This window comes from Lissotriton helveticus, chromosome 8 (genome assembly GCF_964261635.1).
Source record: "Lissotriton helveticus chromosome 8, aLisHel1.1, whole genome shotgun sequence".
NCBI lineage: Eukaryota > Metazoa > Chordata > Amphibia > Caudata > Salamandridae > Lissotriton > Lissotriton helveticus.
Window position 1 is genome coordinate 109,715,083 of NC_136069.1, and position 144,179 is coordinate 109,859,261.

Genomic DNA, 144,179 nt, shown 5'->3' on the forward strand with positions numbered 1-144,179 from the left:
CTGTTCCTGTGACCTCGAGCTTCTGTATCTTCAGCTGCTGCTCTGATCGGTCTCTGACCTTATATACACCCAAGAGGCATGTTCACTCGCATGGAAGCCCCGCCCGTTTGGCCCCGCCCACACACACACGGTGTGCACCCTCTTCCCGCCATTTACCCACTATGATGGACAGCTCACTCAAGGGACCCCTGCGCACTTCGGCGCGATTGCATAGTAACACACACATAGCCGCTGGAACTAGTTGAAGCTCAAATGCAGTGACTCATTCATCAGCCCAAAAACAATCGTGAGCGTTGGGAGGCTGGGCAGATGGGCCTTCTTCCCAAATATACCATCGAAAATCAGCTGTGATGCTGGACAGAGGCCTTTGCATCCTTGACTTTCAAGCGCGCAATCCCTGTGCTGTTCCTGTGACCACGAGCTTCTGTATCTTCATCTGCTGCTCTGATCGGTCTCTGACCTTATATACACACAAGAGGCATGTTCACTCGCATGGAAGCCCCGCCCGTTTGGCCCCGCCCACACACACGAGGTGTGCACCCTCTTCCCGCCATTTACACACTATGATGGACAGCTTACTCAAGGGACCCCTGCGCACTTCGGCGAGATTGCATAGTAACACACATTGTCGCTGGAACTAGTTGAAGCTCAAATGCAGTGACTCATTCATCAGCCCAAAAACAATCGTGAGCGTTGGGAGGCTGGGCAGCTGTGCCTTCTTCCCAAATCTACCGTCAAAAATCAGCTGTGATGCTGGACAGAGGCCTTTGCATCCTTGACTTTCAAGAGCGCAATCCCTGTGCTGTTCCTGTGACCACGAGCTTCTGTATCTTCAGCTGCTGCTCTGATCGGTCTCTGACCTTATATACACACAAGAGGCATGTTCACTCGCATGGAAGCCCCGCCCGTTTGGCCCCGCCCACACACACGCGGTGTGCACCGTCTTCCCACCATTTACCCACTATGATGGACAGCTCACTCAAGGGACCCCTGCGCACTTCGGCGAGATTGCATAGTAACACACACATTGTCGCTGGAACAAGTTGAAGCTCAAATGCAGTGACTCATTCATCAGCCCAAAAACAATCGTGAGCGTTGGGAGGCTGGGCAGCTGTGCCTTCTTCCCAAATCTACCGTCGAAAATCAGCTGTGATGCTGGACAGAGGCCTTTGCATCCTTGACTTTCAAGAGTGCAATCCCTGTGCTGTTCCTGTGCCCACGAGCTTCTGTATCTTCATCTGCTGCTCTGATCGGTCTCTGACCTTATATACACACAAGAGGCATGTTCACTCGCATGGAAGACCCGCCCGTTTGGCCCCGCCCACACACACGCGGTGTGCACCGTCTTCCCGCCATTTACCCACTATGATGGACAGTTCACTCAAGGGACCCCTGCGCACTTCGGCGCGATTGCATAGTAACACACACTTGGTCGCTGGAACTAGTTGAAGCTCAAATGCAGTGACTCATTCATCAGCCCAAAAACAATCGTGAGCGTCGTGGAGGCTGGGCAGGTGTGCCTTCTTCCCAAATCTACCGTCGAAAATCAGCTGTGATGCTGGACAGAGGCCTTTGCATCCTTGACTTTCAAGAGCGCAATACCTGTGCTGTTCCTGTGACCTCGAGCTTCTGTATCTTCAGCTGCTGCTCTGATCGGTCTCTGACCTTATATACACACAAGAGGCATGTTCACTCGCATGGAAGCCCCGCCCGTTTGGCCCCGCCCACACACACGCGGTGTGCACCGTCTTCACGCCATTTACCCACTATGATGGACAGCTCACTCAAGGGACCCCTGCGCACTTCGGCGAGATTGCATAGTAACACACACATTGTCGCTGGAACTAGTTGAAGCTCAAATGCAGTGACTCATTCATCAGCCCAAAAACAATCGTGAGCGTTGGGAGGCTGGGCAGCTGTGCCTTCTTCCCAAATCTACCGTCGAAAATCAGCTGTGATGCTGGACAGAGGCCTTTGCATCCTTGACTTTCAAGAGCGCAATCCCTGTGTTGTTCCTGTGCCCACGAGCTTCTGTATCTTCATCTGCTGCTCTGATCGGTCTCTGACCTTTTATACACACAAGAGGCATGTTCACTCGCATGGAAGCCCCGCCCGTTTGGCCCCGCCCACACACACACGCGGTGTGCACCGTCTTCCCGCCATTTATCCACTATGATGGACAGCTCACTCAAGGGACCCCTGCGCCCTTCGGCGCGAATGCATAGTAACACACACCTGGTCGCTGTAGACAACTCTCTGGCACTTTAGGCAGCTGTAGTGTAGTAAAAGCACTATACATTTACCCAACGAGGTAGCACTTACTGATTATCCAGTAGAAAGTACTCCAGTTGAGTAGAGGTATGGCACAAAACGGTGGCGTCTTCTTGAATAAATATGAAGGGCAGGGTCCATTCTGGCACGATGGTCCTGGCACAAAAATTAAACCTCAACAGGAAGCACTTACAGATATCATTACAGCATGTGCCCTAGTTGAAGCTTAAATTCAGTGACTCATTCATCAGCCCAAAAACAATCGTGAGCGTCGTGGAGGCTGGGCAGGTGTGCCTTCTTCCCAAATCTACCGTCGAAAATCAGCTGTGATGCTGGACAGAGGCATTTGCATCCTTGACTTTCACGAGCGCAATCCCTGTGCTGTTCCTGTGACCTCGAGCTTCTGTATCTTCAGCTGCTGCTCTGATCGGTCTCTGACCTTATATACACACAAGAGGCATGTTCACTCGCATGGAAGCCCCGCCCGTTTGGCTCCGCCCACACACACACGGTGTGCATCCTCTTCCCGCCATTTACCCACTATGATGGACAGCTCACTCAAGGGACCCCTGCGCACTTCGGCGCGATTGCATAGTAACACACACATAGTCGCTGGAACTAGTTGAAGCTCAAATGCAGTGACTCATTCATCAGCCCAAAAACAATCGTGAGCGTTGGGAGGCTGGGCAGATGTGCCTTCTTCCCAAATCTACCGTCGAAAATCAGCTGTGATGCTGGACAGAGGCCTTTGCATCCTTGACTTTCAAGAGCGCAATCCCTGTGCTGTTCCTGTGACCTCGAGCTTCTGTATCTTCAGCTGCTGCTCTGATCGGTCTCTGACATTATATACACACAAGAGGCATGTTCACTCGCATGGAAGCCCCGCCCGTTTGGCCCCGCCCACACACACACGGTGTGCACCCTCTTCCCGCCATTTACCCACTATGATGGACAGCTCACTCAAGGGACCCCTGCGCACTTCGGCGAGATTGCATAGTAACACACACATTGTCGCTGGAACTAGTTGAAGCTCAAATGCAGTGACTCATTCATCAGCCCAAAAACAATCGTGAGCGTTGGGAGGCTGGGCAGCTGTGCCTTCTTCCCAAATCTACCGTCGAAAATCAGCTGTGATGCTGGACAGAGGCCTTTGCATCCTTGACTTTCAAGAGCGCAATCCCTGTGTTGTTCCTGTGCCCACGAGCTTCTGTATCTTCATCTGCTGCTCTGATCGGTCTCTGACCTTTTATACACACAAGAGGCATGTTCACTCGCATGGAAGCCCCGCCCGTTTGGCCCCGCCCACACACACACGCGGTGTGCACCCTCTTCCCGCCATTTACCCACTATGATGGACAGCTCACTCAAGGGACCCCTGCGCACTTCGGCGAGATTGCATAGTAACACACACCTGGTCGCTGAAGACAACTCTCTGGCACTTTAGGCAGCTGTAGTGTAGTAAAAGCACTATACATTTACCCAACGAGGTAGCACTTACTGATTATCCAGTAGAAAGTACTCCAGTTGAGTAGAGGTATGGCACAAAACGGTGGCGTCTTCTTGAATAAATATGAAGGGCAGGGTCCATTCTGGCACGATGGTCCTGGCACAAAAATTAAACCTCAACAGGAAGCACTTACAGATATCATTACAGCATGTGCCCTAGTTGAAGCTTAAATTCAGTGACTCATTCATCAGCCCAAAAACAATCGTGAGCGTCTTGGAGGCTGGGCAGGTGTGCCTTCTTCCCAAATATACCATCGAAAATCAGCTGTGATGCTGGACAGAGGCCTTTGCATCCTTGACTTTCACGAGCGCAATCCCTGTGCTGTTCCTGTGACCTCGAGCTTCTGTATCTTCATCTGCTGCTCTGATCGGTCTCTGACCTTATATACACACAAGAGGCATGTTCACTCGCATGGAAGCCCCGCCCGTTTGGCCCCGCCCACACACACGAGGTGTGCACCCTCTTCCCGCCATTTACCCACTATGATGGACAGCTCACTCAAGGGACCCCTGCGCACTTCGGCGAGATTGCATAGTAACACACACATTGTCGCTGGTACTAGTTGAAGCTCAAATGCAGCGACTCATTCATCAGCCCAAAAACAATCGTGAGCGTCGTGGAGGCTGGGCAGGTGTGCCTTCTTCCCAAATCTACCGTCGAAAATCAGCTGTGATGCTGGACAGAGGCCTTTGCATCCTTGACTTTCAAGAGCGCAATACCTGTGCTGTTCCTGTGACCTCGAGCTTCTGTATCTTCAGCTGCTGCTCTGATCGGTCTCTGACCTTATATACACACAAGAGGCATGTTCACTCGCATGGAAGCCCCGCCCGTTTGGCCCCGCCCACACACACGCGGTGTGCACCGTCTTCACGCCATTTACCCACTATGATGGACAGCTCACTCAAGGGACCCCTGCGCACTTCGGCGAGATTGCATAGTAACACACACATTGTCGCTGAAACTAGTTGAAGCTCAAATGCAGTGACTCATTCATCAGCCCAAAAACAATCGTGAGCGTTGGGAGGCTGGGCAGATGTGCCTTCTTCCCAAATCTACCGTCGAAAATCAGCTGTGATGCTGGACAGAGGCCTTTGCATCCTTGACTTTCAAGAGCGCAATCCCTGTGTTGTTCCTGTGCCCACGAGCTTCTGTATCTTCATCTGCTGCTCTGATCGGTCTCTGACCTTTTATACACACAAGAGGCATGTTCACTCGCATGGAAGCCCCGCCCGTTTGGCCCCGCCCACACACACGCGGTGTGCACCGTCTTCCCACCATTTACCCACTATGATGGACAGCTCACTCAAGGGACCCCTGCGCACTTCGGCGCGAATGCATAGTAACACACACCTGGTCGCTGTAGACAACTCTCTGGCACTTTAGGCAGCTGTAGTGTAGTAAAAGCACTATACATTTACCCAACGAGGTAGCACTTACTGATTATCCAGTAGAAAGTACTCCAGTTGAGTAGAGGTATGGCACAAAACGGTGGCGTCTTCTTGAATAAATATGAAAGGCAGGGTCCATTCTGGCACGATGGTCCTGGCACAAAAATTAAACCTCAACAGGAAGCACTTACAGATATCATTACAGCATGTGCCCTAGTTGAAGCTTAAATTCAGTGACTCATTCATCAGCCCAAAAACAATCGTGAGCGTCGTGGAGGCTGGGCAGGTGTGCCTTCTTCCCAAATCTACCATCGAAAATCAGCTGTGATGCTGGACAGAGGCATTTGCATCCTTGACTTTCAAGAGCGCAATCCATGTGCTGTTCCTGTGACCTCGAGCTTCTGTATCTTCAGCTGCTGCTCTGATCGGTCTCTGACCTTATATACACACAAGAGGCATGTTCACTCGCATGGAAGCCCCGCCCGTTTGGCCCCGCCCACACACACACGCGGTGTGCACCGTCTTCACGCCATTTACCCACTATGATGGACAGCTCACTCAAGGGACCCCTGCGCACTTCGGCGAGATTGCATAGTAACACACACATTGTCGCTGGAACTAGTTGAAGCTCAAATGCAGTGACTCATTCATCAGCCCAAAAACAATCGTGAGCGTTGGGAGGCTGGGCAGCTGTGCCTTCTTCCCAAATCTACCGTCGAAAATCAGCTGTGATGCTGGACAGAGGCCTTTGCATCCTTGACTTTCAAGAGCGCAATCCCTGTGTTGTTCCTGTGCCCACGAGCTTCTGTATCTTCATCTGCTGCTCTGATCGGTCTCTGACCTTTTATACACACAAGAGGCATGTTCACTCGCATGGAAGCCCCGCCCGTTTGGCCCCGCCCACACACACACGCGGTGTGCACCGTCTTCCCGCCATTTACCCACTATGATGGACAGCTCACTCAAGGGACCCCTGCGCCCTTCGGCGCGAATGCATAGTAACACACACCTGGTCGCTGTAGACAACTCTCTGGCACTTTAGGCAGCTGTAGTGTAGTAAAAGCACTATACATTTACCCAACGAGGTAGCACTTACTGATTATCCAGTAGAAAGTACTCCAGTTGAGTAGAGGTATGGCACAAAACGGTGGCGTCTTCTTGAATAAATATGAAGGGCAGGGTCCATTCTGGCACGATGGTCCTGGCACAAAAATTAAACCTCAACAGGAAGCACTTACAGATATCATTACAGCATGTGCCCTAGTTGAAGCTTAAATTCAGTGACTCATTCATCAGCCCAAAAACAATCGTGAGCGTCGTGAAGGCTGGGCAGGTGTGCCTTCTTCCCAAATCTACCGTCGAAAATCAGCTGTGATGCTGGACAGAGGCCTTTGCATCCTTGACTTTCAAGAGCGCAATCCATGTGCTGTTCCTGTGACCTCGAGCTTCTGTATCTTCAGCTGCTGCTCTGATCGGTCTCTGACCTTATATACACCCAAGAGGCATGTTCACTCGCATGGAAGCCCCGCCCGTTTGGCCCCGCCCACACACACACGGTGTGCACCCTCTTCCCGCCATTTACCCACTATGATGGACAGCTCACTCAAGGGACCCCTGCGCACTTCGGCGCGATTGCATAGTAACACACACATAGCCGCTGGAACTAGTTGAAGCTCAAATGCAGTGACTCATTCATCAGCCCAAAAACAATCGTGAGCGTTGGGAGGCTGGGCAGATGGGCCTTCTTCCCAAATATACCATCGAAAATCAGCTGTGATGCTGGACAGAGGCCTTTGCATCCTTGACTTTCAAGCGCGCAATCCCTGTGCTGTTCCTGTGACCACGAGCTTCTGTATCTTCATCTGCTGCTCTGATCGGTCTCTGACCTTATATACACACAAGAGGCATGTTCACTCGCATGGAAGCCCCGCCCGTTTGGCCCCGCCCACACACACGAGGTGTGCACCCTCTTCCCGCCATTTACACACTATGATGGACAGCTTACTCAAGGGACCCCTGCGCACTTCGGCGAGATTGCATAGTAACACACATTGTCGCTGGAACTAGTTGAAGCTCAAATGCAGTGACTCATTCATCAGCCCAAAAACAATCGTGAGCGTTGGGAGGCTGGGCAGCTGTGCCTTCTTCCCAAATCTACCGTCAAAAATCAGCTGTGATGCTGGACAGAGGCCTTTGCATCCTTGACTTTCAAGAGCGCAATCCCTGTGCTGTTCCTGTGACCACGAGCTTCTGTATCTTCAGCTGCTGCTCTGATCGGTCTCTGACCTTATATACACACAAGAGGCATGTTCACTCGCATGGAAGCCCCGCCCGTTTGGCCCCGCCCACACACACGCGGTGTGCACCGTCTTCCCACCATTTACCCACTATGATGGACAGCTCACTCAAGGGACCCCTGCGCACTTCGGCGAGATTGCATAGTAACACACACATTGTCGCTGGAACAAGTTGAAGCTCAAATGCAGTGACTCATTCATCAGCCCAAAAACAATCGTGAGCGTTGGGAGGCTGGGCAGCTGTGCCTTCTTCCCAAATCTACCGTCGAAAATCAGCTGTGATGCTGGACAGAGGCCTTTGCATCCTTGACTTTCAAGAGTGCAATCCCTGTGCTGTTCCTGTGCCCACGAGCTTCTGTATCTTCATCTGCTGCTCTGATCGGTCTCTGACCTTATATACACACAAGAGGCATGTTCACTCGCATGGAAGACCCGCCCGTTTGGCCCCGCCCACACACACGCGGTGTGCACCGTCTTCCCGCCATTTACCCACTATGATGGACAGTTCACTCAAGGGACCCCTGCGCACTTCGGCGCGATTGCATAGTAACACACACTTGGTCGCTGGAACTAGTTGAAGCTCAAATGCAGTGACTCATTCATCAGCCCAAAAACAATCGTGAGCGTCGTGGAGGCTGGGCAGGTGTGCCTTCTTCCCAAATCTACCGTCGAAAATCAGCTGTGATGCTGGACAGAGGCCTTTGCATCCTTGACTTTCAAGAGCGCAATACCTGTGCTGTTCCTGTGACCTCGAGCTTCTGTATCTTCAGCTGCTGCTCTGATCGGTCTCTGACCTTATATACACACAAGAGGCATGTTCACTCGCATGGAAGCCCCGCCCGTTTGGCCCCGCCCACACACACGCGGTGTGCACCGTCTTCACGCCATTTACCCACTATGATGGACAGCTCACTCAAGGGACCCCTGCGCACTTCGGCGAGATTGCATAGTAACACACACATTGTCGCTGGAACTAGTTGAAGCTCAAATGCAGTGACTCATTCATCAGTCCAAAAACAATCGTGAGCGTTGGGAGGTTGGGCAGCTGTGCCTTCTTCCCAAATCTACCGTCGAAAATCAGCTGTGATGCTGGACAGAGGCCTTTGCATCCTTGACTTTCAAGAGCGCAATCCCTGTGTTGTTCCTGTGCCCACGAGCTTCTGTATCTTCATCTGCTGCTCTGATCGGTCTCTGACCTTTTATACACACAAGAGGCATGTTCACTCGCATGGAAGCCCCGCCCGTTTGGCCCCGCCCACACACACACGCGGTGTGCACCGTCTTCCCGCCATTTATCCACTATGATGGACAGCTCACTCAAGGGACCCCTGCGCCCTTCGGCGCGAATGCATAGTAACACACACCTGGTCGCTGTAGACAACTCTCTGGCACTTTAGGCAGCTGTAGTGTAGTAAAAGCACTATACATTTACCCAACGAGGTAGCACTTACTGATTATCCAGTAGAAAGTACTCCAGTTGAGTAGAGGTATGGCACAAAACGGTGGCGTCTTCTTGAATAAATATGAAGGGCAGGGTCCATTCTGGCACGATGGTCCTGGCACAAAAATTAAACCTCAACAGGAAGCACTTACAGATATCATTACAGCATGTGCCCTAGTTGAAGCTTAAATTCAGTGACTCATTCATCAGCCCAAAAACAATCGTGAGCGTCGTGGAGGCTGGGCAGGTGTGCCTTCTTCCCAAATCTACCGTCGAAAATCAGCTGTGATGCTGGACAGAGGCATTTGCATCCTTGACTTTCACGAGCGCAATCCCTGTGCTGTTCCTGTGACCTCGAGCTTCTGTATCTTCAGCTGCTGCTCTGATCGGTCTCTGACCTTATATACACACAAGAGGCATGTTCACTCGCATGGAAGCCCCGCCCGTTTGGCCCCGCCCACACACACACGGTGTGCATCCTCTTCCCGCCATTTACCCACTATGATGGACAGCTCACTCAAGGGACCCCTGCGCACTTCGGCGCGATTGCATAGTAACACACACATAGTCGCTGGAACTAGTTGAAGCTCAAATGCAGTGACTCATTCATCAGCCCAAAAACAATCGTGAGCGTTGGGAGGCTGGGCAGATGTGCCTTCTTCCCAAATCTACCGTCGAAAATCAGCTGTGATGCTGGACAGAGGCCTTTGCATCCTTGACTTTCAAGAGCGCAATCCCTGTGCTGTTCCTGTGACCTCGAGCTTCTGTATCTTCAGCTGCTGCTCTGATCGGTCTCTGACATTATATACACACAAGAGGCATGTTCACTCGCATGGAAGCCCCGCCCGTTTGGCCCCGCCCACACACACACGGTGTGCACCCTCTTCCCGCCATTTACCCACTATGATGGACAGCTCACTCAAGGGACCCCTGCGCACTTCGGCGAGATTGCATAGTAACACACACATTGTCGCTGGAACTAGTTGAAGCTCAAATGCAGTGACTCATTCATCAGCCCAAAAACAATCGTGAGCGTTGGGAGGCTGGGCAGCTGTGCCTTCTTCCCAAATCTACCGTCGAAAATCAGCTGTGATGCTGGACAGAGGCCTTTGCATCCTTGACTTTCAAGAGCGCAATCCCTGTGTTGTTCCTGTGCCCACGAGCTTCTGTATCTTCATCTGCTGCTCTGATCGGTCTCTGACCTTTTATACACACAAGAGGCATGTTCACTCGCATGGAAGCCCCGCCCGTTTGGCCCCGCCCACACACACACGCGGTGTGCACCCTCTTCCCGCCATTTACCCACTATGATGGACAGCTCACTCAAGGGACCCCTGCGCACTTCGGCGAGATTGCATAGTAACACACACCTGGTCGCTGAAGACAACTCTCTGGCACTTTAGGCAGCTGTAGTGTAGTAAAAGCACTATACATTTACCCAACGAGGTAGCACTTACTGATTATCCAGTAGAAAGTACTCCAGTTGAGTAGAGGTATGGCACAAAACGGTGGCGTCTTCTTGAATAAATATGAAGGGCAGGGTCCATTCTGGCACGATGGTCCTGGCACAAAAATTAAACCTCAACAGGAAGCACTTACAGATATCATTACAGCATGTGCCCTAGTTGAAGCTTAAATTCAGTGACTCATTCATCAGCCCAAAAACAATCGTGAGCGTCTTGGAGGCTGGGCAGGTGTGCCTTCTTCCCAAATATACCATCGAAAATCAGCTGTGATGCTGGACAGAGGCCTTTGCATCCTTGACTTTCACGAGCGCAATCCCTGTGCTGTTCCTGTGACCTCGAGCTTCTGTATCTTCATCTGCTGCTCTGATCGGTCTCTGACCTTATATACACACAAGAGGCATGTTCACTCGCATGGAAGCCCCGCCCGTTTGGCCCCGCCCACACACACGAGGTGTGCACCCTCTTCCCGCCATTTACCCACTATGATGGACAGCTCACTCAAGGGACCCCTGCGCACTTCGGCGAGATTGCATAGTAACACACACATTGTCGCTGGTACTAGTTGAAGCTCAAATGCAGTGACTCATTCATCAGCCCAAAAACAATCGTGAGCGTCGTGGAGGCTGGGCAGGAGTGCCTTCTTCCCAAATCTACCGTCGAAAATCAGCTGTGATGCTGGACAGAGGCCTTTGCATCCTTGACTTTCAAGAGCGCAATCCCTGTGCTGTTCCTGTGACCTCGAGCTTCTGTATCTTCAGCTGCTGCTCTGATCGGTCTCTGACCTTATATACACACAAGAGGCATGTTCACTCGCATGGAAGCCCCGCCCGTTTGGCCCCGCCCACACAAACACGGTGTGCACCCTCTTCCCGCCATTTACCCACTATGATGGACAGCTCACTCAAGGGACCCCTGCGCACTTCGGCGCGATTGCATAGTAACACACACATAGTCGCTGGAACTAGTTGAAGCTCAAATGCAGTGACTCATTCATCAGCCCAAAAACAATCGTGAGCGTTGGGAGGCTGGGCAGATGTGCCTTCTTCCCAAATCTACCGTCGAAAATCAGCTGTGATGTTGGACAGAGGCCTTTGCATCCTTGACTTTCAAGAGCGCAATCCCTGTGCTGTTCCTGTGACCTCGAGCTTCTGTATCTTCAGCTGCTGCTCTGATCGGTCTCTGACATTATATACACACAAGAGGCATGTTCACTCGCATGGAAGCCCCGCCCGTTTGGCCCCGCCCACACACACACGGTGTGCACCCTCTTCCCGCCATTTACCCACTATGATGGACAGCTCACTCAAGGGACCCCTGCGCACTTCGGCGAGATTGCATAGTAACACACACATTGTCGCTGGAACTAGTTGAAGCTCAAATGCAGTGACTCATTCATCAGCCCAAAAACAATCGTGAGCGTTGGGAGGCTGGGCAGCTGTGCCTTCTTCCCAAATCTACCGTCGAAAATCAGCTGTGATGCTGGACAGAGGCCTTTGCATCCTTGACTTTCAAGAGCGCAATCCCTGTGTTGTTCCTGTGCCCACGAGCTTCTGTATCTTCATCTGCTGCTCTGATCGGTCTCTGACCTTTTATACACACAAGAGGCATGTTCACTCGCATGGAAGCCCCGCCCGTTTGGCCCCGCCCACACACACACGCGGTGTGCACCGTCTTCCCGCCATTTACCCACTATGATGGACATCTCACTCAAGGGACCCCTGCGCCCTTCGGCGCGAATGCATAGTAACACACACCTGGTCGCTGTAGACAACTCTCTGGCACTTTAGGCAGCTGTAGTGTAGTAAAAGCACTATACATTTACCCAACGAGGTAGCACTTACTGATTATCCAGTAGAAAGTACTCCAGTTGAGTAGAGGTATGGCACAAAACGGTGGCGTCTTCTTGAATAAATATGAAGGGCAGGGTCCATTCTGGCACGATGGTCCTGGCACAAAAATTAAACCTCAACAGGAAGCACTTACAGATATCATTACAGCATGTGCCCTAGTTGAAGCTTAAATTCAGTGACTCATTCATCAGCCCAAAAACAATCGTGAGCGTCGTGAAGGCTGGGCAGGTGTGCCTTCTTCCCAAATCTACCGTCGAAAATCAGCTGTGATGCTGGACAGAGGCCTTTGCATCCTTGACTTTCAAGAGCGCAATCCATGTGCTGTTCCTGTGACCTCGAGCTTCTGTATCTTCAGCTGCTGCTCTGATCGGTCTCTGACCTTATATACACCCAAGAGGCATGTTCACTCGCATGGAAGCCCCGCCCGTTTGGCCCCGCCCACACACACACGGTGTGCACCCTCTTCCCGCCATTTACCCACTATGATGGACAGCTCACTCAAGGGACCCCTGCGCACTTCGGCGCGATTGCATAGTAACACACACATAGCCGCTGGAACTAGTTGAAGCTCAAATGCAGTGACTCATTCATCAGCCCAAAAACAATCGTGAGCGTTGGGAGGCTGGGCAGATGGGCCTTCTTCCCAAATATACCATCGAAAATCAGCTGTGATGCTGGACAGAGGCCTTTGCATCCTTGACTTTCAAGCGCGCAATCCCTGTGCTGTTCCTGTGACCACGAGCTTCTGTATCTTCATCTGCTGCTCTGATCGGTCTCTGACCTTATATACACACAAGAGGCATGTTCACTCGCATGGAAGCCCCGCCCGTTTGGCCCCGCCCACACACACGAGGTGTGCACCCTCTTCCCGCCATTTACACACTATGATGGACAGCTTACTCAAGGGACCCCTGCGCACTTCGGCGAGATTGCATAGTAACACACATTGTCGCTGGAACTAGTTGAAGCTCAAATGCAGTGACTCATTCATCAGCCCAAAAACAATTGTGAGCGTTGGGAGGCTGGGCAGCTGTGCCTTCTTCCCAAATCTACCGTCAAAAATCAGCTGTGATGCTGGACAGAGGCCTTTGCATCCTTGACTTTCAAGAGCGCAATCCCTGTGCTGTTCCTGTGACCACGAGCTTCTGTATCTTCAGCTGCTGCTCTGATCGGTCTCTGACCTTATATACACACAAGAGGCATGTTCACTCGCATGGAAGCCCCGCCCGTTTGGCCCCGCCCACACACACGCGGTGTGCACCGTCTTCCCACCATTTACCCACTATGATGGACAGCTCACTCAAGGGACCCCTGCGCACTTCGGCGAGATTGCATAGTAACACACACATTGTCGCTGGAACAAGTTGAAGCTCAAATGCAGTGACTCATTCATCAGCCCAAAAACAATCGTGAGCGTCGTGGAGGCTGGGCAGGTGTGCCTTCTTCCCAAATCTACCGTCGAAAATCAGCTGTGATGCTGGACAGAGGCCTTTGCATCCTTGACTTTCAAGAGCGCAATCCCTGTGCTGTTCCTGTGACCTCGAGCTTCTGTATCTTCAGCTGCTGCTCTGATCGGTCTCTGACATTATATACACACAAGAGGCATGTTCACTCGCATGGAAGCCCCGCCCGTTTGGCCCCGCCCACACACACACGGTGTGCACCCTCTTCCCGCCATTTACCCACTATGATGGACAGCTCACTCAAGGGACCCCTGCGCACTTCGGCGAGATTGCATAGTAACACACACATTGTCGCTGGAATTAGTTGAAGCTCAAATGCAGTGACTCATTCATCAGCCCAAAAACAATCGTGAGCGTTGGGAGGCTGGGCAGATGTGCCTTCTTCCCAAATCTACCGTCGAAAATCAGCTGTGATGCTGGACAGAGGCCTTTGCATCCTTGACTTTCAAGAGCGCAATCCCTGTGCTGTTCCTGTGACCACGAGCTTCTGTATCTTCAGCTGCTGCTCTGATCGGTCTCTGACATTATATACACACAAGAGGCATGTTCACTCGCATGGAAGCCCCGCCCGTTTGGCCCCGCCCACACACACACGGTGTGCACCCTCTTCCCGCCATTTACCCACTATGATGGACAGCTCACTCAAGGGACCCCTGCGCACTTCGGCGAGATTGCATAGTAACACACACATTGTCGCTGGAATTAGTTGAAGCTCAAATGCAGTGACTCATTCATCAGCCCAAAAACAATCGTGAGCGTTGGGAGGCTGGGCAGCTGTGCCTTCTTCCCAAATCTACCGTCGAAAATCAGCTGTGATGCTGGACAGAGGCCTTTGCATCCTTGACTTTCAAGAGCGCAATCCCTGTGTTGTTCCTGTGCCCACGAGCTTCTGTATCTTCATCTGCTGCTCTGATCGGTCTCTGACCTTATATACACACAAGAGGCATGTTCACTCGCATGGAAGACCCGCCCGTTTGGCCCCGCCCACACACACGCGGTGTGCACCGTCTTCCCGCCATTTACCCACTATGATGGACAGTTCACTCAAGGGACCCCTGCGCACTTCGGCGCGATTGCATAGTAACACACACTTGGTCGCTGGAACTAGTTGAAGCTCAAATGCAGTGACTCATTCATCAGCCCAAAAACAATCGTGAGCGTCGTGGAGGCTGGGCAGGTGTGCCTTCTTCCCAAATCTACCGTCGAAAATCAGCTGTGATGCTGGACAGAGGCCTTTGCATCCTTGACTTTCAAGAGCGCAATACCTGTGCTGTTCCTGTGACCTCGAGCTTCTGTATCTTCAGCTGCTGCTCTGATCGGTCTCTGACATTATATACACACAAGAGGCATGTTCACTCGCATGGAAGCCCCGCCCGTTTGGCCCCGCCCACACACACGCGCGGTGTGCACCGTCTTCACGCCATTTACCCACTATGATGGACAGCTCACTCAAGGGACCCCTGCGCACTTCGGCGAGATTGCATAGTAACACACACTTGGTCGCTGGAACTAGTTGAAGCTCAAATGCAGTGACTCATTCATCAGCCCAAAAACAATCGTGAGCGTCGTGGAGGCTGGGCAGGTGTGCCTTCTTCCCAAATCTACCGTCGAAAATCAGCTGTGATGCTGGACAGAGGCCTTTGCATCCTTGACTTTCAAGAGCGCAATCCCTGTGTTGTTCCTGTGCCCACGAGCTTCTGTATCTTCATCTGCTGCTCTGATCGGTCTCTGACCTTTTATACACACAAGAGGCATGTTCACTCGCATGGAAGCCCCGCCCGTTTGGCCCCGCCCACACACACGCGCGGTGTGCACCGTCTTCCCGCCATTTACCCACTATGATGGACAGCTCACTCAAGGGACCCCTGCGCCCTTCGGCGCGAATGCATAGTAACACACACCTGGTCGCTGTAGACAACTCTCTGGCACTTTAGGCAGCTGTAGTGTAGTAAAAGCACTATACATTTACCCAACGAGGTAGCACTTACTGATTATCCAGTAGAAAGTACTCCAGTTGAGTAGAGGTATGGCACAAAACGGTGGCGTCTTCTTGAATAAATATGAAGGGCAGGGTCCATTCTGGCACGATGGTCCTGGCACAAAAATTAAACCTCAACAGGAAGCACTTACAGATATCATTACAGCATGTGCCCTAGTTGAAGCTTAAATTCAGTGACTCATTCATCAGCCCAAAAACAATCGTGAGCGTCGTGAAGGCTGGGCAGGTGTGCCTTCTTCCCAAATCTACCGTCGAAAATCAGCTGTGATGCTGGACAGAGGCCTTTGCATCCTTGACTTTCAAGAGCGCAATCCATGTGCTGTTCCTGTGACCTCGAGCTTCTGTATCTTCAGCTGCTGCTCTGATCGGTCTCTGACCTTATATACACACAAGAGGCATGTTCACTCGCATGGAAGCCCCGCCCGTTTGGCCCCGCCCACACACACACGGTGTGCACCCTCTTCCCGCCATTTACCCACTATGATGGACAGCTCACTCAAGGGACCCCTGCGCACTTCGGCGCGATTGCATAGTAACACACACATAGTCGCTGGAACTAGTTGAAGCTCAAATGCAGTGACTCATTCATCAGCCCAAAAACAATCGTGAGCGTTGGGAGGCTGGGCAGATGGGCCTTCTTCCCAAATATACCATCGAAAATCAGCTGTGATGCTGGACAGAGGCCTTTGCATCCTTGACTTTCAAGCGCGCAATCCCTGTGCTGTTCCTGTGACCACGAGCTTCTGTATCTTCATCTGCTGCTCTGATCGGTCTCTGACCTTATATACACACAAGAGGCATGTTCACTCGCATGGAAGCCCCGCCCATTTGGCCCCGCCCACACACACGAGGTGTGCACCCTCTTCCCGCCATTTACACACTATGATGGACAGCTTACTCAAGGGACCCCTGCGCACTTCGGCGAGATTGCATAGTAACACACATTGTCGCTGGAACTAGTTGAAGCTCAAATGCAGTGACTCATTCATCAGCCCAAAAACAATCGTGAGCGTTGGGAGGCTGGGCAGCTGTGCCTTCTTCCCAAATCTACCTTCAAAAATCAGCTGTGATGCTGGACAGAGGCCTTTGCATCCTTGACTTTCACGAGCGCAATCCCTGTGCTGTTCCTGTGACCTCGAGCTTCTGTATCTTCATCTGCTGCTCTGATCGGTCTCTGACCTTATATACACACAAGAGGCATGTTCACTCGCATGGAAGCCCCGCCCGTTTGGCCCCGCCCACACACACGAGGTGTGCACCCTCTTCCCGCCATTTACACACTATGATGGACAGCTTACTCAAGGGACCCCTGCGCACTTCGGCGAGATTGCATAGTAACACACATTGTCGCTGGAACTAGTTGAAGCTCAAATGCAGTGACTCATTCATCAGCCCAAAAACAATCGTGAGCGTTAGGAGGCTGGGCAGCTGTGCCTTCTTCCCAAATCTACCGTCAAAAATCAGCTGTGATGCAGGACAGAGGCCTTTGCATCCTTGACTTTCAAGAGCGCAATCCCTGTGCTGTTCCTGTGACCACGAGCTTCTGTATCTTCAGCTGCTGCTCTGATCGGTCTCTGACCTTATATACACACAAGAGGCATGTTCACTCGCATGGAAGCCCCGCCCGTTTGGCCCCGCCCACACACACGCGGTGTGCACCGTCTTCCCACCATTTACCCACTATGATGGACAGTTCACTCAAGGGACCCCTGCGCCCTTCGGCGCGAATGCATAGTAACACACACATAGTCGCTGGAACTAGTTGAAGCTCAAATGCAGTGACTCATTCATCAGCCCAAAAACAATCGTGAGCGTTGGGAGGCTGGGCAGCTGTGCCTTCTTCCCAAATCTACCGTCGAAAATCAGCTGTGATGCTGGACAGAGGCCTTTGCATCCTTGACTTTCAAGAGTGCAATCCCTGTGCTGTTTCTGTGCCCACGAGCTTCTGTATCTTCATCTGCTGCTCTGATCGGTCTCTGACCTTATATACACACAAGAGGCATGTTCACTCGCATGGAAGACCCGCCCGTTTGGCCCCGCCCACACACACGCGGTGTGCACCGTCTTCCCGCCATTTACCCACTATGATGGACAGTTCACTCAAGGGACCCCTGCGCACTTCGGCGCGATTGCATAGTAACACACACTTGGTCGCTGGAACTAGTTGAAGCTCAAATGCAGTGACTCATTCATCAGCCCAAAAACAATCGTGAGCGTCGTGGAGGCTGGGCAGGTGTGCCTTCTTCCCAAATCTACCGTCGAAAATCAGCTGTGATGCTGGACAGAGGCCTTTGCATCCTTGACTTTCAAGAGCGCAATCCCTGTGCTGTTCCTGTGACCTCGAGCTTCTGTATCTTCAGCTGCTGCTCTGATCGGTCTCTGACATTATATACACACAAGAGGCATGTTCACTCGCATGGAAGCCCCGCCCGTTTGGCCCCGCCCACACACACACGGTGTGCACCCTCTTCCCGCCATTTACCCACTATGATGGACAGCTCACTCAAGGGACCCCTGCGCACTTCGGCGCGATTGCATAGTTACACACACATAGTCGCTGGAACTAGTTGAAGCTCAAAAGCAGTGACTCATTCATCAGCCCAAAAACAATCGTGAGCGTTGGGAGGCTGGGCAGATGTGCCTTCTTCCCAAATATACCATCGGAAATCAGCTGTGATGCTGGACAGAGGCCTTTGCATCCTTGACTTTCAAGAGCGCAATCCCTGTGCTGTTCCTGTGCCCACGAGCTTCTGTATCTTCATCTGCTGCTCTGATCGGTCTCTGACCTTTTATACACACAAGAGGCATGTTCACTCGCATGGAAGCCCCGCCCGTTTGGCCCCGCCCACACACACACGCGGTGTGCACCGTCTTCACGCCATTTACCCACTATGATGGACAGCTCACTCAAGGGACCCCTGCGCCCTTCGGCGCGAATGCATAGTAACACACACATGGTCGCTGTAGACAACTCTCTGGCACTTTAGGCAGCTGTAGTGTAGTAAAAGCACTATACATTTACCCAACGAGGTAGCACTTACTGATTATCCAGTAGAAAGTACTCCAGTTGAGTAGAGGTATGGCACAAAACGGTGGTGTCTTCTTGAATAAATATGAAGGGCAGGGTCCATTCTGGCACGATGGTCCTGGCACAAAAATTAAACCTCAACAGGAAGCACTTACAGATATCATTACAGCATGTGCCCTAGTTGAAGCTTAAATTCAGTGACTCATTCATCAGCCCAAAAACAATCGTGAGCGTCGTGGAGGCTGGGCAGGTGTGCCTTCTTCCCAAATATACCATCGAAAATCAGCTGTGATGCTGGACAGAGGCATTTGCATCCTTGACTTTCACGATCGCAATCCCTGTGCTGTTCCTGTGACCTCGAGCTTCTGTATCTTCATCTGCTGCTCTGATCGGTCTCTGACCTTTTATACACACAAGAGGCATGTTCACTCGCATGGAAGCCCCGCCCGTTTGGCCCCGCCCACACACACACGCGGTGTGCACCGTCTTCACGCCATTTACCCACTATGATGGACAGCTCACTCAAGGGACCCCTGCGCCCTTCGGCGAGATTGCATAGTAACACACACATTGTCGCTGGAACTAGTTGAAGCTCAAATGCAGTGACTCATTCATCAGCCCAAAAACAATCGTGAGAGTTGGGAGGCTGGGCAGCTGTGCCTTCTTCCCAAATCTACCGTCGAAAATCAGCTGTGATGCTGGACAGAGGCCTTTGCATCCTTGACTTTCAAGAGCGCAATCCCTGTGTTGTTCCTGTGCCCACGAGCTTCTGTATCTTCATCTGCTGCTCTGATCGGTCTCTGACCTTTTATACACACAAGAGGCATGTTCACTCGCATGGAAGCCCCGCCCGTTTGGCCCCGCCCACACACACACGCGGTGTGCACCGTCTTCCCGCCATTTACCCACTATGATGGACAGCTCACTCAAGGGACCCCTGCGCCCTTCGGCGCGAATGCATAGTAACACACACATTGTCGCTGGAACAAGTTGAAGCTCAAATGCAGTGACTCATTCATCAGCCCAAAAACAATCGTGAGCGTTGGGAGGCTGGGCAGCTGTGCCTTCTTCCCAAATCTACCGTCGAAAATCAGCTGTGATGCTGGACAGAGGCCTTTGCATCCTTGACTTTCAAGAGTGCAATCCCTGTGCTGTTCCTGTGCCCACGAGCTTCTGTATCTTCATCTGCTGCTCTGATCGGTCTCTGACCTTATATACACACAAGAGGCATGTTCACTCGCATGGAAGACCCGCCCGTTTGGCCCCGCCCACACACACGCGGTGTGCACCGTCTTCCCGCCATTTACCCACTATGATGGACAGTTCACTCAAGGGACCCCTGCGCACTTCGGCGCGATTGCATAGTAACACACACTTGGTCGCTGGAACTAGTTGAAGCTCAAATGCAGTGACTCATTCATCAGCCCAAAAACAATCGTGAGCGTCGTGGAGGCTGGGCAGGTGTGCCTTCTTCCCAAATCTACCGTCGAAAATCAGCTGTGATGCTGGACAGAGGCCTTTGCATCCTTGACTTTCAAGAGCGCAATCCCTGTGCTGTTCCTGTGACCTCGAGCTTCTGTATCTTCAGCTGCTGCTCTGATCGGTCTCTGACATTATATACACACAAGAGGCATGTTCACTCGCATGGAAGCCCCGCCCGTTTGGCCCCGCCCACACACACACGGTGTGCACCCTCTTCACGCCATTTACCCACTATGATGGACAGCTCACTCAAGGGACCCCTGCGCACTTCGGCGAGATTGCATAGTAACACACACATTGTCGCTGGAACTAGTTGAAGCTCAAATGCAGTGACTCATTCATCAGCCCAAAAACAATCGTGAGCGTTGGGAGGCTGGGCAGCTGTGCCTTCTTCCCAAATCTACCGTCAAAAATCAGCTGTGATGCTGGACAGAGGCCTTTGCATCCTTGACTTTCAAGAGCGCAATCCCTGTGCTGTTCCTGTGCCCACGAGCTTCTGTATCTTCATCTGCTGCTCTGATCGGTCTCTGACCTTATATACACACAAGAGGCATGTTCACTCGCATGGAAGCCCCGCCCGTTTGGCCCCGCCCACACACACACGCGGTGTGCACCGTCTTCCCGCCATTTACCCACTATGATGGACAGCTCACTCAAGGGACCCCTGCGCCCTTCGGCGCGAATGCATAGTAACACACACCTGGTCGCTGTAGACAACTCTCTGGCACTTTAGGCAGCTGTAGTGTAGTAAAAGCACTATACATTTACCCAATGAGGTAGCACTTACTGATTATCCAGTAGAAAGTACTCCAGTTGAGTAGAGGTATGGCACAAAACGGTGGCGTCTTCTTGAATAAATATGAAGGGCAGGGTCCATTCTGGCACGATGGTCCTGGCACAAAAATTAAACCTCAACAGGAAGCACTTACAGATATCATTACAGCATGTGCCCTAGTTGAAGCTTAAATTCAGTGACTCATTCATCAGCCCAAAAACAATCGTGAGCGTCGTGGAGGCTGGGCAGGTGTGCCTTCTTCCCAAATATACCACCGAAAATCAGCTGTGATGCTGGACAGAGGCATTTGCATCCTTGACTTTCACGAGCGCAATCCCTGTGCTGTTCCTGTGACCTCGAGCTTCTGTATCTTCAGCTGCTGCTCTGATCGGTCTCTGACCTTATATACACACAAGAGGCATGTTCACTCGCATGGAAGACCCGCCCGTTTGGCCCCGCCCACACACACGCGGTGTGCACCGTCTTCCCGCCATTTACCCACTATGATGGACAGTTCACTCAAGGGACCCCTGCGCACTTCGGCGAGATTGCATAGTAACACACACATTGTCGCTGGAACAAGTTGAAGCTCAAATGCAGTGACTCATTCATCAGCCCAAAAACAATCGTGAGCGTTGGGAGGCTGGGCAGCTGTGCCTTCTTCCCAAATCTACCGTCGAAAATCAGCTGTGATGCTGGACAGAGGCCTTTGCATCCTTGACTTTCAAGAGTGCAATCCCTGTGCTGTTCCTGTGCCCACGAGCTTCTGTATCTTCATCTGCTGCTCTGATCGGTCTCTGACCTTATATACACACAAGAGGCATGTTCACTCGCATGGAAGACCCGCCCGTTTGGCCCCGCCCACACACACGCGGTGTGCACCGTCTTCCCGCCATTTACCCACTATGATGGACAGTTCACTCAAGGGACCCCTGCGCACTTCGGCGCGATTGCATAGTAACACACACTTGGTCGCTGGAACTAGTTGAAGCTCAAATGCAGTGACTCATTCATCAGCCCAAAAACAATCGTGAGCGTCGTGGAGGCTGGGCAGGTGTGCCTTCTTCCCAAATCTACCGTCGAAAATCAGCTGTGATGCTGGACAGAGGCCTTTGCATCCTTGACTTTCAAGAGCGCAATACCTGTGCTGTTCCTGTGACCTCGAGCTTCTGTATCTTCAGCTGCTGCTCTGATCGGTCTCTGACCTTATATACACACAAGAGGCATGTTCACTCGCATGGAAGCCCCGCCCGTTTGGCCCCGCCCACACACACGCGGTGTGCACCGTCTTCACGCCATTTACCCACTATGATGGACAGCTCACTCAAGGGACCCCTGCGCACTTCGGCGAGATTGCATAGTAACACACACATTGTCGCTGGAACTAGTTGAAGCTCAAATGCAGTGACTCATTCATCAGCCCAAAAACAATCGTGAGCGTTGGGAGGCTGGGCAGCTGTGCCTTCTTCCCAAATCTACCGTCGAAAATCAGCTGTGATGCTGGACAGAGGCCTTTGCATCCTTGACTTTCAAGAGCGCAATCCCTGTGTTGTTCCTGTGCCCACGAGCTTCTGTATCTTCATCTGCTGCTCTGATCGGTCTCTGACCTTTTATACACACAAGAGGCATGTTCACTCGCATGGAAGCCCCGCCCGTTTGGCCCCGCCCACACACACACGCGGTGTGCACCGTCTTCCCGCCATTTATCCACTATGATGGACAGCTCACTCAAGGGACCCCTGCGCCCTTCGGCGCGAATGCATAGTAACACACACCTGGTCGCTGTAGACAACTCTCTGGCACTTTAGGCAGCTGTAGTGTAGTAAAAGCACTATACATTTACCCAACGAGGTAGCACTTACTGATTATCCAGTAGAAAGTACTCCAGTTGAGTAGAGGTATGGCACAAAACGGTGGCGTCTTCTTGAATAAATATGAAGGGCAGGGTCCATTCTGGCACGATGGTCCTGGCACAAAAATTAAACCTCAACAGGAAGCACTTACAGATATCATTACAGCATGTGCCCTAGTTGAAGCTTAAATTCAGTGACTCATTCATCAGCCCAAAAACAATCATGAGCGTCGTGGAGGCTGGGCAGGTGTGCCTTCTTCCCAAATCTACCGTCGAAAATCAGCTGTGATGCTGGACAGAGGCATTTGCATCCTTGACTTTCACGAGCGCAATCCCTGTGCTGTTCCTGTGACCTCGAGCTTCTGTATCTTCAGCTGCTGCTCTGATCGGTCTCTGACCTTATATACACACAAGAGGCATGTTCACTCGCATGGAAGCCCCGCCCGTTTGGCCCCGCCCACACACACACGGTGTGCACCCTCTTCCCGCCATTTACCCACTATGATGGACAGCTCACTCAAGGGACCCCTGCGCACTTCGGCGCGATTGCATAGTAACACACACATAGTCGCTGGAACAAGTTGAAGCTCAAATGCAGTGACTCATTCATCAGCCCAAAAACAATCGTGAGCGTTGGGAGGCTGGGCAGCTGTGCCTTCTTCCCAAATCTACCGTCGAAAATCAGCTGTGATGCTGGACAGAGGCCTTTGCATCCTTGACTTTCAAGAGTGCAATCCCTGTGCTGTTCCTGTGCCCACGAGCTTCTGTATCTTCATCTGCTGCTCTGATCGGTCTCTGACTTTATATACACACAAGAGGCATGTTCACTCGCATGGAAGACCCGCCCGTTTGGCCCCGCCCACACACACGCGGTGTGCACCGTCTTCCCGCCATTTACCCACTATGATGGACAGTTCACTCAAGGGACCCCTGCGCACTTCGGCGCGATTGCATAGTAACACACACTTGGTCGCTGGAACTAGTTGAAGCTCAAATGCAGTGACTCATTCATCAGCCCAAAAACAATCGTGAGCGTCGTGGAGGCTGGGCAGGTGTGCCTTCTTCCCAAATCTACCGTCGAAAATCAGCTGTGATGCTGGACAGAGGCCTTTGCATCCTTGACTTTCAAGAGCGCAATACCTGTGCTGTTCCTGTGACCTCGAGCTTCTGTATCTTCAGCTGCTGCTCTGATCGGTCTCTGACCTTATATACACACAAGAGGCATGTTCACTCGCATGGAAGCCCCGCCCGTTTGGCCCCGCCCACACACACGCGGTGTGCACCGTCTTCACGCCATTTACCCACTATGATGGACAGCTCACTCAAGGGACCCCTGCGCACTTCGGCGAGATTGCATAGTAACACACACATTGTCGCTGGAACTAGTTGAAGCTCAAATGCAGTGACTCATTCATCAGCCCAAAAACAATCGTGAGCGTTGGGAGGCTGGGCAGCTGTGCCTTCTTCCCAAATCTACCGTCGAAAATCAGCTGTGATGCTGGACAGAGGCCTTTGCATCCTTGACTTTCAAGAGCGCAATCCCTGTGTTGTTCCTGTGCCCACGAGCTTCTGTATCTTCATCTGCTGCTCTGATCGGTCTCTGACCTTTTATACACACAAGAGGCATGTTCACTCGCATGGAAGCCCCGCCCGTTTGGCCCCGCCCACACACACACGCGGTGTGCACCGTCTTCCCGCCATTTATCCACTATGATGGACAGCTCACTCAAGGGACCCCTGCGCCCTTCGGCGCGAATGCATAGTAACACACACCTGGTCGCTGTAGACAACTCTCTGGCACTTTAGGCAGCTGTAGTGTAGTAAAAGCACTATACATTTACCCAACGAGGTAGCACTTACTGATTATCCAGTAGAAAGTACTCCAGTTGAGTAGAGGTATGGCACAAAACGGTGGCGTCTTCTTGAATAAATATGAAGGGCAGGGTCCATTCTGGCACGATGGTCCTGGCACAAAAATTAAACCTCAACAGGAAGCACTTACAGATATCATTACAGCATGTGCCCTAGTTGAAGCTTAAATTCAGTGACTCATTCATCAGCCCAAAAACAATCGTGAGCGTCGTGGAGGCTGGGCAGGTGTGCCTTCTTCCCAAATCTACCGTCGAAAATCAGCTGTGATGCTGGACAGAGGCATTTGCATCCTTGACTTTCACGAGCGCAATCCCTGTGCTGTTCCTGTGACCTCGAGCTTCTGTATCTTCAGCTGCTGCTCTGATCGGTCTCTGACCTTATATACACACAAGAGGCATGTTCACTCGCATGGAAGCCCCGCCCGTTTGGCCCCGCCCACACACACACGGTGTGCATCCTCTTCCCGCCATTTACCCACTATGATGGACAGCTCACTCAAGGGACCCCTGCGCACTTCGGCGCGATTGCATAGTAACACACACATAGTCGCTGGAACTAGTTGAAGCTCAAATGCAGTGACTCATTCATCAGCCCAAAAACAATCGTGAGCGTTGGGAGGCTGGGCAGATGTGCCTTCTTCCCAAATCTACCGTCGAAAATCAGCTGTGATGCTGGACAGAGGCCTTTGCATCCTTGACTTTCAAGAGCGCAATCCCTGTGCTGTTCCTGTGACCTCGAGCTTCTGTATCTTCAGCTGCTGCTCTGATCGGTCTCTGACATTATATACACACAAGAGGCATGTTCACTCGCATGGAAGCCCCGCCCGTTTGGCCCCGCCCACACACACACGGTGTGCACCCTCTTCCCGCCATTTACCCACTATGATGGACAGCTCACTCAAGGGACCCCTGCGCACTTCGGCGAGATTGCATAGTAACACACACATTGTCGCTGGAACTAGTTGAAGCTCAAATGCAGTGACTCATTCATCAGCCCAAAAACAATCGTGAGCGTTGGGAGGCTGGGCAGCTGTGCCTTCTTCCCAAATCTACCGTCGAAAATCAGCTGTGATGCTGGACAGAGGCCTTTGCATCCTTGACTTTCAAGAGCGCAATCCCTGTGTTGTTCCTGTGCCCACGAGCTTCTGTATCTTCATCTGCTGCTCTGATCGGTCTCTGACCTTTTATACACACAAGAGGCATGTTCACTCGCATGGAAGCCCCGCCCGTTTGGCCCCGCCCACACACACACGCGGTGTGCACCCTCTTCCCGCCATTTACCCACTATGATGGACAGCTCACTCAAGGGACCCCTGCGCACTTCGGCGAGATTGCATAGTAACACACACCTGGTCGCTGAAGACAACTCTCTGGCACTTTAGGCAGCTGTAGTGTAGTAAAAGCACTATACATTTACCCAACGAGGTAGCACTTACTGATTATCCAGTAGAAAGTACTCCAGTTGAGTAGAGGTATGGCACAAAACGGTGGCGTCTTCTTGAATAAATATGAAGGGCAGGGTCCATTCTGGCACGATGGTCCTGGCACAAAAATTAAACCTCAACAGGAAGCACTTACAGATATCATTACAGCATGTGCCCTAGTTGAAGCTTAAATTCAGTGACTCATTCATCAGCCCAAAAACAATCGTGAGCGTCTTGGAGGCTGGGCAGGTGTGCCTTCTTCCCAAATATACCATCGAAAATCAGCTGTGATGCTGGACAGAGGCCTTTGCATCCTTGACTTTCACGAGCGCAATCCCTGTGCTGTTCCTGTGACCTCGAGCTTCTGTATCTTCATCTGCTGCTCTGATCGGTCTCTGACCTTATATACACACAAGAGGCATGTTCACTCGCATGGAAGCCCCGCCCGTTTGGCCCCGCCCACACACACGAGGTGTGCACCCTCTTCCCGCCATTTACCCACTATGATGGACAGCTCACTCAAGGGACCCCTGCGCACTTCGGCGAGATTGCATAGTAACACACACATTGTCGCTGGTACTAGTTGAAGCTCAAATGCAGTGACTCATTCATCAGCCCAAAAACAATCGTGAGCGTCGTGGAGGCTGGGCAGGAGTGCCTTCTTCCCAAATCTACCGTCGAAAATCAGCTGTGATGCTGGACAGAGGCCTTTGCATCCTTGACTTTCAAGAGCGCAATCCCTGTGCTGTTCCTGTGACCTCGAGCTTCTGTATCTTCAGCTGCTGCTCTGATCGGTCTCTGACCTTATATACACACAAGAGGCATGTTCACTCGCATGGAAGCCCCGCCCGTTTGGCCCCGCCCACACAAACACGGTGTGCACCCTCTTCCCGCCATTTACCCACTATGATGGACAGCTCACTCAAGGGACCCCTGCGCACTTCGGCGCGATTGCATAGTAACACACACATAGTCGCTGGAACTAGTTGAAGCTCAAATGCAGTGACTCATTCATCAGCCCAAAAACAATCGTGAGCGTTGGGAGGCTGGGCAGATGTGCCTTCTTCCCAAATCTACCGTCGAAAATCAGCTGTGATGTTGGACAGAGGCCTTTGCATCCTTGACTTTCAAGAGCGCAATCCCTGTGCTGTTCCTGTGACCTCGAGCTTCTGTATCTTCAGCTGCTGCTCTGATCGGTCTCTGACATTATATACACACAAGAGGCATGTTCACTCGCATGGAAGCCCCGCCCGTTTGGCCCCGCCCACACACACACGGTGTGCACCCTCTTCCCGCCATTTACCCACTATGATGGACAGCTCACTCAAGGGACCCCTGCGCACTTCGGCGAGATTGCATAGTAACACACACATTGTCGCTGGAACTAGTTGAAGCTCAAATGCAGTGACTCATTCATCAGCCCAAAAACAATCGTGAGCGTTGGGAGGCTGGGCAGCTGTGCCTTCTTCCCAAATCTACCGTCGAAAATCAGCTGTGATGCTGGACAGAGGCCTTTGCATCCTTGACTTTCAAGAGCGCAATCCCTGTGTTGTTCCTGTGCCCACGAGCTTCTGTATCTTCATCTGCTGCTCTGATCGGTCTCTGACCTTTTATACACACAAGAGGCATGTTCACTCGCATGGAAGCCCCGCCCGTTTGGCCCCGCCCACACACACACGCGGTGTGCACCGTCTTCCCGCCATTTACCCACTATGATGGACATCTCACTCAAGGGACCCCTGCGCCCTTCGGCGCGAATGCATAGTAACACACACCTGGTCGCTGTAGACAACTCTCTGGCACTTTAGGCAGCTGTAGTGTAGTAAAAGCACTATACATTTACCCAACGAGGTAGCACTTACTGATTATCCAGTAGAAAGTACTCCAGTTGAGTAGAGGTATGGCACAAAACGGTGGCGTCTTCTTGAATAAATATGAAGGGCAGGGTCCATTCTGGCACGATGGTCCTGGCACAAAAATTAAACCTCAACAGGAAGCACTTACAGATATCATTACAGCATGTGCCCTAGTTGAAGCTTAAATTCAGTGACTCATTCATCAGCCCAAAAACAATCGTGAGCGTCGTGAAGGCTGGGCAGGTGTGCCTTCTTCCCAAATCTACCGTCGAAAATCAGCTGTGATGCTGGACAGAGGCCTTTGCATCCTTGACTTTCAAGAGCGCAATCCATGTGCTGTTCCTGTGACCTCGAGCTTCTGTATCTTCAGCTGCTGCTCTGATCGGTCTCTGACCTTATATACACCCAAGAGGCATGTTCACTCGCATGGAAGCCCCGCCCGTTTGGCCCCGCCCACACACACACGGTGTGCACCCTCTTCCCGCCATTTACCCACTATGATGGACAGCTCACTCAAGGGACCCCTGCGCACTTCGGCGCGATTGCATAGTAACACACACATAGCCGCTGGAACTAGTTGAAGCTCAAATGCAGTGACTCATTCATCAGCCCAAAAACAATCGTGAGCGTTGGGAGGCTGGGCAGATGGGCCTTCTTCCCAAATATACCATCGAAAATCAGCTGTGATGCTGGACAGAGGCCTTTGCATCCTTGACTTTCAAGCGCGCAATCCCTGTGCTGTTCCTGTGACCACGAGCTTCTGTATCTTCATCTGCTGCTCTGATCGGTCTCTGACCTTATATACACACAAGAGGCATGTTCACTCGCATGGAAGCCCCGCCCGTTTGGCCCCGCCCACACACACGAGGTGTGCACCCTCTTCCCGCCATTTACACACTATGATGGACAGCTTACTCAAGGGACCCCTGCGCACTTCGGCGAGATTGCATAGTAACACACATTGTCGCTGGAACTAGTTGAAGCTCAAATGCAGTGACTCATTCATCAGCCCAAAAACAATCGTGAGCGTTGGGAGGCTGGGCAGCTGTGCCTTCTTCCCAAATCTACCGTCAAAAATCAGCTGTGATGCTGGACAGAGGCCTTTGCATCCTTGACTTTCAAGAGCGCAATCCCTGTGCTGTTCCTGTGACCACGAGCTTCTGTATCTTCAGCTGCTGCTCTGATCGGTCTCTGACCTTATATACACACAAGAGGCATGTTCACTCGCATGGAAGCCCCGCCCGTTTGGCCCCGCCCACACACACGCGGTGTGCACCGTCTTCCCACCATTTACCCACTATGATGGACAGCTCACTCAAGGGACCCCTGCGCACTTCGGCGAGATTGCATAGTAACACACACATTGTCGCTGGAACAAGTTGAAGCTCAAATGCAGTGACTCATTCATCAGCCCAAAAACAATCGTGAGCGTCGTGGAGGCTGGGCAGGTGTGCCTTCTTCCCAAATCTACCGTCGAAAATCAGCTGTGATGCTGGACAGAGGCCTTTGCATCCTTGACTTTCAAGAGCGCAATCCCTGTGCTGTTCCTGTGACCTCGAGCTTCTGTATCTTCAGCTGCTGCTCTGATCGGTCTCTGACATTATATACACACAAGAGGCATGTTCACTCGCATGGAAGCCCCGCCCGTTTGGCCCCGCCCACACACACACGGTGTGCACCCTCTTCCCGCCATTTACCCACTATGATGGACAGCTCACTCAAGGGACCCCTGCGCACTTCGGCGAGATTGCATAGTAACACACACATTGTCGCTGGAATTAGTTGAAGCTCAAATGCAGTGACTCATTCATCAGCCCAAAAACAATCGTGAGCGTTGGGAGGCTGGGCAGATGTGCCTTCTTCCCAAATCTACCGTCGAAAATCAGCTGTGATGCTGGACAGAGGCCTTTGCATCCTTGACTTTCAAGAGCGCAATCCCTGTGCTGTTCCTGTGACCACGAGCTTCTGTATCTTCAGCTGCTGCTCTGATCGGTCTCTGACATTATATACACACAAGAGGCATGTTCACTCGCATGGAAGCCCCGCCCGTTTGGCCCCGCCCACACACACACGGTGTGCACCCTCTTCCCGCCATTTACCCACTATGATGGACAGCTCACTCAAGGGACCCCTGCGCACTTCGGCGAGATTGCATAGTAACACACACATTGTCGCTGGAATTAGTTGAAGCTCAAATGCAGTGACTCATTCATCAGCCCAAAAACAATCGTGAGCGTTGGGAGGCTGGGCAGCTGTGCCTTCTTCCCAAATCTACCGTCGAAAATCAGCTGTGATGCTGGACAGAGGCCTTTGCATCCTTGACTTTCAAGAGCGCAATCCCTGTGTTGTTCCTGTGCCCACGAGCTTCTGTATCTTCATCTGCTGCTCTGATCGGTCTCTGACCTTATATACACACAAGAGGCATGTTCACTCGCATGGAAGACCCGCCCGTTTGGCCCCGCCCACACACACGCGGTGTGCACCGTCTTCCCGCCATTTACCCACTATGATGGACAGTTCACTCAAGGGACCCCTGCGCACTTCGGCGCGATTGCATAGTAACACACACTTGGTCGCTGGAACTAGTTGAAGCTCAAATGCAGTGACTCATTCATCAGCCCAAAAACAATCGTGAGCGTCGTGGAGGCTGGGCAGGTGTGCCTTCTTCCCAAATCTACCGTCGAAAATCAGCTGTGATGCTGGACAGAGGCCTTTGCATCCTTGACTTTCAAGAGCGCAATACCTGTGCTGTTCCTGTGACCTCGAGCTTCTGTATCTTCAGCTGCTGCTCTGATCGGTCTCTGACATTATATACACACAAGAGGCATGTTCACTCGCATGGAAGCCCCGCCCGTTTGGCCCCGCCCACACACACGCGCGGTGTGCACCGTCTTCACGCCATTTACCCACTATGATGGACAGCTCACTCAAGGGACCCCTGCGCACTTCGGCGAGATTGCATAGTAACACACACTTGGTCGCTGGAACTAGTTGAAGCTCAAATGCAGTGACTCATTCATCAGCCCAAAAACAATCGTGAGCGTCGTGGAGGCTGGGCAGGTGTGCCTTCTTCCCAAATCTACCGTCGAAAATCAGCTGTGATGCTGGACAGAGGCCTTTGCATCCTTGACTTTCAAGAGCGCAATCCCTGTGTTGTTCCTGTGCCCACGAGCTTCTGTATCTTCATCTGCTGCTCTGATCGGTCTCTGACCTTTTATACACACAAGAGGCATGTTCACTCGCATGGAAGCCCCGCCCGTTTGGCCCCGCCCACACACACGCGCGGTGTGCACCGTCTTCCCGCCATTTACCCACTATGATGGACAGCTCACTCAAGGGACCCCTGCGCCCTTCGGCGCGAATGCATAGTAACACACACCTGGTCGCTGTAGACAACTCTCTGGCACTTTAGGCAGCTGTAGTGTAGTAAAAGCACTATACATTTACCCAACGAGGTAGCACTTACTGATTATCCAGTAGAAAGTACTCCAGTTGAGTAGAGGTATGGCACAAAACGGTGGCGTCTTCTTGAATAAATATGAAGGGCAGGGTCCATTCTGGCACGATGGTCCTGGCACAAAAATTAAACCTCAACAGGAAGCACTTACAGATATCATTACAGCATGTGCCCTAGTTGAAGCTTAAATTCAGTGACTCATTCATCAGCCCAAAAACAATCGTGAGCGTCGTGAAGGCTGGGCAGGTGTGCCTTCTTCCCAAATCTACCGTCGAAAATCAGCTGTGATGCTGGACAGAGGCCTTTGCATCCTTGACTTTCAAGAGCGCAATCCATGTGCTGTTCCTGTGACCTCGAGCTTCTGTATCTTCAGCTGCTGCTCTGATCGGTCTCTGACCTTATATACACACAAGAGGCATGTTCACTCGCATGGAAGCCCCGCCCGTTTGGCCCCGCCCACACACACACGGTGTGCACCCTCTTCCCGCCATTTACCCACTATGATGGACAGCTCACTCAAGGGACCCCTGCGCACTTCGGCGCGATTGCATAGTAACACACACATAGTCGCTGGAACTAGTTGAAGCTCAAATGCAGTGACTCATTCATCAGCCCAAAAACAATCGTGAGCGTTGGGAGGCTGGGCAGATGGGCCTTCTTCCCAAATATACCATCGAAAATCAGCTGTGATGCTGGACAGAGGCCTTTGCATCCTTGACTTTCAAGCGCGCAATCCCTGTGCTGTTCCTGTGACCACGAGCTTCTGTATCTTCATCTGCTGCTCTGATCGGTCTCTGACCTTATATACACACAAGAGGCATGTTCACTCGCATGGAAGCCCCGCCCGTTTGGCCCCGCCCACACACACGAGGTGTGCACCCTCTTCCCGCCATTTACACACTATGATGGACAGCTTACTCAAGGGACCCCTGCGCACTTCGGCGAGATTGCATAGTAACACACATTGTCGCTGGAACTAGTTGAAGCTCAAATGCAGTGACTCATTCATCAGCCCAAAAACAATCGTGAGCGTTAGGAGGCTGGGCAGCTGTGCCTTCTTCCCAAATCTACCGTCAAAAATCAGCTGTGATGCAGGACAGAGGCCTTTGCATCCTTGACTTTCAAGAGCGCAATCCCTGTGCTGTTCCTGTGACCACGAGCTTCTGTATCTTCAGCTGCTGCTCTGATCGGTCTCTGACCTTATATACACACAAGAGGCATGTTCACTCGCATGGAAGCCCCGCCCGTTTGGCCCCGCCCACACACACGCGGTGTGCACCGTCTTCCCACCATTTACCCACTATGATGGACAGTTCACTCAAGGGACCCCTGCGCCCTTCGGCGCGAATGCATAGTAACACACACATAGTCGCTGGAACTAGTTGAAGCTCAAATGCAGTGACTCATTCATCAGCCCAAAAACAATCGTGAGCGTTGGGAGGCTGGGCAGCTGTGCCTTCTTCCCAAATCTACCGTCGAAAATCAGCTGTGATGCTGGACAGAGGCCTTTGCATCCTTGACTTTCAAGAGTGCAATCCCTGTGCTGTTTCTGTGCCCACGAGCTTCTGTATCTTCATCTGCTGCTCTGATCGGTCTCTGACCTTATATACACACAAGAGGCATGTTCACTCGCATGGAAGACCCGCCCGTTTGGCCCCGCCCACACACACGCGGTGTGCACCGTCTTCCCGCCATTTACCCACTATGATGGACAGTTCACTCAAGGGACCCCTGCGCACTTCGGCGCGATTGCATAGTAACACACACTTGGTCGCTGGAACTAGTTGAAGCTCAAATGCAGTGACTCATTCATCAGCCCAAAAACAATCGTGAGCGTCGTGGAGGCTGGGCAGGTGTGCCTTCTTCCCAAATCTACCGTCGAAAATCAGCTGTGATGCTGGACAGAGGCCTTTGCATCCTTGACTTTCAAGAGCGCAATCCCTGTGCTGTTCCTGTGACCTCGAGCTTCTGTATCTTCAGCTGCTGCTCTGATCGGTCTCTGACATTATATACACACAAGAGGCATGTTCACTCGCATGGAAGCCCCGCCCGTTTGGCCCCGCCCACACACACACGGTGTGCACCCTCTTCCCGCCATTTACCCACTATGATGGACAGCTCACTCAAGGGACCCCTGCGCACTTCGGCGCGATTGCATAGTTACACACACATAGTCGCTGGAACTAGTTGAAGCTCAAAAGCAGTGACTCATTCATCAGCCCAAAAACAATCGTGAGCGTTGGGAGGCTGGGCAGATGTGCCTTCTTCCCAAATATACCATCGGAAATCAGCTGTGATGCTGGACAGAGGCCTTTGCATCCTTGACTTTCAAGAGCGCAATCCCTGTGCTGTTCCTGTGCCCACGAGCTTCTGTATCTTCATCTGCTGCTCTGATCGGTCTCTGACCTTTTATACACACAAGAGGCATGTTCACTCGCATGGAAGCCCCGCCCGTTTGGCCCCGCCCACACACACACGCGGTGTGCACCGTCTTCACGCCATTTACCCACTATGATGGACAGCTCACTCAAGGGACCCCTGCGCCCTTCGGCGCGAATGCATAGTAACACACACATGGTCGCTGTAGACAACTCTCTGGCACTTTAGGCAGCTGTAGTGTAGTAAAAGCACTATACATTTACCCAACGAGGTAGCACTTACTGATTATCCAGTAGAAAGTACTCCAGTTGAGTAGAGGTATGGCACAAAACGGTGGTGTCTTCTTGAATAAATATGAAGGGCAGGGTCCATTCTGGCACGATGGTCCTGGCACAAAAATTAAACCTCAACAGGAAGCACTTACAGATATCATTACAGCATGTGCCCTAGTTGAAGCTTAAATTCAGTGACTCATTCATCAGCCCAAAAACAATCGTGAGCGTCGTGGAGGCTGGGCAGGTGTGCCTTCTTCCCAAATATACCATCGAAAATCAGCTGTGATGCTGGACAGAGGCATTTGCATCCTTGACTTTCACGATCGCAATCCCTGTGCTGTTCCTGTGACCTCGAGCTTCTGTATCTTCATCTGCTGCTCTGATCGGTCTCTGACCTTTTATACACACAAGAGGCATGTTCACTCGCATGGAAGCCCCGCCCGTTTGGCCCCGCCCACACACACACGCGGTGTGCACCGTCTTCACGCCATTTACCCACTATGATGGACAGCTCACTCAAGGGACCCCTGCGCCCTTCGGCGAGATTGCATAGTAACACACACATTGTCGCTGGAACTAGTTGAAGCTCAAATGCAGTGACTCATTCATCAGCCCAAAAACAATCGTGAGAGTTGGGAGGCTGGGCAGCTGTGCCTTCTTCCCAAATCTACCGTCGAAAATCAGCTGTGATGCTGGACAGAGGCCTTTGCATCCTTGACTTTCAAGAGCGCAATCCCTGTGTTGTTCCTGTGCCCACGAGCTTCTGTATCTTCATCTGCTGCTCTGATCGGTCTCTGACCTTTTATACACACAAGAGGCATGTTCACTCGCATGGAAGCCCCGCCCGTTTGGCCCCGCCCACACACACACGCGGTGTGCACCGTCTTCCCGCCATTTACCCACTATGATGGACAGCTCACTCAAGGGACCCCTGCGCCCTTCGGCGCGAATGCATAGTAACACACACATTGTCGCTGGAACAAGTTGAAGCTCAAATGCAGTGACTCATTCATCAGCCCAAAAACAATCGTGAGCGTTGGGAGGCTGGGCAGCTGTGCCTTCTTCCCAAATCTACCGTCGAAAATCAGCTGTGATGCTGGACAGAGGCCTTTGCATCCTTGACTTTCAAGAGTGCAATCCCTGTGCTGTTCCTGTGCCCACGAGCTTCTGTATCTTCATCTGCTGCTCTGATCGGTCTCTGACCTTATATACACACAAGAGGCATGTTCACTCGCATGGAAGACCCGCCCGTTTGGCCCCGCCCACACACACGCGGTGTGCACCGTCTTCCCGCCATTTACCCACTATGATGGACAGTTCACTCAAGGGACCCCTGCGCACTTCGGCGCGATTGCATAGTAACACACACTTGGTCGCTGGAACTAGTTGAAGCTCAAATGCAGTGACTCATTCATCAGCCCAAAAACAATCGTGAGCGTCGTGGAGGCTGGGCAGGTGTGCCTTCTTCCCAAATCTACCGTCGAAAATCAGCTGTGATGCTGGACAGAGGCCTTTGCATCCTTGACTTTCAAGAGCGCAATCCCTGTGCTGTTCCTGTGACCTCGAGCTTCTGTATCTTCAGCTGCTGCTCTGATCGGTCTCTGACATTATATACACACAAGAGGCATGTTCACTCGCATGGAAGCCCCGCCCGTTTGGCCCCGCCCACACACACACGGTGTGCACCCTCTTCACGCCATTTACCCACTATGATGGACAGCTCACTCAAGGGACCCCTGCGCACTTCGGCGAGATTGCATAGTAACACACACATTGTCGCTGGAACTAGTTGAAGCTCAAATGCAGTGACTCATTCATCAGCCCAAAAACAATCGTGAGCGTTGGGAGGCTGGGCAGCTGTGCCTTCTTCCCAAATCTACCGTCAAAAATCAGCTGTGATGCTGGACAGAGGCCTTTGCATCCTTGACTTTCAAGAGCGCAATCCCTGTGCTGTTCCTGTGCCCACGAGCTTCTGTATCTTCATCTGCTGCTCTGATCGGTCTCTGACCTTATATACACACAAGAGGCATGTTCACTCGCATGGAAGCCCCGCCCGTTTGGCCCCGCCCACACACACACGCGGTGTGCACCGTCTTCCCGCCATTTACCCACTATGATGGACAGCTCACTCAAGGGACCCCTGCGCCCTTCGGCGCGAATGCATAGTAACACACACCTGGTCGCTGTAGACAACTCTCTGGCACTTTAGGCAGCTGTAGTGTAGTAAAAGCACTATACATTTACCCAATGAGGTAGCACTTACTGATTATCCAGTAGAAAGTACTCCAGTTGAGTAGAGGTATGGCACAAAACGGTGGCGTCTTCTTGAATAAATATGAAGGGCAGGGTCCATTCTGGCACGATGGTCCTGGCACAAAAATTAAACCTCAACAGGAAGCACTTACAGATATCATTACAGCATGTGCCCTAGTTGAAGCTTAAATTCAGTGACTCATTCATCAGCCCAAAAACAATCGTGAGCGTCGTGGAGGCTGGGCAGGTGTGCCTTCTTCCCAAATATACCACCGAAAATCAGCTGTGATGCTGGACAGAGGCATTTGCATCCTTGACTTTCACGAGCGCAATCCCTGTGCTGTTCCTGTGACCTCGAGCTTCTGTATCTTCAGCTGCTGCTCTGATCGGTCTCTGACCTTATATACACACAAGAGGCATGTTCACTCGCATGGAAGACCCGCCCGTTTGGCCCCGCCCACACACACGCGGTGTGCACCGTCTTCCCGCCATTTACCCACTATGATGGACAGTTCACTCAAGGGACCCCTGCGCACTTCGGCGAGATTGCATAGTAACACACACATTGTCGCTGGAACAAGTTGAAGCTCAAATGCAGTGACTCATTCATCAGCCCAAAAACAATCGTGAGCGTTGGGAGGCTGGGCAGCTGTGCCTTCTTCCCAAATCTACCGTCGAAAATCAGCTGTGATGCTGGACAGAGGCCTTTGCATCCTTGACTTTCAAGAGTGCAATCCCTGTGCTGTTCCTGTGCCCACGAGCTTCTGTATCTTCATCTGCTGCTCTGATCGGTCTCTGACCTTATATACACACAAGAGGCATGTTCACTCGCATGGAAGACCCGCCCGTTTGGCCCCGCCCACACACACGCGGTGTGCACCGTCTTCCCGCCATTTACCCACTATGATGGACAGTTCACTCAAGGGACCCCTGCGCACTTCGGCGCGATTGCATAGTAACACACACTTGGTCGCTGGAACTAGTTGAAGCTCAAATGCAGTGACTCATTCATCAGCCCAAAAACAATCGTGAGCGTCGTGGAGGCTGGGCAGGTGTGCCTTCTTCCCAAATCTACCGTCGAAAATCAGCTGTGATGCTGGACAGAGGCCTTTGCATCCTTGACTTTCAAGAGCGCAATACCTGTGCTGTTCCTGTGACCTCGAGCTTCTGTATCTTCAGCTGCTGCTCTGATCGGTCTCTGACCTTATATACACACAAGAGGCATGTTCACTCGCATGGAAGCCCCGCCCGTTTGGCCCCGCCCACACACACGCGGTGTGCACCGTCTTCACACCATTTACCCACTATGATGGACAGCTCACTCAAGGGACCCCTGCGCACTTCGGCGAGATTGCATAGTAACACACACATTGTCGCTGGAACTAGTTGAAGCTCAAATGCAGTGACTCATTCATCAGCCCAAAAACAATCGTGAGCGTTGGGAGGCTGGGCAGCTGTGCCTTCTTCCCAAATCTACCGTCGAAAATCAGCTGTGATGCTGGACAGAGGCCTTTGCATCCTTGACTTTCAAGAGCGCAATCCCTGTGTTGTTCCTGTGCCCACGAGCTTCTGTATCTTCATCTGCTGCTCTGATCGGTCTCTGACCTTTTATACACACAAGAGGCATGTTCACTCGCATGGAAGCCCCGCCCGTTTGGCCCCGCCCACACACACACGCGGTGTGCACCGTCTTCCCGCCATTTATCCACTATGATGGACAGCTCACTCAAGGGACCCCTGCGCCCTTCGGCGCGAATGCATAGTAACACACACCTGGTCGCTGTAGACAACTCTCTGGCACTTTAGGCAGCTGTAGTGTAGTAAAAGCACTATACATTTACCCAACGAGGTAGCACTTACTGATTATCCAGTAGAAAGTACTCCAGTTGAGTAGAGGTATGGCACAAAACGGTGGCGTCTTCTTGAATAAATATGAAGGGCAGGGTCCATTCTGGCACGATGGTCCTGGCACAAAAATTAAACCTCAACAGGAAGCACTTACAGATATCATTACAGCATGTGCCCTAGTTGAAGCTTAAATTCAGTGACTCATTCATCAGCCCAAAAACAATCATGAGCGTCGTGGAGGCTGGGCAGGTGTGCCTTCTTCCCAAATCTACCGTCGAAAATCAGCTGTGATGCTGGACAGAGGCATTTGCATCCTTGACTTTCACGAGCGCAATCCCTGTGCTGTTCCTGTGACCTCGAGCTTCTGTATCTTCAGCTGCTGCTCTGATCGGTCTCTGACCTTATATACACACAAGAGGCATGTTCACTCGCATGGAAGCCCCGCCCGTTTGGCCCCGCCCACACACACACGGTGTGCACCCTCTTCCCGCCATTTACCCACTATGATGGACAGCTCACTCAAGGGACCCCTGCGCACTTCGGCGCGATTGCATAGTAACACACACATAGTCGCTGGAACTAGTTGAAGCTCAAATGCAGTGACTCATTCATCAGCCCAAAAACAATCGTGAGCGTTGGGAGGCTGGGCAGATGTGCCTTCTTCCCAAATCTACCGTCGAAAATCAGCTGTGATGCTGGACAGAGGCCTTTGCATCCTTGACTTTCAAGAGCGCAATCCCTGTGCTGTTCCTGTGACCTCGAGCTTCTGTATCTTCAGCTGCTGCTCTGATCGGTCTCTGACATTATATACACACAAGAGGCATGTTCACTCGCATGGAAGCCCCGCCCGTTTGGCCCCGCCCACACACACACGGTGTGCACCCTCTTCCCGCCATTTACCCACTATGATGGACAGCTCACTCAAGGGACCCCTGCGCACTTCGGCGAGATTGCATAGTAACACACACATTGTCGCTGGAATTAGTTGAAGCTCAAATGCAGTGACTCATTCATCAGCCCAAAAACAATCGTGAGCGTTGGGAGGCTGGGCAGCTGTGCCTTCTTCCCAAATCTACCGTCGAAAATCAGCTGTGATGCTGGACAGAGGCCTTTGCATCCTTGACTTTCAAGAGCGCAATCCCTGTGTTGTTCCTGTGCCCACGAGCTTCTGTATCTTCATCTGCTGCTCTGATCGGTCTCTGACCTTATATACACACAAGAGGCATGTTCACTCGCATGGAAGACCCGCCCGTTTGGCCCCGCCCACACACACGCGGTGTGCACCGTCTTCCCGCCATTTACCCACTATGATGGACAGTTCACTCAAGGGACCCCTGCGCACTTCGGCGCGATTGCATAGTAACACACACTTGGTCGCTGGAACTAGTTGAAGCTCAAATGCAGTGACTCATTCATCAGCCCAAAAACAATCGTGAGCGTCGTGGAGGCTGGGCAGGTGTGCCTTCTTCCCAAATCTACCGTCGAAAATCAGCTGTGATGCTGGACAGAGGCCTTTGCATCCTTGACTTTCAAGAGCGCAATACCTGTGCTGTTCCTGTGACCTCGAGCTTCTGTATCTTCAGCTGCTGCTCTGATCGGTCTCTGACATTATATACACACAAGAGGCATGTTCACTCGCATGGAAGCCCCGCCCGTTTGGCCCCGCCCACACACACGCGCGGTGTGCACCGTCTTCACGCCATTTACCCACTATGATGGACAGCTCACTCAAGGGACCCCTGCGCACTTCGGCGAGATTGCATAGTAACACACACTTGGTCGCTGGAACTAGTTGAAGCTCAAATGCAGTGACTCATTCATCAGCCCAAAAACAATCGTGAGCGTCGTGGAGGCTGGGCAGGTGTGCCTTCTTCCCAAATCTACCGTCGAAAATCAGCTGTGATGCTGGACAGAGGCCTTTGCATCCTTGACTTTCAAGAGCGCAATCCCTGTGTTTATCCTGTGCCCACGAGCTTCTGTATCTTCATCTGCTGCTCTGATCGGTCTCTGACCTTTTATACACACAAGAGGCATGTTCACTCGCATGGAAGCCCCGCCCGTTTGGCCCCGCCCACACACACGCGCGGTGTGCACCGTCTTCCCGCCATTTACCCACTATGATGGACAGCTCACTCAAGGGACCCCTGCGCCCTTCGGCGCGAATGCATAGTAACACACACCTGGTCGCTGTAGACAACTCTCTGGCACTTTAGGCAGCTGTAGTGTAGTAAAAGCACTATACATTTACCCAACGAGGTAGCACTTACTGATTATCCAGTAGAAAGTACTCCAGTTGAGTAGAGGTATGGCACAAAACGGTGGCGTCTTCTTGAATAAATATGAAGGGCAGGGTCCATTCTGGCACGATGGTCCTGGCACAAAAATTAAACCTCAACAGGAAGCACTTACAGATATCATTACAGCATGTGCCCTAGTTGAAGCTTAAATTCAGTGACTCATTCATCAGCCCAAAAACAATCGTGAGCGTCGTGAAGGCTGGGCAGGTGTGCCTTCTTCCCAAATCTACCGTCGAAAATCAGCTGTGATGCTGGACAGAGGCCTTTGCATCCTTGACTTTCAAGAGCGCAATCCATGTGCTGTTCCTGTGACCTCGAGCTTCTGTATCTTCAGCTGCTGCTCTGATCGGTCTCTGACCTTATATACACACAAGAGGCATGTTCACTCGCATGGAAGCCCCGCCCGTTTGGCCCCGCCCACACACACACGGTGTGCACCCTCTTCCCGCCATTTACCCACTATGATGGACAGCTCACTCAAGGGACCCCTGCGCACTTCGGCGCGATTGCATAGTAACACACACATAGTCGCTGGAACTAGTTGAAGCTCAAATGCAGTGACTCATTCATCAGCCCAAAAACAATCGTGAGCGTTGGGAGGCTGGGCAGATGGGCCTTCTTCCCAAATATACCATCGAAAATCAGCTGTGATGCTGGACAGAGGCCTTTGCATCCTTGACTTTCAAGCGCGCAATCCCTGTGCTGTTCCTGTGACCACGAGCTTCTGTATCTTCATCTGCTGCTCTGATCGGTCTCTGACCTTATATACACACAAGAGGCATGTTCACTCGCATGGAAGCCCCGCCCGTTTGGCCCCGCCCACACACACGAGGTGTGCACCCTCTTCCCGCCATTTACACACTATGATGGACAGCTTACTCAAGGGACCCCTGCGCACTTCGGCGAGATTGCATAGTAACACACATTGTCGCTGGAACTAGTTGAAGCTCAAATGCAGTGACTCATTCATCAGCCCAAAAACAATCGTGAGCGTTGGGAGGCTGGGCAGCTGTGCCTTCTTCCCAAATCTACCTTCAAAAATCAGCTGTGATGCTGGACAGAGGCCTTTGCATCCTTGACTTTCACGAGCGCAATCCCTGTGCTGTTCCTGTGACCTCGAGCTTCTGTATCTTCATCTGCTGCTCTGATCGGTCTCTGACCTTATATACACACAAGAGGCATGTTCACTCGCATGGAAGCCCCGCCCGTTTGGCCCCGCCCACACACACGAGGTGTGCACCCTCTTCCCGCCATTTACACACTATGATGGACAGCTTACTCAAGGGACCCCTGCGCACTTCGGCGAGATTGCATAGTAACACACATTGTCGCTGGAACTAGTTGAAGCTCAAATGCAGTGACTCATTCATCAGCCCAAAAACAATCGTGAGCGTTAGGAGGCTGGGCAGCTGTGCCTTCTTCCCAAATCTACCGTCAAAAATCAGCTGTGATGCAGGACAGAGGCCTTTGCATCCTTGACTTTCAAGAGCGCAATCCCTGTGCTGTTCCTGTGACCACGAGCTTCTGTATCTTCAGCTGCTGCTCTGATCGGTCTCTGACCTTATATACACACAAGAGGCATGTTCACTCGCATGGAAGCCCCGCCCGTTTGGCCCCGCCCACACACACGCGGTGTGCACCGTCTTCCCACCATTTACCCACTATGATGGACAGTTCACTCAAGGGACCCCTGCGCCCTTCGGCGCGAATGCATAGTAACACACACATAGTCGCTGGAACTAGTTGAAGCTCAAATGCAGTGACTCATTCATCAGCCCAAAAACAATCGTGAGCGTTGGGAGGCTGGGCAGCTGTGCCTTCTTCCCAAATCTACCGTCGAAAATCAGCTGTGATGCTGGACAGAGGCCTTTGCATCCTTGACTTTCAAGAGTGCAATCCCTGTGCTGTTTCTGTGCCCACGAGCTTCTGTATCTTCATCTGCTGCTCTGATCGGTCTCTGACCTTATATACACACAAGAGGCATGTTCACTCGCATGGAAGACCCGCCCGTTTGGCCCCGCCCACACACACGCGGTGTGCACCGTCTTCCCGCCATTTACCCACTATGATGGACAGTTCACTCAAGGGACCCCTGCGCACTTCGGCGCGATTGCATAGTAACACACACTTGGTCGCTGGAACTAGTTGAAGCTCAAATGCAGTGACTCATTCATCAGCCCAAAAACAATCGTGAGCGTCGTGGAGGCTGGGCAGGTGTGCCTTCTTCCCAAATCTACCGTCGAAAATCAGCTGTGATGCTGGACAGAGGCCTTTGCATCCTTGACTTTCAAGAGCGCAATCCCTGTGCTGTTCCTGTGACCTCGAGCTTCTGTATCTTCAGCTGCTGCTCTGATCGGTCTCTGACATTATATACACACAAGAGGCATGTTCACTCGCATGGAAGCCCCGCCCGTTTGGCCCCGCCCACACACACACGGTGTGCACCCTCTTCCCGCCATTTACCCACTATGATGGACAGCTCACTCAAGGGACCCCTGCGCACTTCGGCGCGATTGCATAGTTACACACACATAGTCGCTGGAACTAGTTGAAGCTCAAAAGCAGTGACTCATTCATCAGCCCAAAAACAATCGTGAGCGTTGGGAGGCTGGGCAGATGTGCCTTCTTCCCAAATATACCATCGGAAATCAGCTGTGATGCTGGACAGAGGCCTTTGCATCCTTGACTTTCAAGAGCGCAATCCCTGTGCTGTTCCTGTGCCCACGAGCTTCTGTATCTTCATCTGCTGCTCTGATCGGTCTCTGACCTTTTATACACACAAGAGGCATGTTCACTCGCATGGAAGCCCCGCCCGTTTGGCCCCGCCCACACACACACGCGGTGTGCACCGTCTTCACGCCATTTACCCACTATGATGGACAGCTCACTCAAGGGACCCCTGCGCCCTTCGGCGCGAATGCATAGTAACACACACATGGTCGCTGTAGACAACTCTCTGGCACTTTAGGCAGCTGTAGTGTAGTAAAAGCACTATACATTTACCCAACGAGGTAGCACTTACTGATTATCCAGTAGAAAGTACTCCAGTTGAGTAGAGGTATGGCACAAAACGGTGGTGTCTTCTTGAATAAATATGAAGGGCAGGGTCCATTCTGGCACGATGGTCCTGGCACAAAAATTAAACCTCAACAGGAAGCACTTACAGATATCATTACAGCATGTGCCCTAGTTGAAGCTTAAATTCAGTGACTCATTCATCAGCCCAAAAACAATCGTGAGCGTCGTGGAGGCTGGGCAGGTGTGCCTTCTTCCCAAATATACCATCGAAAATCAGCTGTGATGCTGGACAGAGGCATTTGCATCCTTGACTTTCACGATCGCAATCCCTGTGCTGTTCCTGTGACCTCGAGCTTCTGTATCTTCATCTGCTGCTCTGATCGGTCTCTGACCTTTTATACACACAAGAGGCATGTTCACTCGCATGGAAGCCCCGCCCGTTTGGCCCCGCCCACACACACACGCGGTGTGCACCGTCTTCACGCCATTTACCCACTATGATGGACAGCTCACTCAAGGGACCCCTGCGCCCTTCGGCGAGATTGCATAGTAACACACACATTGTCGCTGGAACTAGTTGAAGCTCAAATGCAGTGACTCATTCATCAGCCCAAAAACAATCGTGAGAGTTGGGAGGCTGGGCAGCTGTGCCTTCTTCCCAAATCTACCGTCGAAAATCAGCTGTGATGCTGGACAGAGGCCTTTGCATCCTTGACTTTCAAGAGCGCAATCCCTGTGTTGTTCCTGTGCCCACGAGCTTCTGTATCTTCATCTGCTGCTCTGATCGGTCTCTGACCTTTTATACACACAAGAGGCATGTTCACTCGCATGGAAGCCCCGCCCGTTTGGCCCCGCCCACACACACACGCGGTGTGCACCGTCTTCCCGCCATTTACCCACTATGATGGACAGCTCACTCAAGGGACCCCTGCGCCCTTCGGCGCGAATGCATAGTAACACACACATTGTCGCTGGAACAAGTTGAAGCTCAAATGCAGTGACTCATTCATCAGCCCAAAAACAATCGTGAGCGTTGGGAGGCTGGGCAGCTGTGCCTTCTTCCCAAATCTACCGTCGAAAATCAGCTGTGATGCTGGACAGAGGCCTTTGCATCCTTGACTTTCAAGAGTGCAATCCCTGTGCTGTTCCTGTGCCCACGAGCTTCTGTATCTTCATCTGCTGCTCTGATCGGTCTCTGACCTTATATACACACAAGAGGCATGTTCACTCGCATGGAAGACCCGCCCGTTTGGCCCCGCCCACACACACGCGGTGTGCACCGTCTTCCCGCCATTTACCCACTATGATGGACAGTTCACTCAAGGGACCCCTGCGCACTTCGGCGCGATTGCATAGTAACACACACTTGGTCGCTGGAACTAGTTGAAGCTCAAATGCAGTGACTCATTCATCAGCCCAAAAACAATCGTGAGCGTCGTGGAGGCTGGGCAGGTGTGCCTTCTTCCCAAATCTACCGTCGAAAATCAGCTGTGATGCTGGACAGAGGCCTTTGCATCCTTGACTTTCAAGAGCGCAATCCCTGTGCTGTTCCTGTGACCTCGAGCTTCTGTATCTTCAGCTGCTGCTCTGATCGGTCTCTGACATTATATACACACAAGAGGCATGTTCACTCGCATGGAAGCCCCGCCCGTTTGGCCCCGCCCACACACACACGGTGTGCACCCTCTTCACGCCATTTACCCACTATGATGGACAGCTCACTCAAGGGACCCCTGCGCACTTCGGCGAGATTGCATAGTAACACACACATTGTCGCTGGAACTAGTTGAAGCTCAAATGCAGTGACTCATTCATCAGCCCAAAAACAATCGTGAGCGTTGGGAGGCTGGGCAGCTGTGCCTTCTTCCCAAATCTACCGTCAAAAATCAGCTGTGATGCTGGACAGAGGCCTTTGCATCCTTGACTTTCAAGAGCGCAATCCCTGTGCTGTTCCTGTGCCCACGAGCTTCTGTATCTTCATCTGCTGCTCTGATCGGTCTCTGACCTTATATACACACAAGAGGCATGTTCACTCGCATGGAAGCCCCGCCCGTTTGGCCCCGCCCGTTTGGCCCCGCCCACACACACACGCGGTGTGCACCGTCTTCCCGCCATTTACCCACTATGATGGACAGCTCACTCAAGGGACCCCTGCGCCCTTCGGCGCGAATGCATAGTAACACACACCTGGTCGCTGTAGACAACTCTCTGGCACTTTAGGCAGCTGTAGTGTAGTAAAAGCACTATACATTTACCCAATGAGGTAGCACTTACTGATTATCCAGTAGAAAGTACTCCAGTTGAGTAGAGGTATGGCACAAAACGGTGGCGTCTTCTTGAATAAATATGAAGGGCAGGGTCCATTCTGGCACGATGGTCCTGGCACAAAAATTAAACCTCAACAGGAAGCACTTACAGATATCATTACAGCATGTGCCCTAGTTGAAGCTTAAATTCAGTGACTCATTCATCAGCCCAAAAACAATCGTGAGCGTCGTGGAGGCTGGGCAGGTGTGCCTTCTTCCCAAATATACCACCGAAAATCAGCTGTGATGCTGGACAGAGGCATTTGCATCCTTGACTTTCACGAGCGCAATCCCTGTGCTGTTCCTGTGACCTCGAGCTTCTGTATCTTCAGCTGCTGCTCTGATCGGTCTCTGACCTTATATACACACAAGAGGCATGTTCACTCGCATGGAAGACCCGCCCGTTTGGCCCCGCCCACACACACGCGGTGTGCACCGTCTTCCCGCCATTTACCCACTATGATGGACAGTTCACTCAAGGGACCCCTGCGCACTTCGGCGCGATTGCATAGTAACACACACTTGGTCGCTGGAACTAGTTGAAGCTCAAATGCAGTGACTCATTCATCAGCCCAAAAACAATCGTGAGCGTCGTGGAGGCTGGGCAGGTGTGCCTTCTTCCCAAATCTACCGTCGAAAATCAGCTGTGATGCTGGACAGAGGCCTTTGCATCCTTGACTTTCAAGAGCGCAATCCCTGTGCTGTTCCTGTGACCTCGAGCTTCTGTATCTTCAGCTGCTGCTCTGATCGGTCTCTGACATTATATACACACAAGAGGCATGTTCACTCGCATGGAAGCCCCGCCCGTTTGGCCCCGCCCACACACACACGGTGTGCACCCTCTTCCCGCCATTTACCCACTATGATGGACAGCTCACTCAAGGGACCCCTGCGCACTTCGGCGCGATTGCATAGTAACACACACATTGTCGCTGGAACTAGTTGAAGCTCAAATGCAGTGACTCATTCATCAGCCCAAAAACAATCGTGAGCGTTGGGAGGCTGGGCAGCTGTGCATTCTTCCCAAATCTACCGTCAAAAATCAGCTGTGATGCTGGACAGAGGCCTTTGCATCCTTGACTTTCAAGAGCGCAATCCCTGTGCTGTTCCTGTGCCCACGAGCTTCTGTATCTTCATCTGCTGCTCTGATCGGTCTCTGACCTTATATACACACAAGAGGCATGTTCACTCGCATGGAAGCCCCGCCCGTTTGGCCCCGCCCACACACACGCGGTGTGCACCGTCTTCCCGCCATTTACCCACTATGATGGACAGCTCACTCAAGGGACCCCTGCGCCCTTCGGCGCGAATGCATAGTAACACACACCTGGTCGCTGTAGACAACTCTCTGGCACTTTAGGCAGCTGTAGTGTAGTAAAAGCACTATACATTTACCCAACGAGGTAGCACTTACTGATTATCCAGTAGAAAGTACTCCAGTTGAGTAGAGGTATGGCACAAAACGGTGGCGTCTTCTTGAATAAATATGAAGGGCAGGGTCCATTCTGGCACGATGGTCCTGGCACAAAAATTAAACCTCAACAGGAAGCACTTACAGATATCATTACAGCATGTGCCCTAGTTGAAGCTTAAATTCAGTGACTCATTCATCAGCCCAAAAACAATCGTGAGCGTCGTGGAGGCTGGGCAGGTGTGCCTTCTTCCCAAATATACCACCGAAAATCAGCTGTGATGCTGGACAGAGGCATTTGCATCCTTGACTTTCACGAGCGCAATCCCTGTGCTGTTCCTGTGACCTCGAGCTTCTGTATCTTCAGCTGCTGCTCTGATCGGTCTCTGACCTTATATACACACAAGAGGCATGTTCACTCGCATGGAAGCCCCGCCCGTTTGGCCCCGCCCACACACACACGCGGTGTGCACCGTCTTCACGCCATTTACCCACTATGATGGACAGCTCACTCAAGGGACCCCTGCGCACTTCGGCGAGATTGCATAGTAACACACACATTGTCGCTGGAACTAGTTGAAGCTCAAATGCAGTGACTCATTCATCAGCCCAAAAACAATCGTGAGCGTTGGGAGGCTGGGCAGCTGTGCCTTCTTCCCAAATCTACCGTCGAAAATCAGCTGTGATGCTGGACAGAGGCCTTTGCATCCTTGACTTTCAAGAGCGCAATCCCTGTGTTGTTCCTGTGCCCACGAGCTTCTGTATCTTCATCTGCTGCTCTGATCGGTCTCTGACCTTTTATACACACAAGAGGCATGTTCACTCGCATGGAAGCCCCGCCCGTTTGGCCCCGCCCACACACACACGCGGTGTGCACCCTCTTCCCGCCATTTACCCACTATGATGGACAGCTCACTCAAGGGACCCCTGCGCACTTCGGCGAGATTGCATAGTAACACACACCTGGTCGCTGAAGACAACTCTCTGGCACTTTAGGCAGCTGTAGTGTAGTAAAAGCACTATACATTTACCCAACGAGGTAGCACTTACTGATTATCCAGTAGAAAGTACTCCAGTTGAGTAGAGGTATGGCACAAAACGGTGGCGTCTTCTTGAATAAATATGAAGGGCAGGGTCCATTCTGGCACGATGGTCCTGGCACAAAAATTAAACCTCAACAGGAAGCACTTACAGATATCATTACAGCATGTGCCCTAGTTGAAGCTTAAATTCAGTGACTCATTCATCAGCCCAAAAACAATCGTGAGCGTCTTGGAGGCTGGGCAGGTGTGCCTTCTTCCCAAATATACCATCGAAAATCAGCTGTGATGCTGGACAGAGGCCTTTGCATCCTTGACTTTCACGAGCGCAATCCCTGTGCTGTTCCTGTGACCTCGAGCTTCTGTATCTTCATCTGCTGCTCTGATCGGTCTCTGACCTTATATACACACAAGAGGCATGTTCACTCGCATGGAAGCCCCGCCCGTTTGGCCCCGCCCACACACACGAGGTGTGCACCCTCTTCCCGCCATTTACCCACTATGATGGACAGCTCACTCAAGGGACCCCTGCGCACTTCGGCGAGATTGCATAGTAACACACACATTGTCGCTGGAACTAGTTGAAGCTCAAATGCAGTGACTCATTCATCAGCCCAAAAACAATCGTGAGCGTCGTGGAGGCTGGGCAGGAGTGCCTTCTTCCCAAATCTACCGTCGAAAATCAGCTGTGATGCTGGACAGAGGCCTTTGCATCCTTGACTTTCAAGAGCGCAATCCCTGTGCTGTTCCTGTGACCTCGAGCTTCTGTATCTTCAGCTGCTGCTCTGATCGGTCTCTGACCTTATATACACACAAGAGGCATGTTCACTCGCATGGAAGCCCCGCCCGTTTGGCCCCGCCCACACAAACACGGTGTGCACCCTCTTCCCGCCATTTACCCACTATGATGGACAGCTCACTCAAGGGACCCCTGCGCACTTCGGCGCGATTGCATAGTAACACACACATAGTCGCTGGAACTAGTTGAAGCTCAAATGCAGTGACTCATTCATCAGCCCAAAAACAATCGTGAGCGTTGGGAGGCTGGGCAGATGTGCCTTCTTCCCAAATCTACCATCGAAAATCAGCTGTGATGCTGGACAGAGGCCTTTGCATCCTTGACTTTCAAGAGCGCAATCCCTGTGCTGTTTCTGTGCCCACGAGCTTCTGTATCTTCAGCTGCTGCTCTGATCGGTCTCTGACCTTATATACACACAAGAGGCATGTTCACTCGCATGGAAGCCCCGCCCGTTTGGCCCCGCCCACACACACACGGTGTGCACCCTCTTCCCGCCATTTACCCACTATGATGGACAGCTCACTCAAGGGACCCCTGCGCCCTTCGGCGCGAATGCATAGTAACACACACCTGGTCGCTGTAGACAACTCTCTGGCACTTTAGGCAGCTGTAGTGTAGTAAAAGCACTATACATTTACCCAACGAGGTAGCACTTACTGATTATCCAGTAGAAAGTACTCCAGTTGAGTAGAGGTATGGCACAAAACGGTGGCGTATTCTTGAATAAATATGAAGGGCAGGGTCCATTCTGGCACGATGGTCCTGGCACAAAAATTAAACCTCAACAGGAAGCACTTACAGATATCATTACAGCATGTGCCCTAGTTGAAGCTTAAATTCAGTGACTCATTCATCAGCCCAAAAACAATCGTGAGCGTCGTGGAGGCTGGGCAGGTGTGCCTTCTTCCCAAATATACCATCGAAAATCAGCTGTGATGCTGGACAGAGGCCTTTGCATCCTTGACTTTCACGAGCGCAATCCCTGTGCTGTTCCTGTGACCTCGAGCTTCTGTATCTTCATCTGCTGCTCTGATCGGTCTCTGACCTTATATACACACAAGAGGCATGTTCACTCGCATGGAAGCCCCGCCCGTTTGGCCCCGCCCACACACACGAGGTGTGCACCCTCTTCCCGCCATTTACCCACTATGATGGACAGCTCACTCAAGGGACCCCTGCGCACTTCGGCGAGATTGCATAGTAACACACACATTGTCGCTGGAACTAGTTGAAGCTCAAATGCAGTGACTCATTCATCAGCCCAAAAACAATCGTGAGAGTTGGGAGGCTGGGCAGCTGTGCCTTCTTCCCAAATCTACCGTCGAAAATCAGCTGTGATGCTGGACAGAGGCCTTTGCATCCTTGACTTTCAAGAGCGCAATCCCTGTGTTGTTCCTGTGCCCACGAGCTTCTGTATCTTCATCTGCTGCTCTGATCGGTCTCTGACCTTTTATACACACAAGAGGCATGTTCACTCGCATGGAAGCCCCGCCCGTTTGGCCCCGCCCACACACACACGCGGTGTGCACCGTCTTCCCGCCATTTACCCACTATGATGGACAGCTCACTCAAGGGACCCCTGCGCCCTTCGGCGCAAATGCATAGTAACACACACCTGGTCGCTGTAGACAACTCTCTGGCACTTTAGGCAGCTGTAGTGTAGTAAAAGCACTATACATTTACCCAACGAGGTAGCACTTACTGATTATCCAGTAGAAAGTACTCCAGTTGAGTAGAGGTATGGCACAAAACGGTGGCGTCTTCTTGAATAAATATGAAGGGCAGGGTCCATTCTGGCACGATGGTCCTGGCACAAAAATTAAACCTCAACAGGAAGCACTTACAGATATCATTACAGCATGTGCCCTAGTTGAAGCTTAAATTCAGTGACTCATTCATCAGCCCAAAAACAATCGTGAGCGTCGTGGAGGCTGGGCAGGTGTGCCTTCTTCCCAAATCTACCGTCGAAAATCAGCTGTGATGCTGGACAGAGGCATTTGCATCCTTGACTTTCACGAGCGCAATCCCTGTGCTGTTCCTGTGACCTCGAGCTTCTGTATCTTCATCTGCTGCTCTGATCGGTCTCTGACCTTTTATACACACAAGAGGCATGTTCACTCGCATGGAAGCCCCGCCCGTTTGGCCCCGCCCACACACACACGGTGTGCACCCTCTTCCCGCCATTTACCCACTATGATGGACAGCTCACTCAAGGGACCCCTGCGCACTTCGGCGCGATTGCATAGTAACACACACATAGTCGCTGGAACTAGTTGAAGCTCAAATGCAGTGACTCATTCATCAGCCCAAAAACAATCGTGAGCGTTGGGAGGCTGGGCAGATGTGCCTTCTTCCCAAATCTACCGTCGAAAATCAGCTGTGATGCTGGACAGAGGCCTTTGCATCCTTGACTTTCAAGAGCGCAATCCCTGTGCTGTTCCTGTGACCTCGAGCTTCTGTATCTTCAGCTGCTGCTCTGATCGGTCTCTGACATTATATACACACAAGAGGCATGTTCACTCGCATGGAAGCCCCGCCCGTTTGGCCCCGCCCACACACACACGGTGTGCACCCTCTTCCCGCCATTTACCCACTATGATGGACAGCTCACTCAAGGGACCCCTGCGCCCTTCGGCGCGAATGCATAGTAACACACACCTGGTCGCTGTAGACAACTCTCTGGCACTTTAGGCAGCTGTAGTGTAGTAAAAGCACTATACATTTACCCAACGAGGTAGCACTTACTGATTATCCAGTAGAAAGTACTCCAGTTGAGTAGAGGTATGGCACAAAACGGTGGCGTCTTCTTGAATAAATATGAAGGGCAGGGTCCATTCTGGCACGATGGTCCTGGCACAAAAATTAAACCTCAACAGGAAGCACTTACAGATATCATTACAGCATGTGCCCTAGTTGAAGCTTAAATTCAGTGACTCATTCATCAGCCCAAAAACAATCGTGAGCGTCGTGGAGGCTGGGCAGGTGTGCCTTCTTCCCAAATATACCATCGAAAATCAGCTGTGATGCTGGACAGAGGCTTTTGCATCCTTGACTTTCACGAGCGCAATCCCTGTGCTGTTCCTGTGACCTCGAGCTTCTGTATCTTCATCTGCTGCTCTGATCGGTCTCTGACCTTATATACACACAAGAGGCATGTTCACTCGCATGGAAGCCCCGCCCGTTTGGCCCCTCCCACACACACGAGGTGTGCACCCTCTTCCCGCCATTTACCCACTATGATGGACAGCTCACTCAAGGGACCCCTGCGCACTTCGGCGAGATTGCATAGTAACACACACATTGTCGCTGGAACTAGTTGAAGCTCAAATGCAGTGACTCATTCATCAGCCCAAAAACAATCGTGAGCGTCGTGGAGGCTGGGCAGGTGTGCCTTCTTCCCAAATCTACCGTCGAAAATCAGCTGTGATGCTGGACAGAGGCCTTTGCATCCTTGACTTTCAAGAGCGCAATCCCTGTGCTGTTCCTGTGACCTCGAGCTTCTGTATCTTCAGCTGCTGCTCTGATCGGTCTCTGACATTATATACACACAAGAGGCATGTTCACTCGCATGGAAGCCCCGCCCGTTTGGCCCCGCCCACACACACACGGTGTGCACCCTCTTCACGCCATTTACCCACTATGATGGACAGCTCACTCAAGGGACCCCTGCGCACTTCGGCGAGATTGCATAGTAACACACACATTGTCGCTGGAACTAGTTGAAGCTCAAATGCAGTGACTCATTCATCAGCCCAAAAACAATCGTGAGCGTTGGGAGGCTGGGCAGCTGTGCATTCTTCCCAAATCTACCGTCAAAAATCAGCTGTGATGCTGGACAGAGGCCTTTGCATCCTTGACTTTCAAGAGCGCAATCCCTGTGCTGTTCCTGTGCCCACGAGCTTCTGTATCTTCATCTGCTGCTCTGATCGGTCTCTGACCTTATATACACACAAGAGGCATGTTCACTCGCATGGAAGCCCCGCCCGTTTGGCCCCGCCCACACACACGCGGTGTGCACCGTCTTCCCGCCATTTACCCACTATGATGGACAGCTCACTCAAGGGACCCCTGCGCCCTTCGGCGCGAATGCATAGTAACACACACCTGGTCGCTGTAGACAACTCTCTGGCACTTTAGGCAGCTGTAGTGTAGTAAAAGCACTATACATTTACCCAACGAGGTAGCACTTACTGATTATCCAGTAGAAAGTACTCCAGTTGAGTAGAGGTATGGCACAAAACGGTGGCGTCTTCTTGAATAAATATGAAGGGCAGGGTCCATTCTGGCACGATGGTCCTGGCACAAAAATTAAACCTCAACAGGAAGCACTTACAGATATCATTACAGCATGTGCCCTAGTTGAAGCTTAAATTCAGTGACTCATTCATCAGCCCAAAAACAATCGTGAGCGTCGTGGAGGCTGGGCAGGTGTGCCTTCTTCCCAAATATACCACCGAAAATCAGCTGTGATGCTGGACAGAGGCATTTGCATCCTTGACTTTCACGAGCGCAATCCCTGTGCTGTTCCTGTGACCTCGAGCTTCTGTATCTTCAGCTGCTGCTCTGATCGGTCTCTGACCTTATATACACACACAAGAGGCATGTTCACTCGCATGGAAGCCCCGCCCGTTTGGCCCCGCCCACACACACACGCGGTGTGCACCGTCTTCACGCCATTTACCCACTATGATGGACAGCTCACTCAAGGGACCCCTGCGCACTTCGGCGAGATTGCATAGTAACACACACATTGTCGCTGGAACTAGTTGAAGCTCAAATGCAGTGACTCATTCATCAGCCCAAAAACAATCGTGAGCGTTGGGAGGCTGGGCAGCTGTGCCTTCTTCCCAAATCTACCGTCGAAAATCAGCTGTGATGCTGGACAGAGGCCTTTGCATCCTTGACTTTCAAGAGCGCAATCCCTGTGTTGTTCCTGTGCCCACGAGCTTCTGTATCTTCATCTGCTGCTCTGATCGGTCTCTGACCTTTTATACACACAAGAGGCATGTTCACTCGCATGGAAGCCCCGCCCGTTTGGCCCCGCCCACACACACACGCGGTGTGCACCCTCTTCCCGCCATTTACCCACTATGATGGACAGCTCACTCAAGGGACCCCTGCGCACTTCGGCGAGATTGCATAGTAACACACACCTGGTCGCTGAAGACAACTCTCTGGCACTTTAGGCAGCTATAGTGTAGTAAAAGCACTATACATTTACCCAACGAGGTAGCACTTACTGATTATCCAGTAGAAAGTACTCCAGTTGAGTAGAGGTATGGCACAAAACGGTGGCGTCTTCTTGAATAAATATGAAGGGCAGGGTCCATTCTGGCACGATGGTCCTGGCACAAAAATTAAACCTCAACAGGAAGCACTTACAGATATCATTACAGCATGTGCCCTAGTTGAAGCTTAAATTCAGTGACTCATTCATCAGCCCAAAAACAATCGTGAGCGTCTTGGAGGCTGGGCAGGTGTGCCTTCTTCCCAAATATACCATCGAAAATCAGCTGTGATGCTGGACAGAGGCCTTTGCATCCTTGACTTTCACGAGCGCAATCCCTGTGCTGTTCCTGTGACCTCGAGCTTCTGTATCTTCATCTGCTGCTCTGATCGGTCTCTGACCTTATATACACACAAGAGGCATGTTCACTCGCATGGAAGCCCCGCCCGTTTGGCCCCGCCCACACACACGAGGTGTGCACCCTCTTCCCGCCATTTACCCACTATGATGGACAGCTCACTCAAGGGACCCCTGCGCACTTCGGCGAGATTGCATAGTAACACACACATTGTCGCTGGAACTAGTTGAAGCTCAAATGCAGTGACTCATTCATCAGCCCAAAAACAATCGTGAGCGTCGTGGAGGCTGGGCAGGAGTGCCTTCTTCCCAAATCTACCGTCGAAAATCAGCTGTGATGCTGGACAGAGGCCTTTGCATCCTTGACTTTCAAGAGCGCAATCCCTGTGCTGTTCCTGTGACCTCGAGCTTCTGTATCTTCAGCTGCTGCTCTGATCGGTCTCTGACCTTATATACACACAAGAGGCATGTTCACTCGCATGGAAGCCCCGCCCGTTTGGCCCCGCCCACACAAACACGGTGTGCACCCTCTTCCCGCCATTTACCCACTATGATGGACAGCTCACTCAAGGGACCCCTGCGCACTTCGGCGCGATTGCATAGTAACACACACATAGTCGCTGGAACTAGTTGAAGCTCAAATGCAGTGACTCATTCATCAGCCCAAAAACAATCGTGAGCGTTGGGAGGCTGGGCAGATGTGCCTTCTTCCCAAATCTACCGTCGAAAATCAGCTGTGATGCTGGACAGAGGCCTTTGCATCCTTGACTTTCAAGAGCGCAATCCCTGTGCTGTTCCTGTGACCTCGAGCTTCTGTATCTTCAGCTGCTGCTCTGATCGGTCTCTGACATTATATACACACAAGAGGCATGTTCACTCGCATGGAAGCCCCGCCCGTTTGGCCCCGCCCACACACACACGGTGTGCACCCTCTTCCCGCCATTTACCCACTATGATGGACAGCTCACTCAAGGGACCCCTGCGCCCTTCGGCGCGAATGCATAGTAACACACACCTGGTCGCTGTAGACAACTCTCTGGCACTTTAGGCAGCTGTAGTGTAGTAAAAGCACTATACATTTACCCAACGAGGTAGCACTTACTGATTATCCAGTAGAAAGTACTCCAGTTGAGTAGAGGTATGGCACAAAACGGTGGCGTATTCTTGAATAAATATGAAGGGCAGGGTCCATTCTGGCACGATGGTCCTGGCACAAAAATTAAACCTCAACAGGAAGCACTTACAGATATCATTACAGCATGTGCCCTAGTTGAAGCTTAAATTCAGTGACTCATTCATCAGCCCAAAAACAATCGTGAGCGTCGTGGAGGCTGGGCAGGTGTGCCTTCTTCCCAAATATACCATCGAAAATCAGCTGTGATGCTGGACAGAGGCCTTTGCATCCTTGACTTTCACGAGCGCAATCCCTGTGCTGTTCCTGTGACCTCGAGCTTCTGTATCTTCATCTGCTGCTCTGATCGGTCTCTGACCTTATATACACACAAGAGGCATGTTCACTCGCATGGAAGCCCCGCCCGTTTGGCCCCGCCCACACACACGAGGTGTGCACCCTCTTCCCGCCATTTACCCACTATGATGGACAGCTTACTCAAGGGACCCCTGCGCACTTCGGCGAGATTGCATAGTAACACACACATTGTCGCTGGAACTAGTTGAAGCTCAAATGCAGTGACTCATTCATCAGCCCAAAAACAATCGTGAGAGTTGGGAGGCTGGGCAGCTGTGCCTTCTTCCCAAATCTACCGTCGAAAATCAGCTGTGATGCTGGACAGAGGCCTTTGCATCCTTGACTTTCAAGAGCGCAATCCCTGTGTTGTTCCTGTGCCCACGAGCTTCTGTATCTTCATCTGCTGCTCTGATCGGTCTCTGACCTTTTATACACACAAGAGGCATGTTCACTCGCATGGAAGCCCCGCCCGTTTGGCCCCGCCCACACACACACGCGGTGTGCACCGTCTTCCCGCCATTTACCCACTATGATGGACAGCTCACTCAAGGGACCCCTGCGCCCTTCGGCGCAAATGCATAGTAACACACACCTGGTCGCTGTAGACAACTCTCTGGCACTTTAGGCAGCTGTAGTGTAGTAAAAGCACTATACATTTACCCAACGAGGTAGCACTTACTGATTATCCAGTAGAAAGTACTCCAGTTGAGTAGAGGTATGGCACAAAACGGTGGCGTCTTCTTGAATAAATATGAAGGGCAGGGTCCATTCTGGCACGATGGTCCTGGCACAAAAATTAAACCTCAACAGGAAGCACTTACAGATATCATTACAGCATGTGCCCTAGTTGAAGCTTAAATTCAGTGACTCATTCATCAGCCCAAAAACAATCGTGAGCGTCTTGGAGGCTGGGCAGGTGTGCCTTCTTCCCAAATATACCATCGAAAATCAGCTGTGATGCTGGACAGAGGCCTTTGCATCCTTGACTTTCACGAGCGCAATCCCTGTGCTGTTCCTGTGACCTCGAGCTTCTGTATCTTCATCTGCTGCTCTGATCGGTCTCTGACCTTTTATACACACAAGAGGCATGTTCACTCGCATGGAAGCCCCGCCCGTTTGGCCCCGCCCACACACACACGGTGTGCACCCTCTTCCCGCCATTTACCCACTATGATGGACAGCTCACTCAAGGGACCCCTGCGCACTTCGGCGCGATTGCATAGTAACACACACATAGTCGCTGGAACTAGTTGAAGCTCAAATGCAGTGACTCATTCATCAGCCCAAAAACAATCGTGAGCGTTGGGAGGCTGGGCAGATGTGCCTTCTTCCCAAATCTACCGTCGAAAATCAGCTGTGATGCTGGACAGAGGCCTTTGCATCCTTGACTTTCAAGAGCGCAATCCCTGTGCTGTTCCTGTGACCTCGAGCTTCTGTATCTTCAGCTGCTGCTCTGATCGGTCTCTGACATTATATACACACAAGAGGCATGTTCACTCGCATGGAAGCCCCGCCCGTTTGGCCCCGCCCACACACACACGGTGTGCACCCTCTTCCCGCCATTTACCCACTATGATGGACAGCTCACTCAAGGGACCCCTGCGCACTTCGGCGCGATTGCATAGTAACACACACATAGTCGCTGGAACTAGTTGAAGCTCAAATGCAGTGACTCATTCATCAGCCCAAAAACAATCGTGAGCGTTGGGAGGCTGGGCAGATGTGCCTTCTTCCCAAATCTACCGTCGAAAATCAGCTGTGATGCTGGACAGAGGCCTTTGCATCCTTGACTTTCAAGAGCGCAATCCCTGTGCTGTTCCTGTGACCTCGAGCTTCTGTATCTTCAGCTGCTGCTCTGATCGGTCTCTGACATTATATACACACAAGAGGCATGTTCACTCGCATGGAAGCCCCGCCCGTTTGGCCCCGCCCACACACACACGGTGTGCACCCTCTTCCCGCCATTTACCCACTATGATGGACAGCTCACTCAAGGGACCCCTGCGCCCTTCGGCGCGAATGCATAGTAACACACACCTGGTCGCTGTAGACAACTCTCTGGCACTTTAGGCAGCTGTAGTGTAGTAAAAGCACTATACATTTACCCAACGAGGTAGCACTTACTGATTATCCAGTAGAAAGTACTCCAGTTGAGTAGAGGTATGGCACAAAACGGTGGCGTCTTCTTGAATAAATATGAAGGGCAGGGTCCATTCTGGCACGATGGTCCTGGCACAAAAATTAAACCTCAACAGGAAGCACTTACAGATATCATTACAGCATGTGCCCTAGTTGAAGCTTAAATTCAGTGACTCATTCATCAGCCCAAAAACAATCGTGAGCGTCGTGGAGGCTGGGCAGGTGTGCCTTCTTCCCAAATATACCATCGAAAATCAGCTGTGATGCTGGACAGAGGCTTTTGCATCCTTGACTTTCACGAGCGCAATCCCTGTGCTGTTCCTGTGACCTCGAGCTTCTGTATCTTCATCTGCTGCTCTGATCGGTCTCTGACCTTATATACACACAAGAGGCATGTTCACTCGCATGGAAGCCCCGCCCGTTTGGCCCCGCCCACACACACGAGGTGTGCACCCTCTTCCCGCCATTTACCCACTATGATGGACAGCTCACTCAAGGGACCCCTGCGCACTTCGGCGAGATTGCATAGTAACACACACATTGTCGCTGGAACTAGTTGAAGCTCAAATGCAGTGACTCATTCATCAGCCCAAAAACAATCGTGAGCGTCGTGGAGGCTGGGCAGGTGTGCCTTCTTCCCAAATCTACCGTCGAAAATCAGCTGTGATGCTGGACAGAGGCCTTTGCATCCTTGACTTTCAAGAGCGCAATCCCTGTGCTGTTCCTGTGACCTCGAGCTTCTGTATCTTCAGCTGCTGCTCTGATCGGTCTCTGACCTTATATACACACAAGAGGCATGTTCACTCGCATGGAAGCCCCGCCCGTTTGGCCCCGCCCACACACACACGGTGTGCACCCTCTTCCCGCCATTTACCCACTATGATGGACAGCTCACTCAAGGGACCCCTGCGCACTTCGGCGCGATTGCATAGTAACACACACATAGTCGCTGGAACTAGTTGAAGCTCAAATGCAGTGACTCATTCATCAGCCCAAAAACAATCGTGAGCGTTGGGAGGCTGGGCAGATGTGCCTTCTTCCCAAATCTACCGTCGAAAATCAGCTGTGATGCTGGACAGAGGCCTTTGCATCCTTGACTTTCAAGAGCGCAATCCCTGTGCTGTTCCTGTGACCTCGAGCTTCTGTATCTTCAGCTGCTGCTCTGATCGGTCTCTGACATTATATACACACAAGAGGCATGTTCACTCGCATGGAAGCCCCGCCCGTTTGGCCCCGCCCACACACACACGGTGTGCACCCTCTTCCCGCCATTTACCCACTATGATGGACAGCTCACTCAAGGGACCCCTGCGCCCTTCGGCGCGAATGCATAGTAACACACACCTGGTCGCTGTAGACAACTCTCTGGCACTTTAGGCAGCTGTAGTGTAGTAAAAGCACTATACATTTACCCAACGAGGTAGCACTTACTGATTATCCAGTAGAAAGTACTCCAGTTGAGTAGAGGTATGGCACAAAACGGTGGCGTCTTCTTGAATAAATATGAAGGGCAGGGTCCATTCTGGCACGATGGTCCTGGCACAAAAATTAAACCTCAACAGGAAGCACTTACAGATATCATTACAGCATGTGCCCTAGTTGAAGCTTAAATTCAGTGACTCATTCATCAGCCCAAAAACAATCGTGAGCGTCGTGGAGGCTGGGCAGGTGTGCCTTCTTCCCAAATCTACCGTCGAAAATCAGCTGTGATGCTGGACAGAGGCCTTTGCATCCTTGACTTTCAAGCGGGCAATCCCTGTGCTGTTCCTGTGACCTCGAGCTTCTGTATCTTCATCTGCTGCTCTGATCGGTCTCTGACCTTATATACACACAAGAGGCATGTTCACTCGCATGGAAGCCCCGCCCGTTTGGCCCCGCCCACACACACACGCGGTGTGCACCGTCTTCCCGCCATTTACCCACTATGATGGACAGCTCACTCAAGGGACCCCTGCGCCCTTCGGCGCGAATGCATAGTAACACACACCTGGTCGCTGTAGACAACTCTCTGGCACTTTAGGCAGCTGTAGTGTAGTAAAAGCACTATACATTTACCCAACGAGGTAGCACTTACTGATTATCCAGTAGAAAGTACTCCAGTTGAGTAGAGGTATGGCACAAAACGGTGGCGTCTTCTTGAATAAATATGAAGGGCAGGGTCCATTCTGGCACGATGGTCCTGGCACAAAAATTAAACCTCAACAGGAAGCACTTACAGATATCATTACAGCATGTGCCCTAGTTGAAGCTTAAATTCAGTGACTCATTCATCAGCCCAAAAACAATCGTGAGCGTCGTGGAGGCTGGGCAGGTGTGCCTTCTTCCCAAATCTACCGTCGAAAATCAGCTGTGATGCTGGACAGAGGCCTTTGCATCCTTGACTTTCAAGAGCGCAATCCCTGTGCTGTTCCTGTGACCTCGAGCTTCTGTATCTTCAGCTGCTGCTCTGATCGGTCTCTGACATTATATACACACAAGAGGCATGTTCACTCGCATGGAAGCCCCGCCCGTTTGGCCCCGCCCACACACACACGGTGTGCACCCTCTTCCCGCCATTTACCCACTATGATGGACAGCTCACTCAAGGGACCCCTGCGCACTTCGGCGCGATTGCATAGTAACACACACATTGTCGCTGGAACTAGTTGAAGCTCAAATGCAGTGACTCATTCATCAGCCCAAAAACAATCGTGAGCGTTGGGAGGCTGGGCAGCTGTGCATTCTTCCCAAATCTACCGTCAAAAATCAGCTGTGATGCTGGACAGAGGCCTTTGCATCCTTGACTTTCAAGAGCGCAATCCCTGTGCTGTTCCTGTGCCCACGAGCTTCTGTATCTTCATCTGCTGCTCTGATCGGTCTCTGACCTTATATACACACAAGAGGCATGTTCACTCGCATGGAAGCCCCGCCCGTTTGGCCCCGCCCACACACACGCGGTGTGCACCGTCTTCCCGCCATTTACCCACTATGATGGACAGCTCACTCAAGGGACCCCTGCGCCCTTCGGCGCGAATGCATAGTAACACACACCTGGTCGCTGTAGACAACTCTCTGGCACTTTAGGCAGCTGTAGTGTAGTAAAAGCACTATACATTTACCCAACGAGGTAGCACTTACTGATTATCCAGTAGAAAGTACTCCAGTTGAGTAGAGGTATGGCACAAAACGGTGGCGTCTTCTTGAATAAATATGAAGGGCAGGGTCCATTCTGGCACGATGGTCCTGGCACAAAAATTAAACCTCAACAGGAAGCACTTACAGATATCATTACAGCATGTGCCCTAGTTGAAGCTTAAATTCAGTGACTCATTCATCAGCCCAAAAACAATCGTGAGCGTCGTGGAGGCTGGGCAGGTGTGCCTTCTTCCCAAATATACCACCGAAAATCAGCTGTGATGCTGGACAGAGGCATTTGCATCCTTGACTTTCACGAGCGCAATCCCTGTGCTGTTCCTGTGACCTCGAGCTTCTGTATCTTCAGCTGCTGCTCTGATCGGTCTCTGACCTTATATACACACAAGAGGCATGTTCACTCGCATGGAAGCCCCGCCCGTTTGGCCCCGCCCACACACACACGCGGTGTGCACCGTCTTCACGCCATTTACCCACTATGATGGACAGCTCACTCAAGGGACCCCTGCGCACTTCGGCGAGATTGCATAGTAACACACACATTGTCGCTGGAACTAGTTGAAGCTCAAATGCAGTGACTCATTCATCAGCCCAAAAACAATCGTGAGCGTTGGGAGGCTGGGCAGCTGTGCCTTCTTCCCAAATCTACCGTCGAAAATCAGCTGTGATGCTGGACAGAGGCCTTTGCATCCTTGACTTTCAAGAGCGCAATCCCTGTGTTGTTCCTGTGCCCACGAGCTTCTGTATCTTCATCTGCTGCTCTGATCGGTCTCTGACCTTTTATACACACAAGAGGCATGTTCACTCGCATGGAAGCCCCGCCCGTTTGGCCCCGCCCACACACACACGCGGTGTGCACCCTCTTCCCGCCATTTACCCACTATGATGGACAGCTCACTCAAGGGACCCCTGCGCACTTCGGCGAGATTGCATAGTAACACACACCTGGTCGCTGAAGACAACTCTCTGGCACTTTAGGCAGCTGTAGTGTAGTAAAAGCACTATACATTTACCCAACGAGGTAGCACTTACTGATTATCCAGTAGAAAGTACTCCAGTTGAGTAGAGGTATGGCACAAAACGGTGGCGTCTTCTTGAATAAATATGAAGGGCAGGGTCCATTCTGGCACGATGGTCCTGGCACAAAAATTAAACCTCAACAGGAAGCACTTACAGATATCATTACAGCATGTGCCCTAGTTGAAGCTTAAATTCAGTGACTCATTCATCAGCCCAAAAACAATCGTGAGCGTCTTGGAGGCTGGGCAGGTGTGCCTTCTTCCCAAATATACCATCGAAAATCAGCTGTGATGCTGGACAGAGGCCTTTGCATCCTTGACTTTCACGAGCGCAATCCCTGTGCTGTTCCTGTGACCTCGAGCTTCTGTATCTTCATCTGCTGCTCTGATCGGTCTCTGACCTTATATACACACAAGAGGCATGTTCACTCGCATGGAAGCCCCGCCCGTTTGGCCCCGCCCACACACACGAGGTGTGCACCCTCTTCCCGCCATTTACCCACTATGATGGACAGCTCACTCAAGGGACCCCTGCGCACTTCGGCGAGATTGCATAGTAACACACACATTGTCGCTGGAACTAGTTGAAGCTCAAATGCAGTGACTCATTCATCAGCCCAAAAACAATCGTGAGCGTCGTGGAGGCTGGGCAGGAGTGCCTTCTTCCCAAATCTACCGTCGAAAATCAGCTGTGATGCTGGACAGAGGCCTTTGCATCCTTGACTTTCAAGAGCGCAATCCCTGTGCTGTTCCTGTGACCTCGAGCTTCTGTATCTTCAGCTGCTGCTCTGATCGGTCTCTGACCTTATATACACACAAGAGGCATGTTCACTCGCATGGAAGCCCCGCCCGTTTGGCCCCGCCCACACAAACACGGTGTGCACCCTCTTCCCGCCATTTACCCACTATGATGGACAGCTCACTCAAGGGACCCCTGCGCACTTCGGCGCGATTGCATAGTAACACACACATAGTCGCTGGAACTAGTTGAAGCTCAAATGCAGTGACTCATTCATCAGCCCAAAAACAATCGTGAGCGTTGGGAGGCTGGGCAGATGTGCCTTCTTCCCAAATCTACCGTCGAAAATCAGCTGTGATGCTGGACAGAGGCCTTTGCATCCTTGACTTTCAAGAGCGCAATCCCTGTGCTGTTTCTGTGCCCACGAGCTTCTGTATCTTCAGCTGCTGCTCTGATCGGTCTCTGACCTTATATACACACAAGAGGCATGTTCACTCGCATGGAAGCCCCGCCCGTTTGGCCCCGCCCACACACACACGGTGTGCACCCTCTTCCCGCCATTTACCCACTATGATGGACAGCTCACTCAAGGGACCCCTGCGCCCTTCGGCGCGAATGCATAGTAACACACACCTGGTCGCTGTAGACAACTCTCTGGCACTTTAGGCAGCTGTAGTGTAGTAAAAGCACTATACATTTACCCAACGAGGTAGCACTTACTGATTATCCAGTAGAAAGTACTCCAGTTGAGTAGAGGTATGGCACAAAACGGTGGCGTATTCTTGAATAAATATGAAGGGCAGGGTCCATTCTGGCACGATGGTCCTGGCACAAAAATTAAACCTCAACAGGAAGCACTTACAGATATCATTACAGCATGTGCCCTAGTTGAAGCTTAAATTCAGTGACTCATTCATCAGCCCAAAAACAATCGTGAGCGTCGTGGAGGCTGGGCAGGTGTGCCTTCTTCCCAAATATACCATCGAAAATCAGCTGTGATGCTGGACAGAGGCCTTTGCATCCTTGACTTTCACGAGCGCAATCCCTGTGCTGTTCCTGTGACCTCGAGCTTCTGTATCTTCATCTGCTGCTCTGATCGGTCTCTGACCTTATATACACACAAGAGGCATGTTCACTCGCATGGAAGCCCCGCCCGTTTGGCCCCGCCCACACACACGAGGTGTGCACCCTCTTCCCGCCATTTACCCACTATGATGGACAGCTCACTCAAGGGACCCCTGCGCACTTCGGCGAGATTGCATAGTAACACACACATTGTCGCTGGAACTAGTTGAAGCTCAAATGCAGTGACTCATTCATCAGCCCAAAAACAATCGTGAGAGTTGGGAGGCTGGGCAGCTGTGCCTTCTTCCCAAATCTACCGTCGAAAATCAGCTGTGATGCTGGACAGAGGCCTTTGCATCCTTGACTTTCAAGAGCGCAATCCCTGTGTTGTTCCTGTGCCCACGAGCTTCTGTATCTTCATCTGCTGCTCTGATCGGTCTCTGACCTTTTATACACACAAGAGGCATGTTCACTCGCATGGAAGCCCCGCCCGTTTGGCCCCGCCCACACACACACGCGGTGTGCACCGTCTTCCCGCCATTTACCCACTATGATGGACAGCTCACTCAAGGGACCCCTGCGCCCTTCGGCGCAAATGCATAGTAACACACACCTGGTCGCTGTAGACAACTCTCTGGCACTTTAGGCAGCTGTAGTGTAGTAAAAGCACTATACATTTACCCAACGAGGTAGCACTTACTGATTATCCAGTAGAAAGTACTCCAGTTGAGTAGAGGTATGGCACAAAACGGTGGCGTCTTCTTGAATAAATATGAAGGGCAGGGTCCATTCTGGCACGATGGTCCTGGCACAAAAATTAAACCTCAACAGGAAGCACTTACAGATATCATTACAGCATGTGCCCTAGTTGAAGCTTAAATTCAGTGACTCATTCATCAGCCCAAAAACAATCGTGAGCGTCGTGGAGGCTGGGCAGGTGTGCCTTCTTCCCAAATCTACCGTCGAAAATCAGCTGTGATGCTGGACAGAGGCATTTGCATCCTTGACTTTCACGAGCGCAATCCCTGTGCTGTTCCTGTGACCTCGAGCTTCTGTATCTTCATCTGCTGCTCTGATCGGTCTCTGACCTTTTATACACACAAGAGGCATGTTCACTCGCATGGAAGCCCCGCCCGTTTGGCCCCGCCCACACACACACGGTGTGCACCCTCTTCCCGCCATTTACCCACTATGATGGACAGCTCACTCAAGGGACCCCTGCGCACTTCGGCGCGATTGCATAGTAACACACACATAGTCGCTGGAACTAGTTGAAGCTCAAATGCAGTGACTCATTCATCAGCCCAAAAACAATCGTGAGCGTTGGGAGGCTGGGCAGATGTGCCTTCTTCCCAAATCTACCGTCGAAAATCAGCTGTGATGCTGGACAGAGGCCTTTGCATCCTTGACTTTCAAGAGCGCAATCCCTGTGCTGTTCCTGTGACCTCGAGCTTCTGTATCTTCAGCTGCTGCTCTGATCGGTCTCTGACATTATATACACACAAGAGGCATGTTCACTCGCATGGAAGCCCCGCCCGTTTGGCCCCGCCCACACACACACGGTGTGCACCCTCTTCCCGCCATTTACCCACTATGATGGACAGCTCACTCAAGGGACCCCTGCGCCCTTCGGCGCGAATGCATAGTAACACACACCTGGTCGCTGTAGACAACTCTCTGGCACTTTAGGCAGCTGTAGTGTAGTAAAAGCACTATACATTTACCCAACGAGGTAGCACTTACTGATTATCCAGTAGAAAGTACTCCAGTTGAGTAGAGGTATGGCACAAAACGGTGGCGTCTTCTTGAATAAATATGAAGGGCAGGGTCCATTCTGGCACGATGGTCCTGGCACAAAAATTAAACCTCAACAGGAAGCACTTACAGATATCATTACAGCATGTGCCCTAGTTGAAGCTTAAATTCAGTGACTCATTCATCAGCCCAAAAACAATCGTGAGCGTCGTGGAGGCTGGGCAGGTGTGCCTTCTTCCCAAATATACCATCGAAAATCAGCTGTGATGCTGGACAGAGGCTTTTGCATCCTTGACTTTCACGAGCGCAATCCCTGTGCTGTTCCTGTGACCTCGAGCTTCTGTATCTTCATCTGCTGCTCTGATCGGTCTCTGACCTTATATACACACAAGAGGCATGTTCACTCGCATGGAAGCCCCGCCCGTTTGGCCCCTCCCACACACACGAGGTGTGCACCCTCTTCCCGCCATTTACCCACTATGATGGACAGCTCACTCAAGGGACCCCTGCGCACTTCGGCGAGATTGCATAGTAACACACACATTGTCGCTGGAACTAGTTGAAGCTCAAATGCAGTGACTCATTCATCAGCCCAAAAACAATCGTGAGCGTCGTGGAGGCTGGGCAGGTGTGCCTTCTTCCCAAATCTACCGTCGAAAATCAGCTGTGATGCTGGACAGAGGCCTTTGCATCCTTGACTTTCAAGAGCGCAATCCCTGTGCTGTTCCTGTGACCTCGAGCTTCTGTATCTTCAGCTGCTGCTCTGATCGGTCTCTGACATTATATACACACAAGAGGCATGTTCACTCGCATGGAAGCCCCGCCCGTTTGGCCCCGCCCACACACACACGGTGTGCACCCTCTTCACGCCATTTACCCACTATGATGGACAGCTCACTCAAGGGACCCCTGCGCACTTCGGCGAGATTGCATAGTAACACACACATTGTCGCTGGAACTAGTTGAAGCTCAAATGCAGTGACTCATTCATCAGCCCAAAAACAATCGTGAGCGTTGGGAGGCTGGGCAGCTGTGCATTCTTCCCAAATCTACCGTCAAAAATCAGCTGTGATGCTGGACAGAGGCCTTTGCATCCTTGACTTTCAAGAGCGCAATCCCTGTGCTGTTCCTGTGCCCACGAGCTTCTGTATCTTCATCTGCTGCTCTGATCGGTCTCTGACCTTATATACACACAAGAGGCATGTTCACTCGCATGGAAGCCCCGCCCGTTTGGCCCCGCCCACACACACGCGGTGTGCACCGTCTTCCCGCCATTTACCCACTATGATGGACAGCTCACTCAAGGGACCCCTGCGCCCTTCGGCGCGAATGCATAGTAACACACACCTGGTCGCTGTAGACAACTCTCTGGCACTTTAGGCAGCTGTAGTGTAGTAAAAGCACTATACATTTACCCAACGAGGTAGCACTTACTGATTATCCAGTAGAAAGTACTCCAGTTGAGTAGAGGTATGGCACAAAACGGTGGCGTCTTCTTGAATAAATATGAAGGGCAGGGTCCATTCTGGCACGATGGTCCTGGCACAAAAATTAAACCTCAACAGGAAGCACTTACAGATATCATTACAGCATGTGCCCTAGTTGAAGCTTAAATTCAGTGACTCATTCATCAGCCCAAAAACAATCGTGAGCGTCGTGGAGGCTGGGCAGGTGTGCCTTCTTCCCAAATATACCACCGAAAATCAGCTGTGATGCTGGACAGAGGCATTTGCATCCTTGACTTTCACGAGCGCAATCCCTGTGCTGTTCCTGTGACCTCGAGCTTCTGTATCTTCAGCTGCTGCTCTGATCGGTCTCTGACCTTATATACACACACAAGAGGCATGTTCACTCGCATGGAAGCCCCGCCCGTTTGGCCCCGCCCACACACACACGCGGTGTGCACCGTCTTCACGCCATTTACCCACTATGATGGACAGCTCACTCAAGGGACCCCTGCGCACTTCGGCGAGATTGCATAGTAACACACACATTGTCGCTGGAACTAGTTGAAGCTCAAATGCAGTGACTCATTCATCAGCCCAAAAACAATCGTGAGCGTTGGGAGGCTGGGCAGCTGTGCCTTCTTCCCAAATCTACCGTCGAAAATCAGCTGTGATGCTGGACAGAGGCCTTTGCATCCTTGACTTTCAAGAGCGCAATCCCTGTGTTGTTCCTGTGCCCACGAGCTTCTGTATCTTCATCTGCTGCTCTGATCGGTCTCTGACCTTTTATACACACAAGAGGCATGTTCACTCGCATGGAAGCCCCGCCCGTTTGGCCCCGCCCACACACACACGCGGTGTGCACCCTCTTCCCGCCATTTACCCACTATGATGGACAGCTCACTCAAGGGACCCCTGCGCACTTCGGCGAGATTGCATAGTAACACACACCTGGTCGCTGAAGACAACTCTCTGGCACTTTAGGCAGCTATAGTGTAGTAAAAGCACTATACATTTACCCAACGAGGTAGCACTTACTGATTATCCAGTAGAAAGTACTCCAGTTGAGTAGAGGTATGGCACAAAACGGTGGCGTCTTCTTGAATAAATATGAAGGGCAGGGTCCATTCTGGCACGATGGTCCTGGCACAAAAATTAAACCTCAACAGGAAGCACTTACAGATATCATTACAGCATGTGCCCTAGTTGAAGCTTAAATTCAGTGACTCATTCATCAGCCCAAAAACAATCGTGAGCGTCTTGGAGGCTGGGCAGGTGTGCCTTCTTCCCAAATATACCATCGAAAATCAGCTGTGATGCTGGACAGAGGCCTTTGCATCCTTGACTTTCACGAGCGCAATCCCTGTGCTGTTCCTGTGACCTCGAGCTTCTGTATCTTCATCTGCTGCTCTGATCGGTCTCTGACCTTATATACACACAAGAGGCATGTTCACTCGCATGGAAGCCCCGCCCGTTTGGCCCCGCCCACACACACGAGGTGTGCACCCTCTTCCCGCCATTTACCCACTATGATGGACAGCTCACTCAAGGGACCCCTGCGCACTTCGGCGAGATTGCATAGTAACACACACATTGTCGCTGGAACTAGTTGAAGCTCAAATGCAGTGACTCATTCATCAGCCCAAAAACAATCGTGAGCGTCGTGGAGGCTGGGCAGGAGTGCCTTCTTCCCAAATCTACCGTCGAAAATCAGCTGTGATGCTGGACAGAGGCCTTTGCATCCTTGACTTTCAAGAGCGCAATCCCTGTGCTGTTCCTGTGACCTCGAGCTTCTGTATCTTCAGCTGCTGCTCTGATCGGTCTCTGACCTTATATACACACAAGAGGCATGTTCACTCGCATGGAAGCCCCGCCCGTTTGGCCCCGCCCACACAAACACGGTGTGCACCCTCTTCCCGCCATTTACCCACTATGATGGACAGCTCACTCAAGGGACCCCTGCGCACTTCGGCGCGATTGCATAGTAACACACACATAGTCGCTGGAACTAGTTGAAGCTCAAATGCAGTGACTCATTCATCAGCCCAAAAACAATCGTGAGCGTTGGGAGGCTGGGCAGATGTGCCTTCTTCCCAAATCTACCGTCGAAAATCAGCTGTGATGCTGGACAGAGGCCTTTGCATCCTTGACTTTCAAGAGCGCAATCCCTGTGCTGTTCCTGTGACCTCGAGCTTCTGTATCTTCAGCTGCTGCTCTGATCGGTCTCTGACATTATATACACACAAGAGGCATGTTCACTCGCATGGAAGCCCCGCCCGTTTGGCCCCGCCCACACACACACGGTGTGCACCCTCTTCCCGCCATTTACCCACTATGATGGACAGCTCACTCAAGGGACCCCTGCGCCCTTCGGCGCGAATGCATAGTAACACACACCTGGTCGCTGTAGACAACTCTCTGGCACTTTAGGCAGCTGTAGTGTAGTAAAAGCACTATACATTTACCCAACGAGGTAGCACTTACTGATTATCCAGTAGAAAGTACTCCAGTTGAGTAGAGGTATGGCACAAAACGGTGGCGTATTCTTGAATAAATATGAAGGGCAGGGTCCATTCTGGCACGATGGTCCTGGCACAAAAATTAAACCTCAACAGGAAGCACTTACAGATATCATTACAGCATGTGCCCTAGTTGAAGCTTAAATTCAGTGACTCATTCATCAGCCCAAAAACAATCGTGAGCGTCGTGGAGGCTGGGCAGGTGTGCCTTCTTCCCAAATATACCATCGAAAATCAGCTGTGATGCTGGACAGAGGCCTTTGCATCCTTGACTTTCACGAGCGCAATCCCTGTGCTGTTCCTGTGACCTCGAGCTTCTGTATCTTCATCTGCTGCTCTGATCGGTCTCTGACCTTATATACACACAAGAGGCATGTTCACTCGCATGGAAGCCCCGCCCGTTTGGCCCCGCCCACACACACGAGGTGTGCACCCTCTTCCCGCCATTTACCCACTATGATGGACAGCTTACTCAAGGGACCCCTGCGCACTTCGGCGAGATTGCATAGTAACACACACATTGTCGCTGGAACTAGTTGAAGCTCAAATGCAGTGACTCATTCATCAGCCCAAAAACAATCGTGAGAGTTGGGAGGCTGGGCAGCTGTGCCTTCTTCCCAAATCTACCGTCGAAAATCAGCTGTGATGCTGGACAGAGGCCTTTGCATCCTTGACTTTCAAGAGCGCAATCCCTGTGTTGTTCCTGTGCCCACGAGCTTCTGTATCTTCATCTGCTGCTCTGATCGGTCTCTGACCTTTTATACACACAAGAGGCATGTTCACTCGCATGGAAGCCCCGCCCGTTTGGCCCCGCCCACACACACACGCGGTGTGCACCGTCTTCCCGCCATTTACCCACTATGATGGACAGCTCACTCAAGGGACCCCTGCGCCCTTCGGCGCAAATGCATAGTAACACACACCTGGTCGCTGTAGACAACTCTCTGGCACTTTAGGCAGCTGTAGTGTAGTAAAAGCACTATACATTTACCCAACGAGGTAGCACTTACTGATTATCCAGTAGAAAGTACTCCAGTTGAGTAGAGGTATGGCACAAAACGGTGGCGTCTTCTTGAATAAATATGAAGGGCAGGGTCCATTCTGGCACGATGGTCCTGGCACAAAAATTAAACCTCAACAGGAAGCACTTACAGATATCATTACAGCATGTGCCCTAGTTGAAGCTTAAATTCAGTGACTCATTCATCAGCCCAAAAACAATCGTGAGCGTCTTGGAGGCTGGGCAGGTGTGCCTTCTTCCCAAATATACCATCGAAAATCAGCTGTGATGCTGGACAGAGGCCTTTGCATCCTTGACTTTCACGAGCGCAATCCCTGTGCTGTTCCTGTGACCTCGAGCTTCTGTATCTTCATCTGCTGCTCTGATCGGTCTCTGACCTTTTATACACACAAGAGGCATGTTCACTCGCATGGAAGCCCCGCCCGTTTGGCCCCGCCCACACACACACGGTGTGCACCCTCTTCCCGCCATTTACCCACTATGATGGACAGCTCACTCAAGGGACCCCTGCGCACTTCGGCGCGATTGCATAGTAACACACACATAGTCGCTGGAACTAGTTGAAGCTCAAATGCAGTGACTCATTCATCAGCCCAAAAACAATCGTGAGCGTTGGGAGGCTGGGCAGATGTGCCTTCTTCCCAAATCTACCGTCGAAAATCAGCTGTGATGCTGGACAGAGGCCTTTGCATCCTTGACTTTCAAGAGCGCAATCCCTGTGCTGTTCCTGTGACCTCGAGCTTCTGTATCTTCAGCTGCTGCTCTGATCGGTCTCTGACATTATATACACACAAGAGGCATGTTCACTCGCATGGAAGCCCCGCCCGTTTGGCCCCGCCCACACACACACGGTGTGCACCCTCTTCCCGCCATTTACCCACTATGATGGACAGCTCACTCAAGGGACCCCTGCGCACTTCGGCGCGATTGCATAGTAACACACACATAGTCGCTGGAACTAGTTGAAGCTCAAATGCAGTGACTCATTCATCAGCCCAAAAACAATCGTGAGCGTTGGGAGGCTGGGCAGATGTGCCTTCTTCCCAAATCTACCGTCGAAAATCAGCTGTGATGCTGGACAGAGGCCTTTGCATCCTTGACTTTCAAGAGCGCAATCCCTGTGCTGTTCCTGTGACCTCGAGCTTCTGTATCTTCAGCTGCTGCTCTGATCGGTCTCTGACATTATATACACACAAGAGGCATGTTCACTCGCATGGAAGCCCCGCCCGTTTGGCCCCGCCCACACACACACGGTGTGCACCCTCTTCCCGCCATTTACCCACTATGATGGACAGCTCACTCAAGGGACCCCTGCGCCCTTCGGCGCGAATGCATAGTAACACACACCTGGTCGCTGTAGACAACTCTCTGGCACTTTAGGCAGCTGTAGTGTAGTAAAAGCACTATACATTTACCCAACGAGGTAGCACTTACTGATTATCCAGTAGAAAGTACTCCAGTTGAGTAGAGGTATGGCACAAAACGGTGGCGTCTTCTTGAATAAATATGAAGGGCAGGGTCCATTCTGGCACGATGGTCCTGGCACAAAAATTAAACCTCAACAGGAAGCACTTACAGATATCATTACAGCATGTGCCCTAGTTGAAGCTTAAATTCAGTGACTCATTCATCAGCCCAAAAACAATCGTGAGCGTCGTGGAGGCTGGGCAGGTGTGCCTTCTTCCCAAATATACCATCGAAAATCAGCTGTGATGCTGGACAGAGGCTTTTGCATCCTTGACTTTCACGAGCGCAATCCCTGTGCTGTTCCTGTGACCTCGAGCTTCTGTATCTTCATCTGCTGCTCTGATCGGTCTCTGACCTTATATACACACAAGAGGCATGTTCACTCGCATGGAAGCCCCGCCCGTTTGGCCCCGCCCACACACACGAGGTGTGCACCCTCTTCCCGCCATTTACCCACTATGATGGACAGCTCACTCAAGGGACCCCTGCGCACTTCGGCGAGATTGCATAGTAACACACACATTGTCGCTGGAACTAGTTGAAGCTCAAATGCAGTGACTCATTCATCAGCCCAAAAACAATCGTGAGCGTCGTGGAGGCTGGGCAGGTGTGCCTTCTTCCCAAATCTACCGTCGAAAATCAGCTGTGATGCTGGACAGAGGCCTTTGCATCCTTGACTTTCAAGAGCGCAATCCCTGTGCTGTTCCTGTGACCTCGAGCTTCTGTATCTTCAGCTGCTGCTCTGATCGGTCTCTGACCTTATATACACACAAGAGGCATGTTCACTCGCATGGAAGCCCCGCCCGTTTGGCCCCGCCCACACACACACGGTGTGCACCCTCTTCCCGCCATTTACCCACTATGATGGACAGCTCACTCAAGGGACCCCTGCGCACTTCGGCGCGATTGCATAGTAACACACACATAGTCGCTGGAACTAGTTGAAGCTCAAATGCAGTGACTCATTCATCAGCCCAAAAACAATCGTGAGCGTTGGGAGGCTGGGCAGATGTGCCTTCTTCCCAAATCTACCGTCGAAAATCAGCTGTGATGCTGGACAGAGGCCTTTGCATCCTTGACTTTCAAGAGCGCAATCCCTGTGCTGTTCCTGTGACCTCGAGCTTCTGTATCTTCAGCTGCTGCTCTGATCGGTCTCTGACATTATATACACACAAGAGGCATGTTCACTCGCATGGAAGCCCCGCCCGTTTGGCCCCGCCCACACACACACGGTGTGCACCCTCTTCCCGCCATTTACCCACTATGATGGACAGCTCACTCAAGGGACCCCTGCGCCCTTCGGCGCGAATGCATAGTAACACACACCTGGTCGCTGTAGACAACTCTCTGGCACTTTAGGCAGCTGTAGTGTAGTAAAAGCACTATACATTTACCCAACGAGGTAGCACTTACTGATTATCCAGTAGAAAGTACTCCAGTTGAGTAGAGGTATGGCACAAAACGGTGGCGTCTTCTTGAATAAATATGAAGGGCAGGGTCCATTCTGGCACGATGGTCCTGGCACAAAAATTAAACCTCAACAGGAAGCACTTACAGATATCATTACAGCATGTGCCCTAGTTGAAGCTTAAATTCAGTGACTCATTCATCAGCCCAAAAACAATCGTGAGCGTCGTGGAGGCTGGGCAGGTGTGCCTTCTTCCCAAATCTACCGTCGAAAATCAGCTGTGATGCTGGACAGAGGCCTTTGCATCCTTGACTTTCAAGCGGGCAATCCCTGTGCTGTTCCTGTGACCTCGAGCTTCTGTATCTTCATCTGCTGCTCTGATCGGTCTCTGACCTTATATACACACAAGAGGCATGTTCACTCGCATGGAAGCCCCGCCCGTTTGGCCCCGCCCACACACACACGCGGTGTGCACCGTCTTCCCGCCATTTACCCACTATGATGGACAGCTCACTCAAGGGACCCCTGCGCCCTTCGGCGCGAATGCATAGTAACACACACCTGGTCGCTGTAGACAACTCTCTGGCACTTTAGGCAGCTGTAGTGTAGTAAAAGCACTATACATTTACCCAACGAGGTAGCACTTACTGATTATCCAGTAGAAAGTACTCCAGTTGAGTAGAGGTATGGCACAAAACGGTGGCGTCTTCTTGAATAAATATGAAGGGCAGGGTCCATTCTGGCACGATGGTCCTGGCACAAAAATTAAACCTCAACAGGAAGCACTTACAGATATCATTACAGCATGTGCCCTAGTTGAAGCTTAAATTCAGTGACTCATTCATCAGCCCAAAAACAATCGTGAGCGTCGTGGAGGCTGGGCAGGTGTGCCTTCTTCCCAAATCTACCGTCGAAAATCAGCTGTGATGCTGGACAGAGGCCTTTGCATCCTTGACTTTCAAGAGCGCAATCCCTGTGCTGTTCCTGTGACCTCGAGCTTCTGTATCTTCAGCTGCTGCTCTGATCGGTCTCTGACCTTATATACACACAAGAGGCATGTTCACTCGCATGGAAGCCCCGCCCGTTTGGCCCCGCCCACACACACACGGTGTGCACCCTCTTCCCGCCATTTACCCACTATGATGGACAGCTCACTCAAGGGACCCCTGCGCACTTCGGCGAGATTGCATAGTAACACACACATTGTCGCTGGAACTAGTTGAAGCTCAAATGCAGTGACTCATTCATCAGCCCAAAAACAATCGTGAGCGTCGTGGAGGCTGGGCAGGAGTGCCTTCTTCCCAAATCTACCGTCGAAAATCAGCTGTGATACTGGACAGAGGCCTTTGCATCCTTGACTTTCAAGAGCGCAATCCCTGTGCTGTTCCTGTGACCTCGAGCTTCTGTATCTTCAGCTGCTGCTCTGATCGGTCTCTGACCTTATATACACACAAGAGGCATGTTCACTCGCATGGAAGCCCCGCCCGTTTGGCCCCGCCCACACAAACACGGTGTGCACCCTCTTCCCGCCATTTACCCACTATGATGGACAGCTCACTCAAGGGACCCCTGCGCACTTCGGCGCGATTGCATAGTAACACACACATAGTCGCTGGAACTAGTTGAAGCTCAAATGCAGTGACTCATTCATCAGCCCAAAAACAATCGTGAGCGTTGGGAGGCTGGGCAGATGTGCCTTCTTCCCAAATCTACCGTCGAAAATCAGCTGTGATGCTGGACAGAGGCCTTTGCATCCTTGACTTTCAAGAGCGCAATCCCTGTGCTGTTCCTGTGACCTCGAGCTTCTGTATCTTCAGCTGCTGCTCTGATCGGTCTCTGACATTATATACACACAAGAGGCATGTTCACTCGCATGGAAGCCCCGCCCGTTTGGCCCCGCCCACACACACACGGTGTGCACCCTCTTCCCGCCATTTACCCACTATGATGGACAGCTCACTCAAGGGACCCCTGCGCACTTCGGCAAAATTGCATAGTAACACACACATTGTCGCTGGAACTAGTTGAAGCTCAAATGCAGTGACTCATTCATCAGCCCAAAAACAATCGTGAGAGTTGGGAGGCTGGGCAGCTGTGCCTTCTTCCCAAATCTACCGTCGAAAATCAGCTGTGATGCTGGACAGAGGCCTTTGCATCCTTGACTTTCAAGAGCGCAATCCCTGTGTTGTTCCTGTGCCCACGAGCTTCTGTATCTTCATCTGCTGCTCTGATCGGTCTCTGACCTTTTATACACACAAGAGGCATGTTCACTTGCATGGAAGCCCCGCCCGTTTGGCCCCGCCCACACACACACGCGGTGTGCACCGTCTTCCCGCCATTTACCCACTATGATGGACAGCTCACTCAAGGGACCCCTGCGCCCTTCGGCGCAAATGCATAGTAACACACACCTGGTCGCTGTAGACAACTCTCTGGCACTTTAGGCAGCTGTAGTGTAGTAAAAGCACTATACATTTACCCAACGAGGTAGCACTTACTGATTATCCAGTAGAAAGTACTCCAGTTGAGTAGAGGTATGGCACAAAACGGTGGCGTCTTCTTGAATAAATATGAAGGGCAGGGTCCATTCTGGCACGATGGTCCTGGCACAAAAATTAAACCTCAACAGGAAGCACTTACAGATATCATTACAGCATGTGCCCTAGTTGAAGCTTAAATTCAGTGACTCATTCATCAGCCCAAAAACAATCGTGAGCGTCGTGGAGGCTGGGCAGGTGTGCCTTCTTCCCAAATCTACCGTCGAAAATCAGCTGTGATGCTGGACAGAGGCCTTTGCATCCTTGACTTTCACGAGCACAATCCCTGTGCTGTTCCTGTGACCTCGAGCTTCTGTATCTTCATCTGCTGCTCTGATCGGTCTCTGACCTTTTATACACACAAGAGGCATGTTCACTCGCATGGAAGCCCCGCCCGTTTGGCCCCGCCCACACACACACGGTGTGCACCCTCTTCCCGCCATTTACCCACTATGATGGACAGCTCACTCAAGGGACCCCTGCGCACTTCGGCGCGATTGCATAGTAACACACACATAGTCGCTGGAACTAGTTGAAGCTCAAATGCAGTGACTCATTCATCAGCCCAAAAACAATCGTGAGCGTTGGGAGGCTGGGCAGATGTGCCTTCTTCCCAAATCTACCGTCGAAAATCAGCTGTGATGCTGGACAGAGGCCTTTGCATCCTTGACTTTCAAGAGCGCAATCCCTGTGCTGTTCCTGTGACCTCGAGCTTCTGTATCTTCAGCTGCTGCTCTGATCGGTCTCTGACATTATATACACACAAGAGGCATGTTCACTCGCATGGAAGCCCCGCCCGTTTGGCCCCGCCCACACACACACGGTGTGCACCCTCTTCCCGCCATTTACCCACTATGATGGACAGCTCACTCAAGGGACCCCTGCGCCCTTCGGCGCGAATGCATAGTAACACACACCTGGTCGCTGTAGACAACTCTCTGGCACTTTAGGCAGCTGTAGTGTAGTAAAAGCACTATACATTTACCCAACGAGGTAGCACTTACTGATTATCCAGTAGAAAGTACTCCAGTTGAGTAGAGGTATGGCACAAAACGGTGGCGTCTTCTTGAATAAATATGAAGGGCAGGGTCCATTCTGGCACGATGGTCCTGGCACAAAAATTAAACCTCAACAGGAAGCACTTACAGATATCATTACAGCATGTGCCCTAGTTGAAGCTTAAATTCAGTGACTCATTCATCAGCCCAAAAACAATCGTGAGCGTCGTGGAGGCTGGGCAGGTGTGCCTTCTTCCCAAATATACCATCGAAAATCAGCTGTGATGCTGGACAGAGGCTTTTGCATCCTTGACTTTCACGAGCGCAATCCCTGTGCTGTTCCTGTGACCTCGAGCTTCTGTATCTTCATCTGCTGCTCTGATCGGTCTCTGACCTTTTATACACACAAGAGGCATGTTCACTCGCATGGAAGCCCCGCCCGTTTGGCCCCGCCCACACACACACGGTGTGCACCCTCTTCCCGCCATTTACCCACTATGATGGACAGCTCACTCAAGGGACCCCTGCGCACTTCGGCGCGATTGCATAGTAACACACACATAGTCGCTGGAACTAGTTGAAGCTCAAATGCAGTGACTCATTCATCAGCCCAAAAACAATCGTGAGCGTTGGGAGGCTGGGCAGATGTGCCTTCTTCCCAAATCTACCGTCGAAAATCAGCTGTGATGCTGGACAGAGGCCTTTGCATCCTTGACTTTCAAGAGCGCAATCCCTGTGCTGTTCCTGTGACCTCGAGCTTCTGTATCTTCAGCTGCTGCTCTGATCGGTCTCTGACATTATATACACACAAGAGGCATGTTCACTCGCATGGAAGCCCCGCCCGTTTGGCCCCGCCCACACACACACGGTGTGCACCCTCTTCCCGCCATTTACCCACTATGATGGACAGCTCACTCAAGGGACCCCTGCGCCCTTCGGCGCGAATGCATAGTAACACACACCTGGTCGCTGTAGACAACTCTCTGGCACTTTAGGCAGCTGTAGTGTAGTAAAAGCACTATACATTTACCCAACGAGGTAGCACTTACTGATTATCCAGTAGAAAGTACTCCAGTTGAGTAGAGGTATGGCACAAAACGGTGGCGTCTTCTTGAATAAATATGAAGGGCAGGGTCCATTCTGGCACGATGGTCCTGGCACAAAAATTAAACCTCAACAGGAAGCACTTACAGATATCATTACAGCATGTGCCCTAGTTGAAGCTTAAATTCAGTGACTCATTCATCAGCCCAAAAACAATCGTGAGCGTCGTGGAGGCTGGGCAGGTGTGCCTTCTTCCCAAATATACCATCGAAAATCAGCTGTGATGCTGGACAGAGGCTTTTGCATCCTTGACTTTCACGAGCGCAATCCCTGTGCTGTTCCTGTGACCTCGAGCTTCTGTATCTTCATCTGCTGCTCTGATCGGTCTCTGACCTTATATACACACAAGAGGCATGTTCACTCGCATGGAAGCCCCGCCCGTTTGGCCCCGCCCACACACACGAGGTGTGCACCCTCTTCCCGCCATTTACCCACTATGATGGACAGCTCACTCAAGGGACCCCTGCGCACTTCGGCGAGATTGCATAGTAACACACACATTGTCGCTGGAACTAGTTGAAGCTCAAATGCAGTGACTCATTCATCAGCCCAAAAACAATCGTGAGCGTCGTGGAGGCTGGGCAGGTGTGCCTTCTTCCCAAATCTACCGTCGAAAATCAGCTGTGATGCTGGACAGAGGCCTTTGCATCCTTGACTTTCAAGAGCGCAATCCCTGTGCTGTTCCTGTGACCTCGAGCTTCTGTATCTTCAGCTGCTGCTCTGATCGGTCTCTGACCTTATATACACACAAGAGGCATGTTCACTCGCATGAAAGCCCCGCCCGTTTGGCCCCGCCCACACACACACGGTGTGCACCCTCTTCCCGCCATTTACCCACTATGATGGACAGCTCACTCAAGGGACCCCTGCGCACTTCGGCGCGATTGCATAGTAACACACACATAGTCGCTGGAACTAGTTGAAGCTCAAATGCAGTGACTCATTCATCAGCCCAAAAACAATCGTGAGCGTTGGGAGGCTGGGCAGATGTGCCTTCTTCCCAAATCTACCGTCGAAAATCAGCTGTGATGCTGGACAGAGGCCTTTGCATCCTTGACTTTCAAGAGCGCAATCCCTGTGCTGTTCCTGTGACCTCGAGCTTCTGTATCTTCAGCTGCTGCTCTGATCGGTCTCTGACATTATATACACACAAGAGGCATGTTCACTCGCATGGAAGCCCCGCCCGTTTGGCCCCGCCCACACACACACGGTGTGCACCCTCTTCCCGCCATTTACCCACTATGATGGACAGCTCACTCAAGGGACCCCTGCGCCCTTCGGCGCGAATGCATAGTAACACACACCTGGTCGCTGTAGACAACTCTCTGGCAATTTAGGCAGCTGTAGTGTAGTAAAAGCACTATACATTTACCCAACGAGGTAGCACTTACTGATTATCCAGTAGAAAGTACTCCAGTTGAGTAGAGGTATGGCACAAAACGGTGGCGTCTTCTTGAATAAATATGAAGGGCAGGGTCCATTCTGGCACGATGGTCCTGGCACAAAAATTAAACCTCAACAGGAAGCACTTACAGATATCATTACAGCATGTGCCCTAGTTGAAGCTTAAATTCAGTGACTCATTCATCAGCCCAAAAACAATCGTGAGCGTCGTGGAGGCTGGGCAGGTGTGCCTTCTTCCCAAATCTACCGTCGAAAATCAGCTGTGATGCTGGACAGAGGCCTTTGCATCCTTGACTTTCAAGCGGGCAATCCCTGTGCTGTTCCTGTGACCTCGAGCTTCTGTATCTTCATCTGCTGCTCTGATCGGTCTCTGACCTTATATACACACAAGAGGCATGTTCACTCGCATGGAAGCCCCGCCCGTTTGGCCCCGCCCACACACACACGCGGTGTGCACCGTCTTCCCGCCATTTACCCACTATGATGGACAGCTCACTCAAGGGACCCCTGCGCCCTTCGGCGCGAATGCATAGTAACACACACCTGGTCGCTGTAGACAACTCTCTGGCACTTTAGGCAGCTGTAGTGTAGTAAAAGCACTATACATTTACCCAACGAGGTAGCACTTACTGATTATCCAGTAGAAAGTACTCCAGTTGAGTAGAGGTATGGCACAAAACGGTGGCGTCTTCTTGAATAAATATGAAGGGCAGGGTCCATTCTGGCACGATGGTCCTGGCACAAAAATTAAACCTCAACAGGAAGCACTTACAGATATCATTACAGCATGTGCCCTAGTTGAAGCTTAAATTCAGTGACTCATTCATCAGCCCAAAAACAATCGTGAGCGTCTTGGAGGCTGGGCAGGTGTGCCTTCTTCCCAAATATACCATCGAAAATCAGCTGTGATGCTGGACAGAGGCCTTTGCATCCTTGACTTTCAAGAGCGCAATCCCTGTGCTGTTCCTGTGACCTCGAGCTTCTGTATCTTCAGCTGCTGCTCTGATCGGTCTCTGACATTATATACACACAAGAGGCATGTTCACTCGCATGGAAGCCCCGCCCGTTTGGCCCCGCCCACACACACACGGTGTGCACCCTCTTCCCGCCATTTACCCACTATGATGGACAGCTCACTCAAGGGACCCCTGCGCACTTCGGCGAGATTGCATAGTAACACACACATTGTCGCTGGTACTAGTTGAAGCTCAAATGCAGTGACTCATTCATCAGCCCAAAAACAATCGTGAGCGTCGTGGAGGCTGGGCAGGAGTGCCTTCTTCCCAAATCTACCGTCGAAAATCAGCTGTGATGCTGGACAGAGGCCTTTGCATCCTTGACTTTCAAGAGCGCAATCCCTGTGCTGTTCCTGTGACCTCGAGCTTCTGTATCTTCAGCTGCTGCTCTGATCGGTCTCTGACCTTATATACACACAAGAGGCATGTTCACTCGCATGGAAGCCCCGCCCGTTTGGCCCCGCCCACACAAACACGGTGTGCACCCTCTTCCCGCCATTTACCCACTATGATGGACAGCTCACTCAAGGGACCCCTGCGCACTTCGGCGCGATTGCATAGTAACACACACATAGTCGCTGGAACTAGTTGAAGCTCAAATGCAGTGACTCATTCATCAGCCCAAAAACAATCGTGAGCGTTGGGAGGCTGGGCAGATGTGCCTTCTTCCCAAATCTACCGTCGAAAATCAGCTGTGATGCTGGACAGAGGCCTTTGCATCCTTGACTTTCAAGAGCGCAATCCCTGTGCTGTTCCTGTGACCTCGAGCTTCTGTATCTTCAGCTGCTGCTCTGATCGGTCTCTGACATTATATACACACAAGAGGCATGTTCACTCGCATGGAAGCCCCGCCCGTTTGGCCCCGCCCACACACACACGGTGTGCACCCTCTTCCCGCCATTTACCCACTATGATGGACAGCTCACTCAAGGGACCCCTGCGCCCTTCGGCGCGAATGCATAGTAACACACACCTGGTCGCTGTAGACAACTCTCTGGCACTTTAGGCAGCTGTAGTGTAGTAAAAGCACTATACATTTACCCAACGAGGTAGCACTTACTGATTATCCAGTAGAAAGTACTCCAGTTGAGTAGAGGTATGGCACAAAACGGTGGCGTATTCTTGAATAAATATGAAGGGCAGGGTCCATTCTGGCACGATGGTCCTGGCACAAAAATTAAACCTCAACAGGAAGCACTTACAGATATCATTACAGCATGTGCCCTAGTTGAAGCTTAAATTCAGTGACTCATTCATCAGCCCAAAAACAATCGTGAGCGTCGTGGAGGCTGGGCAGGTGTGCCTTCTTCCCAAATATACCATCGAAAATCAGCTGTGATGCTGGACAGAGGCCTTTGCATCCTTGACTTTCACAAGCGCAATCCCTGTGCTGTTCCTGTGACCTCGAGCTTCTGTATCTTCATCTGCTGCTCTGATCGGTCTCTGACCTTATATACACACAAGAGGCATGTTCACTCGCATGGAAGCCCCGCCCGTTTGGCCCCGCCCACACACACGAGGTGTGCACCCTCTTCCCGCCATTTACCCACTATGATGGACAGCTCACTCAAGGGACCCCTGCGCACTTCGGCGAGATTGCATAGTAACACACACATTGTCGCTGGAACTAGTTGAAGCTCAAATGCAGTGACTCATTCATCAGCCCAAAAACAATCGTGAGAGTTGGGAGGCTGGGCAGCTGTGCCTTCTTCCCAAATCTACCGTCGAAAATCAGCTGTGATGCTGGACAGAGGCCTTTGCATCCTTGACTTTCAAGAGCGCAATCCCTGTGTTGTTCCTGTGCCCACGAGCTTCTGTATCTTCATCTGCTGCTCTGATCGGTCTCTGACCTTTTATACACACAAGAGGCATGTTCACTCGCATGGAAGCCCCGCCCGTTTGGCCCCGCCCACACACGAGGTGTGCACCCTCTTCCCGCCATTTACCCACTATGATGGACAGCTCACTCAAGGGACCCCTGCGCACTTCGGCGAGATTGCATAGTAACACACACATAGTCGCTGGAACTAGTTGAAGCTCAAATGCAGTGACTCATTCATCAGCCCAAAAACAATCGTGAGCGTTGGGAGGCTGGGCAGATGTGCCTTCTTCCCAAATCTACCGTCGAAAATCAGCTGTGATGCTGGACAGAGGCCTTTGCATCCTTGACTTTCAAGAGCGCAATCCCTGTGCTGTTCCTGTGACCTCGAGCTTCTGTATCTTCAGCTGCTGCTCTGATCGGTCTCTGACATTATATACACACAAGAGGCATGTTCACTCGCATGGAAGCCCCGCCCGTTTGGCCCCGCCCACACACACACGGTGTGCACCCTCTTCCCGCCATTTACCCACTATGATGGACAGCTCACTCAAGGGACCCCTGCGCCCTTCGGCGCGAATGCATAGTAACACACACCGGGTCGCTGTAGACAACTCTCTGGCACTTTAGGCAGCTGTAGTGTAGTAAAAGCACTATACATTTACCCAACGAGGTAGCACTTACTGATTATCCAGTAGAAAGTACTCCAGTTGAGTAGAGGTATGGCACAAAACGGTGGTGTCTTCTTGAATAAATATGAAGGGCAGGGTCCATTCTGGCACGATGGTCCTGGCACAAAAATTAAACCTCAACAGGAAGCACTTACAGATATCATTACAGCATGTGCCCTAGTTGAAGCTTAAATTCAGTGACTGATTCATCAGCCCAAAAACAATCGTGAGCGTCGTGGAGGCTGGGCAGGTGTGCCTTCTTCCCAAATATACCATCGAAAATCAGCTGTGATGCTGGACAGAGGCATTTGCATCCTTGACTTTCACGATCGCAATCCCTGTGCTGTTCCTGTGACCTCGAGCTTCTGTATCTTCATCTGCTGCTCTGATCGGTCTCTGACCTTTTATACACACAAGAGGCATGTTCACTCGCATGGAAGCCCCGCCCGTTTGGCCCCGCCCACACACACACGCGGTGTGCACCGTCTTCACGCCATTTACCCACTATGATGGACAGCTCACTCAAGGGACCCCTGCGCCCTTCGGCGCGAATGCATAGTAACACACACATGGTCGCTGTAGACAACTCTCTGGCACTTTAGGCAGCTGTAGTGTAGTAAAAGCACTATACATTTACCCAACGAGGTAGCACTTACTGATTATCCAGTAGAAAGTACTCCAGTTGAGTAGAGGTATGGCACAAAACGGTGGCGTCTTCTTGAATAAATATGAAGGGCAGGGTCCATTCTGGCACGATGGTCCTGGCACAAAAATTAAACCTCAACAGGAAGCACTTACAGATATCATTACAGCATGTGCCCTAGTTGAAGCTTAAATTCAGTGACTCATTCATCAGCCCAAAAACAATCGTGAGCGTCTTGGAGGCTGGGCAGGTGTGCCTTCTTCCCAAATATACCATCGAAAATCAGCTGTGATGCTGGACAGAGGCCTTTGCATCCTTGACTTTCACGAGCGCAATCCCTGTGCTGTTCCTGTGACCTCGAGCTTCTGTATCTTCATCTGCTGCTCTGATCGGTCTCTGACCTTTTATACACACAAGAGGCATGTTCACTCGCATGGAAGCCCCGCCCGTTTGGCCCCGCCCACACACACACGGTGTGCACCCTCTTCCCGCCATTTACCCACTATGATGGACAGCTCACTCAAGGGACCCCTGCGCACTTCGGCGCGATTGCATAGTAACACACACATAGTCGCTGGAACTAGTTGAAGCTCAAATGCAGTGACTCATTCATCAGCCCAAAAACAATCGTGAGCGTTGGGAGGCTGGGCAGATGTGCCTTCTTCCCAAATCTACCGTCGAAAATCAGCTGTGATGCTGGACAGAGGCCTTTGCATCCTTGACTTTCAAGAGCGCAATCCCTGTGCTGTTCCTGTGACCTCGAGCTTCTGTATCTTCAGCTGCTGCTCTGATCGGTCTCTGACATTATATACACACAAGAGGCATGTTCACTCGCATGGAAGCCCCGCCCGTTTGGCCCCGCCCACACACACACGGTGTGCACCCTCTTCCCGCCATTTACCCACTATGATGGACAGCTCACTCAAGGGACCCCTGCGCACTTCGGCGCGATTGCATAGTAACACACACATAGTCGCTGGAACTAGTTGAAGCTCAAATGCAGTGACTCATTCATCAGCCCAAAAACAATCGTGAGCGTTGGGAGGCTGGGCAGATGTGCCTTCTTCCCAAATCTACCGTCGAAAATCAGCTGTGATGCTGGACAGAGGCCTTTGCATCCTTGACTTTCAAGAGCGCAATCCCTGTGCTGTTCCTGTGACCTCGAGCTTCTGTATCTTCAGCTGCTGCTCTGATCGGTCTCTGACATTATATACACACAAGAGGCATGTTCACTCGCATGGAAGCCCCGCCCGTTTGGCCCCGCCCACACACACACGGTGTGCACCCTCTTCCCGCCATTTACCCACTATGATGGACAGCTCACTCAAGGGACCCCTGCGCCCTTCGGCGCGAATGCATAGTAACACACACCTGGTCGCTGTAGACAACTCTCTGGCACTTTAGGCAGCTGTAGTGTAGTAAAAGCACTATACATTTACCCAACGAGGTAGCACTTACTGATTATCCAGTAGAAAGTACTCCAGTTGAGTAGAGGTATGGCACAAAACGGTGGCGTCTTCTTGAATAAATATGAAGGGCAGGGTCCATTCTGGCACGATGGTCCTGGCACAAAAATTAAACCTCAACAGGAAGCACTTACAGATATCATTACAGCATGTGCCCTAGTTGAAGCTTAAATTCAGTGACTCATTCATCAGCCCAAAAACAATCGTGAGCGTCGTGGAGGCTGGGCAGGTGTGCCTTCTTCCCAAATATACCATCGAAAATCAGCTGTGATGCTGGACAGAGGCTTTTGCATCCTTGACTTTCACGAGCGCAATCCCTGTGCTGTTCCTGTGACCTCGAGCTTCTGTATCTTCATCTGCTGCTCTGATCGGTCTCTGACCTTATATACACACAAGAGGCATGTTCACTCGCATGGAAGCCCCGCCCGTTTGGCCCCGCCCACACACACGAGGTGTGCACCCTCTTCCCGCCATTTACCCACTATGATGGACAGCTCACTCAAGGGACCCCTGCGCACTTCGGCGAGATTGCATAGTAACACACACATTGTCGCTGGAACTAGTTGAAGCTCAAATGCAGTGACTCATTCATCAGCCCAAAAACAATCGTGAGCGTCGTGGAGGCTGGGCAGGTGTGCCTTCTTCCCAAATCTACCGTCGAAAATCAGCTGTGATGCTGGACAGAGGCCTTTGCATCCTTGACTTTCAAGAGCGCAATCCCTGTGCTGTTCCTGTGACCTCGAGCTTCTGTATCTTCAGCTGCTGCTCTGATCGGTCTCTGACCTTATATACACACAAGAGGCATGTTCACTCGCATGGAAGCCCCGCCCGTTTGGCCCCGCCCACACACACACGGTGTGCACCCTCTTCCCGCCATTTACCCACTATGATGGACAGCTCACTCAAGGGACCCCTGCGCACTTCGGCGCGATTGCATAGTAACACACACATAGTCGCTGGAACTAGTTGAAGCTCAAATGCAGTGACTCATTCATCAGCCCAAAAACAATCGTGAGCGTTGGGAGGCTGGGCAGATGTGCCTTCTTCCCAAATCTACCGTCGAAAATCAGCTGTGATGCTGGACAGAGGCCTTTGCATCCTTGACTTTCAAGAGCGCAATCCCTGTGCTGTTCCTGTGACCTCGAGCTTCTGTATCTTCAGCTGCTGCTCTGATCGGTCTCTGACATTATATACACACAAGAGGCATGTTCACTCGCATGGAAGCCCCGCCCGTTTGGCCCCGCCCACACACACACGGTGTGCACCCTCTTCCCGCCATTTACCCACTATGATGGACAGCTCACTCAAGGGACCCCTGCGCCCTTCGGCGCGAATGCATAGTAACACACACCTGGTCGCTGTAGACAACTCTCTGGCACTTTAGGCAGCTGTAGTGTAGTAAAAGCACTATACATTTACCCAACGAGGTAGCACTTACTGATTATCCAGTAGAAAGTACTCCAGTTGAGTAGAGGTATGGCACAAAACGGTGGCGTCTTCTTGAATAAATATGAAGGGCAGGGTCCATTCTGGCACGATGGTCCTGGCACAAAAATTAAACCTCAACAGGAAGCACTTACAGATATCATTACAGCATGTGCCCTAGTTGAAGCTTAAATTCAGTGACTCATTCATCAGCCCAAAAACAATCGTGAGCGTCGTGGAGGCTGGGCAGGTGTGCCTTCTTCCCAAATCTACCGTCGAAAATCAGCTGTGATGCTGGACAGAGGCCTTTGCATCCTTGACTTTCAAGCGGGCAATCCCTGTGCTGTTCCTGTGACCTCGAGCTTCTGTATCTTCATCTGCTGCTCTGATCGGTCTCTGACCTTATATACACACAAGAGGCATGTTCACTCGCATGGAAGCCCCGCCCGTTTGGCCCCGCCCACACACACACGCGGTGTGCACCGTCTTCCCGCCATTTACCCACTATGATGGACAGCTCACTCAAGGGACCCCTGCGCCCTTCGGCGCGAATGCATAGTAACACACACCTGGTCGCTGTAGACAACTCTCTGGCACTTTAGGCAGCTGTAGTGTAGTAAAAGCACTATACATTTACCCAACGAGGTAGCACTTACTGATTATCCAGTAGAAAGTACTCCAGTTGAGTAGAGGTATGGCACAAAACGGTGGCGTCTTCTTGAATAAATATGAAGGGCAGGGTCCATTCTGGCACGATGGTCCTGGCACAAAAATTAAACCTCAACAGGAAGCACTTACAGATATCATTACAGCATGTGCCCTAGTTGAAGCTTAAATTCAGTGACTCATTCATCAGCCCAAAAACAATCGTGAGCGTCGTGGAGGCTGGGCAGGTGTGCCTTCTTCCCAAATCTACCGTCGAAAATCAGCTGTGATGCTGGACAGAGGCCTTTGCATCCTTGACTTTCAAGAGCGCAATCCCTGTGCTGTTCCTGTGACCTCGAGCTTCTGTATCTTCAGCTGCTGCTCTGATCGGTCTCTGACCTTATATACACACAAGAGGCATGTTCACTCGCATGGAAGCCCCGCCCGTTTGGCCCCGCCCACACACACACGGTGTGCACCCTCTTCCCGCCATTTACCCACTATGATGGACAGCTCACTCAAGGGACCCCTGCGCACTTCGGCGAGATTGCATAGTAACACACACATTGTCGCTGGAACTAGTTGAAGCTCAAATGCAGTGACTCATTCATCAGCCCAAAAACAATCGTGAGCGTCGTGGAGGCTGGGCAGGAGTGCCTTCTTCCCAAATCTACCGTCGAAAATCAGCTGTGATACTGGACAGAGGCCTTTGCATCCTTGACTTTCAAGAGCGCAATCCCTGTGCTGTTCCTGTGACCTCGAGCTTCTGTATCTTCAGCTGCTGCTCTGATCGGTCTCTGACCTTATATACACACAAGAGGCATGTTCACTCGCATGGAAGCCCCGCCCGTTTGGCCCCGCCCACACAAACACGGTGTGCACCCTCTTCCCGCCATTTACCCACTATGATGGACAGCTCACTCAAGGGACCCCTGCGCACTTCGGCGCGATTGCATAGTAACACACACATAGTCGCTGGAACTAGTTGAAGCTCAAATGCAGTGACTCATTCATCAGCCCAAAAACAATCGTGAGCGTTGGGAGGCTGGGCAGATGTGCCTTCTTCCCAAATCTACCGTCGAAAATCAGCTGTGATGCTGGACAGAGGCCTTTGCATCCTTGACTTTCAAGAGCGCAATCCCTGTGCTGTTCCTGTGACCTCGAGCTTCTGTATCTTCAGCTGCTGCTCTGATCGGTCTCTGACATTATATACACACAAGAGGCATGTTCACTCGCATGGAAGCCCCGCCCGTTTGGCCCCGCCCACACACACACGGTGTGCACCCTCTTCCCGCCATTTACCCACTATGATGGACAGCTCACTCAAGGGACCCCTGCGCACTTCGGCAAAATTGCATAGTAACACACACATTGTCGCTGGAACTAGTTGAAGCTCAAATGCAGTGACTCATTCATCAGCCCAAAAACAATCGTGAGAGTTGGGAGGCTGGGCAGCTGTGCCTTCTTCCCAAATCTACCGTCGAAAATCAGCTGTGATGCTGGACAGAGGCCTTTGCATCCTTGACTTTCAAGAGCGCAATCCCTGTGTTGTTCCTGTGCCCACGAGCTTCTGTATCTTCATCTGCTGCTCTGATCGGTCTCTGACCTTTTATACACACAAGAGGCATGTTCACTTGCATGGAAGCCCCGCCCGTTTGGCCCCGCCCACACACACACGCGGTGTGCACCGTCTTCCCGCCATTTACCCACTATGATGGACAGCTCACTCAAGGGACCCCTGCGCCCTTCGGCGCAAATGCATAGTAACACACACCTGGTCGCTGTAGACAACTCTCTGGCACTTTAGGCAGCTGTAGTGTAGTAAAAGCACTATACATTTACCCAACGAGGTAGCACTTACTGATTATCCAGTAGAAAGTACTCCAGTTGAGTAGAGGTATGGCACAAAACGGTGGCGTCTTCTTGAATAAATATGAAGGGCAGGGTCCATTCTGGCACGATGGTCCTGGCACAAAAATTAAACCTCAACAGGAAGCACTTACAGATATCATTACAGCATGTGCCCTAGTTGAAGCTTAAATTCAGTGACTCATTCATCAGCCCAAAAACAATCGTGAGCGTCGTGGAGGCTGGGCAGGTGTGCCTTCTTCCCAAATCTACCGTCGAAAATCAGCTGTGATGCTGGACAGAGGCCTTTGCATCCTTGACTTTCACGAGCACAATCCCTGTGCTGTTCCTGTGACCTCGAGCTTCTGTATCTTCATCTGCTGCTCTGATCGGTCTCTGACCTTTTATACACACAAGAGGCATGTTCACTCGCATGGAAGCCCCGCCCGTTTGGCCCCGCCCACACACACACGGTGTGCACCCTCTTCCCGCCATTTACCCACTATGATGGACAGCTCACTCAAGGGACCCCTGCGCACTTCGGCGCGATTGCATAGTAACACACACATAGTCGCTGGAACTAGTTGAAGCTCAAATGCAGTGACTCATTCATCAGCCCAAAAACAATCGTGAGCGTTGGGAGGCTGGGCAGATGTGCCTTCTTCCCAAATCTACCGTCGAAAATCAGCTGTGATGCTGGACAGAGGCCTTTGCATCCTTGACTTTCAAGAGCGCAATCCCTGTGCTGTTCCTGTGACCTCGAGCTTCTGTATCTTCAGCTGCTGCTCTGATCGGTCTCTGACATTATATACACACAAGAGGCATGTTCACTCGCATGGAAGCCCCGCCCGTTTGGCCCCGCCCACACACACACGGTGTGCACCCTCTTCCCGCCATTTACCCACTATGATGGACAGCTCACTCAAGGGACCCCTGCGCCCTTCGGCGCGAATGCATAGTAACACACACCTGGTCGCTGTAGACAACTCTCTGGCACTTTAGGCAGCTGTAGTGTAGTAAAAGCACTATACATTTACCCAACGAGGTAGCACTTACTGATTATCCAGTAGAAAGTACTCCAGTTGAGTAGAGGTATGGCACAAAACGGTGGCGTCTTCTTGAATAAATATGAAGGGCAGGGTCCATTCTGGCACGATGGTCCTGGCACAAAAATTAAACCTCAACAGGAAGCACTTACAGATATCATTACAGCATGTGCCCTAGTTGAAGCTTAAATTCAGTGACTCATTCATCAGCCCAAAAACAATCGTGAGCGTCGTGGAGGCTGGGCAGGTGTGCCTTCTTCCCAAATATACCATCGAAAATCAGCTGTGATGCTGGACAGAGGCTTTTGCATCCTTGACTTTCACGAGCGCAATCCCTGTGCTGTTCCTGTGACCTCGAGCTTCTGTATCTTCATCTGCTGCTCTGTTCGGTCTCTGACCTTATATACACACAAGAGGCATGTTCACTCGCATGGAAGCCCCGCCCGTTTGGCCCCGCCCACACACACGAGGTGTGCACCCTCTTCCCGCCATTTACCCACTATGATGGACAGCTCACTCAAGGGACCCCTGCGCACTTCGGCGAGATTGCATAGTAACACACACATTGTCGCTGGAACTAGTTGAAGCTCAAATGCAGTGACTCATTCATCAGCCCAAAAACAATCGTGAGCGTCGTGGAGGCTGGGCAGGTGTGCCTTCTTCCCAAATCTACCGTCGAAAATCAGCTGTGATGCTGGACAGAGGCCTTTGCATCCTTGACTTTCAAGAGCGCAATCCCTGTGCTGTTCCTGTGACCTCGAGCTTCTGTATCTTCAGCTGCTGCTCTGATCGGTCTCTGACCTTATATACACACAAGAGGCATGTTCACTCGCATGAAAGCCCCGCCCGTTTGGCCCCGCCCACACACACACGGTGTGCACCCTCTTCCCGCCATTTACCCACTATGATGGACAGCTCACTCAAGGGACCCCTGCGCACTTCGGCGCGATTGCATAGTAACACACACATAGTCGCTGGAACTAGTTGAAGCTCAAATGCAGTGACTCATTCATCAGCCCAAAAACAATCGTGAGCGTTGGGAGGCTGGGCAGATGTGCCTTCTTCCCAAATCTACCGTCGAAAATCAGCTGTGATGCTGGACAGAGGCCTTTGCATCCTTGACTTTCAAGAGCGCAATCCCTGTGCTGTTCCTGTGACCTCGAGCTTCTGTATCTTCAGCTGCTGCTCTGATCGGTCTCTGACATTATATACACACAAGAGGCATGTTCACTCGCATGGAAGCCCCGCCCGTTTGGCCCCGCCCACACACACACGGTGTGCACCCTCTTCCCGCCATTTACCCACTATGATGGACAGCTCACTCAAGGGACCCCTGCGCCCTTCGGCGCGAATGCATAGTAACACACACCTGGTCGCTGTAGACAACTCTCTGGCAATTTAGGCAGCTGTAGTGTAGTAAAAGCACTATACATTTACCCAACGAGGTAGCACTTACTGATTATCCAGTAGAAAGTACTCCAGTTGAGTAGAGGTATGGCACAAAACGGTGGCGTCTTCTTGAATAAATATGAAGGGCAGGGTCCATTCTGGCACGATGGTCCTGGCACAAAAATTAAACCTCAACAGGAAGCACTTACAGATATCATTACAGCATGTGCCCTAGTTGAAGCTTAAATTCAGTGACTCATTCATCAGCCCAAAAACAATCGTGAGCGTCGTGGAGGCTGGGCAGGTGTGCCTTCTTCCCAAATCTACCGTCGAAAATCAGCTGTGATGCTGGACAGAGGCCTTTGCATCCTTGACTTTCAAGCGGGCAATCCCTGTGCTGTTCCTGTGACCTCGAGCTTCTGTATCTTCATCTGCTGCTCTGATCGGTCTCTGACCTTATATACACACAAGAGGCATGTTCACTCGCATGGAAGCCCCGCCCGTTTGGCCCCGCCCACACACACACGCGGTGTGCACCGTCTTCCCGCCATTTACCCACTATGATGGACAGCTCACTCAAGGGACCCCTGCGCCCTTCGGCGCGAATGCATAGTAACACACACCTGGTCGCTGTAGACAACTCTCTGGCACTTTAGGCAGCTGTAGTGTAGTAAAAGCACTATACATTTACCCAACGAGGTAGCACTTACTGATTATCCAGTAGAAAGTACTCCAGTTGAGTAGAGGTATGGCACAAAACGGTGGCGTCTTCTTGAATAAATATGAAGGGCAGGGTCCATTCTGGCACGATGGTCCTGGCACAAAAATTAAACCTCAACAGGAAGCACTTACAGATATCATTACAGCATGTGCCCTAGTTGAAGCTTAAATTCAGTGACTCATTCATCAGCCCAAAAACAATCGTGAGCGTCTTGGAGGCTGGGCAGGTGTGCCTTCTTCCCAAATATACCATCGAAAATCAGCTGTGATGCTGGACAGAGGCCTTTGCATCCTTGACTTTCACGAGCGCAATCCCTGTGCTGTTCCTGTGACCTCGAGCTTCTGTATCTTCATCTGCTGCTCTGATCGGTCTCTGACCTTATATACACACAAGAGGCATGTTCACTCGCATGGAAGCCCCGCCCGTTTGGCCCCGCCCACACACACGAGGTGTGCACCCTCTTCCCGCCATTTACCCACTATGATGGACAGCTCACTCAAGGGACCCCTGCGCACTTCGGCGAGATTGCATAGTAACACACACATTGTCGCTGGTACTAGTTGAAGCTCAAATGCAGTGACTCATTCATCAGCCCAAAAACAATCGTGAGCGTCGTGGAGGCTGGGCAGGAGTGCCTTCTTCCCAAATCTACCGTCGAAAATCAGCTGTGATGCTGGACAGAGGCCTTTGCATCCTTGACTTTCAAGAGCGCAATCCCTGTGCTGTTCCTGTGACCTCGAGCTTCTGTATCTTCAGCTGCTGCTCTGATCGGTCTCTGACCTTATATACACACAAGAGGCATGTTCACTCGCATGGAAGCCCCGCCCGTTTGGCCCCGCCCACACAAACACGGTGTGCACCCTCTTCCCGCCATTTACCCACTATGATGGACAGCTCACTCAAGGGACCCCTGCGCACTTCGGCGCGATTGCATAGTAACACACACATAGTCGCTGGAACTAGTTGAAGCTCAAATGCAGTGACTCATTCATCAGCCCAAAAACAATCGTGAGCGTTGGGAGGCTGGGCAGATGTGCCTTCTTCCCAAATCTACCGTCGAAAATCAGCTGTGATGCTGGACAGAGGCCTTTGCATCCTTGACTTTCAAGAGCGCAATCCCTGTGCTGTTCCTGTGACCTCGAGCTTCTGTATCTTCAGCTGCTGCTCTGATCGGTCTCTGACATTATATACACACAAGAGGCATGTTCACTCGCATGGAAGCCCCGCCCGTTTGGCCCCGCCCACACACACACGGTGTGCACCCTCTTCCCGCCATTTACCCACTATGATGGACAGCTCACTCAAGGGACCCCTGCGCCCTTCGGCGCGAATGCATAGTAACACACACCTGGTCGCTGTAGACAACTCTCTGGCACTTTAGGCAGCTGTAGTGTAGTAAAAGCACTATACATTTACCCAACGAGGTAGCACTTACTGATTATCCAGTAGAAAGTACTCCAGTTGAGTAGAGGTATGGCACAAAACGGTGGCGTATTCTTGAATAAATATGAAGGGCAGGGTCCATTCTGGCACGATGGTCCTGGCACAAAAATTAAACCTCAACAGGAAGCACTTACAGATATCATTACAGCATGTGCCCTAGTTGAAGCTTAAATTCAGTGACTCATTCATCAGCCCAAAAACAATCGTGAGCGTCGTGGAGGCTGGGCAGGTGTGCCTTCTTCCCAAATATACCATCGAAAATCAGCTGTGATGCTGGACAGAGGCCTTTGCATCCTTGACTTTCACAAGCGCAATCCCTGTGCTGTTCCTGTGACCTCGAGCTTCTGTATCTTCATCTGCTGCTCTGATCGGTCTCTGACCTTATATACACACAAGAGGCATGTTCACTCGCATGGAAGCCCCGCCCGTTTGGCCCCGCCCACACACACGAGGTGTGCACCCTCTTCCCGCCATTTACCCACTATGATGGACAGCTCACTCAAGGGACCCCTGCGCACTTCGGCGAGATTGCATAGTAACACACACATTGTCGCTGGAACTAGTTGAAGCTCAAATGCAGTGACTCATTCATCAGCCCAAAAACAATCGTGAGAGTTGGGAGGCTGGGCAGCTGTGCCTTCTTCCCAAATCTACCGTCGAAAATCAGCTGTGATGCTGGACAGAGGCCTTTGCATCCTTGACTTTCAAGAGCGCAATCCCTGTGTTGTTCCTGTGCCCACGAGCTTCTGTATCTTCATCTGCTGCTCTGATCGGTCTCTGACCTTTTATACACACAAGAGGCATGTTCACTCGCATGGAAGCCCCGCCCGTTTGGCCCCGCCCACACACGAGGTGTGCACCCTCTTCCCGCCATTTACCCACTATGATGGACAGCTCACTCAAGGGACCCCTGCGCACTTCGGCGAGATTGCATAGTAACACACACATAGTCGCTGGAACTAGTTGAAGCTCAAATGCAGTGACTCATTCATCAGCCCAAAAACAATCGTGAGCGTTGGGAGGCTGGGCAGATGTGCCTTCTTCCCAAATCTACCGTCGAAAATCAGCTGTGATGCTGGACAGAGGCCTTTGCATCCTTGACTTTCAAGAGCGCAATCCCTGTGCTGTTCCTGTGACCTCGAGCTTCTGTATCTTCAGCTGCTGCTCTGATCGGTCTCTGACATTATATACACACAAGAGGCATGTTCACTCGCATGGAAGCCCCGCCCGTTTGGCCCCGCCCACACACACACGGTGTGCACCCTCTTCCCGCCATTTACCCACTATGATGGACAGCTCACTCAAGGGACCCCTGCGCCCTTCGGCGCGAATGCATAGTAACACACACCGGGTCGCTGTAGACAACTCTCTGGCACTTTAGGCAGCTGTAGTGTAGTAAAAGCACTATACATTTACCCAACGAGGTAGCACTTACTGATTATCCAGTAGAAAGTACTCCAGTTGAGTAGAGGTATGGCACAAAACGGTGGTGTCTTCTTGAATAAATATGAAGGGCAGGGTCCATTCTGGCACGATGGTCCTGGCACAAAAATTAAACCTCAACAGGAAGCACTTACAGATATCATTACAGCATGTGCCCTAGTTGAAGCTTAAATTCAGTGACTGATTCATCAGCCCAAAAACAATCGTGAGCGTCGTGGAGGCTGGGCAGGTGTGCCTTCTTCCCAAATATACCATCGAAAATAAGCTGTGATGCTGGACAGAGGCATTTGCATCCTTGACTTTCACGATCGCAATCCCTGTGCTGTTCCTGTGACCTCGAGCTTCTGTATCTTCATCTGCTGCTCTGATCGGTCTCTGACCTTTTATACACACAAGAGGCATGTTCACTCGCATGGAAGCCCCGCCCGTTTGGCCCCGCCCACACACACACGCGGTGTGCACCGTCTTCACGCCATTTACCCACTATGATGGACAGCTCACTCAAGGGACCCCTGCGCCCTTCGGCGCGAATGCATAGTAACACACACATGGTCGCTGTAGACAACTCTCTGGCACTTTAGGCAGCTGTAGTGTAGTAAAAGCACTATACATTTACCCAACGAGGTAGCACTTACTGATTATCCAGTAGAAAGTACTCCAGTTGAGTAGAGGTATGGCACAAAACGGTGGTGTCTTCTTGAATAAATATGAAGGGCAGGGTCCATTCTGGCACGATGGTCCTGGCACAAAAATTAAACCTCAACAGGAAGCACTTACAGATATCATTACAGCATGTGCCCTAGTTGAAGCTTAAATTCAGTGACTCATTCATCAGCCCAAAAACAATCGTGAGCGTCGTGGAGGCTGGGCAGGTGTGCCTTCTTCCCAAATCTACCGTCGAAAATCAGCTGTGATGCTGGACAGAGGCCTTTGCATCCTTGACTTTCAAGAGCGCAATCCCTGTGCTGTTCCTGTGACCTCGAGCTTCTGTATCTTCAGCTGCTGCTCTGATCGGTCTCTGACCTTATATACACACAAGAGGCATGTTCACTCGCATGAAAGCCCCGCCCGTTTGGCCCCGCCCACACACACACGGTGTGCACCCTCTTCCCGCCATTTACCCACTATGATGGACAGCTCACTCAAGGGACCCCTGCGCACTTCGGCGCGATTGCATAGTAACACACACATAGTCGCTGGAACTAGTTGAAGCTCAAATGCAGTGACTCATTCATCAGCCCAAAAACAATCGTGAGCGTTGGGAGGCTGGGCAGATGTGCCTTCTTCCCAAATCTACCGTCGAAAATCAGCTGTGATGCTGGACAGAGGCCTTTGCATCCTTGACTTTCAAGAGCGCAATCCCTGTGCTGTTCCTGTGACCTCGAGCTTCTGTATCTTCAGCTGCTGCTCTGATCGGTCTCTGACATTATATACACACAAGAGGCATGTTCACTCGCATGGAAGCCCCGCCCGTTTGGCCCCGCCCACACACACACGGTGTGCACCCTCTTCCCGCCATTTACCCACTATGATGGACAGCTCACTCAAGGGACCCCTGCGCCCTTCGGCGCGAATGCATAGTAACACACACCTGGTCGCTGTAGACAACTCTCTGGCAATTTAGGCAGCTGTAGTGTAGTAAAAGCACTATACATTTACCCAACGAGGTAGCACTTACTGATTATCCAGTAGAAAGTACTCCAGTTGAGTAGAGGTATGGCACAAAACGGTGGCGTCTTCTTGAATAAATATGAAGGGCAGGGTCCATTCTGGCACGATGGTCCTGGCACAAAAATTAAACCTCAACAGGAAGCACTTACAGATATCATTACAGCATGTGCCCTAGTTGAAGCTTAAATTCAGTGACTCATTCATCAGCCCAAAAACAATCGTGAGCGTCGTGGAGGCTGGGCAGGTGTGCCTTCTTCCCAAATCTACCGTCGAAAATCAGCTGTGATGCTGGACAGAGGCCTTTGCATCCTTGACTTTCAAGCGGGCAATCCCTGTGCTGTTCCTGTGACCTCGAGCTTCTGTATCTTCATCTGCTGCTCTGATCGGTCTCTGACCTTATATACACACAAGAGGCATGTTCACTCGCATGGAAGCCCCGCCCGTTTGGCCCCGCCCACACACACACGCGGTGTGCACCGTCTTCCCGCCATTTACCCACTATGATGGACAGCTCACTCAAGGGACCCCTGCGCCCTTCGGCGTGAATGCATAGTAACACACACCTGGTCGCTGTAGACAACTCTCTGGCACTTTAGGCAGCTGTAGTGTAGTAAAAGCACTATACATTTACCCAACGAGGTAGCACTTACTGATTATCCAGTAGAAAGTACTCCAGTTGAGTAGAGGTATGGCACAAAACGGTGGCGTCTTCTTGAATAAATATGAAGGGCAGGGTCCATTCTGGCACGATGGTCCTGGCACAAAAATTAAACCTCAACAGGAAGCACTTACAGATATCATTACAGCATGTGCCCTAGTTGAAGCTTAAATTCAGTGACTCATTCATCAGCCCAAAAACAATCGTGAGCGTCTTGGAGGCTGGGCAGGTGTGCCTTCTTCCCAAATATACCATCGAAAATCAGCTGTGATGCTGGACAGAGGCCTTTGCATCCTTGACTTTCACGAGCGCAATCCCTGTGCTGTTCCTGTGACCTCGAGCTTCTGTATCTTCATCTGCTGCTCTGATCGGTCTCTGACCTTATATACACACAAGAGGCATGTTCACTCGCATGGAAGCCCCGCCCGTTTGGCCCCGCCCACACACACGAGGTGTGCACCCTCTTCCCGCCATTTACCCACTATGATGGACAGCTCACTCAAGGGACCCCTGCGCACTTCGGCGAGATTGCATAGTAACACACACATTGTCGCTGGTACTATTTGAAGCTCAAATGCAGTGACTCATTCATCAGCCCAAAAACAATCGTGAGCGTCGTGGAGGCTGGGCAGGAGTGCCTTCTTCCCAAATCTACCGTCGAAAATCAGCTGTGATGCTGGACAGAGGCCTTTGCATCCTTGACTTTCAAGAGCGCAATCCCTGTGCTGTTCCTGTGACCTCGAGCTTCTGTATCTTCAGCTGCTACTCTGATCGGTCTCTGACCTTATATACACACAAGAGGCATGTTCACTCGCATGGAAGCCCCGCCCGTTTGGCCCCGCCCACACAAACACGGTGTGCACCCTCTTCCCGCCATTTACCCACTATGATGGACAGCTCACTCAAGGGACCCCTGCGCACTTCGGCGCGATTGCATAGTAACACACACATAGTCGCTGGAACTAGTTGAAGCTCAAATGCAGTGACTCATTCATCAGCCCAAAAACAATCGTGAGCGTTGGGAGGCTGGGCAGATGTGCCTTCTTCCCAAATCTACCGTCGAAAATCAGCTGTGATGCTGGACAGAGGCCTTTGCATCCTTGACTTTCAAGAGCGCAATCCCTGTGCTGTTCCTGTGACCTCGAGCTTCTGTATCTTCAGCTGCTGCTCTGATCGGTCTCTGACATTATATACACACAAGAGGCATGTTCACTCGCATGGAAGCCCCGCCCGTTTGGCCCCGCCCACACACACACGGTGTGCACCCTCTTCCCGCCATTTACCCACTATGATGGACAGCTCACTCAAGGGACCCCTGCGCCCTTCGGCGCGAATGCATAGTAACACACACCTGGTCGCTGTAGACAACTCTCTGGCACTTTAGGCAGCTGTAGTGTAGTAAAAGCACTATACATTTACCCAACGAGGTAGCACTTACTGATTATCCAGTAGAAAGTACTCCAGTTGAGTAGAGGTATGGCACAAAACGGTGGCGTATTCTTGAATAAATATGAAGGGCAGGGTCCATTCTGGCACGATGGTCCTGGCACAAAAATTAAACCTCAACAGGAAGCACTTACAGATATCATTACAGCATGTGCCCTAGTTGAAGCTTAAATTCAGTGACTCATTCATCAGCCCAAAAACAATCGTGAGCGTCGTGGAGGCTGGGCAGGTGTGCCTTCTTCCCAAATATACCATCGAAAATCAGCTGTGATGCTGGACAGAGGCCTTTGCATCCTTGACTTTCACAAGCGCAATCCCTGTGCTGTTCCTGTGACCTCGAGCTTCTGTATCTTCATCTGCTGCTCTGATCGGTCTCTGACCTTATATACACACAAGAGGCATGTTCACTCGCATGGAAGCCCCGCCCGTTTGGCCCCGCCCACACACACGAGGTGTGCACCCTCTTCCCGCCATTTACCCACTATGATGGACAGCTCACTCAAGGGACCCCTGCGCACTTCGGCGAGATTGCATAGTAACACACACATTGTCGCTGGAACTAGTTGAAGCTCAAATGCAGTGACTCATTCATCAGCCCAAAAACAATCGTGAGAGTTGGGAGGCTGGGCAGCTGTGCCTTCTTCCCAAATCTACCGTCGAAAATCAGCTGTGATGCTGGACAGAGGCCTTTGCATCCTTGACTTTCAAGAGCGCAATCCCTGTGTTGTTCCTGTGCCCACGAGCTTCTGTATCTTCATCTGCTGCTCTGATCGGTCTCTGACCTTTTATACACACAAGAGGCATGTTCACTCGCATGGAAGCCCCGCCCGTTTGGCCCCGCCCACACACGAGGTGTGCACCCTCTTCCCGCCATTTACCCACTATGATGGACAGCTCACTCAAGGGACCCCTGCGCACTTCGGCGAGATTGCATAGTAACACACACATAGTCGCTGGAACTAGTTGAAGCTCAAATGCAGTGACTCATTCATCAGCCCAAAAACAATCGTGAGCGTTGGGAGGCTGGGCAGATGTGCCTTCTTCCCAAATCTACCGTCGAAAATCAGCTGTGATGCTGGACAGAGGCCTTTGCATCCTTGACTTTCAAGAGCGCAATCCCTGTGCTGTTCCTGTGACCTCGAGCTTCTGTATCTTCAGCTGCTGCTCTGATCGGTCTCTGACATTATATACACACAAGAGGCATGTTCACTCGCATGGAAGCCCCGCCCGTTTGGCCCCGCCCACACACACACGGTGTGCACCCTCTTCCCGCCATTTACCCACTATGATGGACAGCTCACTCAAGGGACCCCTGCGCCCTTCGGCGCGAATGCATAGTAACACACACCGGGTCGCTGTAGACAACTCTCTGGCACTTTAGGCAGCTGTAGTGTAGTAAAAGCACTATACATTTACCCAACGAGGTAGCACTTACTGATTATCCAGTAGAAAGTACTCCAGTTGAGTAGAGGTATGGCACAAAACGGTGGTGTCTTCTTGAATAAATATGAAGGGCAGGGTCCATTCTGGCACGATGGTCCTGGCACAAAAATTAAACCTCAACAGGAAGCACTTACAGATATCATTACAGCATGTGCCCTAGTTGAAGCTTAAATTCAGTGACTGATTCATCAGCCCAAAAACAATCGTGAGCGTCGTGGAGGCTGGGCAGGTGTGCCTTCTTCCCAAATATACCATCGAAAATCAGCTGTGATGCTGGACAGAGGCATTTGCATCCTTGACTTTCACGATCGCAATCCCTGTGCTGTTCCTGTGACCTCGAGCTTCTGTATCTTCATCTGCTGCTCTGATCGGTCTCTGACCTTTTATACACACAAGAGGCATGTTCACTCGCATGGAAGCCCCGCCCGTTTGGCCCCGCCCACACACACACGCGGTGTGCACCGTCTTCACGCCATTTACCCACTATGATGGACAGCTCACTCAAGGGACCCCTGCGCCCTTCGGCGCGAATGCATAGTAACACACACATGGTCGCTGTAGACAACTCTCTGGCACTTTAGGCAGCTGTAGTGTAGTAAAAGCACTATACATTTACCCAACGAGGTAGCACTTACTGATTATCCAGTAGAAAGTACTCCAGTTGAGTAGAGGTATGGCACAAAACGGTGGTGTCTTCTTGAATAAATATGAAGGGCAGGGTCCATTCTGGCACGATGGTCCTGGCACAAAAATTAAACCTCAACAGGAAGCACTTACAGATATCATTACAGCATGTGCCCTAGTTGAAGCTTAAATTCAGTGACTCATTCATCAGCCCAAAAACAATCGTGAGCGTCGTGGAGGCTGGGCAGGTGTGCCTTCTTCCCAAATCTACCGTCGAAAATCAGCTGTGATGCTGGACAGAGGCCTTTGCATCCTTGACTTTCACGAGCACAATCCCTGTGCTGTTCCTGTGACCTCGAGCTTCTGTATCTTCATCTGCTGCTCTGATCGGTCTCTGACCTTTTATACACACAAGAGGCATGTTCACTCGCATGGAAGCCCCGCCCGTTTGGCCCCGCCCACACACACACGGTGTGCACCCTCTTCCCGCCATTTACCCACTATGATGGACAGCTCACTCAAGGGACCCCTGCGCACTTCGGCGCGATTGCATAGTAACACACACATAGTCGCTGGAACTAGTTGAAGCTCAAATGCAGTGACTCATTCATCAGCCCAAAAACAATCGTGAGCGTTGGGAGGCTGGGCAGATGTGCCTTCTTCCCAAATCTACCGTCGAAAATCAGCTGTGATGCTGGACAGAGGCCTTTGCATCCTTGACTTTCAAGAGCGCAATCCCTGTGCTGTTCCTGTGACCTCGAGCTTCTGTATCTTCAGCTGCTGCTCTGATCGGTCTCTGACATTATATACACACAAGAGGCATGTTCACTCGCATGGAAGCCCCGCCCGTTTGGCCCCGCCCACACACACACGGTGTGCACCCTCTTCCCGCCATTTACCCACTATGATGGACAGCTCACTCAAGGGACCCCTGCGCCCTTCGGCGCGAATGCATAGTAACACACACCTGGTCGCTGTAGACAACTCTCTGGCACTTTAGGCAGCTGTAGTGTAGTAAAAGCACTATACATTTACCCAACGAGGTAGCACTTACTGATTATCCAGTAGAAAGTACTCCAGTTGAGTAGAGGTATGGCACAAAACGGTGGCGTCTTCTTGAATAAATATGAAGGGCAGGGTCCATTCTGGCACGATGGTCCTGGCACAAAAATTAAACCTCAACAGGAAGCACTTACAGATATCATTACAGCATGTGCCCTAGTTGAAGCTTAAATTCAGTGACTCATTCATCAGCCCAAAAACAATCGTGAGCGTCGTGGAGGCTGGGCAGGTGTGCCTTCTTCCCAAATATACCATCGAAAATCAGCTGTGATGCTGGACAGAGGCTTTTGCATCCTTGACTTTCACGAGCGCAATCCCTGTGCTGTTCCTGTGACCTCGAGCTTCTGTATCTTCATCTGCTGCTCTGATCGGTCTCTGACCTTATATACACACAAGAGGCATGTTCACTCGCATGGAAGCCCCGCCCGTTTGGCCCCGCCCACACACACGAGGTGTGCACCCTCTTCCCGCCATTTACCCACTATGATGGACAGCTCACTCAAGGGACCCCTGCGCACTTCGGCGAGATTGCATAGTAACACACACATTGTCGCTGGAACTAGTTGAAGCTCAAATGCAGTGACTCATTCATCAGCCCAAAAACAATCGTGAGCGTCGTGGAGGCTGGGCAGGTGTGCCTTCTTCCCAAATCTACCGTCGAAAATCAGCTGTGATGCTGGACAGAGGCCTTTGCATCCTTGACTTTCAAGAGCGCAATCCCTGTGCTGTTCCTGTGACCTCGAGCTTCTGTATCTTCAGCTGCTGCTCTGATCGGTCTCTGACCTTATATACACACAAGAGGCATGTTCACTCGCATGAAAGCCCCGCCCGTTTGGCCCCGCCCACACACACACGGTGTGCACCCTCTTCCCGCCATTTACCCACTATGATGGACAGCTCACTCAAGGGACCCCTGCGCACTTCGGCGCGATTGCATAGTAACACACACATAGTCGCTGGAACTAGTTGAAGCTCAAATGCAGTGACTCATTCATCAGCCCAAAAACAATCGTGAGCGTTGGGAGGCTGGGCAGATGTGCCTTCTTCCCAAATCTACCGTCGAAAATCAGCTGTGATGCTGGACAGAGGCCTTTGCATCCTTGACTTTCAAGAGCGCAATCCCTGTGCTGTTCCTGTGACCTCGAGCTTCTGTATCTTCAGCTGCTGCTCTGATCGGTCTCTGACATTATATACACACAAGAGGCATGTTCACTCGCATGGAAGCCCCGCCCGTTTGGCCCCGCCCACACACACACGGTGTGCACCCTCTTCCCGCCATTTACCCACTATGATGGACAGCTCACTCAAGGGACCCCTGCGCCCTTCGGCGCGAATGCATAGTAACACACACCTGGTCGCTGTAGACAACTCTCTGGCAATTTAGGCAGCTGTAGTGTAGTAAAAGCACTATACATTTACCCAACGAGGTAGCACTTACTGATTATCCAGTAGAAAGTACTCCAGTTGAGTAGAGGTATGGCACAAAACGGTGGCGTCTTCTTGAATAAATATGAAGGGCAGGGTCCATTCTGGCACGATGGTCCTGGCACAAAAATTAAACCTCAACAGGAAGCACTTACAGATATCATTACAGCATGTGCCCTAGTTGAAGCTTAAATTCAGTGACTCATTCATCAGCCCAAAAACAATCGTGAGCGTCGTGGAGGCTGGGCAGGTGTGCCTTCTTCCCAAATCTACCGTCGAAAATCAGCTGTGATGCTGGACAGAGGCCTTTGCATCCTTGACTTTCAAGCGGGCAATCCCTGTGCTGTTCCTGTGACCTCGAGCTTCTGTATCTTCATCTGCTGCTCTGATCGGTCTCTGACCTTATATACACACAAGAGGCATGTTCACTCGCATGGAAGCCCCGCCCGTTTGGCCCCGCCCACACACACACGCGGTGTGCACCGTCTTCCCGCCATTTACCCACTATGATGGACAGCTCACTCAAGGGACCCCTGCGCCCTTCGGCGCGAATGCATAGTAACACACACCTGGTCGCTGTAGACAACTCTCTGGCACTTTAGGCAGCTGTAGTGTAGTAAAAGCACTATACATTTACCCAACGAGGTAGCACTTACTGATTATCCAGTAGAAAGTACTCCAGTTGAGTAGAGGTATGGCACAAAACGGTGGCGTCTTCTTGAATAAATATGAAGGGCAGGGTCCATTCTGGCACGATGGTCCTGGCACAAAAATTAAACCTCAACAGGAAGCACTTACAGATATCATTACAGCATGTGCCCTAGTTGAAGCTTAAATTCAGTGACTCATTCATCAGCCCAAAAACAATCGTGAGCGTCTTGGAGGCTGGGCAGGTGTGCCTTCTTCCCAAATATACCATCGAAAATCAGCTGTGATGCTGGACAGAGGCCTTTGCATCCTTGACTTTCACGAGCGCAATCCCTGTGCTGTTCCTGTGACCTCGAGCTTCTGTATCTTCATCTGCTGCTCTGATCGGTCTCTGACCTTATATACACACAAGAGGCATGTTCACTCGCATGGAAGCCCCGCCCGTTTGGCCCCGCCCACACACACGAGGTGTGCACCCTCTTCCCGCCATTTACCCACTATGATGGACAGCTCACTCAAGGGACCCCTGCGCACTTCGGCGAGATTGCATAGTAACACACACATTGTCGCTGGTACTAGTTGAAGCTCAAATGCAGTGACTCATTCATCAGCCCAAAAACAATCGTGAGCGTCGTGGAGGCTGGGCAGGAGTGCCTTCTTCCCAAATCTACCGTCGAAAATCAGCTGTGATGCTGGACAGAGGCCTTTGCATCCTTGACTTTCAAGAGCGCAATCCCTGTGCTGTTCCTGTGACCTCGAGCTTCTGTATCTTCAGCTGCTGCTCTGATCGGTCTCTGACCTTATATACACACAAGAGGCATGTTCACTCGCATGGAAGCCCCGCCCGTTTGGCCCCGCCCACACAAACACGGTGTGCACCCTCTTCCCGCCATTTACCCACTATGATGGACAGCTCACTCAAGGGACCCCTGCGCACTTCGGCGCGATTGCATAGTAACACACACATAGTCGCTGGAACTAGTTGAAGCTCAAATGCAGTGACTCATTCATCAGCCCAAAAACAATCGTGAGCGTTGGGAGGCTGGGCAGATGTGCCTTCTTCCCAAATCTACCGTCGAAAATCAGCTGTGATGCTGGACAGAGGCCTTTGCATCCTTGACTTTCAAGAGCGCAATCCCTGTGCTGTTCCTGTGACCTCGAGCTTCTGTATCTTCAGCTGCTGCTCTGATCGGTCTCTGACATTATATACACACAAGAGGCATGTTCACTCGCATGGAAGCCCCGCCCGTTTGGCCCCGCCCACACACACACGGTGTGCACCCTCTTCCCGCCATTTACCCACTATGATGGACAGCTCACTCAAGGGACCCCTGCGCCCTTCGGCGCGAATGCATAGTAACACACACCTGGTCGCTGTAGACAACTCTCTGGCACTTTAGGCAGCTGTAGTGTAGTAAAAGCACTATACATTTACCCAACGAGGTAGCACTTACTGATTATCCAGTAGAAAGTACTCCAGTTGAGTAGAGGTATGGCACAAAACGGTGGCGTATTCTTGAATAAATATGAAGGGCAGGGTCCATTCTGGCACGATGGTCCTGGCACAAAAATTAAACCTCAACAGGAAGCACTTACAGATATCATTACAGCATGTGCCCTAGTTGAAGCTTAAATTCAGTGACTCATTCATCAGCCCAAAAACAATCCTGAGCGTCGTGGAGGCTGGGCAGGTGTGCCTTCTTCCCAAATATACCATCGAAAATCAGCTGTGATGCTGGACAGAGGCCTTTGCATCCTTGACTTTCACAAGCGCAATCCCTGTGCTGTTCCTGTGACCTCGAGCTTCTGTATCTTCATCTGCTGCTCTGATCGGTCTCTGACCTTATATACACACAAGAGGCATGTTCACTCGCATGGAAGCCCCGCCCGTTTGGCCCCGCCCACACACACGAGGTGTGCACCCTCTTCCCGCCATTTACCCACTATGATGGACAGCTCACTCAAGGGACCCCTGCGCACTTCGGCGAGATTGCATAGTAACACACACATTGTCGCTGGAACTAGTTGAAGCTCAAATGCAGTGACTCATTCATCAGCCCAAAAACAATCGTGAGAGTTGGGAGGCTGGGCAGCTGTGCCTTCTTCCCAAATCTACCGTCGAAAATCAGCTGTGATGCTGGACAGAGGCCTTTGCATCCTTGACTTTCAAGAGCGCAATCCCTGTGTTGTTCCTGTGCCCACGAGCTTCTGTATCTTCATCTGCTGCTCTGATCGGTCTCTGACCTTTTATACACACAAGAGGCATGTTCACTCGCATGGAAGCCCCGCCCGTTTGGCCCCGCCCACACACGAGGTGTGCACCCTCTTCCCGCCATTTACCCACTATGATGGACAGCTCACTCAAGGGACCCCTGCGCACTTCGGCGAGATTGCATAGTAACACACACATAGTCGCTGGAACTAGTTGAAGCTCAAATGCAGTGACTCATTCATCAGCCCAAAAACAATCGTGAGCGTTGGGAGGCTGGGCAGATGTGCCTTCTTCCCAAATCTACCGTCGAAAATCAGCTGTGATGCTGGACAGAGGCCTTTGCATCCTTGACTTTCAAGAGCGCAATCCCTGTGCTGTTCCTGTGACCTCGAGCTTCTGTATCTTCAGCTGCTGCTCTGATCGGTCTCTGACATTATATACACACAAGAGGCATGTTCACTCGCATGGAAGCCCCGCCCGTTTGGCCCCGCCCACACACACACGGTGTGCACCCTCTTCCCGCCATTTACCCACTATGATGGACAGCTCACTCAAGGGACCCCTGCGCCCTTCGGCGCGAATGCATAGTAACACACACCGGGTCGCTGTAGACAACTCTCTGGCACTTTAGGCAGCTGTAGTGTAGTAAAAGCACTATACATTTACCCAACGAGGTAGCACTTACTGATTATCCAGTAGAAAGTACTCCAGTTGAGTAGAGGTATGGCACAAAACGGTGGTGTCTTCTTGAATAAATATGAAGGGCAGGGTCCATTCTGGCACGATGGTCCTGGCACAAAAATTAAACCTCAACAGGAAGCACTTACAGATATCATTACAGCATGTGCCCTAGTTGAAGCTTAAATTCAGTGACTGATTCATCAGCCCAAAAACAATCGTGAGCGTCGTGGAGGCTGGGCAGGTGTGCCTTCTTCCCAAATATACCATCGAAAATCAGCTGTGATGCTGGACAGAGGCATTTGCATCCTTGACTTTCACGATCGCAATCCCTGTGCTGTTCCTGTGACCTCGAGCTTCTGTATCTTCATCTGCTGCTCTGATCGGTCTCTGACCTTTTATACACACAAGAGGCATGTTCACTCGCATGGAAGCCCCGCCCGTTTGGCCCCGCCCACACACACACGCGGTGTGCACCGTCTTCACGCCATTTACCCACTATGATGGACAGCTCACTCAAGGGACCCCTGCGCCCTTCGGCGCGAATGCATAGTAACACACACATGGTCGCTGTAGACAACTCTCTGGCACTTTAGGCAGCTGTAGTGTAGTAAAAGCACTATACATTTACCCAACGAGGTAGCACTTACTGATTATCCAGTAGAAAGTACTCCAGTTGAGTAGAGGTATGGCACAAAACGGTGGTGTCTTCTTGAATAAATATGAAGGGCAGGGTCCATTCTGGCACGATGGTCCTGGCACAAAAATTAAACCTCAACAGGAAGCACTTACAGATATCATTACAGCATGTGCCCTAGTTGAAGCTTAAATTCAGTGACTCATTCATCAGCCCAAAAACAATCGTGAGCGTCGTGGAGGCTGGGCAGGTGTGCCTTCTTCCCAAATATACCATCGAAAATCAGCTGTGATGCTGGACAGAGGCCTTTGCATCCTTGACTTTCACGAGGGCAATCCCTGTGCTGTTCCTGTGACCTCGAGCTTCTGTATCTTCATCTGCTGCTCTGATCGGTCTCTGACCTTATATACACACAAGAGGCATGTTCACTCGCATGGAAGCCCCGCCCGTTTGGCCCCGCCCACACACACACGAGGTGTGCACCCTCTTCCCGCCATTTACCCACTATGATGGACAGCTCACTCAAGGGACCCCTGCGCACTTCGGCGAGATTGCATAGTAACACACACATTGTCGCTGGAACTAGTTGAAGCTCAAATGCAGTGACTCATTCATCAGCCCAAAAACAATCTTGAGCGTTGGGAGGCTGGGCAGCTGTGCCTTCTTCCCAAATCTACCGTCAAAAATCAGCTGTGATGCTGGACAGAGGCCTTTGCATCCTTGACTTTCAAGAGCGCAATCCCTGTGCTGTTCCTGTGACCTCGAGCTTCTGTATCTTCATCTGCTGCTCTGATCGGTCTCTGACCTTATATACACACAAGAGGCAAGTTCACTCGCATGGAAGCCCCGCCCGTTTGGCCCCGCCCACACACACGAGGTGTGCACCCTCTTCCCGCCATTTACCCACTATGATGGACAGCTCACTCAAGGGACCCTGCGCACTTCGGCGAGATTGCATAGTAACACACACATTGTCGCTGGAACTAGTTGAAGCTCAAATGCAGTGACTCATTCATCAGCCCAAAAACAATCGTGAGAGTTGGGAGGCTGGGCAGCTGTGCCTTCTTCCCAAATCTACCGTCGAAAATCAGCTGTGATGCTGGACAGAGGCCTTTGCATCCTTGACTTTCAAGAGCGCAATCCCTGTGCTGTTCCTGTGCCCACGAGCTTCTGTATCTTTATCTGCTGCTCTGATCGGTCTCTGACCTTTTATACACACAAGAGGCATGTTCACTCGCATGGAAGCCCCGCCCGTTTGGCCCCGCCCACACACACGCGGTGTGCACTGTCTTCCCACCATTTACCCACTATGATGGACAGCTCACTCAAGGGACCCCTGCGCACTTCGGCGCGAATGCATAGTAACACACACCTGGTCGCTGTAGACAACTCTCTGGCACTTTAGGCAGCTGTAGTGTAGTAAAAGCACTATACATTTACCCAACGAGGTAGCACTTACTGATTATCCAGTAGAAAGTACTCCAGTTGAGTAGAGGTATGGCACAAAACGGTGGCGTCTTCTTGAATAAATATGAAAGGCAGGGTCCATTCTGGCACGATGGTCCTGGCACAAAAATTAAACCTCAACAGGAAGCACTTACAGATATCATTACAGCATGTGCCCTAGTTGAAGCTTAAATTCAGTGACTCATTCATCAGCCCAAAAACAATCGTGAGCGTCGTGGAGGCTGGGCAGGTGTGCCTTCTTCCCAAATCTACCATCGAAAATCAGCTGTGATGCTGGACAGAGGCATTTGCATCCTTGACTTTCAAGAGCGCAATCCATGTGCTGTTCCTGTGACCTCGAGCTTCTGTATCTTCAGCTGCTGCTCTGATCGGTCTCTGACCTTATATACACACAAGAGGCATGTTCACTCGCATGGAAGCCCCGCCCGTTTGGCCCCGCCCACACACACACGCGGTGTGCACCGTCTTCACGCCATTTACCCACTATGATGGACAGCTCACTCAAGGGACCCCTGCGCACTTCGGCGAGATTGCATAGTAACACACACATTGTCGCTGGAACTAGTTGAAGCTCAAATGCAGTGACTCATTCATCAGCCCAAAAACAATCGTGAGCGTTGGGAGGCTGGGCAGCTGTGCCTTCTTCCCAAATCTACCGTCGAAAATCAGCTGTGATGCTGGACAGAGGCCTTTGCATCCTTGACTTTCAAGAGCGCAATCCCTGTGTTGTTCCTGTGCCCACGAGCTTCTGTATCTTCATCTGCTGCTCTGATCGGTCTCTGACCTTATATACACACAAGAGGCATGTTCACTCGCATGGAAGCCCCGCCCGTTTGGCCCCGCCCACACACACACGCGGTGTGCACCGTCTTCCCGCCATTTACCCACTATGATGGACAGCTCACTCAAGGGACCCCTGCGCCCTTCGGCGCGAATGCATAGTAACACACACCTGGTCGCTGTAGACAACTCTCTGGCACTTTAGGCAGCTGTAGTGTAGTAAAAGCACTATACATTTACCCAACGAGGTAGCACTTACTGATTATCCAGTAGAAAGTACTCCAGTTGAGTAGAGGTATGGCACAAAACGGTGGCGTCTTCTTGAATAAATATGAAGGGCAGGGTCCATTCTGGCACGATGGTCCTGGCACAAAAATTAAACCTCAACAGGAAGCACTTACAGATATCATTACAGCATGTGCCCTAGTTGAAGCTTAAATTCAGTGACTCATTCATCAGCCCAAAAACAATCGTGAGCGTCGTGAAGGCTGGGCAGGTGTGCCTTCTTCCCAAATCTACCGTCGAAAATCAGCTGTGATGCTGGACAGAGGCCTTTGCATCCTTGACTTTCAAGAGCGCAATCCATGTGCTGTTCCTGTGACCTCGAGCTTCTGTATCTTCAGCTGCTGCTCTGATCGGTCTCTGACCTTATATACACCCAAGAGGCATGTTCACTCGCATGGAAGCCCCGCCCGTTTGGCCCCGCCCACACACACACGGTGTGCACCCTCTTCCCGCCATTTACCCACTATGATGGACAGCTCACTCAAGGGACCCCTGCGCACTTCGGCGCGATTGCATAGTAACACACACATAGCCGCTGGAACTAGTTGAAGCTCAAATGCAGTGACTCATTCATCAGCCCAAAAACAATCGTGAGCGTTGGGAGGCTGGGCAGATGGGCCTTCTTCCCAAATATACCATCGAAAATCAGCTGTGATGCTGGACAGAGGCCTTTGCATCCTTGACTTTCAAGCGCGCAATCCCTGTGCTGTTCCTGTGACCACGAGCTTCTGTATCTTCATCTGCTGCTCTGATCGGTCTCTGACCTTATATACACACAAGAGGCATGTTCACTCGCATGGAAGCCCCGCCCGTTTGGCCCCGCCCACACACACGAGGTGTGCACCCTCTTCCCGCCATTTACACACTATGATGGACAGCTTACTCAAGGGACCCCTGCGCACTTCGGCGAGATTGCATAGTAACACACATTGTCGCTGGAACTAGTTGAAGCTCAAATGCAGTGACTCATTCATCAGCCCAAAAACAATCGTGAGCGTTGGGAGGCTGGGCAGCTGTGCCTTCTTCCCAAATCTACCGTCAAAAATCAGCTGTGATGCTGGACAGAGGCCTTTGCATCCTTGACTTTCAAGAGCGCAATCCCTGTGCTGTTCCTGTGACCACGAGCTTCTGTATCTTCAGCTGCTGCTCTGATCGGTCTCTGACCTTATATACACACAAGAGGCATGTTCACTCGCATGGAAGCCCCGCCCGTTTGGCCCCGCCCACACACACGCGGTGTGCACCGTCTTCCCACCATTTACCCACTATGATGGACAGCTCACTCAAGGGACCCCTGCGCACTTCGGCGAGATTGCATAGTAACACACACATTGTCGCTGGAACAAGTTGAAGCTCAAATGCAGTGACTCATTCATCAGCCCAAAAACAATCGTGAGCGTTGGGAGGCTGGGCAGCTGTGCCTTCTTCCCAAATCTACCGTCGAAAATCAGCTGTGATGCTGGACAGAGGCCTTTGCATCCTTGACTTTCAAGAGTGCAATCCCTGTGCTGTTCCTGTGCCCACGAGCTTCTGTATCTTCATCTGCTGCTCTGATCGGTCTCTGACCTTATATACACACAAGAGGCATGTTCACTCGCATGGAAGACCCGCCCGTTTGGCCCCGCCCACACACACGCGGTGTGCACCGTCTTCCCGCCATTTACCCCCTATGATGGACAGTTCACTCAAGGGACCCCTGCGCACTTCGGCGCGATTGCATAGTAACACACACTTGGTCGCTGGAACTAGTTGAAGCTCAAATGCAGTGACTCATTCATCAGCCCAAAAACAATCGTGAGCGTCGTGGAGGCTGGGCAGGTGTGCCTTCTTCCCAAATCTACCGTCGAAAATCAGCTGTGATGCTGGACAGAGGCCTTTGCATCCTTGACTTTCAAGAGCGCAATACCTGTGCTGTTCCTGTGACCTCGAGCTTCTGTATCTTCAGCTGCTGCTCTGATCGGTCTCTGACCTTATATACACACAAGAGGCATGTTCACTCGCATGGAAGCCCCGCCCGTTTGGCCCCGCCCACACACACGCGGTGTGCACCGTCTTCACGCCATTTACCCACTATGATGGACAGCTCACTCAAGGGACCCCTGCGCACTTCGGCGAGATTGCATAGTAACACACACATTGTCGCTGGAACTAGTTGAAGCTCAAATGCAGTGACTCATTCATCAGCCCAAAAACAATCGTGAGCGTTGGGAGGCTGGGCAGCTGTGCCTTCTTCCCAAATCTACCGTCGAAAATCAGCTGTGATGCTGGACAGAGGCCTTTGCATCCTTGACTTTCAAGAGCGCAATCCCTGTGTTGTTCCTGTGCCCACGAGCTTCTGTATCTTCATCTGCTGCTCTGATCGGTCTCTGACCTTTTATACACACAAGAGGCATGTTCACTCGCATGGAAGCCCCGCCCGTTTGGCCCCGCCCACACACACACGCGGTGTGCACCGTCTTCCCGCCATTTATCCACTATGATGGACAGCTCACTCAAGGGACCCCTGCGCCCTTCGGCGCGAATGCATAGTAACACACACCTGGTCGCTGTAGACAACTCTCTGGCACTTTAGGCAGCTGTAGTGTAGTAAAAGCACTATACATTTACCCAACGAGGTAGCACTTACTGATTATCCAGTAGAAAGTACTCCAGTTGAGTAGAGGTATGGCACAAAACGGTGGCGTCTTCTTGAATAAATATGAAGGGCAGGGTCCATTCTGGCACGATGGTCCTGGCACAAAAATTAAACCTCAACAGGAAGCACTTACAGATATCATTACAGCATGTGCCCTAGTTGAAGCTTAAATTCAGTGACTCATTCATCAGCCCAAAAACAATCGTGAGCGTCGTGGAGGCTGGGCAGGTGTGCCTTCTTCCCAAATCTACCGTCGAAAATCAGCTGTGATGCTGGACAGAGGCATTTGCATCCTTGACTTTCACGAGCGCAATCCCTGTGCTGTTCCTGTGACCACGGGCTTCTGTATCTTCAGCTGCTGCTCTGATCGGTCTCTGACCTTATATACACACAAGAGGCATGTTCACTCGCATGGAAGCCCCGCCCGTTTGGCCCCGCCCACACACACACGGTGTGCACCCTCTTCCCGCCATTTACCCACTATGATGGACAGCTCACTCAAGGGACCCCTGCGCACTTCGGCGCGATTGCATAGTAACACACACATAGTCGCTGGAACTAGTTGAAGCTCAAATGCAGTGACTCATTCATCAGCCCAAAAACAATCGTGAGCGTTGGGAGGCTGGGCAGATGTGCCTTCTTCCCAAATCTACCGTCGAAAATCAGCTGTGATGCTGGACAGAGGCCTTTGCATCCTTGACTTTCAAGAGCGCAATCCCTGTGCTGTTCCTGTGACCTCGAGCTTCTGTATCTTCAGCTGCTGCTCTGATCGGTCTCTGACATTATATACACACAAGAGGCATGTTCACTCGCATGGAAGCCCCGCCCGTTTGGCCCCGCCCACACACACACGGTGTGCACCCTCTTCCCGCCATTTACCCACTATGATGGACAGCTCACTCAAGGGACCCCTGCGCACTTCGGCGAGATTGCATAGTAACACACACATTGTCGCTGGAACTAGTTGAAGCTCAAATGCAGTGACTCATTCATCAGCCCAAAAACAATCGTGAGCGTTGGGAGGCTGGGCAGCTGTGCCTTCTTCCCAAATCTACCGTCGAAAATCAGCTGTGATGCTGGACAGAGGCCTTTGCATCCTTGACTTTCAAGAGCGCAATCCCTGTGCTGTTCCTGTGCCCACGAGCTTCTGTATCTTCATCTGCTGCTCTGATCGGTCTCTGACCTTTTATACACACAAGAGGCATGTTCACTCGCATGGAAGCCCCGCCCGTTTGGCCCCGCCCACACACACACGCGGTGTGCACCCTCTTCCCGCCATTTACCCACTATGATGGACAGCTCACTCAAGGGACCCCTGCGCACTTCGGCGAGATTGCATAGTAACACACACCTGGTCGCTGAAGACAACTCTCTGGCACTTTAGGCAGCTGTAGTGTAGTAAAAGCACTATACATTTACCCAACGAGGTAGCACTTACTGATTATCCAGTAGAAAGTACTCCAGTTGAGTAGAGGTATGGCACAAAACGGTGGCGTCTTCTTGAATAAATATGAAGGGCAGGGTCCATTCTGGCACGATGGTCCTGGCACAAAAATTAAACCTCAACAGGAAGCACTTACAGATATCATTACAGCATGTGCCCTAGTTGAAGCTTAAATTCAGTGACTCATTCATCAGCCCAAAAACAATCGTGAGCGTCTTGGAGGCTGGGCAGGTGTGCCTTCTTCCCAAATATACCATCGAAAATCAGCTGTGATGCTGGACAGAGGCCTTTGCATCCTTGACTTTCACGAGCGCAATCCCTGTGCTGTTCCTGTGACCTCGAGCTTCTGTATCTTCATCTGCTGCTCTGATCGGTCTCTGACCTTATATACACACAAGAGGCATGTTCACTCGCATGGAAGCCCCGCCCGTTTGGCCCCGCCCACACACACGAGGTGTGCACCCTCTTCCCGCCATTTACCCACTATGATGGACAGCTCACTCAAGGGACCCCTGCGCACTTCGGCGAGATTGCATAGTAACACACACATTGTCGCTGGTACTAGTTGAAGCTCAAATGCAGTGACTCATTCATCAGCCCAAAAACAATCGTGAGCGTCGTGGAGGCTGGGCAGGAGTGCCTTCTTCCCAAATCTACCGTCGAAAATCAGCTGTGATGCTGGACAGAGGCCTTTGCATCCTTGACTTTCAAGAGCGCAATCCCTGTGCTGTTCCTGTGACCTCGAGCTTCTGTATCTTCAGCTGCTGCTCTGATCGGTCTCTGACCTTATATACACACAAGAGGCATGTTCACTCGCATGGAAGCCCCGCCCGTTTGGCCCCGCCCACACAAACACGGTGTGCACCCTCTTCCCGCCATTTACCCACTATGATGGACAGCTCACTCAAGGGACCCCTGCGCACTTCGGCGCGATTGCATAGTAACACACACATAGTCGCTGGAACTAGTTGAAGCTCAAATGCAGTGACTCATTCATCAGCCCAAAAACAATCGTGAGCGTTGGGAGGCTGGGCAGATGTGCCTTCTTCCCAAATCTACCGTCGAAAATCAGCTGTGATGCTGGACAGAGGCCTTTGCATCCTTGACTTTCAAGAGCGCAATCCCTGTGCTGTTCCTGTGACCTCGAGCTTCTGTATCTTCAGCTGCTGCTCTGATCGGTCTCTGACATTATATACACACAAGAGGCATGTTCACTCGCATGGAAGCCCCGCCCGTTTGGCCCCGCCCACACACACACGGTGTGCACCCTCTTCCCGCCATTTACCCACTATGATGGACAGCTCACTCAAGGGACCCCTGCGCACTTCGGCGAGATTGCATAGTAACACACACATTGTCGCTGGAACTAGTTGAAGCTCAAATGCAGTGACTCATTCATCAGCCCAAAAACAATCGTGAGCGTCGGGAGGCTGGGCAGCTGTGCCTTCTTCCCAAATCTACCGTCGAAAATCAGCTGTGATGCTGGACAGAGGCCTTTGCATCCTTGACTTTCAAGAGCGCAATCCCTGTGTTGTTCCTGTGCCCACGAGCTTCTGTATCTTCATCTGCTGCTCTGATCGGTCTCTGACCTTTTATACACACAAGAGGCATGTTCACTCGCATGGAAGCCCCGCCCGTTTGGCCCCGCCCACACACACACGCGGTGTGCACCGTCTTCCCGCCATTTACCCACTATGATGGACAGCTCACTCAAGGGACCCCTGCGCACTTCGGCGAGATTGCATAGTAACACACACCTGGTCGCTGAAGACAACTCTCTGGCACTTTAGGCAGCTGTAGTGTAGTAAAAGCACTATACATTTACCCAACGAGGTAGCACTTACTGATTATCCAGTAGAAAGTACTCCAGTTGAGTAGAGGTATGGCACAAAACGGTGGCGTCTTCTTGAATAAATATGAAGGGCAGGGTCCATTCTGGCACGATGGTCCTGGCACAAAAATTAAACCTCAACAGGAAGCACTTACAGATATCATTACAGCATGTGCCCTAGTTGAAGCTTAAATTCAGTGACTCATTCATCAGCCCAAAAACAATCGTGAGCGTCGTGAAGGCTGGGCAGGTGTGCCTTCTTCCCAAATCTACCGTCGAAAATCAGCTGTGATGCTGGACAGAGGCCTTTGCATCCTTGACTTTCAAGAGCGCAATCCATGTGCTGTTCCTGTGACCTCGAGCTTCTGTATCTTCAGCTGCTGCTCTGATCGGTCTCTGACCTTATATACACCCAAGAGGCATGTTCACTCGCATGGAAGCCCCGCCCGTTTGGCCCCGCCCACACACACACGGTGTGCACCCTCTTCCCGCCATTTACCCACTATGATGGACAGCTCACTCAAGGGACCCCTGCGCACTTCGGCGCGATTGCATAGTAACACACACATAGCCGCTGGAACTAGTTGAAGCTCAAATGCAGTGACTCATTCATCAGCCCAAAAACAATCGTGAGCGTTGGGAGGCTGGGCAGATGGGCCTTCTTCCCAAATATACCATCGAAAATCAGCTGTGATGCTGGACAGAGGCCTTTGCATCCTTGACTTTCAAGCGCGCAATCCCTGTGCTGTTCCTGTGACCACGAGCTTCTGTATCTTCATCTGCTGCTCTGATCGGTCTCTGACCTTATATACACACAAGAGGCATGTTCACTCGCATGGAAGCCCCGCCCGTTTGGCCCCGCCCACACACACGAGGTGTGCACCCTCTTCCCGCCATTTACACACTATGATGGACAGCTTACTCAAGGGACCCCTGCGCACTTCGGCGAGATTGCATAGTAACACACATTGTCGCTGGAACTAGTTGAAGCTCAAATGCAGTGACTCATTCATCAGCCCAAAAACAATCGTGAGCGTTGGGAGGCTGGGCAGCTGTGCCTTCTTCCCAAATCTACCGTCAAAAATCAGCTGTGATGCTGGGCAGAGGCCTTTGCATCCTTGACTTTCAAGAGCGCAATCCCTGTGCTGTTCCTGTGACCACGAGCTTCTGTATCTTCAGCTGCTGCTCTGATCGGTCTCTGACCTTATATACACACAAGAGGCATGTTCACTCGCATGGAAGCCCCGCCCGTTTGGCCCCGCCCACACACACGCGGTGTGCACCGTCTTCCCACCATTTACCCACTATGATGGACAGCTCACTCAAGGGACCCCTGCGCACTTCGGCGAGATTGCATAGTAACACACACATTGTCGCTGGAACAAGTTGAAGCTCAAATGCAGTGACTCATTCATCAGCCCAAAAACAATCGTGAGCGTTGGGAGGCTGGGCAGCTGTGCCTTCTTCCCAAATCTACCGTCGAAAATCAGCTGTGATGCTGGACAGAGGCCTTTGCATCCTTGACTTTCAAGAGTGCAATCCCTGTGCTGTTCCTGTGCCCACGAGCTTCTGTATCTTCATCTGCTGCTCTGATCGGTCTCTGACCTTATATACACACAAGAGGCATGTTCACTCGCATGGAAGACCCGCCCGTTTGGCCCCGCCCACACACACGCGGTGTGCACCGTCTTCCCGCCATTTACCCACTATGATGGACAGTTCACTCAAGGGACCCCTGCGCACTTCGGCGCGATTGCATAGTAACACACACTTGGTCGCTGGAACTAGTTGAAGCTCAAATGCAGTGACTCATTCATCAGCCCAAAAACAATCGTGAGCGTCGTGGAGGCTGGGCAGGTGTGCCTTCTTCCCAAATCTACCGTCGAAAATCAGCTGTGATGCTGGACAGAGGCCTTTGCATCCTTGACTTTCAAGAGCGCAATACCTGTGCTGTTCCTGTGACCTCGAGCTTCTGTATCTTCAGCTGCTGCTCTGATCGGTCTCTGACCTTATATACACACAAGAGGCATGTTCACTCGCATGGAAGCCCCGCCCGTTTGGCCCCGCCCACACACACGCGGTGTGCACCGTCTTCACGCCATTTACCCACTATGATGGACAGCTCACTCAAGGGACCCCTGCGCACTTCGGCGAGATTGCATAGTAACACACACATTGTCGCTGGAACTAGTTGAAGCTCAAATGCAGTGACTCATTCATCAGCCCAAAAACAATCGTGAGCGTTGGGAGGCTGGGCAGATGTGCCTTCTTCCCAAATCTACCGTCGAAAATCAGCTGTGATGCTGGACAGAGGCCTTTGCATCCTTGACTTTCAAGAGCGCAATCCCTGTGCTGTTCCTGTGACCTCGAGCTTCTGTATCTTCAGCTGCTGCTCTGATCGGTCTCTGACATTATATACACACAAGAGGCATGTTCACTCGCATGGAAGCCCCGCCCGTTTGGCCCCGCCCACACACACACGGTGTGCACCCTCTTCCCGCCATTTACCCACTATGATGGACAGCTCACTCAAGGGACCCCTGCGCACTTCGGCGAGATTGCATAGTAACACACACATTGTCGCTGGAACTAGTTGAAGCTCAAATGCAGTGACTCATTCATCAGCCCAAAAACAATCGTGAGCGTTGGGAGGCTGGGCAGCTGTGCCTTCTTCCCAAATCTACCGTCGAAAATCAGCTGTGATGCTGGACAGAGGCCTTTGCATCCTTGACTTTCAAGAGCGCAATCCCTGTGTTGTTCCTGTGCCCACGAGCTTCTGTATCTTCATCTGCTGCTCTGATCGGTCTCTGACCTTATATACACACAAGAGGCATGTTCACTCGCATGGAAGACCCGCCCGTTTGGCCCCGCCCACACACACGCGGTGTGCACCGTCTTCCCGCCATTTACCCACTATGATGGACAGTTCACTCAAGGGACCCCTGCGCACTTCGGCGCGATTGCATAGTAACACACACTTGGTCGCTGGAACTAGTTGAAGCTCAAATGCAGTGACTCATTCATCAGCCCAAAAACAATCGTGAGCGTCGTGGAGGCTGGGCAGGTGTGCCTTCTTCCCAAATCTACCGTCGAAAATCAGCTGTGATGCTGGACAGAGGCCTTTGCATCCTTGACTTTCAAGAGCGCAATACCTGTGCTGTTCCTGTGACCTCGAGCTTCTGTATCTTCAGCTGCTGCTCTGATCGGTCTCTGACATTATATACACACAAGAGGCATGTTCCCTCGCATGGAAGCCCCGCCCGTTTGGCCCCGCCCACACACACGCGCGGGTGTGCACCGTCTTCACGCCATTTACCCACTATGATGGACAGCTCACTCAAGGGACCCCTGCGCACTTCGGCGAGATTGCATAGTAACACACACTTGGTCGCTGGAACTAGTTGAAGCTCAAATGCAGTGACTCATTCATCAGCCCAAAAACAATCGTGAGCGTCGTGGAGGCTGGGCAGGTGTGCCTTCTTCCCAAATCTACCGTCGAAAATCAGCTGTGATGCTGGACAGAGGCCTTTGCATCCTTGACTTTCAAGAGCGCAATCCCTGTGTTGTTCCTGTGCCCACGAGCTTCTGTATCTTCATCTGCTGCTCTGATCGGTCTCGGACCTTTTATACACACAAGAGGCATGTTCACTCGCATGGAAGCCCCGCCCGTTTGGCCCCGCCCACACACACACGCGGTGTGCACCGTCTTCCCGCCATTTACCCACTATGATGGACAGCTCACTCAAGGGACCCCTGCGCCCTTCGGCGCGAATGCATAGTAACACACACCTGGTCGCTGTAGACAACTCTCTGGCACTTTAGGCAGCTGTAGTGTAGTAAAAGCACTATACATTTACCCAACGAGGTAGCACTTACTGATTATCCAGTAGAAAGTACTCCAGTTGAGTAGAGGTATGGCACAAAACGGTGGCGTCTTCTTGAATAAATATGAAGGGCAGGGTCCATTCTGGCACGATGGTCCTGGCACAAAAATTAAACCTCAACAGGAAGCACTTACAGATATCATTACAGCATGTGCCCTAGTTGAAGCTTAAATTCAGTGACTCATTCATCAGCCCAAAAACAATCGTGAGCGTCGTGAAGGCTGGGCAGGTGTGCCTTCTTCCCAAATCTACCGTCGAAAATCAGCTGTGATGCTGGACAGAGGCCTTTGCATCCTTGACTTTCAAGAGCGCAATCCATGTGCTGTTCCTGTGACCTCGAGCTTCTGTATCTTCAGCTGCTGCTCTGATCGGTCTCTGACCTTATATACACACAAGAGGCATGTTCACTCGCATGGAAGCCCCGCCCGTTTGGCCCCGCCCACACACACACGGTGTGCACCCTCTTCCCGCCATTTACCCACTATGATGGACAGCTCACTCAAGGGACCCCTGCGCACTTCGGCGCGATTGCATAGTAACACACACATAGTCGCTGGAACTAGTTGAAGCTCAAATGCAGTGACTCATTCATCAGCCCAAAAACAATCGTGAGCGTTGGGAGGCTGGGCAGATGGGCCTTCTTCCCAAATATACCATCGAAAATCAGCTGTGATGCTGGACAGAGGCCTTTGCATCCTTGACTTTCAAGCGCGCAATCCCTGTGCTGTTCCTGTGACCACGAGCTTCTGTATCTTCATCTGCTGCTCTGATCGGTCTCTGACCTTATATACACACAAGAGGCATGTTCACTCGCATGGAAGCCCCGCCCGTTTGGCCCCGCCCACACACACGAGGTGTGCACCCTCTTCCCGCCATTTACACACTATGATGGACAGCTTACTCAAGGGACCCCTGCGCACTTCGGCGAGATTGCATAGTAACACACATTGTCGCTGGAACTAGTTGAAGCTCAAATGCAGTGACTCATTCATCAGCCCAAAAACAATCGTGAGCGTTGGGAGGCTGGGCAGCTGTGCCTTCTTCCCAAATCTACCGTCAAAAATCAGCTGTGATGCTGGACAGAGGCCTTTGCATCCTTGACTTTCAAGAGCGCAATCCCTGTGCTGTTCCTGTGACCACGAGCTTCTGTATCTTCAGCTGCTGCTCTGATCGGTCTCTGACCTTATATACACACAAGAGGCATGTTCACTCGCATGGAAGCCCCGCCCGTTTGGCCCCGCCCACACACACGCGGTGTGCACCGTCTTCCCACCATTTACCCACTATGATGGACAGTTCACTCAAGGGACCCCTGCGCCCTTCGGCGCGAATGCATAGTAACACACACATAGTCGCTGGAACTAGTTGAAGCTCAAATGCAGTGACTCATTCATCAGCCCAAAAACAATCGTGAGCGTTGGGAGGCTGGGCAGCTGTGCCTTCTTCCCAAATCTACCGTCGAAAATCAGCTGTGATGCTGGACAGAGGCCTTTGCATCCTTGACTTTCAAGAGTGCAATCCCTGTGCTGTTTCTGTGCCCACGAGCTTCTGTATCTTCATCTGCTGCTCTGATCGGTCTCTGACCTTATATACACACAAGAGGCATGTTCACTCGCATGGAAGACCCGCCCGTTTGGCCCCGCCCACACACACGCGGTGTGCACCGTCTTCCCGCCATTTACCCACTATGATGGACAGTTCACTCAAGGGACCCCTGCGCACTTCGGCGCGATTGCATAGTAACACACACTTGGTCGCTGGAACTAGTTGAAGCTCAAATGCAGTGACTCATTCATCAGCCCAAAAACAATCTTGAGCGTCGTGGAGGCTGGGCAGGTGTGCCTTCTTCCCAAATCTACCGTCGAAAATCAGCTGTGATGCTTGACAGAGGCCTTTGCATCCTTGACTTTCAAGAGCGCAATCCCTGTGCTGTTCCTGTGACCTCGAGCTTCTGTATCTTCAGCTGCTGCTCTGATCGGTCTCTGACATTATATACACACAAGAGGCATGTTCACTCGCATGGAAGCCCCGCCCGTTTGGCCCCGCCCACACACACACGGTGTGCACCCTCTTCCCGCCATTTACCCACTATGATGGACAGCTCACTCAAGGGACCCCTGCGCACTTCGGCGCGATTGCATAGTAACACACACATAGTCGCTGGAACTAGTTGAAGCTCAAAAGCAGTGACTCATTCATCAGCCCAAAAACAATCGTGAGCGTTGGGAGGCTGGGCAGATGTGCCTTCTTCCCAAATATACCATCGAAAATCAGCTGTGATGCTGGACAGAGGCCTTTGCATCCTTGACTTTCAAGAGCGCAATCCCTGTGCTGTTCCTGTGCCCACGAGCTTCTGTATCTTCATCTGCTGCTCTGATCGGTCTCTGACCTTTTATACACACAAGAGGCATGTTCACTCGCATGGAAGCCCCGCCCGTTTGGCCCCGCCCACACACACACGCGGTGTGCACCGTCTTCACGCCATTTACCCACTATGATGGACAGCTCACTCAAGGGACCCCTGCGCCCTTCGGCGCGAATGCATAGTAACACACACATGGTCGCTGTAGACAACTCTCTGGCACTTTAGGCAGCTGTAGTGTAGTAAAAGCACTATACATTTACCCAACGAGGTAGCACTTACTGATTATCCAGTAGAAAGTACTCCAGTTGAGTAGAGGTATGGCACAAAACGGTGGTGTCTTCTTGAATAAATATGAAGGGCAGGGTCCATTCTGGCACGATGGTCCTGGCACAAAAATTAAACCTCAACAGGAAGCACTTACAGATATCATTACAGCATGTGCCCTAGTTGAAGCTTAAATTCAGTGACTCATTCATCAGCCCAAAAACAATTGTGAGCGTCGTGGAGGCTGGGCAGGTGTGCCTTCTTCCCAAATATACCATCGAAAATCAGCTGTGATGCTGGACAGAGGCATTTGCATCCTTGACTTTCACGATCGCAATCCCTGTGCTGTTCCTGTGACCTCGAGCTTCTGTATCTTCATCTGCTGCTCTGATCGGTCTCTGACCTTTTATACACACAAGAGGCATGTTCACTCGCATGGAAGCCCCGCCCGTTTGGCCCCGCCCACACACACACGCGGTGTGCACCGTCTTCACGCCATTTACCCACTATGATGGACAGCTCACTCAAGGGACCCCTGCGCCCTTCGGCGAGATTGCATAGTAACACACACATTGTCGCTGGAACTAGTTGAAGCTCAAATGCAGTGACTCATTCATCAGCCCAAAAACAATCGTGAGAGTTGGGAGGCTGGGCAGCTGTGCCTTCTTCCCAAATCTACCGTCAAAAATCAGCTGTGATGCTGGACAGAGGCCTTTGCATCCTTGACTTTCAAGAGCGCAATCCCTGTGCTGTTCCTGTGCCCACGAGCTTCTGTATCTTCATCTGCTGCTCTGATCGGTCTCTGACCTTATATACACACAAGAGGCAAGTTCACTCGCATGGAAGCCCCGCCCGTTTGGCCCCGCCCACACACACGAGGTGTGCACCCTCTTCCCGCCATTTACCCACTATGATGGACAGCTCACTCAAGGGACCCCTGCGCACTTCGGCGCGAATGCATAGTAACACACACCTGGTCGCTGTAGACAACTCTCTGGCACTTTAGGCAGCTGTAGTGTAGTAAAAGCACTATACATTTACCCAACGAGGTAGCACTTACTGATTATCCAGTAGAAAGTACTCCAGTTGAGTAGAGGTATGGCACAAAACGGTGGCGTCTTCTTGAATAAATATGAAAGGCAGGGTCCATTCTGGCACGATGGTCCTGGCACAAAAATTAAACCTCAACAGGAAGCACTTACAGATATCATTACAGCATGTGCCCTAGTTGAAGCTTAAATTCAGTGACTCATTCATCAGCCCAAAAACAATCGTGAGCGTCGTGGAGGCTGGGCAGGTGTGCCTTCTTCCCAAATCTACCATCGAAAATCAGCTGTGATGCTGGACAGAGGCATTTGCATCCTTGACTTTCAAGAGCGCAATCCATGTGCTGTTCCTGTGACCTCGAGCTTCTGTATCTTCAGCTGCTGCTCTGATCGGTCTCTGACCTTATATACACACAAGAGGCATGTTCACTCGCATGGAAGCCCCGCCCGTTTGGCCCCGCCCACACACACACGCGGTGTGCACCGTCTTCACGCCATTTACCCACTATGATGGACAGCTCACTCAAGGGACCCCTGCGCACTTCGGCGAGATTGCATAGTAACACACACATTGTCGCTGGAACTAGTTGAAGCTCAAATGCAGTGACTCATTCATCAGCCCAAAAACAATCGTGAGCGTTGGGAGGCTGGGCAGCTGTGCCTTCTTCCCAAATCTACCGTCGAAAATCAGCTGTGATGCTGGACAGAGGCCTTTGCATCCTTGACTTTCAAGAGCGCAATCCCTGTGTTGTTCCTGTGCCCACGAGCTTCTGTATCTTCATCTGCTGCTCTGATCGGTCTCTGACCTTTTATACACACAAGAGGCATGTTCACTCGCATGGAAGCCCCGCCCGTTTGGCCCCGCCCACACACACACGCGGTGTGCACCGTCTTCCCGCCATTTACCCACTATGATGGACAGCTCACTCAAGGGACCCCTGCGCCCTTCGGTGCGAATGCATAGTAACACACACCTGGTCGCTGTAGACAACTCTCTGGCACTTTAGGCAGCTGTAGTGTAGTAAAAGCACTATACATTTACCCAACGAGGTAGCACTTACTGATTATCCAGTAGAAAGTACTCCAGTTGAGTAGAGGTATGGCACAAAACGGTGGCGTCTTCTTGAATAAATATGAAGGGCAGGGTCCATTCTGGCACGATGGTCCTGGCACAAAAATTAAACCTCAACAGGAAGCACTTACAGATATCATTACAGCATGTGCCCTAGTTGAAGCTTAAATTCAGTGACTCATTCATCAGCCCAAAAACAATCGTGAGCGTCGTGAAGGCTGGGCAGGTGTGCCTTCTTCCCAAATCTACCGTCGAAAATCAGCTGTGATGCTGGACAGAGGCCTTTGCATCCTTGACTTTCAAGAGCGCAATCCATGTGCTGTTCCTGTGACCTCGAGCTTCTGTATCTTCAGCTGCTGCTCTGATCGGTCTCTGACCTTATATACACCCAAGAGGCATGTTCACTCGCATGGAAGCCCCGCCCGTTTGGCCCCGCCCACACACACACGGTGTGCACCCTCTTCCCGCCATTTACCCACTATGATGGACAGCTCACTCAAGGGACCCCTGCGCACTTCGGCGCGATTGCATAGTAACACACACATAGCCGCTGGAACTAGTTGAAGCTCAAATGCAGTGACTCATTCATCAGCCCAAAAACAATCGTGAGCGTTGGGAGGCTGGGCAGATGGGCCTTCTTCCCAAATATACCATCGAAAATCAGCTGTGATGCTGGACAGAGGCCTTTGCATCCTTGACTTTCAAGCGCGCAATCCCTGTGCTGTTCCTGTGACCACGAGCTTCTGTATCTTCATCTGCTGCTCTGATCGGTCTCTGAGCTTATATACACACAAGAGGCATGTTCACTCGCATGGAAGCCCCGCCCGTTTGGCCCCGCCCACACACACGAGGTGTGCACCCTCTTCCCGCCATTTACACACTATGATGGACAGCTTACTCAAGGGACCCCTGCGCACTTCGGCGAGATTGCATAGTAACACACATTGTCGCTGGAACTAGTTGAAGCTCAAATGCAGTGACTCATTCATCAGCCCAAAAACAATCGTGAGCGTTGGGAGGCTGGGCAGCTGTGCCTTCTTCCCAAATCTACCGTCAAAAATCAGCTGTGATGCTGGACAGAGGCCTTTGCATCCTTGACTTTCAAGAGCGCAATCCCTGTGCTGTTCCTGTGACCACGAGCTTCTGTATCTTCAGCTGCTGCTCTGATCGGTCTCTGACCATATATACACACAAGAGGCATGTTCACTCGCATGGAAGCCCCGCCCGTTTGGCCCCGCCCACACACACGCGGTGTGCACCGTCTTCCCACCATTTACCCACTATGATGGACAGCTCACTCAAGGGACCCCTGCGCACTTCGGCGAGATTGCATAGTAACACACACATTGTCGCTGGAACAAGTTGAAGCTCAAATGCAGTGACTCATTCATCAGCCCAAAAACAATCGTGAGCGTTAGGAGGCTGGGCAGCTGTGCCTTCTTCCCAAATCTACCGTCGAAAATCAGCTGTGATGCTGGACAGAGGCCTTTGCATCCTTGACTTTCAAGAGTGCAATCCCTGTGCTGTTCCTGTGCCCACGAGCTTCTGTATCCTTATCTGCTGCTCTGATCGGTCTCTGACCTTATATACACACAAGAGGCATGTTCACTCGCATGGAAGACCCGCCCGTTTGGCCCCGCCCACACACACGCGGTGTGCACCGTCTTCCCGCCATTTACCCACTATGATGGACAGTTCACTCAAGGGACCCCTGCGCACTTCGGCGCGATTTCATAGTAACACACACTTGGTCGCTGGAACTAGTTGAAGCTCAAATGCAGTGACTCATTCATCAGCCCAAAAACAATCGTGAGCGTCGTGGAGGCTGGGCAGGTGTGCCTTCTTCCCAAATCTACCGTCGAAAATCAGCTGTGATGCTGGACAGAGGCCTTTGCATCCTTGACTTTCAAGAGCGCAATACCTGTGCTGTTCCTGTGACCTCGAGCTTCTGTATCTTCAGCTGCTGCTCTGATCGGTCTCTGACCTTATATACACACAAGAGGCATGTTCACTCGCATGGAAGCCCCGCCCGTTTGGCCCCGCCCACACACACGCGGTGTGCACCGTCTTCACGCCATTTACCCACTATGATGGACAGCTCACTCAAGGGACCCCTGCGCACTTCGGCGAGATTGCATAGTAACACACACATTGTCGCTGGAACTAGTTGAAGCTCAAATGCAGTGACTCATTCATCAGCCCAAAAACAATCGTGAGCGTTGGGAGGCTGGGCAGCTGTGCCTTCTTCCCAAATCTACCGTCGAAAATCAGCTGTGATGCTGGACAGAGGCCTTTGCATCCTTGACTTTCAAGAGCGCAATCCCTGTGTTGTTCCTGTGCCCACGAGCTTCTGTATCTTCATCTGCTGCTCTGATCGGTCTCTGACCTTTTATACACACAAGAGGCATGTTCACTCGCATGGAAGCCCCGCCCGTTTGGCCCCGCCCACACACACACGCGGTGTGCACCGTCTTCCCGCCATTTATCCACTATGATGGACAGCTCACTCAAGGGACCCCTGCGCCCTTCGGCGCGAATGCATAGTAACACACACCTGGTCGCTGTAGACAACTCTCTGGCACTTTAGGCAGCTGTAGTGTAGTAAAAGCACTATACATTTACCCAACGAGGTAGCACTTACTGATTATCCAGTAGAAAGTACTCCAGTTGAGTAGAGGTATGGCACAAAACGGTGGCGTCTTCTTGAATAAATATGAAGGGCAGGGTCCATTCTGGCACGATGGTCCTGGCACAAAAATTAAACCTCAACAGGAAGCACTTACAGATATCATTACAGCATGTGCCCTAGTTGAAGCTTAAATTCAGTGACTCATTCATCAGCCCAAAAACAATCATGAGCGTCGTGGAGGCTGGGCAGGTGTGCCTTCTTCCCAAATCTACCGTCGAAAATCAGCTGTGATGCTGGACAGAGGCATTTGCATCCTTGACTTTCACGAGCGCAATCCCTGTGCTGTTCCTGTGACCTCGAGCTTCTGTATCTTCAGCTGCTGCTCTGATCGGTCTCTGACCTTATATACACACAAGAGGCATGTTCACTCGCATGGAAGCCCCGCCCGTTTGGCCCCGCCCACACACACACGGTGTGCACCCTCTTCCCGCCATTTACCCACTATGATGGACAGCTCACTCAAGGGACCCCTGCGCACTTCGGCGCGATTGCATAGTAACACACACATAGTCGCTGGAACTAGTTGAAGCTCAAATGCAGTGACTCATTCATCAGCCCAAAAACAATCGTGAGCGTTGGGAGGCTGGGCAGATGTGCCTTCTTCCCAAATCTACCGTCGAAAATCAGCTGTGATGCTGGACAGAGGCATTTGCATCCTTGACTTTCACGAGCGCAATCCCTGTGCTGTTCCTGTGACCTCGAGCTTCTGTATCTTCAGCTGCTGCTCTGATCGGTCTCTGACCTTATATACACACAAGAGGCATGTTCACTCGCATGGAAGCCCCGCCCGTTTGGCCCCGCCCACACACACACGGTGTGCACCCTCTTCCCGCCATTTACCCACTATGATGGACAGCTCACTCAAGGGACCCCTGCGCACTTCGGCGCGATTGCATAGTAACACACACATAGTCGCTGGAACTAGTTGAAGCTCAAATGCAGTGACTCATTCATCAGCCCAAAAACAATCGTGAGCGTTGGGAGGCTGGGCAGATGTGCCTTCTTCCCAAATCTACCGTCGAAAATCAGCTGTGATGCTGGACAGAGGCCTTTGCATCCTTGACTTTCAAGAGCGCAATCCCTGTGCTGTTCCTGTGACCTCGAGCTTCTGTATCTTCAGCTGCTGCTCTGATCGGTCTCTGACATTATATACACACAAGAGGCATGTTCACTCGCATGGAAGCCCCGCCCGTTTGGCCCCGCCCACACACACACGGTGTGCACCCTCTTCCCGCCATTTACCCACTATGATGGACAGCTCACTCAAGGGACCCCTGCGCACTTCGGCGAGATTGCATAGTAACACACACATTGTCGCTGGAACTAGTTGAAGCTCAAATGCAGTGACTCATTCATCAGCCCAAAAACAATCGTGAGCGTTGGGAGGCTGGGCAGCTGTGCCTTCTTCCCAAATCTACCGTCGAAAATCAGCTGTGATGCTGGACAGAGGCCTTTGCATCCTTGACTTTCAAGAGCGCAATCCCTGTGTTGTTCCTGTGCCCACGAGCTTCTGTATCTTCATCTGCTGCTCTGATCGGTCTCTGACCTTTTATACACACAAGAGGCATGTTCACTCGCATGGAAGCCCCGCCCGTTTGGCCCCGCCCACACACACACGCGGTGTGCACCCTCTTCCCGCCATTTACCCACTATGATGGACAGCTCACTCAAGGGACCCCTGCGCACTTCGGCGAGATTGCATAGTAACACACACCTGGTCGCTGAAGACAACTCTCTGGCACTTTAGGCAGCTGTAGTGTAGTAAAAGCACTATACATTTACCCAACGAGGTAGCACTTACTGATTATCCAGTAGAAAGTACTCCAGTTGAGTAGAGGTATGGCACAAAACGGTGGCGTCTTCTTGAATAAATATGAAGGGCAGGGTCCATTCTGGCACGATGGTCCTGGCACAAAAATTAAACCTCAACAGGAAGCACTTACAGATATCATTACAGCATGTGCCCTAGTTGAAGCTTAAATTCAGTGACTCATTCATCAGCCCAAAAACAATCGTGAGCGTCTTGGAGGCTGGGCAGGTGTGCCTTCTTCCCAAATATACCATCGAAAATCAGCTGTGATGCTGGACAGAGGCATTTGCATCCTTGACTTTCACGAGCGCAATCCCTGTGCTGTTCCTGTGACCTCGAGCTTCTGTATCTTCATCTGCTGCTCTGATCGGTCTCTGACCTTATATACACACAAGAGGCATGTTCACTCGCATGGAAGCCCCGCCCGTTTGGCCCCGCCCACACACACGAGGTGTGCACCCTCTTCCCGCCATTTACCCACTATGATGGACAGCTCACTCAAGGGACCCCTGCGCACTTCGGCGAGATTGCATAGTAACACACACATTGTCGCTGGAACTAGTTGAAGCTCAAATGCAGTGACTCATTCATCAGCCCAAAAACAATCGTGAGCGTCGTGGAGGCTGGGCAGGTGTGCCTTCTTCCCAAATCTACCGTCGAAAATCAGCTGTGATGCTGGACAGAGGCCTTTGCATCCTTGACTTTCAAGAGCGCAATCCCTGTGCTGTTCCTGTGACCTCGAGCTTCTGTATCTTCAGCTGCTGCTCTGATCGGTCTCTGACCTTATATACACACAAGAGGCATGTTCACTCGCATGGAAGCCCCGCCCGTTTGGCCCCGCCCACACACACACGGTGTGCACCCTCTTCCCGCCATTTACCCACTATGATGGACAGCTCACTCAAGGGACCCCTGCGCACTTCGGCGCGATTGCATAGTAACACACACATAGTCGCTGGAACTAGTTGAAGCTCAAATGCAGTGACTCATTCATCAGCCCAAAAACAATCGTGAGCGTTGGGAGGCTGGGCAGATGGGCCTTCTTCCCAAATCTACCGTCAAAAATCAGCTGTGATGCTGGACAGAGGCCTTTGCATCCTTGACTTTCAAGAGCGCAATCCCTGTGCTGTTCCTGTGACCACGGGCTTCTGTATCTTCAGCTGCTGCTCTGATCGGTCTCTGACCTTATATACACACAAGAGGCATGTTCACTCGCATGGAAGCCTCGCCCGTTTGGCCCCGACCACACACACACGGTGTGCACCCTCTTCCCGCCATTTACCCACTATGATGGACAGTTCACTCAAGGGACCCCTGCGCCCTTCGGCGCGAATGCATAGTAACACACACATAGTCGCTGGAACTAGTTGAAGCTCAAATGCAGTGACTCATTCATCAGCCCAAAAACAATCGTGAGCGTTGGGAGGCTGGGCAGATGTGCCTTCTTCCCAAATCTACCGTCAAAAATCAGCTGTGATGCTGGACAGAGGCCTTTGCATCCTTGACTTTCAAGAGCGCAATCCCTGTGCTGTTCCTGTGCCCACGAGCTTCTGTATCTTCATCTGCTGCTCTGATCGGTCTCTGACCTTATATACACACAAGAGGCATGTTCACTCGCATGGAAGCCCCGCCCGTTTGGCCCCGCCCACACACACGCGGTGTGCACCGTCTTCCCGCCATTTACCCACTATGATGGACAGCTCACTCAAGGGACCCCTGCGCCCTTCGGCGCGAATGCATAGTAACACACACCTGGTCGCTGTAGACAACTCTCTGGCACTTTAGGCAGCTGTAGTGTAGTAAAAGCACTATAGATTTACCCAACGAGGTAGCACTTACTGATTATCCAGTAGAAAGTACTCCAGTTGAGTAGAGGTATGGCACAAAACGGTGGCGTCTTCTTGAATAAATATGAAGGGCAGGGTCCATTCTGGCACGATGGTCCTGGCACAAAAATTAAACCTCAACAGGAAGCACTTACAGATATCATTACAGCATGTGCCCTAGTTGAAGCTTAAATTCAGTGACTCATTCATCAGCCCAAAAACAATCGTGAGCGTCGTGGAGGCTGGGCAGGTGTGCCTTCTTCCCAAATATACCACCGAAAATCAGCTGTGATGCTGGACAGAGGCATTTGCATCCTTGAGTTTCACGAGCGCAATCCCTGTGCTGTTCCTGTGACCTCGAGCTTCTGTATCTTCAGCTGCTGCTCTGATCGGTCTCTGACCTTATATACACACAAGAGGCATGTTCACTCGCATGGAAGCCCCGCCCGTTTGGCCCCGCCCACACACACACGCGGTGTGCACCGTCTTCACGCCATTTACCCACTATGATGGACAGCTCACTCAAGGGACCCCTGCGCACTTCGGCGAGATTGCATAGTAACACACACATTGTCGCTGGAACTAGTTGAAGCTCAAATGCAGTGACTCATTCATCAGCCCAAAAACAATCGTGAGCGTTGGGAGGCTGGGCAGCTGTGCCTTCTTCCCAAATCTACCGTCGAAAATCAGCTGTGATGCTGGACAGAGGCCTTTGCATCCTTGACTTTCAAGAGCGCAATCCCTGTGTTGTTCCTGTGCCCACGAGCTTCTGTATCTTCATCTGCTGCTCTGATCGGTCTCTGACCTTTTATACACACAAGAGGCATGTTCACTCGCATGGAAGCCCCGCCCGTTTGGCCCCGCCCACACACACACGGTGTGCACCCTCTTCCCGCCATTTACCCACTATGATGGACAGCTCACTCAAGGGACCCCTGCGCCCTTCGGCGCGAATGCATAGTAACACACACCTGGTCGCTGTAGACAACTCTCTGGCACTTTAGGCAGCTGTAGTGTAGTAAAAGCACTATACATTTACCCAACGAGGTAGCACTTACTGATTATCCAGTAGAAAGTACTCCAGTTGAGTAGAGGTATGGCACAAAACGGTGGCGTCTTCTTGAATAAATATGAAGGGCAGGGTCCATTCTGGCACGATGGTCCTGGCACAAAAATTAAACCTCAACAGGAAGCACTTACAGATATCATTACAGCATGTGCCCTAGTTGAAGCTTAAATTCAGTGACTCATTCATCAGCCCAAAAACAATCGTGAGCGTCGTGGAGGCTGGGCAGGTGTGCCTTCTTCCCAAATCTACCGTCGAAAATCAGCTGTGATGCTGGACAGAGGCATTTGCATCCTTGACTTTCACGAGCGCAATCCCTGTGCTGTTCCTGTGACCTCGAGCTTCTGTATCTTCAGCTGCTGCTCTGATCGGTCTCTGACCTTATATACACACAAGAGGCATGTTCACTCGCATGGAAGCCCCGCCCGTTTGGCCCCGCCCACACACACACGCGGTGTGCACCGTCTTCACGCCATTTACCCACTATGATGGACAGCTCACTCAAGGGACCCCTGCGCACTTCGGCGAGATTGCATAGTAACACACACATTGTCGCTGGAACTAGTTGAAGCTCAAATGCAGTGACTCATTCATCAGCCCAAAAACAATCGTGAGCGTTGGGAGGCTGGGCAGGTGTGCCTTCTTCCCAAATCTACCGTCGAAAATCAGCTGTGATGCTGGACAGAGGCATTTGCATCCTTGACTTTCAAGAGCGCAATCCCTGTGTTGTTCCTGTGCCCACGAGCTTCTGTATCTTCATCTGCTGCTCTGATCGGTCTCTGACCTTTTATACACACAAGAGGCATGTTCACTCGCATGGAAGCCCCGCCCGTTTGGCCCCGCCCACACACACACGCGGTGTGCACCGTCTTCCCGCCATTTACCCACTATGATGGACAGCTCACTCAAGGGACCCCTGCGCCCTTCGGCGCGAATGCATAGTAACACACACCTGGTCGCTGTAGACAACTCTCTGGCACTTTAGGCAGCTGTAGTGTAGTAAAAGCACTATACATTTACCCAACGAGGTAGCACTTACTGATTATCCAGTAGAAAGTACTCCAGTTGAGTAGAGGTATGGCACAAAACGGTGGCGTCTTCTTGAATAAATATGAAGGGCAGGGTCCATTCTGGCACGATGGTCCTGGCACAAAAATTAAACCTCAACAGGAAGCACTTACAGATATCATTACAGCATGTGCCCTAGTTGAAGCTTAAATTCAGTGACTCATTCATCAGCCCAAAAACAATCGTGAGCGTCGTGGAGGCTGGGCAGGTGTGCCTTCTTCCCAAATCTACCGTCGAAAATCAGCTGTGATGCTGGACAGAGGCATTTGCATCCTTGACTTTCACGAGCGCAATCCCTGTGCTGTTCCTGTGACCTCGAGCTTCTGTATCTTCAGCTGCTGCTCTGATCGGTCTCTGACCTTATATACACACAAGAGGCATGTTCACTCGCATGGAAGCCCCGCCCGTTTGGCCCCGCCCACACACACGCGGTGTGCACCGTCTTCACGCCATTTACCCACTATGATGGACAGCTCACTCAAGGGACCCCTGCGCACTTAGGCGCGATTGCATAGTAACACACACATTGTCGCTGGAACTAGTTGAAGCTCAAATGCAGTGACTCATTCATCAGCCCAAAAACAATCGTGAGCGTTGGGAGGCTGGGCAGCTGTGCCTTCTTCCCAAATCTACCGTCGAAAATCAGCTGTGATGCTGGACAGAGGCCTTTGCATCCTTGACTTTCAAGAGCGCAATCCCTGTGTTGTTCCTGTGCCCACGAGCTTCTGTATCTTCATCTGCTGCTCTGATCGGTCTCTGACATTATATACACACAAGAGGCATGTTCACTCGCATGGAAGCCCCGCCCGTTTGGCCCCGCCCACACACACACGCGGTGTGCACCGTCTTCCCGCCATTTACCCACTATGATGGACAGCTCACTCAAGGGACCCCTGCGCACTTCGGCGAGATTGCATAGTAACACACATTGTCGCTGGAACTAGTTGAAGCTCAAATGCAGTGACTCATTCATCAGCCCAAAAACAATCGTGAGCGTTGGGAGGCTGGGCAGCTGTGCCTTCTTCCCAAATCTACCGTCAAAAATCAGCTGTGATGCTGGACAGAGGCCTTTGCATCCTTGACTTTCAAGAGCGCAATCCCTGTGCTGTTCCTGTGACCTCGAGCTTCTGTATCTTCAGCTGCTGCTCTGATCGGTCTCTGACATTATATACACACAAGAGGCATGTTCACTCGCATGGAAGCCCCGCCCGTTTGGCCCCGCCCACACACACACGGTGTGCACCCTCTTCCCGCCATTTACCCACTATGATGGACAGCTCACTCAAGGGACCCCTGCGCACTTCGGCGCGATTGCATAGTAACACACACATAGTCGCTGGAACTAGTTGAAGCTCAAAAGCAGTGACTCATTCATCAGCCCAAAAACAATCGTGAGCGTTGGGAGGCTGGGCAGATGTGCCTTCTTCCCAAATATACCATCGAAAATCAGCTGTGATGCTGGACAGAGGCCTTTGCATCCTTGACTTTCAAGAGCGCAATCCCTGTGCTGTTCCTGTGCCCACGAGCTTCTGTATCTTCATCTGCTGCTCTGATCGGTCTCTGACCTTATATACACACAAGAGGCATGTTCACTCGCATGGAAGCCCCGCCCGTTTGGCCCCGCCCACACACACGCGGTGTGCACCGTCTTCCCGCCATTTACCCACTATGATGGACAGCTCACTCAAGGGACCCCTGCGCACTTCGGCGAGATTGCATAGTAACACACACATTGTCGGTGGAACTAGTTGAAGCTCAAATGCAGTGACTCATTCATCAGCCCAAAAACAATCGTGAGAGTTGGGAGGCTGGGCAGCTGTGCCTTCTTCCCAAATCTACCGTCGAAAATCAGCTGTGATGCTGGACAGAGGCCTTTGCATCCTTGACTTTCAAGAGCGCAATCCCTGTGTTGTTCCTGTGCCCACGAGCTTCTGTATCTTCATCTGCTGCTCTGATCGGTCTCTGACCTTTTATACACACAAGAGGCATGTTCACTCGCATGGAAGCCCCGCCCGTTTGGCCCCGCCCACACACACACGCGGTGTGCACCATTTACCCACTATGATGGACAGCTCACTCAAGGGACCCCTGCGCCCTTCGGCGCGAATGCATAGTAACACACACCTGGTCGCTGTACACAACTCTCTGGCACTTTAGGCAGCTGTAGTGTAGTAAAAGCACTATACATTTACCCAACGAGGTAGCACTTACTGATTATCCAGTAGAAAGTACTCCAGTTGAGTAGAGGTATGGCACAAAACGGTGGCGTCTTCTTGAATAAATATGAAGGGCAGGGTCCATTCTGGCACGATGGTCCTGGCACAAAAATTAAACCTCAACAGGAAGCACTTACAGATATCATTACAGCATGTGCCCTAGTTGAAGCTTAAATTCAGTGACTCATTCATCAGCCCAAAAACAATCGTGAGCGTCGTGGAGGCTGGGCAGGTGTGCCTTCTTCCCAAATCTACCGTCGAAAATCAGCTGTGATGCTGGACAGAGGCCTTTGCATCCTTGACTTTCAAGAGCGCAATCCCTGTGCTGTTCCTGTGACCTCGAGCTTCTGTATCTTCAGCTGCTGCTCTGATCGGTCTCTGACCTTATATACACACAAGAGGCATGTTCACTCGCATGGAAGCCCCGCCCGTTTGGCCCCGCCCACACACACACGGTGTGCACCCTCTTCCCGCCATTTACCCACTGTGATGGACAGCTCACTCAAGGGACCCCTGCGCACTTCGGCGCGATTGCATAGTAACACACACATAGTCGCTGGAACTAGTTGAAGCTCAAATGCAGTGACTCATTCATCAGCCCAAAAACAATCGTGAGCGTCGTGGAGGCTGGGCAGGTGTGCCTTCTTCCCAAATCTACCGTCGAAAATCAGCTGTGATGCTGGACAGAGGCCTTTGCATCCTTGACTTTCAAGAGTGCAATCCCTGTGCTGTTCCTGTGCCCACGAGCTTCTGTATCTTCATCTGCTGCTCTGATCGGTCTCTGACCTTATATACACACAAGAGGCATGTTCACTCGCATGGAAGACCCGCCCGTTTGGCCCCGCCCACACACACGCGGTGTGCACCGTCTTCCCGCCATTTACCCACTATGATGGACAGTTCACTCAAGGGACCCCTGCGCACTTCGGCGCGATTGCATAGTAACACACACTTGGTCGCTGGAACTAGTTGAAGCTCAAATGCAGTGACTCATTCATCAGCCCAAAAACAATCGTGAGCGTCGTGGAGGCTGGGCAGGTTTGCCTTCTTCCCAAATCTACCGTCGAAAATCAGCTGTGATGCTGGACAGAGGCCTTTGCATCCTTGACTTTCAAGAGCGCAATCCCTGTGCTGTTCCTGTGACCTCGAGCTTCTGTATCTTCAGCTGCTGCTCTGATCGGTCTCTGACATTATATACACACAAGAGGCATGTTCACTCGCATGGAAGCCCCGCCCGTTTGGCCCCGCCCACACACACACGGTGTGCACCCTCTTCCCGCCATTTACCCACTATGATGGACAGCTCACTCAAGGGACCCCTGCGCACTTCGGCGCGATTGCATAGTAACACACACATAGTCGCTGGAACTAGTTGAAGCTCAAAAGCAGTGACTCATTCATCAGCCCAAAAACAATCGTGAGCGTTGGGAGGCTGGGCAGATGTGCCTTCTTCCCAAATATACCATCGAAAATCAGCTGTGATGCTGGACAGAGGCCTTTGCATCCTTGACTTTCAAGAGCGCAATCCCTGTGCTGTTCCTGTGCCCACGAGCTTCTGTATCTTCATCTGCTGCTCTGATCGGTCTCTGACCTTATATACACACAAGAGGCATGTTCACTCGCATGGAAGCCCCGCCCGTTTGGCCCCGCCCACACACACGCGGTGTGCACCGTCTTCCCGCCATTTACCCACTATGATGGACAGCTCACTCAAGGGACCCCTGCGCCCTTCGGCGCGAATGCATAGTAACACACACATGGTCGCTGTAGACAACTCTCTGGCACTTTAGGCAGCTGTAGTGTAGTAAAAGCACTATACATTTACCCAACGAGGTAGCACTTACTGATTATCCAGTAGAAAGTACTCCAGTTGAGTAGAGGTATGGCACAAAACGGTGGTGTCTTCTTGAATAAATATGAAGGGCAGGGTCCATTCTGGCACGATGGTCCTGGCACAAAAATTAAACCTCAACAGGAAGCACTTACAGATATCATTACAGCATGTGCCCTAGTTGAAGCTTAAATTCAGTGACTCATTCATCAGCCCAAAAACAATCGTGAGCGTCGTGGAGGCTGGGCAGGTGTGCCTTCTTCCCAAATATACCATCGAAAATCAGCTGTGATGCTGGACAGAGGCCTTTGCATCCTTGACTTTCACGAGCGCAATCCCTGTGCTGTTCCTGTGACCTCGAGCTTCTGTATCTTCATCTGCTGCTCTGATCGGTCTCTGACCTTATATACACACAAGAGGCATGTTCACTCGCATGGAAGCCCCGCCCGTTTGGCCCCGCCCACACACACGAGGTGTGCACCCTCTTCCCGCCATTTACCCACTATGATGGACAGCTCACTCAAGGGACCCCTGCGCACTTCGGCGAGATTGCATAGTAACACACACATTGTCGCTGGAACTAGTTGAAGCTCAAATGCAGTGACTCATTCATCAGCCCAAAAACAATCGTGAGCGTTGGGAGGCTGGGCAGCTGTGCCTTCTTCCCAAATCTACCGTCAAAAATCAGCTGTGATGCTGGACAGAGGCCTTTGCATCCTTGACTTTCAAGAGCGCAATCCCTGTGCTGTTCCTGTGCCCACGAGCTTCTGTATCTTCATCTGCTGCTCTGATCGGTCTCTGACCTTATATACACACAAGAGGCATGTTCACTCGCATGGAAGCCCCGCCCGTTTGGCCCCGCCCACACACACGAGGTGTGCACCCTCTTCCCGCCATTTACCCACTATGATGGACAGCTCACTCAAGGGACCCCTGCGCACTTCGGCGAGATTGCATAGTAACACACACATTGTCGCTGGAACTAGTTGAAGCTCAAATGCAGTGACTCATTCATCAGCCCAAAAACAATCGTGAGCGTTGGGAGGCTGGGCAGCTGTGCCTTCTTCCCAAATCTACCGTCAAAAATCAGCTGTGATGCTGGACAGAGGCCTTTGCATCCTTGACTTTCAAGAGCGCAATCCCTGTGCTGTTCCTGTGCCCACGAGCTTCTGTATCTTCATCTGCTGCTCTGATCGGTCTCTGACCTTATATACACACAAGAGGCATGTTCACTCGCATGGAAGCCCCGCCCGTTTGGCCCCGCCCACACACACGCGGTGTGCACCGTCTTCCCGCCATTTACCCACTATGATGGACAGCTCACTCAAGGGACCCCTGCGCCCTTCGGCGCGAATGCATAGTAACACACACCTGGTCGCTGTAGACAACTCTCTGGCACTTTAGGCAGCTGTAGTGTAGTAAAAGCACTATACATTTACCCAACGAGGTAGCACTTACTGATTATCCAGTAGAAAGTACTCCAGTTGAGTAGAGGTATGGCACAAAACGGTGGCGTCTTCTTGAATAAATATGAAAGGCAGGGTCCATTCTGGCACGATGGTCCTGGCACAAAAATTAAACCTCAACAGGAAGCACTTACAGATATCATTACAGCATGTGCCCTAGTTGAAGCTTAAATTCAGTGACTCATTCATCAGCCCAAAAACAATCGTGAGCGTCGTGGAGGCTGGGCAGGTGTGCCTTCTTCCCAAATATACCATCGAAAATCAGCTGTGATGCTGGACAGAGGCATTTGCATCCTTGACTTTCACGAGCGCAATCCCTGTGCTGTTCCTGTGACCTCGAGCTTCTGTATCTTCAGCTGCTGCTCTGATCGGTCTCTGACCTTATATACACACAAGAGGCATGTTCACTCGCATGGAAGCCCCGCCCGTTTGGCCCCGCCCACACACACACGCGGTGTGCACCGTCTTCACGCCATTTACCCACTATGATGGACAGCTCACTCAAGGGACCCCTGCGCACTTCGGCGAGATTGCATAGTAACACACACCTGGTCGCTGTAGACAACTCTCTGGCACTTTAGGCAGCTGTAGTGTAGTAAAAGCACTATACATTTACCCAACGAGGTAGCACTTACTGATTATCCAGTAGAAAGTACTCCAGTTGAGTAGAGGTATGGCACAAAACGGTGGCGTCTTCTTGAATAAATATGAAGGGCAGGGTCCATTCTGGCACGATGGTCCTGGCACAAAAATTAAACCTCAACAGGAAGCACTTACAGATATCATTACAGCATGTGCCCTAGTTGAAGCTTAAATTCAGTGACTCATTCATCAGCCCAAAAACAATCGTGAGCGTCGTGAAGGCTGGGCAGGTGTGCCTTCTTCCCAAATCTACCGTCGAAAATCAGCTGTGATGCTGGACAGAGGCCTTTGCATCCTTGACTTTCAAGAGCGCAATCCCTGTGTTGTTCCTGTGCCCACGAGCTTCTGTATCTTCATCTGCTGCTCTGATCGGTCTCTGACCTTTTATACACAAAAGAGGCATGTTCACTCGCATGGAAGCCCCGCCCGTTTGGCCCCGCCCACACACACACGCGGTGTGCACCGTCTTCCCGCCATTTACCCACTATGATGGACAGCTCACTCAAGGGACCCCTGCGCCCTTCGGCGCGAATGCATAGTAACACACACCTGGTCGCTGTAGACAACTCTCTGGCACTTTAGGCAGCTGTAGTGTAGTAAAAGCACTATACATTTACCCAACGAGGTAGCACTTACTGATTATCCAGTAGAAAGTACTCCAGTTGAGTAGAGGTATGGCACAAAACGGTGGCGTCTTCTTGAATAAATATGAAGGGCAGGGTCCATTCTGGCACGATGGTCCTGGCACAAAAATTAAACCTCAACAGGAAGCACTTACAGATATCATTACAGCATGTGCCCTAGTTGAAGCTTAAATTCAGTGACTCATTCATCAGCCCAAAAACAATCGTGAGCGTCGTGAAGGCTGGGCAGGTGTGCCTTCTTCCCAAATCTACCGTCGAAAATCAGCTGTGATGCTGGACAGAGGCCTTTGCATCCTTGACTTTCAAGAGCGCAATCCATGTGCTGTTCCTGTGACCTCGAGCTTCTGTATCTTCAGCTGCTGCTCTGATCGGTCTCTGACCTTATATACACACAAGAGGCATGTTCACTCGCATGGAAGCCCCGCCCGTTTGGCCCCGCCCACACACACACGGTGTGCACCCTCTTCCCGCCATTTACCCACTATGATGGACAGCTCACTCAAGGGACCCCTGCGCACTTCGGCGCGATTGCATAGTAACACACACATAGTCGCTGGAACTAGTTGAAGCTCAAATGCAGTGACTCATTCATCAGCCCAAAAACAATCGTGAGCGTTGGGAGGCTGGGCAGATGGGCCTTCTTCCCAAATATACCATCGAAAATCAGCTGTGATGCTGGACAGAGGCCTTTGCATCCTTGACTTTCAAGCGCGCAATCCCTGTGCTGTTCCTGTGACCACGAGCTTCTGTATCTTCATCTGCTGCTCTGATCGGTCTCTGACCTTATATACACACAAGAGGCATGTTCACTCGCATGGAAGCCCCGCCCGTTTGGCCCCGCCCACACACACGAGGTGTGCACCCTCTTCCCGCCATTTACACACTATGATGGACAGCTTACTCAAGGGACCCCTGCGCACTTCGGCGAGATTGCATAGTAACACACATTGTCGCTGGAACTAGTTGAAGCTCAAATGCAGTGACTCATTCATCAGCCCAAAAACAATCGTGAGCGTTGGGAGGCTGGGCAGCTGTGCCTTCTTCCCAAATCTACCGTCGAAAATCAGCTGTGATGCTGGACAGAGGCCTTTGCATCCTTGACTTTCAAGAGTGCAATCCCTGTGCTGTTCCTGTGCCCACGAGCTTCTGTATCTTCATCTGCTGCTCTGATCGGTCTCTGACCTTATATACACACAAGAGGCATGTTCACTCGCATGGAAGACCCGCCCGTTTGGCCCCGCCCACACACACGCGGTGTGCACCGTCTTCCCGCCATTTACCCACTATGATGGACAGTTCACTCAAGGGACCCCTGCGCACTTCGGCGCGATTGCATAGTAACACACACTTGGTCGCTGTAACTAGTTGAAGCTCAAATGCAGTGACTCATTCATCAGCCCAAAAACAATCGTGAGCGTCGTGGAGGCTGGGCAGGTGTGCCTTCTTCCCAAATCTACCGTCGAAAATCAGCTGTGATGCTGGACAGAGGCCTTTGCATCCTTGACTTTCAAGAGCGCAATCCCTGTGCTGTTCCTGTGACCTCGAGCTTCTGTATCTTCAGCTGCTGCTCTGATCGGTCTCTGACATTATATACACACAAGAGGCATGTTCACTCGCATGGAAGCCCCGCCCGTTTGGCCCCGCCCACACACACACGGTGTGCACCCTCTTGACGCCATTTACCCACTATGATGGACAGCTCACTCAAGGGACCCCTGCGCACTTCGGCGAGATTGCATAGTAACACACACATTGTCGCTGGAACTAGTTGAAGCTCAAATGCAGTGACTCATTCATCAGCCCAAAAACAATCGTGAGCGTTGGGAGGCTGGGCAGCTGTGCCTTCTTCCCAAATCTACCGTCAAAAATCAGCTGTGATGCTGGACAGAGGCCTTTGCATCCTTGACTTTCAAGAGCGCAATCCCTGTGCTGTTCCTGTGCCCACGAGCTTCTGTATCTTCATCTGCTGCTCTGATCGGTCTCTGACCTTATATACACACAAGAGGCATGTTCACTCGCATGGAAGCCCCGCCCGTTTGGCCCCGCCCACACACACACGGTGTGCACCGTCTTCCCGCCATTTACCCACTATGATGGACAGCTCACTCAAGGGACCCCTGCGCCCTTCGGCGCGAATGCATAGTAACACACACCTGGTCGCTGTAGACAACTCTCTGGCACTTTAGGCAGCTGTAGTGTAGTAAAAGCACTATACATTTACCCAACGAGGTAGCACTTACTGATTATCCAGTAGAAAGTACTCCAGTTGAGTAGAGGTATGGCACAAAACGGTGGCGTCTTCTTGAATAAATATGAAGGGCAGGGTCCATTCTGGCACGATGGTCCTGGCACAAAAATTAAACCTCAACAGGAAGCACTTACAGATATCATTACAGCATGTGCCCTAGTTGAAGCTTAAATTCAGTGACTCATTCATCAGCCCAAAAACAATCGTGAGCGTCGTGGAGGCTGGGCAGGTGTGCCTTCTTCCCAAATATACCACCGAAAATCAGCTGTGATGCTGGACAGAGGCATTTGCATCCTTGACTTTCACGAGCGCAATCCCTGTGCTGTTCCTGTGACCTCGAGCTTCTGTATCTTCAGCTGCTGCTCTGATCGGTCTCTGACCTTATATACACACAAGAGGCATGTTCACTCGCATGGAAGCCCCGCCCGTTTGGCCCCGCCCACACACACGCGGTGTGCACCGTCTTCACGCCATTTACCCACTATGATGGACAGCTCACTCAAGGGACCCCTGCGCACTTCGGCGAGATTGCATAGTAACACACACATAGTCGCTGGAACTAGTTGAAGCTCAAATGCAGTGACTCATTCATCAGCCCAAAAACAATCGTGAGCGTTGGGAGGCTGGGCAGATGTGCCTTCTTCCCAAATCTACCGTCGAAAATCAGCTGTGATGCTGGACAGAGGCCTTTGCATCCTTGACTTTCAAGAGCGCAATCCCTGTGCTGTTCCTGTGACCTCGAGCTTCTGTATCTTCAGCTGCTGCTCTGATCGGTCTCTGACCTTATATACACACAAGAGGCATGTTCACTCGCATGGAAGCCCCGCCCGTTTGGCCCCGCCCACACACACACGGTGTGCACCCTCTTCCCGCCATTTACCCACTATGATGGACAGCTCACTCAAGGGACCCCTGCGCACTTCGGCGCGATTGCATAGTAACACACACATAGTCGCTGGAACTAGTTGAAGCTCAAATGCAGTGACTCATTCATCAGCCCAAAAACAATCGTGAGCGTTGGGAGGCTGGGCAGATGTGCCTTCTTCCCAAATCTACCGTCGAAAATCAGCTGTGATGCTGGACAGAGGCCTTTGCATCCTTGACTTTCAAGAGCGCAATCCCTGTGCTGTTCCTGTGACCTCGAGCTTCTGTATCTTCAGCTGCTGCTCTGATCGGTCTCTGACATTATATACACACAAGAGGCATGTTCACTCGCATGGAAGCCCCGCCCGTTTGGCCCCGCCCACACACACACGGTGTGCACCCTCTTCCCGCCATTTACCCACTATGATGGACAGCTCACTCAAGGGACCCCTGCGCCCTTCGGCGCGAATGCATAGTAACACACACCTGGTCGCTGTAGACAACTCTCTGGCACTTTAGGCAGCTGTAGTGTAGTAAAAGCACTATACATTTACCCAACGAGGTAGCACTTACTGATTATCCAGTAGAAAGTACTCCAGTTGAGTAGAGGTATGGCACAAAACGGTGGCGTCTTCTTGAATAAATATGAAGGGCAGGGTCCATTCTGGCACGATGGTCCTGGCACAAAAATTAAACCTCAACAGGAAGCACTTACAGATATCATTACAGCATGTGCCCTAGTTGAAGCTTAAATTCAGTGACTCATTCATCAGCCCAAAAACAATCGTGAGCGTCGTGGA